Source organism: Porites lutea, chromosome 7 (assembly GCF_958299795.1).
Source record: "Porites lutea chromosome 7, jaPorLute2.1, whole genome shotgun sequence".
In the NCBI taxonomy this organism is placed as follows: Eukaryota; Metazoa; Cnidaria; class Anthozoa; order Scleractinia; family Poritidae; genus Porites; species Porites lutea.
Genome location: NC_133207.1, coordinates 1,123,246 through 1,232,617, shown reverse-complemented (window position 1 = coordinate 1,232,617; position 109,372 = coordinate 1,123,246). Strand labels below are relative to the sequence as shown.

The window sequence follows — 109,372 nt, the reverse complement described above, 5'->3', positions numbered from 1 at the left end:
AGAGAACCATGGGAGTTTCAAATTCCAGCGTAGGTTCACCAAAAAATAAGTCAGACTATTCTACCTACACAGGCAGTTCAAGTAGACAACAATCTGCGAGGGGTGATTGATTTCTAAACGAAAATAACAAACAATTAAACCCTAAACCATATCGTTAGGTTAAGGATAGAAAATTATGTGCTACATTGCGAAATGGGTCGACAACTATCATCATGGCCTGCAGTGCACGCGTATTTTGGCGGCGGGCGAAGGCTACTTGGATGTGTTTGCTTGTTAATTAAGAGTATTGCTTATTCATTCGTTTCCTTTCTTGCAGGGATGGAAAATTACGGCCGCAACATGTTCAACAGTAAAAGGAGCAGAATACATTATGAGGGACGCAGTGTTTGTGCCAGGAACAAATATACCGGTATACAGCTGTCATTGTAAAGGACAAGCGAGACTCTTTGTTCTTGGTCCAGGGTATATGAAGTGCGTCATACACTACTGGATATGCTCCATTATAAGTTAAGTACTAACTGGGGCTATAGGATGAGAAAGGAGGTCGCAAATGTTACTGAGAATAAATATACTTACATAGAGTTGCCACTGCAAAGACCTGTAAAGGAGGCATGCACGACTCTTTGTTAATTAGTCCAGTCATGGTTATCATAGGAACCGAAGTTTACTTGCATTCGGTTGCCAGAAAGTTGACTAGTGGCCAGCCAACAGTATTGTGTGCGTTACTAGATTTTCCCCGACTACAAGCAAAGACTTAGCTGAGACCATAAATAATTACATCAAAATTGCATAATTAGCAATCATTTATAACTTTCCGTCAGGTTGAAAAAGCAGCACCTAACGGGTCAAAGAAATATAGATTGTCTTCAGGCCACGGTGCATTATCCATTCACATTATCACGTTGTTTTCGATTGGCTTATAAATAACTTTTCATAAATTCTCATGACCTTATTTTTTAGTGTCAATCATTCAAAATTCTTTGTGTTTCCTTTAACATAACCCGACCAATTTTTCTAAAAGCACTAATCTTGACCAAATTTGGAAGTTTTACATCTACGAACAGTCACCTTGAAACTGATATCGATTTGTTTCGTTAAGATTTTTATTTGTTGTTAACTGTTGGTTTCCATGTTATTGATACATTATCATTATGTTATATATAAATAAGCTATAATATTTGAAATAAAATTGTTTCGTGATGCAGAGAAACTAGACTGTTTTATTTTGCTTAAATCATTGGGTGACATCATGTTGCTTTACGTCAAATTCTACCCACAAGAACCTCATTCTATGACCATATAGGACCAGAAAGAACGAGCGTTCGGTCCTTTTAATGAAAGTTAAGATAGTATCGCAAAACCAGCGAGTCCAAATCACCTCAAAAATACACAAGGACACAAAATACAGCACAAATAAGGGTACTTTGTTTCGCTTCTTTACAATACTAGAAGGTTTTTTCGAATTTTACTATTCCCATATGAACCCTATAAATCGCTTCGTTACGCAACAAATTCGTCAGGGGTAGACTGAGTGGATTATCTTGAGAATGTCGGAGTTTGAGGTATCTAGATCACACATTGTCTGGAGTATTTAGTACAGCTCAAGGAACATGGAATGCCACTAAAGACTGCAATCCAAAATCAAAACTCCACTGACAAAGACTGGAATAGGAGGCTGATTGCATTATCAGATTAAGAGAGTTATCAAGTGTATAGAGTTATCCACCTTTTGAACAACTGGGGCCAGATGGCTTATTTTCGGTGACTTGCCGTTGCAGGTCAAAAAAAAATCACGTCACATGAAAAGTTTTTGTGGAGATTATATACCGATGAATTCTTACACAAACAAACTAGTTGGGCGTCGCTTACGTTGCTTTAAAACCAGCCTACAGATACGTCTGACTGGAAACCTCTTTTGCCCTTCCTTAGCTATGTAGTGAGTTTATTTCATGCACCTACTTTCAGTTTACAACGGTGTATAGTAACAATATATTCACTCAATGTTCGGTCTGAGAATAAGTTTTTTATTTTCATTTTTTTCCCAATTATTTAGTTCAATTTTATAGGTCAAAAGTTGAAGATAAGTAGCCTATCATTTTGTAAGTACGAGCTGAAAGTATTTAAAAACTTTAGAGCTTAAAAAACGTATCAAGTATTGTTGCCCTGAGTCAACGCAAGGGTCCAAACCTACAGATTCAAATTTATCAAAGACAAACTTGAACAGAATGCAACGTCCGGAGAAAACGCAAGAGGAACATTATTTCGAGCTGACCAACGTAGACGGAGCTCATCTGTACATGAATGCAGGTTCTGCAGGAAGTGCAGGTGAAAACCCAAAACCAGTATTAATGAGAACGACCACAGGACAAAAAAACGATAACGAAAACGCCTCGAAAGAAAGACCTGTGCAAGATGTTGGTGGGGCTGTCTATAGTGAAGTTACAGCAAATAGCAACAGCGTCATTATCCAAGGAGCAGAGCAAGCATCATGGAGACTTAAAGGATCGGATGCAGTGCTTGACTCACTAAATGTCGCAACGCAGACAATGCAATAGCAAATGGATTTGTTTCGTCGTATAATGTATCTGATGGCTTTGCTTCTTGTGGTAATTCTTTTGACTGCAGCAGTGAGCGTGGGCTTCATAGTGAAGACATCGAAGCCTGAGAGATGCCCGAGTCAGCCCTCCTTAACTCCAGGTCAGTAGGGTAGTAAAGATACCATCGATCTAAACTCTTAAAATACGACTTTCCTCTAATAGTCACAGTTGAAGTTGGTCAAAGTTTTAGTTGCGAATGGTAAAGAGCATTAATAATAGATCGTTTCCGATATATAAAAATTCGTACTTAAGCCCTAAGGCCTGGGATATAAATTGCAAAGGAAATGTATTATTTATCTCTGAACCTCTTGGTGACTTCTTCGATTTATTTCCCCACACCTGGGAGATGCAAGTAGGAATTTTAATCTATCGAAATTGGGCTATACCCAACTGTGTCTCTGACCAACAAAATTACAAGATCTTCAAAAAATACCCTGGGCTAGCTGTCCAAATAAACTGTCTAAACGAACGGGAGGGATTAAGATAGCTAAAGTAGTAGCAGAAAGGCAGGACGGTTGACAAATCAGTTGATAAAGGAAACCAACGTCAAGGTTTCTCACTCCTGAGGGAACCTAACTAACAACACACGTTTTTCTGTGTTCGGTAAGAGATTGGTCAGTTAGAGTTCGGACCGCGGAACGTGTGATAATTCACTGAGCATACTTCATTTCACGTAATTTTTTTTTTTTTTTTTAATTGGTGGATTCAGAAACGAAAGAGAACCATAGGAAATCTGATTTCAATTACTTTTACAGCTTAACTTTGAATTTTTTACTTGGTGTAAAATTTCATTTGCACATAATTATTTCGAAGGCTAAAATTATACGTGCATGTGCTTGTGCCTGTATTTGCAGCGTAAGCAAAGAGTTCCGCCAAGAAAAGAAAATGAAAGTGAAGCATCACCCACAAGGGGCTGATTTTAACTCTCGGCAAGGTCAAAAGATGAAACATGTCGAAACACTAGAGAAAAACAGCCTTGAACAAATGCCTAAGTTCGAGGGAGTCGTGGTCCGTTAGGATAAAAACGCAATTTGAGATCTTGCATGCCTGTTGTGTCTTCTTAGTAGATTTCTTACACTATTTAGTTAACTGGTACAAAATTAATGTGTACAAGAAATAAATCTTTCTGGAAAATAGTCTTAATTCAAAATGACTTTCTCTTCATGTAAGCTCCATCAGATGCTGGATTTAGCAGATGCCTGAGAGCTGTGTACATCAACGGACGCGAGATTAGAGAACTAAAAGACGCGCTTAATAGTACTCGTCGTCAACTTGACGATGTCAGAAGTGAACTCAAGAAGCAAAACAGTACAAATTGCTAAGGTAACGTCACAAGTAAAATGTTAAAATGGCGAGCAAGTCTATTTTACAAGACAAAACACTATAAACTGCATCTAAGCGCCTTTTTTCCAGTCGGTGTTTACTGATTCAACTCCCCAAACGTGTTTAGTACCTTAGATCCTAAACATGTTCGAAACAAACTTATTTTCTTTTCTATCGGCCTTTTAGTTAGTACTGTGTATGAAAACGAGCAAATAGAGGGCTCACCCGTGTATCCAGACGAATTATCCACTTCTAAAAGGTCGTTTTAGGCTATTTTAGAAAGACCGGAATTCATCTCGGAAATGTTCCAGCGAGAAAAGCCAAAAAAGCGTGTTCCATCAACAAAAATACAACAACAATTTTCGTTTTGTTTCTTTGTTTGTTTGTTTGTTTTTTGACAATGGTAATTAACTCCTATCTTACTTTAATTTAATTTCTGAATTAGTAATGGTACAGATCCATCCAAGCGCTCAGACAACGACGGATTGAAAGGTGAGCCCGGACCTCCGGGCCCATCGGGGCCAGCAGGACCTCCGGGACCCAGGGGCTTCAATGGAACACAAGGACCGATGGGCCCTCCTGGACCACAAGGACAACAAGGACTTCAAGGAGCAATAGGGTCCATGGGTATAAACGGCTCTCAAGGCCCACCTGGAAGGCCTGGTGCTGGCAATTTAACTCTATGTCTGTACAAAAACAAGAAGGAAGCAGCACAAACAGCTGGAGACTCGGCAGATGCTGTAGTCATGGTTCGGGATGATGAACATCCGGTATGCGTGATTTTGAATTTAGATATCAATTGTATAGTGTAATAGACTGGAAGAATTGTGATTATTAGTTCTTCTGAAGAGATATATAACACCGTCGGTTCGTCAGATGAGGTTCGAAGAATTTACTTTAATGTTAAACACTTTTAAAATGACTGGTCCCGACTGAAACAGCTAGCAGCGAATCTCAATCCGCCTAGGGAAACAACTGCCTGAGGGACCAGTTTTGAAGAGATTTTTTAAACAACTGGTACTTTTGAAGTTGGAAATTCGTTAATCCTCGCTGTAACGGCGGTCGTCGGTCAACATTCGGTCCTGGTTCGGGAAGATGAACATCAGGTATGCATGACTTTGAACCTCAACTGGAATTTAAATGAATAACTAATATGCTCTTCTTTCCTTTGAACAAATATTATTAGGTTTCAGTCATCTACTTGAAATTCAGTCTTTATGTAAAGCATAGAACGATTTTTGCAATAGATAAGTTTACGTAAATATAGAAGGAACGATTAAACATTGTACGGTCAAGTCAACGACCCATTATTATGTTGCGTACAACAAGTATGGAATTAACCTACAACATAACAGTCACCCTGCACAAGGCTTTCATTATATCCTGCCCCTCTGTTTCGTTCAAAAACTTTTGATTGTATTTAGGTAGTACACAGGAGTCTTGTTGAGCACACTGCCCAAAATAACTTTCTTAGTTCTAAGTTTTTTTTTTTTAACTTCTTTACACTGAAACGTGGCAAGTTTAGATTCCAAAGATGAAATTGTTCCTATAGAGCTTCCAAATCCAGAGGAAACACAGATACGGAAGGGTGAAAACGAACTGGTTCGTTCCCGCTAACATTAACATATGCTGACAAACACAGTGGATGCCACAGTAACGGTTTGATTGACGTCACAGAAAAATTTGAGCATGCTCAATATCAATTGTCAAGGATGTCGGCAGAGGTTCCTTTCTCTTCTTGACTTATCGAGGAAGATCGAAGGAGACTCTGTTCGCAGGGTACACCAACACATTCAAATTTATCAAAGACAAACTTGAACAGAATGCAACGTCCGGGGGAGACGCAAGAGGAACATTTCGAACTGACCAACTTAGATGGCGCGTTCGTGAATGCAGGTTCTGAAGGAAGTGCAGGCGAAAACCCAAAACCAGTATTAATGAGAACGACCACAGGACAAAAAAACGATAACGAAAACGCCTCGAAAGAAAGACCCGTGCAAGATGTTGGTGGGCCTGTCTATAGTGAAGTTACAGCAAATAGCAACAGCGTCATTATCCAAGGAGCAGAGCAAGCATCATTGAGACTTGAAAGATCGGATGCAGTGCTTGACTCACTAAATGTCGTAACGCAGACAATGCAACAGCAAATGAACTTCAAGTTTCGTCGTATGATGTATCTGATGGCTTTGCTTCTTGTGATAATTCTTTTGACTGTAGCAGTGAGCGTGGGCTTCATAGTGAAGACATCGAAGCCTGAGAGATGCCCGAGTCAGCCCTCCTTATCTTCAGGTCAGTAGGGTAGTATAGAGTACCCTCGATCTAAACTCTTAAAATACGTCTATCCTTCAGTATTTCTTTATTATTTCATTTATTTTTTAATATTTAACACGTCCTAAAGCCAAAGGTGAAATTGTAAAATGGCCAATTTCTGGTAAAAAATAGCCTTTTCAACAGTGTTTTTTTCCACATTTGATGTAGTGCTTAAAAAGTGGTATTATCTAGGATGAAAATTCAAAATGTTACCATGCACAGGACTGGTTCGGTAACATCTTCCTTTTTTAATGTAGATCGTGCAGGTTTCCAGTCGTTTTCGGCAAAATGTGTTGCAATTTGTCTTTTTTTTTTTTTTTCACGCAGTGCCATTAAGCAATAATCCAGGATAAATTCCGAAAAATGTGCAAACGCACTCAAAATGACCACGGAAATTTTAAAGGTGGCCCGAACCTATTTATATGCGTTTTGGTTATGTTTTTGATTTGCGTTTTTTAGAATTAAAGATTCAACCGATTTCTATGATTTCTAGCATACCAAATTAATAATGATGGAACTTTAAGAAAATGTTATTTGTTATCTTGTAGATATAAAAGCCTTTGAGATATCGGCATATATTTAAAACCGCATTTTTACTAAAAATGCAAATAACTTCGATATCCCACGACAGATGTTTCGTTTACTTGAGCAAATAAGCCTCAGAGCTCTCTAGGTTTACATCTGCAAGTTAGAAGGCAATCGTGACCGTAGAACACGCTGCACAAAATGCTGGTCAAATTTAACCTTAAAATTCTACGCTAACACATTTAATTTTGTGAAAGTTGACGCACGAATAGAGGTAGAGTGCCGACATGTCTATCTCCTATCTGAAAGGATATTCCCACCTAAAGCTTTATTGCAAGAAACAGAGTAATCAGAAACCTACGCGAACGTAGTTAGCACTTTTAGAAGAACAACTTTATGCTGAGTGCGCGGTAATATTAAAGAACTTTTATTCATCAAACTTAAGTTGTATTTGTCCCTCTCTTTTCGAAACAAATCTTAACAAAGCAAAATATAGCGTCTACGCAAAACTGTCAAGAGTTTTTAGCATCGCAGGTTCCTGTTTTGAAGAGGAATAACGCCACCAACTCCAGTACTTCTAACCATCCATTTTTCAGCTGCAATGAAGACCCTTGTATTTGGTAATTGATTCAAGCTTTTAAGACTTTGCCAGCAAATTCGCACGGAAATTACCACCTGGGAATAAAGATGAAGACAAATATGACAATCGTCTTATTCTTCTCATTATCACCAACAGCAAATTGCCCGTGCGGACGTGATCGGAAGTCTTAATAGCGTGAATAAATTAACAAATACCTTTTTTCATTGCAGCTGAAAAATGGATGGTTAGAAGTACTGGAGTTGGTATTTTTCACGCCCCTCCCCCCAGAGCTATAATCCCCGACGCCCGCGCCCTAGGTGCATTTGAAAATCAAGATACCTGTGACGGTAAGACGCGGTTTATCTAAACGAGCTCACGAAAAAATAGGGGACTGTGAACAGTCTACCATTAAACGGTCACCTCTATTAAGTGCGCGGTCACCCTTTCTAAGGTCCCAAAGTGCTGATTTTATTGTTTTCACCTGTATTAAACGGTCAATTTGTTTACAAAATCTTAATTCTAGGAGTCAAGTACAGCAAAGTTAAAATCACAAGTGTAACTTGTTTCCACAAATTTCTCGAAATCAACTGTCTGAAAAGTGACGTTCGGTTATTTTTAACCGTGGTGTCAACATTAACATCAAATTGATCGTTAACTAGCTTCTCTTTTAAGAATAGGCTAGAGAGAATAGGCCATTTGCACGATGCGACGTCATTTTACTACAACGACCAGAATCCTTCAGAGTTTTGCTTTCTTGTGCAAATTAGGGCTTTTAATATTTAAACCTCGCTAGGATTTCCAAATTTAAATATCAAAGAAAAAGCGAGAAGTATTATGGTCGTAGTAGTAAAATGACGCCATAGTGCAAATGACCTATTGCACAAAAAATTGTCCCCTTCAAAATGATATTCATAGGGCACTTCTAAACCATAACCAGCTCCTCTGTTTGTGTTTTTACTTTAGAAATACAAAAGATAATCAAGTATCAAGTAAAATGCCATCCCCACTAACCCTGATGTTGAATTTTACGATACCTTTATTAAGCGGTCCCTGTGTACAGGTTTGACTGTACCCAGTCTCTTCTCGGATTAAGCCTCCACCGTGTCTACATTTCTGTTCGTGTTAAAACGGTTTCAAAACAGGTGGAGAGGAAATGCAACTGGAACAATAAAATATTCGCTGGAGTCAGTACTTATCAAATGACATGAAATTTTGTGTGAAATTTCAAACTGCTATAAATAGCAGTAGAAAATTAAAGCAAAACACGAGGAAGAGGAAAGAGGAAAAGGGATTCTTAGATAAGTCAAATTTATTGAAAATACCGGACTGCCGGACATTTAGTGTTTTGAGGAAAACCTTGACAGGTTACCAGCCATATAGCCACAGCGTATTTGAGCAAAAATCACCGTTCATAAGTTTTTTTCTCTGTACGGTATTTGTCAATAAAACAAAATCGAATCGATTTGTGCATTGAGTCTATATTGCTTTTACTTTCAGTCTTGTGTCTTTATGGTCTGATCGAGCCTTGAAGTCGCAACCATTTCTCTACATACAATCGCTTGACCGCCTCGAATAAAAACCTTGCCATCTTCGGTCTTATTTAGTGCAAATACCACTTTGCTTCTTTGCCGTATGCCATCTGACGTCGAGATTTTCCTCTTTCACTTCTAAATTTCACATTTCTCATCGCTTTAATACTTTTCTTTTCAAAGGGCCTTTCTCTTTAATAGGCTGATTTAGCAACAGGACGGGAACGTCAGGTTGCGACGGGAAAGGTCGCGGAAAGGACTAAACACGACTTCCGGTGCGCAATTTGCCGCTCTGCCATGGGACAAGCCAGTTGTTTAATTTGCGCGCGCCGTCGTCAACTGACGTTCCCGTTCTGTTGCTAAATCAGACTAATAAAAATAAGGAACGGGCCATTAGAAAAGTTGTGGGGGGGGGGGGGGGGAGGGTGGGTAATTTTCGAGTCGCCGGAATTTTTTTTTCGTTATCAAATTCCTTGTATGAATTTTTTTTAAGGGCATAGCATGAATATTTTTTAGGGTTAATTGGCGTGCATGAATTTTTTTTCATTTAATTTTCCCTTGCACGAATAGCGTGCGTTCGCCTCGCTTGGCTCAATTACAGGCTAGCCTTGAACAAATGCCTAAGGTCGACGTCGTGGCCCCTTGGGATAAAAGCGCAATTTGAGCTCTTGCCTACAGTCTCTTCTTAGTAGGATTCATAGACTATTTAGTTAACAATAAATGGTTAGAAGGATTATAGTTAAAGGGTGCTGTACAAGATTAATGCGTCGGTGAGAAATAAAAATCCTTCTGGAAAATAATCTTAATTCAAAATGACTTTCTCCTCATGTAAGGTCCATCAGATGCTAGATTTAGCAGATACGCACGCGAGATTAGAAAACTGAAAGACACGCTTGACGATGTCAGAAGTGAACTCAAGAGGCAGAACAATACAATTGCTAAGGTAAAGTCGCAAGTGAAATGTGAAAATGGCGAGCAGGTCTATTTTTACTATTGCATCTCATCGCCTTTTTTCCAGTCGGTGTTTACTGATTCAACTCTCCAAACGTGTTTAGTACCTTAGATCCTAAACATGTTCGAAACAAACTTATTTTCTTTTCTATCGGCTTTTTAGTTAGTACTGTGTATGAAAACGAGCAAACAGAGGGCTCACCCGTGTATCCAGACCCCCCCGGGGGGGGGGGGTACTTTAGGAACTTCGAGTTCTGGGTGGGGATGTGCCGCTGGGACCCTGGAACCCTTAACCTATACCAGAGCTAGTTCAGCTGAATTTTGCTACCCTGTACTAGAGTAACCTCCCAAAAACCCCCTATGCTAGAGTAGCTGTTTACCTAGTCTAGATAAAATCTTCAACCAACTGATCAGTTTCCTGAAAAATGATACCCTACTCTAGACCCAAACGCTCTGATTTATATACCCTATCCTAAAGTAAAATGTTTGAAATCGATTGAAAACCATACCCTTCACAGCGGCACATACCTAAAAAGCCCGTATATGGCAGTACCCCCCCCCCCCGGATCCAGACGAATTATCCACTTCTAAAAGGTCGTTTTAGGCTATTTTAGAAAGACCGGAATTCATCTCGGAAATGTTCCAGCGCGAGAAGCTAAAAAAACGTGTTCCATCAGCAAAAATACAACAACAATTTTCGTTTTGTTTCTTTGTTTGTTTATTTGTTTGTTTTTTAACAATGGTAATTAACTCCTATCTTGCTTTAATTTAAGTTTGGAATTAGTAATGGTACAGATCCATCCAAGCGCTCAGACAACGACGGATTGAAAGGTGAGCCCGGACCTCCGGGCCCACAGGGGCCAGCAGGACCTCCGGGACCTAGGGGCGTCAATGGAACACAAGGACCGATGGGCCCTCCTGGACCACAAGGACAACAAGGACTTCAAGGAGCAATAGGGTCCATGGGTATAAACGGCTCTCAAGGCCCACCTGGCCATCCTGGAAGGCATGCTGCTAACAATTTAACTCTATGCCAGTACAGAATCAAAAAGGGAACAAGTGGCTCATCACAACCAGACCCAGACTTGGCATATTCGGAGGTCATGGTTCGGCATGACGAATATCCGGTATGTGTGATTTTGAATTTAGATATCAATTGTATAGTGTGATAGACTGGAAGAATTGTGACTACAGGGTGTCCCAAAAGTTCGTTCCTCTACTTTACAAGTCTGTATTTCAGTACGATTGGACTTGGTAAGCAAATCATTTAAACGAAAGCTGTGTCTTTCAATCTAATTCACTATTTTCGTACTTGTTGTGCCATCTTTTGACTCGAATATTCGATTTGTGTACTTCCACGCCAAAGGTGCGCGTGCGCGAGTATATTTTCCAGCCTCTTTTTTTGTATTTTATCGCCCGAATTGCTCGAACTCCTTCCTTGTTTTCTGTGAATATCAAAAAAGATAAACCCCTTAACGCAAAAACGCTCGAGAGCATAAGCATGTATACTTCGATTTACTGGCTTATCTGCTAATATAGAAACTGCTAAAAACCTGGAATTGGCTGGTAAAATGATCATGGAGAAATGAAGGTTTTAAAAGCAAGAAACGAGGGGGAAGACCAAAAGTCTTGAATAAGGCAGGTGAAATAGTTTTAGAGAAGGCTAGATACAAAATAGGAGACTCCACGAGGAAGCTCTCACATAGTTAGCAAGCCAGGTCCAGAAAGGGTCATGAAAAGCTGTTTAAAATGTTTAAAATTAGAGGCCCCTGAGATAGCCGAAAAAAAAAAGCGCTGCTTAGTCTGCCAAGTAACGCCCAGCTCGTCTCAAATTTGTAACGAAGTACAAAAGCCTTAGTAGGAATGCCTCAGCAAAGATAAGCCCCGTTGGTGCTTTAACTTTCCTTTGCGTTCCGTGTGCGTTCCCTTAATTAATAGGCATATGGGTCGAGTCTATGACGTCACTCATTGTTATAACCTAGGGACAAAAATGCGTTCCTTCATATTAATTAAGTGCATGCCTAATCACTGCCTTCCCGCATATTAATTATGTGCGTAGTCAGTGTCTAGCTAGCTGGGTAAAAATGCGTTCCTCCATATAAAATGAAGTGGATAGGTTTACTAATAAGCGTCACTCTACTACAATAGGAACAATAGGCTTGCCTAGACTTGCCCGGGCTCTTTTAACCCTGATTGGATAGTAAACAATCTATTATGTGTTCAACATGAAAGCGCGCTCTCCGTTCAGCATTTCATTCTTGCAATCGCTTTGCTAAGGAAAAAGTCTTACTATCAACAATATTTTTTAAAACATTGCTCCAAACATGCAAGTCGAATCGAGCTGTAAACTTGTCTGACTATTACAGAACTGTTTTCTCCTTTCAACAGGGGTCTTTTTTGCATGAGCATGCGCGACCGCTGAACAAGCGATGTGCATGGGGCGGCTCACCACAGGGTTTGCCTTCATCAAAATGGCGCGTCTCAAAGCTATCATAGCGATTATTTTGCTCGTTGGTCTTGGCGAATGTGCTCGTGATTTAACAAAATGTGTAGTTTGCAAAAAAAACTCTAACATGGTCTTAACTAAAGCGAAGTAGACAAGCTTTAACATACACGAGCTACTATCAAATTTCATCTCCCCACTTGACCTGGACAACAGCGCGCGTATATGTAGTGCCTGGAGGATTGCGCTGACCTCATCAAAGTCTAAACAAAGTGCAGAAACAGTTTGTTGATGCAAGTAAACACTTTCAATTTTCTTTGTTTTGAAATCGGAAAGGAAGAGAAATATTAAAAAAAAACAAAGCAAATTTCAGCGAGTGGGTTCGGAGTGCGCGAAAGCCGATGTTCAGTTCAGCAGTGAATTAATATATGTTCTACAATTTTCCCAGCACTTTAAAGCTACAAAATTAAGAGCACACGAGACGTAGATTAGTCACCTGGTGAGATGTTGGTGGTAGTCACTCTGTATGTCTCGAACAATAAAAAAAATGAACATCAATGAGACACAGTCAAAACTGCATTCAATAGGATCGAAATTAAAGTCCAATCTTTTGACCGATTTTGATGAAACATACGGTTAGGTTTCCCAAGAAGTACAGTAAACATGGGATGCCGACCAAAAGTTAAAAATCATTAGAACATTTAAGTTCTGGCTAAAAGCAAATTCCTGCAAAAGATGCGTTACAATGTTAGTCCACGCAAAAACAAGAAGTTCTACAATTTTCCTATAAACAAACTTTGTATCGCTAAAATACTTAAGGCAAAAACTTTCTATTCCAACTGAAAACGGCGTGGTAGTCGCCCGCTGATCGTTATTTATCCACTCCCGAAATATGGCTAAATCAGCTATTAACAAATAATTGTCAGAAATCCTCTACGGCATCGAGAAACTGATTTACATCCGATTTATAGACAAACATTAAATAAAGAACATTTTGCCCAGTAGCTACGCATCAGCAATGCATTCTATGCCAAACCTTGCGGTTCTTAAAGGGGAATCAAGACACGGGTCGAGCGCCAAACAACAACAAGCAGCCATGTTCGTGTCAGACATCCTTGAGAAACTTGCTCTTTCACCTCGTTCAGCGCATCAGTCTCCACTTTAAATCAACAGATCTTTACTTATTTTGTACAACGAAGGTCTTTCCTAAGTTCCTGCTACCATTTCAATCTCAAGCAAGCGTTCAAAGTGAACAATTTGGTTCCTATGACTATGCAGCACGGTCGCTGTCACTGGTCGCGTGCTCTTTGTTAGTGCTCTTTGACAAGTCAGCGGTCGCGCATGCTCATGCAAAAAAGACCCACGTTTCTCCTTTCTATCTCGAGGAAATGAAAAACTATTGAAGTCTTGTTATTTTCACGCACGGTTAATCAGTTAATTAAGCGGGTTCGCAAGCCCAAAGTTGAATACAAATTAGCTCTACAGGAAAGACCCAAGAGAGAGAATCTTGACGTATTATTATAAAACAAATAACTTAACAAGGATCAATTAAAACGCGCGACTCATAATTGCTAGCAATAAAAACACAAGAGAGATACCGTTTTAAAAAGCTTTATTAAAAAACAATGACAAAAAGTGTCAAATACACAGGAATGGAAATTAATTAATCTTCATCTTCGTTCTCCTCTGTAGAAGGGGAATAGAAATTGGTTTCCAACGTCTTCGCGTTTTTGTGTGTAACTGCTCCGCGATCGTGACACCGAAGAAAGCCCTCTTTCATGTAATGTCTCTCCTCGGGAATCTGGTGATCGCATATAGGACAAATCTTGTAGTAATCGGAGGGAAAACAATAGAAATGTGGTGGCGGTGGTGGTGGAAAGAAAAACAATAGAAATGTGGTGGTGGTGTAGGGAAAACAATAGAAATGTGGTGGCGGTGGTGTTGGTGGTGGTCTTAGGGGAGGTAAACAATAGAATTTTGTGGCCTGAAAACCTATATAAATGCGCAACATTCTACCTCTTTCTCAGTCTACATTTTGCTCCTGAGGAGTTGACATGAGTTGGTTCTGTTCTGTCTGCGAAAAATCCTTTAGTAGAAAAGATAGTATGCAAAGGCACGTGATGTCTAAACACCGCAATGCTGGTCTCACCCCATTTCAAACAGCTCCAATATTTTCACAGAAATGTCAGCGGTTTCGCTTCGAGCATCCTTTCACCTCCATGATCGCCGGAATGACCGAGTCCGGAAAAACGGCCTGGGTTCGATCGCTATTGCAACAAGCTTCAGAGACCATTTACCCTCTCCCGGAGAGGATCGTTTGGTGTTATTCACAATGGCAGCCTGCGTATACACAAATGTTAGTCGCCATGTCAAACATTGAATTCGTCAAGGGAATTCCTACGGCTTTGGAGCAGGATTCCTATTTTGATGTGAACAAACGGAATTTGATCGTGTTTGATGATCAGATGATTGACGCCAGTAAAGACAAGCGAATTGTGAACCTCTTTACTCGTGGTTCTCATCATCGCAATCTGAGCGTGATTTATATCGTGCAGAATCTATTTCATCAGGGGAAAGGTAGCCGCAGCATAAGCCTCAACAGCCATTATCTGGTGTTATTCAAGAATCCACGAGACAAATTGCAAATCCTGACTCTGGCGAAGCAAATGTATCCCGGGCAGACCAGATTTCTTTTTAAATCAGTACGAAGAGGCTGTAAAAAGACCTTTTGGTTATCCCCTGATTGATCTGAAAACTACTACCCAAGATAACTGTCGGTTGCGAACAAACGTCCTGCCTAGTGAAGAAGGCTTTAACCAAGCAGGGTTTCAAGAAAATATTCCTCAAGAGCTTCTAAACTATCTGAAGCAGCAAACTCTTTCGCCTGTCCCGCTTCTTCCAGCTGTGCAAGAAATACAAGGCAACATGGACGACGTGCTTTCTCGAAACGATCTTCGGGACGATAAAAAAGCTAAACGATACCTTCAGTTGCAAAACAGATACCTGGCTTTTAAAGAACAATTAAATACAAGAACACGACCGGAAGAAGTAATCAGCACTCTTCCAGCCTTAACATCAAGGACCCAAGATTCTTCAACAGCAACGACAGCATTCTCCACTCCCCTCAACCCCTTTAATGTAACACCTGAATTAACACAAACGGCTATCTCTCAAAAAACCTGACGAAGAAAGCCTCACCCCTCCACCACCCTTAAATCCTGCTTTCCTGACCCCTCCTCCCACAGTAGAAACCCCATCACAACAAGGCCCGAAGCGCAAAAGGCGTCGGATTCAATTTCTAAATTATTTGGATGATCATAAATCTCATGGCAAACAGCTGAAGAAACGTCGGCATAAGAAATTCAAACCTTACAAGTACTCCAAGGGCGAAGATGAAGATTAATTAATTTCCATTCCTGTGTATTTGACTCTTTTTGTTTTTAATAAAGTTTTTTAAAACGGTATCTCTCTTGTGGTTTTATTGCTAGTAATTATGAGTCGCGTGTTTTAATTGATCCTTGTTAAGTTATTTGTTTTAAAATAATACGTCAAGGTGCTCCCTTGAGGTTTTTCCTGTAGAGCTAATTTGAATTCAACTTTGGGCTTGTGAACTCGCATAATTAACTGATTAACCGTGCGTGACAAGACATGACAAGACTTCAATAGTTTTTCATTTCCTCGAGATAGGAGAAAACAGTTCTGTAATAGTCAGACAAACCTGAAATAAAGAGTTTACAGCTCGATTCGACTTGCATGTTTGGTGCGATGTTTTAAAAAATATTGGTGATACTAAGACTTTTTCCTTAGCAAAGCGATTGCAAGAATGAAATGCTGAACGGAGAGCGCGCTTTTATGTTGAACACATAATAGAATGTTTACTATCCAATCAGGGTTAAAGAGCCCAGGCAAGTCTAGGCAAGCCTATTGTTCCTATTGTAGTAGAGTGACGCTTATTAGTAAACCTATCCACTTCATTATATATGGAGGAACGCATTTTCACCCAGCTAGCTAGACACTGACTAGGCACATAATTAATATGCGGGAAGGCAGTGACTAGGCACTTAATTAATATGAAGGAACGCATTTTTTTCCCTAGGTTATAACAATGAGTGACGTCATAGACTTGACCCATATGCCTATCAATTAAGGGAACGCACCAACGGGGCTTATCTTTGCTGAAGCATTACTACTAGCCTTGCTGTGGAAGGGGGCTGGGATGATCATCTTTTCTCGATGAATGCCCAAAATATATTTTTTTCGGCTGCCTGGCTCCTGCGCACCAGGTGATAAAAAAGCTCACAGTGGGTCATCTGTGGGTCTACACGCTGTATCCCACTTCATGCAGCAACGGCTACAGAATGTGATAAAAAACAACAACAACAAAAAGGGTATGCCAGTTACTGAAATTCTGAATACATGTTCTCGATAGAGAGATATACATCTTCTGGAAATTTCATGTAAAAATAAATTTTTGACCAGAAGTTATAGTGCATGAAATTAGAGGAACGAACATTTGGGACACCCTGTATTAGTTCTTCTGACGTGAAGAGATATATAAAACTTTTGTTTGTCAGATGAGGTTCGAAGAATTTACTTGCTAATTTTGTTTCCCGAGAATCTCATTCCGCCGAGGGAAACAAGGAAACAACTGTTTCCCGAGGGACCTGTTTTGAAGTGATTTGTTATTAATACAACTGGTAATTTTGAAGTTTGAAATTCATTAATCCTCGCTGTAACGGCGGTCGTCGGTCAACATTCGGTCCTGGTTCAGGAAGATGAACATTAGGTATGCATGACTTTGAACCTCAACTGGAATTTAAATGAATAATATGCTCTTATTTCCTTTAAACAAATATTATTAGGTTTCAGTCAGCTACTTGAAATTCAGTCTTTATGTAAAGCAGAGAACGATTTGTGCAATAGATAAGTTTACGTTACTAAATATATAAGGAACGATTAAACATTGTACGGTCAAGCCATCGACCCATTATTATTTTGCGTACAAGTATGGAATTGACCTACAACATAACAGTCACCCTGCACAAGGCTTTCATTATATCCTGCCCCTCTGTTTCTTTCAAAAACTTTACATAGGAGTCTTGTTGAGCACACTGCCTGCCTCGAATAGCTTTAGCTTAATGTAGGTAGTGTGTAATGTTTAATATCCAGTTAATCGCTTTTAATAAAGTTGTTGTCGTTGTCGTTGTTGTTGTCGTTGTCGTTGTTGTTGCATTTCGCTTACTTTCATAGCCTCTTAAGTGCTGACTCTCTTTCAGGGATGGAAAATTATGGCCGCAACATGTTCAACAGTAAACGGAGCAGAGTACATTATGAGGGACGCAGGGATTGTGCCAGGAACAAATATACCTGTATACAGCTGTGTTTGTAAAGGAAAATCGAGAGTCTTTGGTAGTGGTTCAAGGTATATAAAGTGCGTCATACACTACTGGATATGCCCCATTATAAGTTAAGTACTAACTGGGGCTATATTATGAGAAAGGAGGTCGCAAATGTTTAGTGTACTGGAAACAAATATACTTACATAAAGTTGCCACTGTAAAGACCTTTAAAGGAGGCCTGCACGACTCTTTGTTAATTAGTCCAGTCCCGGTTGTCATAGGAACCGAAGTATATCGGCATGGAGTAGTTGCCAGACTGTTGACTAATAGCCCGCCAACAGTATTGTGTGTGTTACTAGATTTTCCCCGACTGCAAGTAAAGACTTAGCTGAGACCATAAATAATTACATCAAAATTGCATAATTAGCAATCATTTATAACTTTCCGTCAGGTTGAAAAAGCAGCACCTAACGGATCAAAGAAATATAGATTGTCTTAAGGCCACGGTGCATTATCCACTCACATTATCACGTTGTTTTCGATTGGCTTATAAATAATTTTTCATAAATTCTCATGACCTTATTTTTTAGTGTCAATCATTCAAAATTCTTTGTGTTTCCTTTAACATAACCCGACCAATTTTTCAAAAAGCATTAATCTTGACCAAATTTGGAAGTTTTACATCTACAAATAGTCACCTTGTAACTGGTATCGATTTGTTTCGTTAACATTTTTATTTGTTGTTAACAGTTGGTTTCCATGTTATTGATACATTATCATTATGTTATATATAAATAAGCTATAATATTCGAAATAAAATTGTTTCGTGATGCAGAGAAATTAGACTGTTTTATTTTGCTTAAATCATTGGGTGACATCATGTTGCTTTACGTCAAATTCTACCCACGAGAACCCCATTCTATGACCATATAGGACCAGAAAGAACGAGCGTTCGGTCCTTTTAATGAAGGTTAAGATAGTCTCGCAAAACCAGCGAGTCCAAATCACCTCAGAAATACACAAGGACACAAAATACAGCAGAAGTAAGGGTACTTTGTTTCGTTTCTTTACAATACTAGAAGGTTTTTTCGAATTTTACTAATCCCGTATGAACCCTATAAATCGCTTCGTTACGCAACAAATTCGTCAGGGGTAGACTGAGTGGATTATCTTGAGAATGTCGGAGTTTGAGGTATCTAGATCACACATTGTCTGGAGTATTTACTACAGCTCAAAGAACCTGGAATGCCGCTAAAGACTGGAATCCAAAATCAAAACTCCACTGACAAAGACTGGAATAGGAGGCCGATTGCGTTATCAGATTGAGAGAGTTATCAAGTGTATAGAGTTATCCACCTTTTGAACAACTGGGGCCAGATGGCTTATTTTCGGTGACTTGCCGTTGCAGGTGAAAAAAAAAAATAAAAACAATCACGTCATATGAAAAGTTTTAGTGGAGATTATATACCGATAAATTCTTACACAAACACACTAGCCGGGCGTCGCTTATGTTGCTTTAAAACCAGTCAACGGATACGTCTGACTGAAAACCTCTTTTGCCCTTCCTATGTAGTGAGTTTTATTTCATGCACCTACTTTCAGTTTACAACGGTGTATGGTAACAATATATTCACTCAATGTTCGGTCTGAGAATAAGTTTTTTATTTTCATTTTTTTTCCCAATTATTTGGTTCAATTTTATAGGTCAAAAGTTGAAGATAAGTAGCGTATCATTTTGTAAGTACTAGCTGAAAGTATTTAAAAACTTTAGAGCTTAAAAAACGTATCAAGTATTGTTGCCCTGAGTCAACGCAAGGGTCCAAACCTACAGATTCAAATTTATCAAAGAAAAACTTGAACAGAATGCAACGTCTGGAGGAAACGCAAGAGGAACATTATTTCGAGCTGACCAACGTAGATGGAGCTCATCTGTACATGAATGCAGGTTCTGAAGGAAGTGCAAGCGAAAACCCAAAACCAGTATTAATGAGAACGACCACAGGAAAAAACGGTAACGAAAACGCCTCGAAAGAAAGACCCGTGCAAGACGTTGGTGGGGCTGTCTATAGTGAAGTTACAGCAAATAGCAACAGCGTCATTATCCAAGGAGCAGAGCAAGCATCATGGAGACTTGAAGGATCGGATACAGTGCTTGACTCACTAAATGTCATAACGCAGACAATGCAACAGCAAATGAACTTCAAGTTTCGTCGTATGATGTATCTGATGGCTTTGCTTCTTGTGATAATTCTTTTGACTGCAGCAGTGAGCCTGGGCTTGATGGTGAAGACATCGAAGTCTGAGAGATGCCCGAGTCAGCCCTCCTTATCTCCAGGTCAGTAGGGTAGTACAGAGTACCATCGATCTAAACTCTTAAAATACGTCTTTCCTCTTATAGTCACAGTTGAAGTTGGTCAAAGTTTTAGTTGCGAATGGTAAAGAGCATTAATAATAGACCGTTTCCGATATATAAAAATTCATACTTAAGCCCTAAGGCCTGGGATATAAATTGCAAAGGAAATGTATTATTTATCTCTGAACCTCTTGGTGACGTCTTTCGATTTATTTCCCCACACCTGGGAGATGCAAGTAGGAATTTTAATCTATCGAAATTGGGCTATACCCAACTGTGTCTCTGACCAACAAAATTGCAAGGTGTTCAAAAAATACCCTGGGCTAGCTGTCCAAATAAACTGTCTAAACGAACGGGAGGGATTAAGATAGCTAAAGTAGTAGCAGAAAGGCAGGACGGTTGACGAATCAGTTGATAAAGAAAATCAACGTCAAGGTTTCTCACTCCTGAGGGAACCTAACTAACAACACACGTTTTTCTGTGTTCGGTAAGAGATTGGTCAGTTAGAGTTCGGACTGCGGAACGTGTGATAATTCACTGAGCATACTTCATTTCACGTAATTGTTTTTTTTTTTTCTTTAATTGGTGGATTCAGAAACGAAAGAGAACCATAGGAAATCTGATTTCAATTACTTTTACAGCTTAACTTTGAAATTTTTACTTGGTGTAAAATTTCATTTGCACATAATTATTTCGAAGGCTAAAATTATACGTGCACGTGCTTGTGCCTGTATTTTCAGCGTAAGCAAAGAGTTCCGCCAGGAAAAGAAAATGAAAGGCTGATTATAACTCTCGGCAAGGTCAAAAGATGAAACATGTCGAAACACTAGAGAAAAACAGCCTTGAACAAATGCCTAAGTTCGAGGGAGTCGTGGTCCGTTAGGATAAAAACGCAATTTCAACTCTTGCATGCCTGTAGTCTCTTCTTAGTAGATTTCTTACACTATTTAGTTAACAATAAATGGTTAGACGGATTACAGTTAAAGGGTGGTACAAAATTAATGTGTACAAGAAATAAAATCTTTCTGGAAAATAATCTTAATTCAAAATGACTTTCTCTTCATGTAAGCTCCATCAGATTCTGGATTAAGCAGATGCCTGGGAGCTGTGTACATCAACGGACGAGAGATTAGAGAACTAAAAGACGCGCTTAATAGTACTCGTCGTCAACTTGACGATGTCAGAAGTGAACTCAAGAGGCAAAACAGTACAATTGCTAAGGTAACGTCACAAGTAAAATGTAAAAATGGCGAGCAAGTCTATCTTAAAAGACAAAACACTATAAACTGCATCTAAGCGCCTTTTTTCCAGTCGGTGTTTACTGATTCAACTCCCCAAACGTGTTTAGTACCTTAGATCCTAAACATATCGAAACAAACCTATTTTCTTTTCTATCGGCTTTTTAGTTAGTACTGTGTATGAAAACGAGCAAACAAAGGGCTCACACGTGTATCCAGACGAATTATCCACTTCTAAAAGGTCGTTTTAGGCTATTTTAGAAAGACCGGAATTCATCTCGGAAATGTTCCAGCGCGAAAAGCTAAAAAAGCGTGTTCCATCAACAAAAATACAACAACAATTTTCGTTTTGTTTCTTTGTTTGTTTGTTTGTTTTTTGACAATGGTAATTAACTCCTATCTTGCTTTAATTTAAGTTTGGAATTAGCAATGGTACAGATCCATCCAAGCGCTCAGACAACGACGGATTGAAAGGTGAGCCCGGACCTCCGGGGCCATCGGGGCCAGCAGGACCTCCGGGACCCAGGGGCTTCAATGGAACACAAGGACCGATGGGCCCTCCTGGACCACAAGGACAACAAGGTCTTCAAGGAGCAATAGGGTCCATGGGTATAAATGGCTCTCAAGGCCCACCTGGAAGGCCTGGTGCTAGCAATTTAACTCTATGTCTGTACAAAAACAAGAAGGAAGCAGCACAAACAGCTGGAGACTCGGCAGATGCTGTAGTCATGGTTCGGGATGATGAACATCCGGTATGTGTGATTTTGAATTTAGATATCAATTGTATAGTGTAATAGACTGGAAGAATTGTGATTATTAGTTCTTCTGAAGAGATATATAAAACCGTCGGTTCGTCAGATGAGGTTCGAAGAATTTACTTTAATGTTAAACACTTTTAAAATGACTGGTCCCGACTGAAACAGCTAGCAGCGAATCTCAATCCGCCTAGGGAAACAACTGTTTCCTGAGGGACCTGTTTTTAAGAGAATTGTTAAACAACTGGTAATTTTGAAGTTGGAAATTCATTAATCCTCGCTGTAACGGCGGTCGTCGGTCAACATTCGGTCCTGGTTCGGAAAGATGAACATCAGGTATGCATGGCTTTGAACCTCAACTGGAATTTAAATGAATAACTAATATGCTCTTCTTTCCTTTGAACAAATATTATTAGGTTTCAGTCATCTACTTGAAATTCAGTCTTTATGTAAAGCATAGAACGATTTTTGCAATAGATAGTTTACGTAAATATAGAAGGAACGATTAAACATTGTACGGTCAAGTCAACGACCCATTATTATGTTGCGTACAAGTATGGAATTAACCTACAACATAACAGTCACCCTGCACAAGGCTTTCATTATATCCTGCCCCTCTGTTTCGTTCAACAACTTTTGATTGTATTTAGGTAGTACACAGGAGTCTTGTTGAGCACACTGCCCAAAATAACTTTCTTAGTTCTAAGTTTTTTTTTTAACTTCTTTACACTGAAACGTGGCAAGTTTAGATTCCAAAGATGAAATTGTTCCTATAGAGCTTCCAAATACAGAGGAAACACAGGTACGGAAGGGTGAAAACGAACTGGTTCGTTCCCGCTAACATTTACATTTGCTGACAAACACAGTGGATGCCACAGTAACGGTTTGATTGACGTCGCAGAAAAATTTGAGCATGCTCAATATGAATTGTCGAGGATGTCGGCAGAGGTTCCTTCCTCTTCTTGACTTATCGAGGAAGATCGAAGGAGACTCTGTTGGCAGGGTACACCAACACATTCAAATTTATCAAAGACAAACTTGAACAGAATGCAACGTCCGGGGGAGACGCAAGAGGAACATTTCGAACTGACCAACTTAGATGGCGCGTTCGTTAATGCAGGTTCTGAAGGAAGTGCAGGCGAAAACCCAAAACCAGTATTAATGAGAACGACCACAGGACAAAAAAACGATAACGAAAACGCCTCGAAAGAAAGACCCGTGCAAGATGTTGGTGGGGCTGTCTACAGTGAAGTTACAGCAAATAGCAACAGCGTCATTATCCAAGGAGCAGAGCAAGCATCATTGAGACTTGAAAGATCGGATACAGTGCTTGACTCACTAAATGTCGTAACGCAGACAATGCAACAGCAAATGAACTTCAAGTTTCGTCGTATGATGTATCTGATGGCTTTGCTTCTTGTGATAATTCTTTTGACTGCAGCAGTGAGCGTGGGCTTCATAGTGAAGACATCGAAGCCTGAGAGATGCCCTAGTCAGCCCTCCTTATCTCCAGGTCAGTAGGGTAGTACAGAGTACCATCGATCTAAACTCTTAAAATACGTCTATCCTTTTTATTTCTTTATTATTTTATTTATTTTTTAATATTTATAAACACGTTCTAAAGCCCAATGTGATATTGTAAAATGGCCAATTTCTGGTAAAAAATAGCCTTTTCAACAGTGTTTTCTCCACATTTGATGTAGTGCTTAAAAAGTGGTATTATCTAGAATGAAAATTCAAAATGTTATCTTCCTTTTTTAATGTAGATCGTGCAGGTTTCCAGTCGTTTTCGGCAAAATGTGTTCCAATTTGTCTTTTTTTTTTTTACGCAGTGCCATTAAGCAATAATCCAGGATAAATTCCGAAAAATGTGCAAACGCACTCAAAATGACCACTGAAATTTCCAACGTCGCTTTAGTAATATTAACTTAAAGGTGGCCCGAACCTATTTATATGCGTTTTGGTTATGTTTTTGATTTGCGTTTTTTAGAATTAAAGATTCAACCGATTTCTATGATTTCTAGCATACCAAATTAATAATGATGGAACTTTAAGAAAATGTTATTTGTTTTCTTGTAGATATAAAAGCCTTTGAGATATCGGCATATATTTAAAACCGCATTTTTACTAAAAATGCAAATAACTTCGATATCCCACGACAGATGTTTCGTTTACTTGAGCAAATAAGCCTCAGAGCTCTCTAGGTTTACATCTGCAAGTTAGAAGGCAGTCGTGACCGTAGAACACGCTGCACAAAATGCTGGTCAAATTTAACCTTAAAATTCTACGCTAACACATTTAATTTTGTGAAAGTTGACGCACGAATAGAGGTAGAGTGCGGACATGTCTATCTCCTATCTGAAAGGATATTCCCACCTAAAGCTTTATTGCAAGAAACAGAGTAATCAGAAACCTACGCGAACATAGTTAGCACTTTTAGAAGAACAACTTTATGCTGAGTGCGCGGTAATATTAAAGAACTTTTATTCATCAAACTTAAGTTGTATTTGTCCCTCTCTTTTCGAAACAAATCTTAACAAAGCAAAATATAGCGTCTACGCAAAAATGTCAAGAGTTTTTAGCATCGCAAATTCCTGTTTTGAAGAGGAATAACGCCACCAACTCCAGTACTTCTAACCATCCATTTTCCAGCTGCAATGAAGACCCTTGTATTTGGTAATTGATTCAAGCTTTTAAGACTTTGCCAGCAAATTCGCACGGAAATTACCACCTGGGAATAAAGATGAAGACAAATATGACAATCGTCTTATTCTTCTCATTATCACTAACAGCAAATTGCCCATGCGGACGTGATCGGAAGTCTTAATAGCGTGAATAAATTAACAAATACCTTTTTTCATTGCAGCTGAAAAATGGATGGTTAGAAGTACTGGAGTTGGTATTTTTCACGCCCCTTCCCCCAGAGCTATAATCCCCGACGCCCGCGCCCTAGGTGCATTTGAAAATCAAGATACCTGTGACGGTAAGACGCGGTATATCTACACGAGCTCACGAAAAAAAAGGGGACTGTGAACAGTCTACCATAAACGGTCACCTCTAGTAAGCGCACGCGGTCACCCTTTCTAAGGTCCCAAAGTGCTGATTTTATTGTTTTCACCTGTATTAAACGGTCAATTTGTTTACAAAAACTTAATTCTAGGAGTCAAGTACAGCAAAGTTAAAAACACAAGTGTAACTTGTTTCCACAAATTTCTCGAAATCAACTGTCTGAACAGTGACGTTCGGTTATTTTTAACAGTAGTGTCAACATTAACATCAAATTGATCGTTAACTAGCTTCTCTTTTAAGAATAGGCTAGAGAGAATAGGCCATTTGCACGATGCGACGTCATTTTACTACAACGACCAGAATCCTTCAGAGTTTTGCTTTCTTGTGCAAATTAGGGCTTTTAATATTTAAACCTCGCTGGGATTTCCAAATTTAAATATCAAAGAAAAAGCGAGAAGTATTATGGTCGTAGTAGTAAAATGACGCCATAGTGCAAATGACCTATTGCACAAAAAATTGTCCCCTTCAAAATGATATTCATAGGGCACTTCTAAACCATAACCAGCTCCTCTGTTTGTGTTTTTACTTTAGAAATACAAAAGATAATCAAGTATCAAGTAAAATGCCATCCCCACTAACCCTGATGTTGAATTTTACGATACCTTTATTAAGCGGTCCCTGTGTACAGGTTTGACTGTACCCAGTCTCTTCTCGGATTAAGCCTCCACCGTGTCTACATTTCTGTTCGTGTTAAAACGGTTTCAAAACAGGTGGAGAGGAAATGCAACTGGAACAATAAAATATTCGCTGGAGTCAGTACTTATCAAATGACATGAAATTTTGTGTGAAATTTCAAACTGCTATAAATAGCAATAGAAACTTAAAGCAAAAACACGAGGAAGAGGAAAGAGGAAAAGGGATTCTTAGATAAGTCACATTTATTGAAAATACCGGACTGCCGGACATTTAGTGTTTTGAGGAAAACCTTGACAGGTTACCGGCCATATAGCCACAGCGTATTTGAGCAAAAATCACCGTTCATAAGTTTTTTTCTCTGTACGGTATTTGTCAATAAAACAAAATCGAATCGATTTGTGCATTGTGTCTATATTGCTTTTACTTTCAGTCTTGTGTCTTTATGGTCTGATCGAGCCTTGAAGTCGCAACCATTTCTCTACATACAATCGCTTGACCGCCTCGAATAAAAACCTTGCCATCTTCGGTCTTATTTAGTGCAAATACCACTTTGCTTCTTTGCCGTATGCCATCTGACGACGAGATTTTCCTCTTTCACTCCTAAATTTCACATTTCTCATCGCTTTAATACTTTTCTTTTCAAAGGGCCTTTCTCTTTAATAGGCTGATTTAGCAACAGGACGGGAACGTCAGGTTGCGACGGGAAAGGTCGCGGAAAGGACTAAACACGACTTCCGGTGCGCAATTTGCCGCTCTGCCATGGGACAAGCCAGTTGTTTAATTTGCGCGCGCCGTCGTCAACTGACGTTCCCGTTCTGTTGCTAAATCAGACTACTAAAAATAAGGAACGGGCCATTAGAAAAGTTGTGGGGGGGAGGGTGGGTAATTTTCGAGTCGCCGGAATTTTTTTTCGTTATCAAATTCCTTGTATGAATTTTTTTTAAGGCCATAGCATGAATATTTTTTAGGGTTAATTGGCGTGCATGAATTTTTTTTCATTTAATTTTCCCTTGCGCGAATATTTTTTTTTTGTAATTCGCCCGACCGCCCCCCCCCCCCCCCCCCACCCCCATAAAGTGAAGCATCACGCGCAAGGGGCTGATTTTAACTCTCGGCAAGGTCAAAAGATCAAACATGTCGTAACACTAGAGAAAAACATGTTTTAATCGCTTGGAGATTTCATTCACGTTTTCAAAAAGCCAAACCACCACAATTAGAATGCACAGTCTGTTTTTCTACAAACGTGCAAGTAGCGAACTAGAGACGCAGAAAGTGGTACGTCACCGGGCTTGTGGTAAGCCTTGAACTAGCCCGCATAACAGGCGCTTTAGGCCGCTTTATTTTTTCTCCTCCCCTCGTCTCGAGCGTGTCACGCTTCGCGCGAAATACCGCGTTCGCCTCGCTTGGCTCAATTGCAGGCTAGCCTTGAACAAATGCCTAAGGTCGAGGTCGTGGCCCCTTGGGTTAAAAACGCAATTTGATCTCTTGCCTACAGTCTCTTCTTAGTAGGATTCATAGACTATTTAGTTAACAATAAATGGTTAGAAGGATTATGGTTAAAGGGTGCTGTACAAGATTAATGCGTCGGTGAGAAATAAAAATCCTTCTGGAAAATAATCTTAATTCAAAATGACTTTCTCTTCATGTAAGGTCCATCAGATGCTAGATTTAGCAGATACGCACGCGAGATTAGAGAACTGAAAGACACGCTTGACGATGTCAGAAGTGAACTCAAGAGACAGAACAATACAATTGCTAAGGTAACGTCGCTAGTGAAATGTGAAAATGGCGAGCAGGTCTATTTTTACTATTGCATCTTATCACCTTTTTTCCAGTCTGTGTTTTCTGATTCAACTCCCCAAACGTGTTTAGTACCTTAGATCCTAAACATGTTCGAAACAAACTTATTTTCTTTTCTGACGGCTTTTTAGTTAGTACTGTGTATGAAAACGAGCAAACAGAGGGCTCAGCCGTGTATCCAGACCCCGGGGAGGGGGGTACTTTAGGAACTTCGAGTTCTGGAACCCTTAACCTATACCAGAGCTAGTTCAGCTGAATTTTGCTACCCTATACTAGAGTAAACTCCCAAAATCCCCCTATGCTAGAGTAGCTGTTTACCTAGTCTAGATAAAATCTTCAACCAACTGATCAGTTTCCTGAAAAATGATACCCTACTCTAGACCCAAACGCTCTGATTTGTATACCCTTTCCTAGAGTAAACTGCTTGAAAGATTGAAAACCATACCCTTCACAGCGGCACATACCTAAAAAGCCCATATATGGGAGTACCCGCCCCCCCGGATCCAGACGAATTATCCACTTCTAAAAGGTCGTTTTAGGCTATTTCAGAAAGACCGGAATTCATCTCGGAAATGTTCCAGCGCGAAAAGCTAATCCATCCATCAGCAAAATACAACAACAATTTTCGTTTTGTTTCTTTGTTTGTTTGTTTGTTTGTTTTTTAACAATGGTAATTAACTCCTATCTTGCTTTAATTTAAGTTTGGAATTAGCAATGGTACAGATCCATGCAAGCGCTCAGACAACGACGGATTGAAAGGTGAGCCCGGACCTCCGGGCCCACAGGGGCCAGCAGGACCTCCGGGACCTAGGGGCGTCAACGGAACACAAGGACCGATGGGCCCTCCTGGACCACAAGGACAACAAGGACTTCAAGGAGCAATAGGGTCCATGGGTATAAACGGCTCTCAAGGCCCACCTGGCCATCCTGGAAGGCATGCTGCTAACAATTTAACTCTATGCCAGCACAAAATCATGAGGGGAACACCTGCCTCAATAACACCAGATGCTCCAGACGCGGGAGATTCGGAGGTCATAATTCAGGAACGTCCGGTATGTGTGATTTTGAATTTAGATATCAATTGTATAGTGTGATAGACTGGAAGAATTGTGACTACAGGGTGTCCCAAAAGTTCGTTCCTCTACTTTATAAGTCTGTATTTCAGTACGATTGGACTTGGTAAGCAAATCATTTAAACGAAAGGTGTGTCTTTCAATCTAATTCACTATTTTCGTACTTGCTGTGCCATCTTTTGACTCGAATATTCGATTTGTGTACTTCCACGCCAAAGGTGCGTGTGCGCGAGTATATTTTCCAGCCTCCTTTTTTGTATTTTATCGCCCGAATTGCTCGAACTCCTTCCTTGTTTTCTGTGAATATCAAAAAAGATAAACCCCTTAACGCAAAAACGCTCGAGAGCATAAGCAGGTATACTTCGATTTATTGGCTTATCTGCTACTATAGAAACTGCTAAAAACCTGGAATTGGGTGGTAAAATGATCATGGAGAAATGAAGGTTTTAAAAGCAAGAAACGAGGGGGAAGACCAAAAGTCCTGAATAAGGCAGGTGAAATAGTTTTACAGAAGGCTAGATACAAAATAGGAGACTCCACGAGGAAGCTCTCACATAGTTAGCAAGCCAAGTCCAGAAAGGGTCATGAAAAGCTGTTTAAAATGTTTAAAATTAGAGGCCCCTGAGATAGCCGAAAAAAAAAAGCGCTGCTTAGCCTGCCAAGTAACGCCCAGCTCGTCTCAAATTTGTAAAGAAGTACAAAAGCCTTAGTAGTAATGCTTCAGCAAAGATAAGCCCCGTTGGTGCGCGCGTTCCCTTTGCGTTCCGTGTGCGTTCCCTTAATTAATAGGCATATGGGTCGAGTCTATGACGTCACTCATTGTTATAACCTAGGGAAAAAAATGCGTTCCTTCATATTAATTAAGTGCCTAGTCACTGCCTTCCCGCATATTAATTATGTGCCTAGTCAGTGTCTAGCTAGCTGGGTAAAAATGCGTTCCTCCATATATAATGAAGTGGATAGGTTTACTAATAAGCGTCACTCTACTACAATAGGAACATTAGGCTTGCCTAGACTTGCCCAGGTTCTTTTAACCCTGATTGGATAGTAAACATTCTATTATGTGTTGAACATAAAAGCGCGCTTTCCCTTCAGTATTTTATTCTCGCAATCGCTTTGCTAAGGAAAAAGTCTTACTATCACCAATATTTTTTAAAACACTGCTCCAAACATGCAAGTCGAATCGAGCTGTAAACTTGTCTGACTATTACAAAACTGTTTTCTCCTTTCTATCTCGAGGAAATGTAAAACTATTGAAGTCTTGTCATTTTCACGCACGATGAATCAGTTAATTATGCGAGTTCGCAAGCCCAAAGTTGAATACAAATTAGCTCTACAGGAAAGACCCAAGAGAGAGAATCTTGACGTATTATTATAAAACAAATAACTTAACAAGGATCAATAAAAAGGCGCGACTCACAATTGCTAGCAATAAAAACACAAGAAAGATACCGTTTTAAAAAACTTTATTAAAAAACAATGACAAAAAGTGTCAAATACACAGGAATGGAAATTAATTAATCTTCATCTTCGTTCTCCTCTATAGAAGGGGAATAGAAATTGGTTTCCAATGTCTTTGCGTTTTTGTGTGTAACTGCTCCGCAATCCTGACACCGAAGAAAGCCCTCTTTCATGTAATATCTCTCCTCGGGAATCTGGTGATTGCATATAGGACAAATCTTGTAGTAATCGGAGGGAAAACAATAGAAATGTGGTGGCGGTGGTGGTGGTAGTGGTGGAAAGAAAAACAATAGAAATGTGGTGGTGGTGTAGGAAAAACAATAGAAATGTGGTGGCGGTGGTGGTGGTGGTGGTCTTAGGGGAGGAAAACAATAGAATTTTGTGGCCTGAAAACCTATATAAATGCGCAACATTCTACCTCTTTCTCAGTCTACATTTTTCTCCTGAGGAGTTGACATGAGTTGGTTCTGTTCTGTCTGCAGAAAAATCCTTTGGTAGAAAAGATAGTAAGCAAAGGCACGTGATGTCTAAACACCGCAATGCTGGTCTCACCCCATTTCAAACAGCTCCAATATTTTCACAGAAATGTCAGCGGTTTCGCTTCGAGCATCCTTTCACCTCCATGATCGCCGGAATGACCGGGTCCGGAAAACGGCCTGGGTTCGATCGCTATTGCAAGAAGCTTCAGAGACCATTTACCCTCCCCCGGAGAGGATCGTTTGGTGTTATTCACAATGGCAGCCTGCGTATACACAAATGTTAGTCGTCATGCCAAACATTGAATTCGTCAAGGGAATTCCTACGGCTTCGGAGCACGATTCCTATTTTGATGTGAACAAACGGAATTTGATCGTGTTTGATGATCAGATGATTGAAGCCAGTAAAGACAAGGGAATTGTGAACCTTTTTACTCGTGGTTCTCATCATCGCAATCTGAGCGTGATTTATATCGTGCAGAATCTATTTCATCAGGGGAAAGGTAGCCGCAGCATAAGCCTCAACAGCCATTATCTGGTGTTATTCAAGAATCCACGAGACAAATTGCAAATCCTGACTTTGGCGAAGCAAATGTATCCCGGGCAGACTGATCTCTTTTTAAATCAGTACGAAGAGGCTGTAAAAAGACCTTTTGGTTATCTTCTGATTGATCTAAAAACTACTACCCAAGATAATTGTCGGTTGCGAACAAACGTCCTGCCCAGTGAAGAAGGTTTTAACCAAGCAGGGATTCAAGGAAATATTCCTCAAGAGCTTCTAAACTATCTGAAGCAGCAAACTCTTTCGCCTGTCCCGCTTCTTCCAGCTATGCAAGAAATACAAGGCAACATGGACGACGTGCTTTCTCGAAACGATCTTCGGGACGATGAAAAAGCTAAACGATACCTTCAGTTGCAAAGCAGATACCTGGCTTTTAAAGAACAATTAAATACAAGAACACGACCGGAAGAAGTAATCAGCACTCTTCCAGACTTAACATCAAGGACCCAAGATTCTTCAACAGCAACGACAGCATTCTCCACTCCCCTCAACCCCTTTAATGTAACACCTGAATTAACACAAGAGGCTATCTCTCAAAAACCTGACGAAGAAAGCCTCACCCCTCCACCACCCTTAAATCCTGCTTTCCTGACCCCTCCTCCCACAGTAGAAACCCCATCACAACAAGGCCCGAAGCGCAAAAGGCGTCGGATTCAATTTCTAAATTATTTGGATGATCATAAATCTCATGGCAAACAGCTGAAGAAACGTCGGCATAAGAAATTCAAACCTTACAAGTACTCCATGGGCGAAGATGAAGATTAATTAATTTCCATTCCTGTGCATTTGACTCTTTTGGTTTTTAATAAAGTTTTTTAAAACGGTATCTCTCTAGTGGTTTTATTGCTAGTAATTATGAGTCGCGTGTTTTAATTGATGCTTGTTAAGTTATTTGTTTTAAAATAATACGTCAAGGTGCTCCCTTGAGGTTTTTCCTGTAGAGCTAATTTGTATTCAACTTTATATGATTAATTTGATATAAATTGTACATATTTTTTAGGAATTTTAGATTCTTAAGTCTTAATTATGATAATTTTACTTTATTTTAATTAGCTTTGTTTTAGTGTCCCCAATTAGTACTGTAATGTACTAGAATTTTATGACACTTAAATAAAGGTTTCATCATCATTCATCATCATCATCAACTTTGGGCTTGTGAACTCGTATAATTAACTGATTAACCGTGCGTGAAAATGACAAGACTTCAATAGTTTTACATTTCCTCGAGATAGAAAGGAGAAAACAGTTCTGTAATAGTCAGACAAGTTTACAGCTCGATTCGACTTGCATGTTTGGAGCAGTGTTTTAAAAAATATTGGTGATAGTAAGACTTTTTCCTTAGCAAAGCGATTGCGAGAATAAAATACTGAAGGGAAAGCGCGCTTTTATGTTCAACACATAATAGATTGTTTACTATCCAATCAGGGTTAAAAGAGCCCGGGGAAGTCTAGGAAAGCCTATTGTTCCTATTGTAGTAGAGTGACGCTTATTAGTAAACCTATCCACTTCATTATATATGGAGGAACGCATTTTTACCCAGCTAGCTAGACACTGACTAGCCACATAATTAATATGCGGGAAGGCAGTGACTAGGCACTTAATTAATGTGAAGGAACGCATTTTTTTCCCTAGGTAATAACAATGAGTGACGTCAGACTCGACCATATGCCTATTAATTAAGGGAACGCACCAACGGAGCTTATCTTTGCTGAAGCATTACTACTAGCCTTGTTGTGGAAGGGGGCTGGGATGATTATCTTTTCTCGATGAATGCCCAAAATATATTTTTTTCAGCTACCTGGCTCCTGCGCACCAGGTGATAAAAAAGCTCAAAGTGGGTCATCTGTGGGTCTACACGCTGTATCCCACTTCATGCAGCAACGGCTACAGAATGTGATAAAAAACAACAACAACAAAAAGGGTATGCCAGTTACTGAAATTCTGAATACATGTTCTCGATAGAGAGATATACATCTTCCGGAAATTTCATGTAAAAATAAATTTTTGACCAGAAATTATAGTGCATGAAATTAGAGGAACGAACTTTGGGACACCCTGTATTAGTTCTTCTGACGTGAAGAGATATGTAAAACTTTTGTTTGTCAGATGAGGTTCGAAGAATTTACTTTAATATTAAACACTTTTAAAATGACTGGTCTCGTCGGAAACAGCTAATTTTGTTTCCCGAGAATCTCATTCCGCCGAGGGAAACAAGGAAACAACTGTTTCCCGACTGGGACCTGTTTTTAAGTGATTTGTTATTAATACAACTGGTAATTTTGAAGTTGGAAATTCATTAATTCTCGCTGTAACGGCGGTCGTCGGTCAACATTCGGTCCTGGTTCGGGAAGATGAACATTAGGTATGCATGGCTTTGAAGCTCAACTGGAATTTAAATGAATAATATGCTCTTATTTCCTTTGAACAAATGTTATTAGGTTTCAGTCAGCTACTTGAAATTCAGTCTTTATGCAAAGCAGAGAACGATTTCTGCAATAGATAAGTTTACGTGACTAAATATATAAGGAACGATTAAACATTGTACGGTCAAGCCATCGACCCATTATTATGTTGCGTACAAGTATGGAATTAACCTACAACATAACAGTCACCCTGCACAAGGCTTTCATTATGTCCTGCGACTCTGTTTCGTTCAAAAACTTTACATAGGAGTCTTGTTGAGCACACTGCCTGCCTCGAATAGCTTTAGCTTAATGTAGGTAGTGTGTAATGTTTAATATCCAGTTAATCGCTTTTAATAAAGTTGTTGTCGTTGTCGTTGTCGTTGTCGTTGTTGTTGCATTTCGCTTACTTTCATAGCCTCTTAAGTGCTGACTCTCTTTCAGGGATGGAAAATTATGGCCGCAACATGTTCAACAGTAAACGGAGCAGAGTACATTATGAGGGACGCTGTGCCAGGAACAAATATGCCTATATACAGATGTCTTTGTAGAGGAAAATCGAGAGTGTTTGGTATTGGTTCAAGGTACATTGAGTGCGTCATACACTACTGGATATGCCCCATTATAAGTTAAGTACTAACTGGGGCTATATTATGAGAAAGGATGTCGCAAATGTTTAGTGTACTGGGAACAAATATACTTACATAAAGTTGCCACTGTAAAGACCTGTAAAGGAGGCATGCACGACTCTTTGTTAATTAGTCCAGTCCTGGTTGTCATACGAACCGAAGTATATTGGCATGGAGTAGTTGCCAGACTGTTGACTAATAGCCCGCTAACAGTATTGTGTGTGTTACTAGATTTTCCCGGACTGCAAGTAAAGACTTAGCTGAGACCAGCAATAATCACATCAAAATTGCATTATTAACAATCATTTTTAACCGTCAAGTTGAAAGAACAAAACCTAACGGATGTTGGGTCAAATATAGATTGCCATCAGGCCATGGTGCATTACTTTGAGTTATCGTCCATTCACATCATCACGTTGTTTCTTACTGACTTAAATAATGTTTCCTAAATTCCCATGAACATATTTTTTATTGTCAATCTTTCAAAATTCTTTTTGTTTCCTTGAACATTAAATTTCCCCGCGACCAATTTTTGAAAAAGCACTAATCTTGACCAAATTTGGAAGTTTACGTCTACGAACAGTCACCTTGAAATATCGATTTGTATTGTTAACATTTATTTGTTCTTAACAGTTGGTTTCCATGTTATTGATACATTTTTATTACATATTAATAAGCTATAATATCAATAAGCTATAATATTTGAAAATAAAATTGTTTCGTGACCATTGTAGAGAAATTAGACAAATTATTGGGTGACATCAGTTTGCTTTAAAAAGAACTCTACCCACGAGAATTTTATGACCATATAAGATCATGAAGAGCGAGCATGAGAGAAAGCGGGGAACAAACGGATATTTTTAGAACTTGCATTTTTACCATTTTGTTTACTATGAAGAAGTCTGTGATCGACACAATAAAAAAAATTCTAACCAATAGCCGTTTTGACACTCAGTAGCTGAGCTTACAACAGGACCTAAGGATGACTTTGCGGCATACGCAGGTGTTCCTTTCCCTCCCCCCTAGCATTTTCTCTTGCCCCTCAGTATCCCCCCACTTTCTGGACGCCCTCTACTCAGGCTCTGAGACGTTATTTCCTCATGGTATTACGGTTTTAAATATTTTCAATCTGAAATATACGAAAAAAAAGGCTTACGTGTTTTCTTGGGTAACCGAATTATTAGTATTATTTTTTTTATCATATAGACAAGAATGTTTTAGTGGAAAATAAAAAAAACCATAAAGTTCATACGAAACTACATCCGGGACTTGAGCAGCATATTTTCCATACCCTCACCAGTATCAATGACGTCATTTCCCGCTCAAACTGTTATTTGTACACACTTTGCCAGATGCCATGAGACAAATGGTGAGCGATGAATTCGTGATGTTATCTGAAGCTGACATAAAATCTTAAAGCGGCAGGAGAATGATACGAAGAGGAAAACTTTATATGACTTAAAACTATTCAAGAAGTTCCTTAAAAGTGAAAACGAAAGGAGAGAAATTCCTGCCGCGGAACTACAGCACCGAGTTCGCAATAAAGTTTGTGCTGGGAGTGAGAAATAAAATGGTAAACACCCTTGTCGATGTAATAAAAAGAAAATTACACTGTGGTTTAAAGATATGAATTTTATTCTCTCGTGGTTAAAAACAATCTTTTACTCACTCTCTGCTCTCTTTCATAAAATATTCTTTTCACTGACTCGAAAATAAAATTCATGCAATATCCTCTATGTATTGGAATGACGGTATAGCTTTTTCCTGCGTTCATTTAATAATTTGCCCGCAATTTTCGTTTATGACCCGAAACTGCAATGGACAATGTCGATGTTTTCCAGGATCAGAATTTTTTCGGGAAAAAACTATAAAACTAAGCGATATTTTAAGCATATTACTTAATATAACTAGAGCGTACCTTCACAATTATCAATGTTTCTAAAAAATATTTTTAAAATGTTTTATGCGGTCATATTAAACTTTTTGTGATAGCCGCATATTGTGTTCAAGTCGATATTTTGACTAAAATTAATTTAAAGCTTACGAGACACATTGGTCATGAATGGTATAGATAGATCTTTGGTTGCGTGGGTTGTGTGAACTGGCAGGTTATGCTTCGAAGTAAAAACACAGCTAGAACCGAAACGAGTGATGTTGAAGTAAATATTTCGTTTATTAATTGATGAATGAGATGAAATTTGGCCGTCTTGTTAAAAAATTCAGAGCCTAGAAAGCATGTTCTCGATTGAGGGTCGAAGAACACCTCTTACATCCCTTTTTCCTTACTCTGGAATTATTGGATGGTGCTGATTACGAGTATGATTCCAATGAAGAATTACGTGAGATCGCGAGGGGGTGGCTAATTTGTTAATCATTTCATTTATTTCCAAGCTCAAAACATGCCCATCCGTGGCTGTCCTTAAAACATTTACCTCATTCAGGATATGAAGGAAGGTAGATTCTAGCACTGAGATAAAATTGTTCATTACTGAGAAGTTATCATTCGTTTACTGGTATTTTTATCAGTTCATGCCCGCATTACGTGTGAAGTCGTCTGATATTCTCGAACTCTGCGATGCCAAATCAGCTGAGTCACCGCGCCTCTTTAGTCACACCTGACGTCTGCATTGCACCCGTGAATACAAGTTGACCTCATCCGCAGTAAAAACGAAAGACACGAGGTTCATTTTCTTTCAGGTTTTCACTTTCAGGTATATTTATATTTTACTTAAAATAAAAATACTGCGTTATTTAAAAACAAAAATACAGTATAGCAAATAGAGGTAACAAGCCAAAGACAACGGGAAACATTTGCTGATCGGGCAGGGTAAGTGGTGTAAAGTGATGTATTGCATTCATAAAAGGTCATTTAGTATGTTGCTAGCTTTTATTATGTTTTTTTTTTCGTATAACCAGCAAAATGTTTTTAAACACCTATTGACTGGCACAGAGGAGATAACTAATTTTGTTTCACCGAGGACCTCGATGTTTCCCGAGGCAGAGCAGAAGGAAAAATAACTATCTAGTTTCCCAAGGAACCAGTCTTGAAGTGACGTGTACCATTTTATGAAAGAAAATCTTAATACCAAGCGATCAATATTTGCATTAAACATTGCACTTTTACTCTCTAACCTGAGAGACTTTGTAATGTTGTCCGCGAGGAAACATTTGGCGGGAAACAGCTATCTTGTTAGATGTCATGTGAGCTCAAAGTGACCAATAAGAGCCCTCGTAGTTTGGGAAAATAATTCCTGTTAGGAAGCAAGTTGTCTAATGGCAGCTTTTAATAAGAATGTAGATATTAAGAAACAAACCATAAGTATAACAAAATGTTTACGTCTCTATTGTTCAATCTGTTTTAATAAAACTTTTTAAAGCTTCTTATGTTGTTAAATATTACTTTTAAAATTCACTTACATCGTTTACTTGATAGACCTGACCAGTTCCGGATACAATTGTCGAAGAATATTCAAGAAAAGACTATATCTAAATAAACTAATAGTCAGAGATGGACTTTGCTAAAGCACCTTGGGGTTTTTTGATGTCACGTAAGTTTTAATACATTGGATGTTCTAATTTTCATGATTTGGCCCAGAAATCTCTTCAAGTGCAACGGGCATGGTAATTTCCCACAAAGTTCCATAGAATCCTACTGCCCGAGCCTTTTAGTTTCATGTCAAAGAAATGCATGGTTCTTTTATTTTTATAGTGGTGACTGCTTATTTACTCTTCTGTCTGGCCACATTTCCGCTTCAGATAGCCATGATAGTTATGGGTAAGTTCATCCACTTCCAACTACGTGTAAAGAATACCGGGGGGGGGGGGGACTCCACGTATGAAAGTGGTGGGGATGCTCGTCGTCTTGCTTAGGGGTATAAATTTCGGATTTTGGTCTCACTTAGGGTGTTCTGGGCAAAACGCCATCATATTTAGCTGTGAAGGTCTCGTTTAGGGTTGCACGCCAAAAAATATAAAATATATATATTGTCTGTGTTTTAACATGGTCTCTTTTAGGGGTCAAAAAAAGCTTGGGCCACGCCCAGATCGGTCTCCCTTAGGGGTTTAACTCAAAATTTCCGACGAGCAACCCCACCCCTTTCATTTGCGGAGTCTTCCCCCCCTCGCCCAAGGAAAGAATAGTCCATTATCATTGTTTGCTATTGTCATCGCCCACAATCTAAAAGATAAACTCCTATGATGAATACTGCACACGTTTCTTTCAGGTCCCAGTTGTTAAAAAGGTGGATAATGTTATTCACGGGAAAAATTTCTATCCAGTGGACAACGCAATTGGTTTTCCCAACACTTCTCTGCTGGATCATGATAGAGATTTATCCACGGATAGCGCTATCCATAATTTGAACACTGTTCCCGTTTAAACTGGGACCGCACGATCATACTTTCAACACTGAGTTTAGTTACAGCAGCAGTTTACTATAGTTAGATTTTATGTGGATTAGGATGAAGAAGAAGTCATTTGAACGGATTCGTATCCAGTCTCCAGTCGCTTTCCTGTATTCGTGCTGTGATTAATGGGAAGGATTTAGTGAGTCCAAATGCATCAAGGAAAGGAAGGGAGAAAAATGCCACGCAACCGTTACTTTTCTTGTTTCTTTCCCAAGAGCCTCAGTATGTGTCTCGTCTTAGGGAAAGTTAAACATTTTGTATCCGAATGAAAGATGAAAAGAAATGTTCTTACATTGAAGTTCATACTTTGATAAGACAGCAACAAAATCCCTTTGAAATTTGCCAAACGATCGTGTTCTTTCTTTTCAGGTGCAAGATACATAGATGAGTGCCCTGTGGAAGACATGATCCCAATTTACTTAATAGTGGCTGCATCGGCTGGACTCTTCAATACTTGCTGCTCAGGCGCATTGATATACCAAAGTGGAGATGACAAGCAGACCCTGAATCCCTTCACCGCTCTCATGCAACTCTTCCATTTTGCTTGGTTCATTGCTGGAAATGTGTGGATTTATAGTATCTACGAGCCTAACTACACTGACCCTAGCAGCCCAGATTTCTGCAACAAAACGCTGTATCTATTCGCATTCTGGGTTACTAATTCGTATTATATCTTGTTTGGCGTCGTACTTGGAATCGTGAAATGTTTTACATGTTGTACATGTTGTATATGTACATGTTGTTTGGGTTTGACGGTAACACCTTGTAGCCAGAGTCTGGCGTAAAGTACAAACGAATAGATATTTCCATGTTTTTTTTTTTTTTTTTTAACTTTATGACAACTAGTATTTAGCCATATGTACTAACTAGGGAAAATCGTATATCTCTGACTGACCAATCGAAAACATTTTTTATCCAAACCATTCCCCCCAAAGTCAGCTTTGCAACGTGCTAGAAGTAATTCTCAACCTCTAGCTTTGGTATATTGCTCATCAAACTGCATTTCGCAGAAACTTGCTGCAAATGCAATCCTCGAAACTTTGCAGTTGTCTGAATGCCAATTTTTTTCGGCATTTCAACAAAGACTGACCAAAAACAGCCATTTCAACCCCAGTAAAAATAGTTACCATTGATCTCAAATTTCGTACTTCTGTTTAGCTTATAAAAGAACGCCTTAAACTCAATAACCACTGCATGCTTGCGTAGCGCGGGCGCGTTTGTCAGTGCTAGGCAATCCTACGTACATGACATTGTTTTGCGCAAGTGTGAAACTCACTGAAGCTTGCAGATATGAACCACCCAGTCATTTCCCACATTTTCATATCCTTTTATCCCATGCGTGGTCCTCGTCGGCCAGAAGTTAATTTGATACCAAAAAAGTTAGTCTTAGATTCATAAATGATGTGGTAAACAACTCATTGTTTTTTGGTGGATGAGAGCTGGACTTTCTATGAAAACTTCACCACGATAATAATAATGATACTAGCAATAATTTTGACTCGTTTGCGAAGAATGCAAAAAGCCACAATCTCGCTGTCGCTCAACATAGCATGTTGTCTCAAGCGGGCAACTGTAACTCACTTGGCCACCTCATCTACGCTGTGCGTCCTCCTGTGTGGTTCATGACACGCATCTTTACGTTTCAGATTGCAATAAAAAAAACTTATGACAGCTTAGCTTAGGCTACAATGTTATGGTATGGGGCTGGACCCGATGAATTTTTTGTAATAAAGGTAAAATTTAAAAAAAAATTGTAAAAATTTAGATAGAAAAACTTGACAATACAATAAACATTTTGATACAATTGAATTATAGTTTACAAACTATGCACTGAAGACCCATCGCTGAATTAGAAGGATATAAAAGAAACTATTTTGCAACATCCGGTTTTGTCAGACTGGTCATGCGCATGCGCCCTAGTTGGCGAAACGAGTGGTAAAGTCGTGACTCGAACTCATTTAGCTTATAGCTGAGTTTACAGTTAATTATGGAAATCGGCGCAACCTACAGATTAGCCGACAGTTATGGGCTAGCAGATTGGTGACTTATTTGTAGGTTGCGCGCACTATGCATGATTTCCAGAAGAGTAATGTCAAACTGTGTTGCATGCGATTCTGTGTTTGTCCTTATATTCTTCTCGGTAAGTGTTATCAACAGCGGCCTTCGGCTCGACTGATAACCGTACTTACCTCGACTTTGAATATTCCAGATATCACAAAAACCTCATCTAATTATTGTTGAATATTTGACCGTACATGTCTTGCTTAACTAGCCACCTGTTTGGTCAACATCCGTGTTGAGAGCAAACAAACGCGTATAACACGTCGAAAACAAACAGGCCAGTGACAAATAACAGGGCGAGTCCCAGGAAATTGTTATCGATTTCTGAGACAGGGTAAGTAGTGTCTGTTTCGACTTCTTTCTTTAGTGACATTCCTCGCCTGTAAACTGAAGGACCTTTTCATCTTTTAAAACGGTTTCTTTCTTATGGTAACTTCAAATGTTCACAGCAATTAATATTGCCAAGCAGAGGTTGAAAAAAAAAACAGAAAAGTGTACTGGATCTCAAATTCAAGGTGTAGGTATAGAACACACCCCCTTGAACCTGTCCCGAGTGCAAAAACAAACTTCAAGTTTCGTCTTCTAATGATGAACTTAAAAAATCAAATGTTTTACTCGCCTTGCAATGATATACACTTATTATACAATTTTGCCTTCATTAGGCATCCGTGCGGATACACACGCATTAGTCCGATCAGCAAACCTTCCGCTAGCCACTAGCTTGGAAAATTACTGTTGAATTTTTGTGACGGGAACAAGTACGTCCACTCTAAATATGTGCTGAGATTATATATGTCCATGACTAAGATTACTTTTCATAATAAAGATATTTTTAAAATGACTAATTGATACAGTCAAAATCGCCAAAAAAAAAATGAAAAGTTCAGTATAGTTTGTTTAAGCTTTAACTGTATGTTCACGAAATTTGACATTGGCAAGCAGTCGGAGGTTGAGAAAGGCACCTAGTATACCAGTGTCTCAAATACAACTTATGAAGGTAAAAAGATCGCCAGCTAGATAGAGCACACGTGCGAAACGATTGTTAAATCAGAAGAATAACGTTAAATACGTCAACGTTTCAGCAGCTGTAATTTTGTATATTTGACCGTACTTTGACAATAGCGTGACGTCACAGCATGGCGGGTTAAAAGCTTTGGACTGGTTTAACTTCCGTGTTGAGAGTATAAGAAACGCGTATAAAGCGGCGAAAGCTGACACGCTGACAGTCACCCTGAACAAGGCTTTCATTATGTCCTGCGACTCTGTTTCGTTCAAAAACTTTACATAGGAGTCTTGTTGAGCACACTGCCTGCCTCGAATAGCTTTAGCTTAATGTAGGTAGTGTGTAATGTTTAATATCCAGTTAATCGCTTTTAATAAAGTTGTTGTCGTTGTCGTTGTCGTTGTCGTTGTTGTTGCATTTCGCTTACTTTCATAGCCTCTTAAGTGCTGACTCTCTTTCAGGGATGGAAAATTATGGCCGCAACATGTTCAACAGTAAACGGAGCAGAGTACATTATGAGGGACGCTGTGCCAGGAACAAATATGCCTATATACAGATGTCTTTGTAGAGGAAAATCGAGAGTGTTTGGTATTGGTTCAAGGTACATTGAGTGCGTCATACACTACTGGATATGCCCCATTATAAGTTAAGTACTAACTGGGGCTATATTATGAGAAAGGATGTCGCAAATGTTTAGTGTACTGGGAACAAATATACTTACATAAAGTTGCCACTGTAAAGACCTGTAAAGGAGGCATGCACGACTCTTTGTTAATTAGTCCAGTCCTGGTTGTCATACGAACCGAAGTATATTGGCATGGAGTAGTTGCCAGACTGTTGACTAATAGCCCGCTAACAGTATTGTGTGTGTTACTAGATTTTCCCGGACTGCAAGTAAAGACTTAGCTGAGACCAGCAATAATCACATCAAAATTGCATTATTAACAATCATTTTTAACCGTCAAGTTGAAAGAACAAAACCTAACGGATGTTGGGTCAAATATAGATTGCCATCAGGCCATGGTGCATTACTTTGAGTTATCGTCCATTCACATCATCACGTTGTTTCTTACTGACTTAAATAATGTTTCCTAAATTCCCATGAACATATTTTTTATTGTCAATCTTTCAAAATTCTTTTTGTTTCCTTGAACATTAAATTTCCCCGCGACCAATTTTTGAAAAAGCACTAATCTTGACCAAATTTGGAAGTTTACGTCTACGAACAGTCACCTTGAAATATCGATTTGTATTGTTAACATTTATTTGTTCTTAACAGTTGGTTTCCATGTTATTGATACATTTTTATTACATATTAATAAGCTATAATATCAATAAGCTATAATATTTGAAAATAAAATTGTTTCGTGACCATTGTAGAGAAATTAGACAAATTATTGGGTGACATCAGTTTGCTTTAAAAAGAACTCTACCCACGAGAATTTTATGACCATATAAGATCATGAAGAGCGAGCATGAGAGAAAGCGGGGAACAAACGGATATTTTTAGAACTTGCATTTTTACCATTTTGTTTACTATGAAGAAGTCTGTGATCGACACAATAAAAAAAATTCTAACCAATAGCCGTTTTGACACTCAGTAGCTGAGCTTACAACAGGACCTAAGGATGACTTTGCGGCATACGCAGGTGTTCCTTTCCCTCCCCCCTAGCATTTTCTCTTGCCCCTCAGTATCCCCCCACTTTCTGGACGCCCTCTACTCAGGCTCTGAGACGTTATTTCCTCATGGTATTACGGTTTTAAATATTTTCAATCTGAAATATACGAAAAAAAAGGCTTACGTGTTTTCTTGGGTAACCGAATTATTAGTATTATTTTTTTTATCATATAGACAAGAATGTTTTAGTGGAAAATAAAAAAAACCATAAAGTTCATACGAAACTACATCCGGGACTTGAGCAGCATATTTTCCATACCCTCACCAGTATCAATGACGTCATTTCCCGCTCAAACTGTTATTTGTACACACTTTGCCAGATGCCATGAGACAAATGGTGAGCGATGAATTCGTGATGTTATCTGAAGCTGACATAAAATCTTAAAGCGGCAGGAGAATGATACGAAGAGGAAAACTTTATATGACTTAAAACTATTCAAGAAGTTCCTTAAAAGTGAAAACGAAAGGAGAGAAATTCCTGCCGCGGAACTACAGCACCGAGTTCGCAATAAAGTTTGTGCTGGGAGTGAGAAATAAAATGGTAAACACCCTTGTCGATGTAATAAAAAGAAAATTACACTGTGGTTTAAAGATATGAATTTTATTCTCTCGTGGTTAAAAACAATCTTTTACTCACTCTCTGCTCTCTTTCATAAAATATTCTTTTCACTGACTCGAAAATAAAATTCATGCAATATCCTCTATGTATTGGAATGACGGTATAGCTTTTTCCTGCGTTCATTTAATAATTTGCCCGCAATTTTCGTTTATGACCCGAAACTGCAATGGACAATGTCGATGTTTTCCAGGATCAGAATTTTTTCGGGAAAAAACTATAAAACTAAGCGATATTTTAAGCATATTACTTAATATAACTAGAGCGTACCTTCACAATTATCAATGTTTCTAAAAAATATTTTTAAAATGTTTTATGCGGTCATATTAAACTTTTTGTGATAGCCGCATATTGTGTTCAAGTCGATATTTTGACTAAAATTAATTTAAAGCTTACGAGACACATTGGTCATGAATGGTATAGATAGATCTTTGGTTGCGTGGGTTGTGTGAACTGGCAGGTTATGCTTCGAAGTAAAAACACAGCTAGAACCGAAACGAGTGATGTTGAAGTAAATATTTCGTTTATTAATTGATGAATGAGATGAAATTTGGCCGTCTTGTTAAAAAATTCAGAGCCTAGAAAGCATGTTCTCGATTGAGGGTCGAAGAACACCTCTTACATCCCTTTTTCCTTACTCTGGAATTATTGGATGGTGCTGATTACGAGTATGATTCCAATGAAGAATTACGTGAGATCGCGAGGGGGTGGCTAATTTGTTAATCATTTCATTTATTTCCAAGCTCAAAACATGCCCATCCGTGGCTGTCCTTAAAACATTTGCCTCATTCAGGATATGAAGGAAGGTAGATTCTAGCACTGAGATAAAATTGTTCATTACTGAGAAGTTATCATTCGTTTACTGGTATTTTTATCAGTTCATGCCCGCATTACGTGTGAAGTCGTCTGATATTCTCGAACTCTGCGATGCCAAATCAGCTGAGTCACCGCGCCTCTTTAGTCACACCTGACGTCTGCATTGCACCCGTGAATACAAGTTGACCTCATCCGCAGTAAAAACGAAAGACACGAGGTTCATTTTCTTTCAGGTTTTCACTTTCAGGTATATTTATATTTTACTTAAAATAAAAATACTGCGTTATTTAAAAACAAAAATACAGTATAGCAAATAGAGGTAACAAGCCAAAGACAACGGGAAACATTTGCTGATCGGGCAGGGTAAGTGGTGTAAAGTGATGTATTGCATTCATAAAAGGTCATTTAGTATGTTGCTAGCTTTTATTATGTTTTTTTTTTCGTATAACCAGCAAAATGTTTTTAAACACCTATTGACTGGCACAGAGGAGATAACTAATTTTGTTTCACCGAGGACCTCGATGTTTCCCGAGGCAGAGCAGAAGGAAAAATAACTATCTAGTTTCCCAAGGAACCAGTCTTGAAGTGACGTGTACCATTTTATGAAAGAAAATCTTAATACCAAGCGATCAATATTTGCATTAAACATTGCACTTTTACTCTCTAACCTGAGAGACTTTGTAATGTTGTCCGCGAGGAAACATTTGGCGGGAAACAGCTATCTTGTTAGATGTCATGTGAGCTCAAAGTGACCAATAAGAGCCCTCGTAGTTTGGGAAAATAATTCCTGTTAGGAAGCAAGTTGTCTAATGGCAGCTTTTAATAAGAATGTAGATATTAAGAAACAAACCATAAGTATAACAAAATGTTTACGTCTCTATTGTTCAATCTGTTTTAATAAAACTTTTTAAAGCTTCTTATGTTGTTAAATATTACTTTTAAAATTCACTTACATCGTTTACTTGATAGACCTGACCAGTTCCGGATACAATTGTCGAAGAATATTCAAGAAAAGACTATATCTAAATAAACTAATAGTCAGAGATGGACTTTGCTAAAGCACCTTGGGGTTTTTTGATGTCACGTAAGTTTTAATACATTGGATGTTCTAATTTTCATGATTTGGCCCAGAAATCTCTTCAAGTGCAACGGGCATGGTAATTTCCCACAAAGTTCCATAGAATCCTACTGCCCGAGCCTTTTAGTTTCATGTCAAAGAAATGCATGGTTCTTTTCTTTTTATAGTGGTGACTGCTTATTTACTCTTCTGTCTGGCCACATTTCCGCTTCAGATAGCCATGATAGTCATGGGTAAGTTCATCCACTTCCAACTACGTGTAAAGAATACCGGGGGGGGGGGGGGGGGACTCCACGTATGAAAGTGGTGGGGATGCTCGTCGTCTTGCTTAGGGGTATAAATTTCGGATTTTGGTCTCACTTAGGGTGTTCTGGGCAAAACGCCATCATATTTAGCTGTGAAGGTCTCGTTTAGGGTTGCACGCCAAAAAATATAAAATATATATATTGTCTGTGTTTTAACATGGTCTCTTTTAGGGGTCAAAAAAAGCTTGGGCCACGCCCAGATCGGTCTCCCTTAGGGGTTTAACTCAAAATTTCCGACGAGCAACCCCACCCCTTTCATTTGCGGAGTCTTCCCCCCCTCGCCCAAGGAAAGAATAGGCCATTATCATTGTTTGCTATTGTCATCGCCCACAATCTAAAAGATAAACTCCTATGATGAATACTGCACACGTTTCTTTCAGGTCCCAGTTGTTAAAAAGGTGGATAATGTTATTCACGGGAAAAATTTCTATCCAGTGGACAACGCAATTGGTTTTCCCAACACTTCTCTGCTGGATCATGATAGAGATTTATCCACGGATAGCGCTATCCATAATTTGAACACTGTTCCCGTTTAAACTGGGACCGCACGATCATACTTTCAACACTGAGTTTAGTTACAGCAGCAGTTTACTATAGTTAGATTTTATGTGGATTAGGATGAAGAAGAAGTCATTTGAACGGATTCGTATCCAGTCTCCAGTCGCTTTCCTGTATTCGTGCTGTGATTAATGGGAAGGATTTAGTGAGTCCAAATGCATCAAGGAAAGGAAGGGAGAAAAATGCCACGCAACCGTTACTTTTCTTGTTTCTTTCCCAAGAGCCTCAGTATGTGTCTCGTCTTAGGGAAAGTTAAACATTTTGTATCCGAATGAAAGATGAAAAGAAATGTTCTTACATTGAAGTTCATACTTTGATAAGACAGCAACAAAATCCCTTTGAAATTTGCCAAACGATCGTGTTCTTTCTTTTCAGGTGCAAGATACATAGATGAGTGCCCTGTGGAAGACATGATCCCAATTTACTTAATAGTGGCTGCATCGGCTGGACTCTTCAATACTTGCTGCTCAGGCGCATTGATATACCAAAGTGGAGATGACAAGCAGACCCTGAATCCCTTCACCGCTCTCATGCAACTCTTCCATTTTGCTTGGTTCATTGCTGGAAATGTGTGGATTTATAGTATCTACGAGCCTAACTACACTGACCCTAGCAGCCCAGATTTCTGCAACAAAACGCTGTATCTATTCGCATTCTGGGTTACTAATTCGTATTATATCTTGTTTGGCGTCGTACTTGGAATCGTGAAATGTTTTACATGTTGTACATGTTGTATATGTACATGTTGTTTGGGTTTGACGGTAACACCTTGTAGCCAGAGTCTGGCGTAAAGTACAAACGAATAGATATTTCCATGTTTTTTTTTTTTTTTTTAACTTTATGACAACTAGTATTTAGCCATATGTACTAACTAGGGAAAATCGTATATCTCTGACTGACCAATCGAAAACATTTTTTATCCAAACCATTCCCCCCAAAGTCAGCTTTGCAACGTGCTAGAAGTAATTCTCAACCTCTAGCTTTGGTATATTGCTCATCAAACTGCATTTCGCAGAAACTTGCTGCAAATGCAATCCTCGAAACTTTGCAGTTGTCTGAATGCCAATTTTTTTCGGCATTTCAACAAAGACTGACCAAAAACAGCCATTTCAACCCCAGTAAAAATAGTTACCATTGATCTCAAATTTCGTACTTCCGTTTAGCTTATAAAAGAACGCCTTAAACTCAATAACCACTGCATGCTTGCGTAGCGCGGGCGCGTTTGTCAGTGCTAGGCAATCCTACGTACATGACATTGTTTTGCGCAAGTGTGAAACTCACTGAAGCTTGCAGATATGAACCACCCAGTCATTTCCCACATTTTCATATCCTTTTATCCCATGCGTGGTCCTCGTCGGCCAGAAGTTAATTTGATACCAAAAAAGTTAGTCTTAGATTCATAAATGATGTGGTAAACAACTCATTGTTTTTTGGTGGATGAGAGCTGGACTTTCTATGAAAACTTCACCACGATAATAATAATGATACTAGCAATAATTTTGACTCGTTTGCGAAGAATGCAAAAAGCCACAATCTCGCTGTCGCTCAACATAGCATGTTGTCTCAAGCGGGCAACTGTAACTCACTTGGCCACCTCATCTACGCTGTGCGTCCTCCTGTGTGGTTCATGACACGCATCTTTACGTTTCAGATTGCAATAAAAAAAACTTATGACAGCTTAGCTTAGGCTACAATGTTATGGTATGGGGCTGGACCCGATGAATTTTTTGTAATAAAGGTAAAATTTAAAAAAAAATTGTAAAAATTTAGATAGAAAAACTTGACAATACAATAAACATTTTGATACAATTGAATTATAGTTTACAAACTATGCACTGAAGACCCATCGCTGAATTAGAAGGATATAAAAGAAACTATTTTGCAACATCCGGTTTTGTCAGACTGGTCATGCGCATGCGCCCTAGTTGGCGAAACGAGTGGTAAAGTCGTGACTCGAACTCATTTAGCTTATAGCTGAGTTTACAGTTAATTATGGAAATCGGCGCAACCTACAGATTAGCCGACAGTTATGGGCTAGCAGATTGGTGACTTATTTGTAGGTTGCGCGCACTATGCATGATTTCCAGAAGAGTAATGTCAAACTGTGTTGCATGCGATTCTGTGTTTGTCCTTATATTCTTCTCGGTAAGTGTTATCAACAGCGGCCTTCGGCTCGACTGATAACCGTACTTACCTCGACTTTGAATATTCCAGATATCACAAAAACCTCATCTAATTATTGTTGAATATTTGACCGTACATGTCTTGCTTAACTAGCCACCTGTTTGGTCAACATCCGTGTTGAGAGCAAACAAACGCGTATAACACGTCGAAAACAAACAGGCCAGTGACAAATAACAGGGCGAGTCCCAGGAAATTGTTATCGATTTCTGAGACAGGGTAAGTAGTGTCTGTTTCGACTTCTTTCTTTAGTGACATTCCTCGCCTGTAAACTGAAGGACCTTTTCATCTTTTAAAACGGTTTCTTTCTCATGGTAACTTCAAATGTTCACAGCAATTAATATTGCCAAGCAGAGGCTGAAAAAAAAAAACAGAAAAGTGTACTGGATCTCAAATTCAAGGTGTAGGTATAGAACACACCCCCTTGAACCTGTCCCGAGTGCAAAAACAAACTTCAAGTTTCGTCTTCTAATGATGAACTTAAAAAATCAAATGTTTTACTCGCCTTGCAATGATATACACTTATTATACAATTTTGCCTTCATTAGGCATCCGTGCGGATACACACGCATTAGTCCGATCAGCAAACCTTCCGCTAGCCACTAGCTTGGAAAATTACTGTTGAATTTTTGTGACGGGAACAAGTACGTCCACTCTAAATATGTGCTGAGATTATATATGTCCATGACTAAGATTACTTTTCATAATAAAGATATTTTTAAAATGACTAATTGATACAGTCAAAATCGCCAAAAAAAAAATGAAAAGTTCAGTATAGTTTGTTTAAGCTTTAACTGTATGTTCACGAAATTTGACATTGGCAAGCAGTCGGAGGTTGAGAAAGGCACCTAGTATACCAGTGTCTCAAATACAACTTATGAAGGTAAAAAGATCGCCAGCTAGATAGAGCACACGTGCGAAACGATTGTTAAATCAGAAGAATAACGTTAAATACGTCAACGTTTCAGCAGCTGTAATTTTGTATATTTGACCGTACTTTGACAATAGCGTGACGTCACAGCATGGCGGGTTAAAAGCTTTGGACTGGTTTAACTTCCGTGTTGAGAGTATAAGAAACGCGTATAAAGCGGCGAAAGCTGACACGCTGACAGTCACCCTGAACAAGGCTTTCATTATGTCCTGCGACTCTGTTTCGTTCAAAAACTTTACATAGGAGTCTTGTTGAGCACACTGCCTGCCTCGAATAGCTTTAGCTTAATGTAGGTAGTGTGTAATGTTTAATATCCAGTTAATCGCTTTTAATAAAGTTGTTGTCGTTGTCGTTGTCGTTGTCGTTGTTGTTGCATTTCGCTTACTTTCATAGCCTCTTAAGTGCTGACTCTCTTTCAGGGATGGAAAATTATGGCCGCAACATGTTCAACAGTAAACGGAGCAGAGTACATTATGAGGGACGCTGTGCCAGGAACAAATATGCCTATATACAGATGTCTTTGTAGAGGAAAATCGAGAGTGTTTGGTATTGGTTCAAGGTACATTGAGTGCGTCATACACTACTGGATATGCCCCATTATAAGTTAAGTACTAACTGGGGCTATATTATGAGAAAGGATGTCGCAAATGTTTAGTGTACTGGGAACAAATATACTTACATAAAGTTGCCACTGTAAAGACCTGTAAAGGAGGCATGCACGACTCTTTGTTAATTAGTCCAGTCCTGGTTGTCATACGAACCGAAGTATATTGGCATGGAGTAGTTGCCAGACTGTTGACTAATAGCCCGCTAACAGTATTGTGTGTGTTACTAGATTTTCCCGGACTGCAAGTAAAGACTTAGCTGAGACCAGCAATAATCACATCAAAATTGCATTATTAACAATCATTTTTAACCGTCAAGTTGAAAGAACAAAACCTAACGGATGTTGGGTCAAATATAGATTGCCATCAGGCCATGGTGCATTACTTTGAGTTATCGTCCATTCACATCATCACGTTGTTTCTTACTGACTTAAATAATGTTTCCTAAATTCCCATGAACATATTTTTTATTGTCAATCTTTCAAAATTCTTTTTGTTTCCTTGAACATTAAATTTCCCCGCGACCAATTTTTGAAAAAGCACTAATCTTGACCAAATTTGGAAGTTTACGTCTACGAACAGTCACCTTGAAATATCGATTTGTATTGTTAACATTTATTTGTTCTTAACAGTTGGTTTCCATGTTATTGATACATTTTTATTACATATTAATAAGCTATAATATCAATAAGCTATAATATTTGAAAATAAAATTGTTTCGTGACCATTGTAGAGAAATTAGACAAATTATTGGGTGACATCAGTTTGCTTTAAAAAGAACTCTACCCACGAGAATTTTATGACCATATAAGATCATGAAGAGCGAGCATGAGAGAAAGCGGGGAACAAACGGATATTTTTAGAACTTGCATTTTTACCATTTTGTTTACTATGAAGAAGTCTGTGATCGACACAATAAAAAAAATTCTAACCAATAGCCGTTTTGACACTCAGTAGCTGAGCTTACAACAGGACCTAAGGATGACTTTGCGGCATACGCAGGTGTTCCTTTCCCTCCCCCCTAGCATTTTCTCTTGCCCCTCAGTATCCCCCCACTTTCTGGACGCCCTCTACTCAGGCTCTGAGACGTTATTTCCTCATGGTATTACGGTTTTAAATATTTTCAATCTGAAATATACGAAAAAAAAAGGCTTACGTGTTTTCTTGGGTAACCGAATTATTAGTATTATTTTTTTTATCATATAGACAAGAATGTTTTAGTGGAAAATAAAAAAAACCATAAAGTTCATACGAAACTACATCCGGGACTTGAGCAGCATATTTTCCATACCCTCACCAGTATCAATGACGTCATTTCCCGCTCAAACTGTTATTTGTACACACTTTGCCAGATGCCATGAGACAAATGGTGAGCGATGAATTCGTGATGTTATCTGAAGCTGACATAAAATCTTAAAGCGGCAGGAGAATGATACGAAGAGGAAAACTTTATATGACTTAAAACTATTCAAGAAGTTCCTTAAAAGTGAAAACGAAAGGAGAGAAATTCCTGCCGCGGAACTACAGCACCGAGTTCGCAATAAAGTTTGTGCTGGGAGTGAGAAATAAAATGGTAAACACCCTTGTCGATGTAATAAAAAGAAAATTACACTGTGGTTTAAAGATATGAATTTTATTCTCTCGTGGTTAAAAACAATCTTTTACTCACTCTCTGCTCTCTTTCATAAAATATTCTTTTCACTGACTCGAAAATAAACTTCATGCAATATCCTCTATGTATTGGAATGACGGTATAGCTTTTTCCTGCGTTCATTTAATAATTTGCCCGCAATTTTCGTTTATGACCCGAAACTGCAATGGACAATGTCGATGTTTTCCAGGATCAGAATTTTTTCGGGAAAAAACTATAAAACTAAGCGATATTTTAAGCATATTACTTAATATAACTAGAGCGTACCTTCACAATTATCAATGTTTCTAAAAAATATTTTTAAAATGTTTTATGCGGTCATATTAAACTTTTTGTGATAGCCGCATATTGTGTTCAAGTCGATATTTTGACTAAAATTAATTTAAAGCTTACGAGACACATTGGTCATGAATGGTATAGATAGATCTTTGGTTGCGTGGGTTGTGTGAACTGGCAGGTTATGCTTCGAAGTAAAAACACAGCTAGAACCGAAACGAGTGATGTTGAAGTAAATATTTCGTTTATTAATTGATGAATGAGATGAAATTTGGCCGTCTTGTTAAAAAATTCAGAGCCTAGAAAGCATGTTCTCGATTGAGGGTCGAAGAACACCTCTTACATCCCTTTTTCCTTACTCTGGAATTATTGGATGGTGCTGATTACGAGTATGATTCCAATGAAGAATTACGTGAGATCGCGAGGGGGTGGCTAATTTGTTAATCATTTCATTTATTTCCAAGCTCAAAACATGCCCATCCGTGGCTGTCCTTAAAACATTTGCCTCATTCAGGATATGAAGGAAGGTAGATTCTAGCACTGAGATAAAATTGTTCATTACTGAGAAGTTATCATTCGTTTACTGGTATTTTTATCAGTTCATGCCCGCATTACGTGTGAAGTCGTCTGATATTCTCGAACTCTGCGATGCCAAATCAGCTGAGTCACCGCGCCTCTTTAGTCACACCTGACGTCTGCATTGCACCCGTGAATACAAGTTGACCTCATCCGCAGTAAAAACGAAAGACACGAGGTTCATTTTCTTTCAGGTTTTCACTTTCAGGTATATTTATATTTTACTTAAAATAAAAATACTGCGTTATTTAAAAACAAAAATACAGTATAGCAAATAGAGGTAACAAGCCAAAGACAACGGGAAACATTTGCTGATCGGGCAGGGTAAGTGGTGTAAAGTGATGTATTGCATTCATAAAAGGTCATTTAGTATGTTGCTAGCTTTTATTATGTTTTTTTTTTCGTATAACCAGCAAAATGTTTTTAAACACCTATTGACTGGCACAGAGGAGATAACTAATTTTGTTTCACCGAGGACCTCGATGTTTCCCGAGGCAGAGCAGAAGGAAAAATAACTATCTAGTTTCCCAAGGAACCAGTCTTGAAGTGACGTGTACCATTTTATGAAAGAAAATCTTAATACCAAGCGATCAATATTTGCATTAAACATTGCACTTTTACTCTCTAACCTGAGAGACTTTGTAATGTTGTCCGCGAGGAAACATTTGGCGGGAAACAGCTATCTTGTTAGATGTCATGTGAGCTCAAAGTGACCAATAAGAGCCCTCGTAGTTTGGGAAAATAATTCCTGTTAGGAAGCAAGTTGTCTAATGGCAGCTTTTAATAAGAATGTAGATATTAAGAAACAAACCATAAGTATAACAAAATGTTTACGTCTCTATTGTTCAATCTGTTTTAATAAAACTTTTTAAAGCTTCTTATGTTGTTAAATATTACTTTTAAAATTCACTTACATCGTTTACTTGATAGACCTGACCAGTTCCGGATACAATTGTCGAAGAATATTCAAGAAAAGACTATATCTAAATAAACTAATAGTCAGAGATGGACTTTGCTAAAGCACCTTGGGGTTTTTTGATGTCACGTAAGTTTTAATACATTGGATGTTCTAATTTTCATGATTTGGCCCAGAAATCTCTTCAAGTGCAACGGGCATGGTAATTTCCCACAAAGTTCCATAGAATCCTACTGCCCGAGCCTTTTAGTTTCATGTCAAAGAAATGCATGGTTCTTTTCTTTTTATAGTGGTGACTGCTTATTTACTCTTCTGTCTGGCCACATTTCCGCTTCAGATAGCCATGATAGTCATGGGTAAGTTCATCCACTTCCAACTACGTGTAAAGAATACCGGGGGGGGGGGGGGGGGGACTCCACGTATGAAAGTGGTGGGGATGCTCGTCGTCTTGCTTAGGGGTATAAATTTCGGATTTTGGTCTCACTTAGGGTGTTCTGGGCAAAACGCCATCATATTTAGCTGTGAAGGTCTCGTTTAGGGTTGCACGCCAAAAAATATAAAATATATATATTGTCTGTGTTTTAACATGGTCTCTTTTAGGGGTCAAAAAAAGCTTGGGCCACGCCCAGATCGGTCTCCCTTAGGGGTTTAACTCAAAATTTCCGACGAGCAACCCCACCCCTTTCATTTGCGGAGTCTTCCCCCCCTCGCCCAAGGAAAGAATAGTCCATTATCATTGTTTGCTATTGTCATCGCCCACAATCTAAAAGATAAACTCCTATGATGAATACTGCACACGTTTCTTTCAGGTCCCAGTTGTTAAAAAGGTGGATAATGTTATTCACGGGAAAAATTTCTATCCAGTGGACAACGCAATTGGTTTTCCCAACACTTCTCTGCTGGATCATGATAGAGATTTATCCACGGATAGCGCTATCCATAATTTGAACACTGTTCCCGTTTAAACTGGGACCGCACGATCATACTTTCAACACTGAGTTTAGTTACAGCAGCAGTTTACTATAGTTAGATTTTATGTGGATTAGGATGAAGAAGAAGTCATTTGAACGGATTCGTATCCAGTCTCCAGTCGCTTTCCTGTATTCGTGCTGTGATTAATGGGAAGGATTTAGTGAGTCCAAATGCATCAAGGAAAGGAAGGGAGAAAAATGCCACGCAACCGTTACTTTTCTTGTTTCTTTCCCAAGAGCCTCAGTATGTGTCTCGTCTTAGGGAAAGTTAAACATTTTGTATCCGAATGAAAGATGAAAAGAAATGTTCTTACATTGAAGTTCATACTTTGATAAGACAGCAACAAAATCCCTTTGAAATTTGCCAAACGATCGTGTTCTTTCTTTTCAGGTGCAAGATACATAGATGAGTGCCCTGTGGAAGACATGATCCCAATTTACTTAATAGTGGCTGCATCGGCTGGACTCTTCAATACTTGCTGCTCAGGCGCATTGATATACCAAAGTGGAGATGACAAGCAGACCCTGAATCCCTTCACCGCTCTCATGCAACTCTTCCATTTTGCTTGGTTCATTGCTGGAAATGTGTGGATTTATAGTATCTACGAGCCTAACTACACTGACCCTAGCAGCCCAGATTTCTGCAACAAAACGCTGTATCTATTCGCATTCTGGGTTACTAATTCGTATTATATCTTGTTTGGCGTCGTACTTGGAATCGTGAAATGTTTTACATGTTGTACATGTTGTATATGTACATGTTGTTTGGGTTTGACGGTAACACCTTGTAGCCAGAGTCTGGCGTAAAGTACAAACGAATAGATATTTCCATGTTTTTTTTTTTTTTTTTAACTTTATGACAACTAGTATTTAGCCATATGTACTAACTAGGGAAAATCGTATATCTCTGACTGACCAATCGAAAACATTTTTTATCCAAACCATTCCCCCCAAAGTCAGCTTTGCAACGTGCTAGAAGTAATTCTCAACCTCTAGCTTTGGTATATTGCTCATCAAACTGCATTTCGCAGAAACTTGCTGCAAATGCAATCCTCGAAACTTTGCAGTTGTCTGAATGCCAATTTTTTTCGGCATTTCAACAAAGACTGACCAAAAACAGCCATTTCAACCCCAGTAAAAATAGTTACCATTGATCTCAAATTTCGTACTTCCGTTTAGCTTATAAAAGAACGCCTTAAACTCAATAACCACTGCATGCTTGCGTAGCGCGGGCGCGTTTGTCAGTGCTAGGCAATCCTACGTACATGACATTGTTTTGCGCAAGTGTGAAACTCACTGAAGCTTGCAGATATGAACCACCCAGTCATTTCCCACATTTTCATATCCTTTTATCCCATGCGTGGTCCTCGTCGGCCAGAAGTTAATTTGATACCAAAAAAGTTAGTCTTAGATTCATAAATGATGTGGTAAACAACTCATTGTTTTTTGGTGGATGAGAGCTGGACTTTCTATGAAAACTTCACCACGATAATAATAATGATACTAGCAATAATTTTGACTCGTTTGCGAAGAATGCAAAAAGCCACAATCTCGCTGTCGCTCAACATAGCATGTTGTCTCAAGCGGGCAACTGTAACTCACTTGGCCACCTCATCTACGCTGTGCGTCCTCCTGTGTGGTTCATGACACGCATCTTTACGTTTCAGATTGCAATAAAAAAAACTTATGACAGCTTAGCTTAGGCTACAATGTTATGGTATGGGGCTGGACCCGATGAATTTTTTGTAATAAAGGTAAAATTTAAAAAAAAATTGTAAAAATTTAGATAGAAAAACTTGATAATACAATAAACATTTTGATACAATTGAATTATAGTTTACAAACTATGCACTGAAGACCCATCGCTGAATTAGAAGGATATAAAAGAAACTATTTTGCAACATCCGGTTTTGTCAGACTGGTCATGCGCATGCGCCCTAGTTGGCGAAACGAGTGGTAAAGTCGTGACTCGAACTCATTTAGCTTATAGCTGAGTTTACAGTTAATTATGGAAATCGGCGCAACCTACAGATTAGCCGACAGTTATGGGCTAGCAGATTGGTGACTTATTTGTAGGTTGCGCGCACTATGCATGATTTCCAGAAGAGTAATGTCAAACTGTGTTGCATGCGATTCTGTGTTTGTCCTTATATTCTTCTCGGTAAGTGTTATCAACAGCGGCCTTCGGCTCGACTGATAACCGTACTTACCTCGACTTTGAATATTCCAGATATCACAAAAACCTCATCTAATTATTGTTGAATATTTGACCGTACATGTCTTGCTTAACTAGCCACCTGTTTGGTCAACATCCGTGTTGAGAGCAAACAAACGCGTATAACACGTCGAAAACAAACAGGCCAGTGACAAATAACAGGGCGAGTCCCAGGAAATTGTTATCGATTTCTGAGACAGGGTAAGTAGTGTCTGTTTCGACTTCTTTCTTTAGTGACATTCCTCGCCTGTAAACTGAAGGACCTTTTCATCTTTTAAAACGGTTTCTTTCTCATGGTAACTTCAAATGTTCACAGCAATTAATATTGCCAAGCAGAGGTTGAAAAAAAAAAACAGAAAAGTGTACTGGATCTCAAATTCAAGGTGTAGGTATAGAACACACCCCCTTGAACCTGTCCCGAGTGCAAAAACAAACTTCAAGTTTCGTCTTCTAATGATGAACTTAAAAAATCAAATGTTTTACTCGCCTTGCAATGATATACACTTATTATACAATTTTGCCTTCATTAGGCATCCGTGCGGATACACACGCATTAGTCCGATCAGCAAACCTTCCGCTAGCCACTAGCTTGGAAAATTACTGTTGAATTTTTGTGAAGGGAACAAGTACGTCCACTCTAAATATGTGCTGAGATTATATATGTCCATGACTAAGATTACTTTTCATAATAAAGATATTTTTAAAATGACTAATTGATACAGTCAAAATCGCCAAAAAAAAAATGAAAAGTTCAGTATAGTTTGTTTAAGCTTTAACTGTATGTTCACGAAATTTGACATTGGCAAGCAGTCGGAGGTTGAGAAAGGCACCTAGTATACCAGTGTCTCAAATACAACTTATGAAGGTAAAAAGATCGCCAGCTAGATAGAGCACACGTGCGAAACGATTGTTAAATCAGAAGAATAACGTTAAATACGTCAACGTTTCAGCAGCTGTAATTTTGTATATTTGACCGTACTTTGACAATAGCGTGACGTCACAGCATGGCGGGTTAAAAGCTTTGGACTGGTTTAACTTCCGTGTTGAGAGTATAAGAAACGCGTATAAAGCGGCGAAAGCTGACACGCCAAGCCAAAAAAAGCGAGTCCCTGGAAATTGTTACTGATCTTAGTCAGAGTGAGTTGTGTCTCTTGGGATGTAAAGAGTGTAATTGTAGAGTTGATCGATCATTTACTATGAAGCTGATTTTACTTTGTTTCCCTTTTAAGTGTACGCGTTAGCAGTTGCTATAACTGCAAAGTGTCTTCCTCGGTAAGGTCATGAAAAAAATCGCTTCACCTGCGTAAGAAAGAAAGTCAGATCAGCAAGAACTGATACATTCATTACAAATTCTCTCGTTGGTGGTTAAATGGTCAGAGTACTAATATACACAGCGTGTGAACAGAATTCTTACGTTTTAGAAGTGTAAGTAATTATGAGCAACAAATATCGTCTTCGCGTTGAAGGCAGTGAACTGTGTATTACAATTTGTTTCGTCAGTAACAGCCGTCACTAGAAAATGGACTTTGATAAGAAAATTGGATAACGTTGTCATAACCAAGTCATCAATAAAATAATACGATTTTATGTTGAAATCTTTTAAAACAATGTCTTCATGGGAGTTGCAACAATTCACAACATTTTATATTGTCAACCTGAGACGCTGAACATGAAAGAAACTGAGAAAGTATACCGGGCTCTCAGATCAGTTCAAGGTTTAGGTGTTAGAAGAATGACGGCCGCTAGCTAGAACCAAGTAACATGCCTAAAATTCTTGAGTTAGTCCTTTAAAGACGAACGGCTAAAAATATCAATATCAAATACTTGAGCCTTGATAATTATACTATTTACATCATTTACTTGGCAGGTCGTAGACCAGGTGAGATTCACGTACGATTGCCACAGTGCTGTTAGGAAAGGAAGACATATCCAAATCTCAGTAACGATCGATCAGCAGATATGGAAAACTCTTGGATTGTTTTTACGATGACACGTGAGTTTTCATCTTGTGGTCGCGGTGATTATAGTCTACTTTAATCTTAACAAAATTTTAACAACTTAGGCCGAGACTGGGTTCTCCTTTTTTTTCTTTGTTTCGCGGAAGAGAAGTTAAAGCATGTCTTTAACTCCATTAAATCACTTCATGTAAGAGTATCGGGTTTCCTGAATCCAGGAAAATTCTGCTCGTGGAATCCAGAATCCTGGAATTTTCGCTTCTGGAATCGCTTTCGGTGTACAGACGAAACGTCCCCTAAAATTTTCTTAATGAAAGCAAGGCTACTTCATGTCTTCGTACTTTCAACCGGACCCATAAGTGTAGCTAACACTTTCACGGACTAGACGGAAAAGCCACGTGAAACTTTCGTGGCGACCAAAGTTCCCCTAAGACATCCGAACAGACAAATAGTTTTTAGGGCAACTCCAAATTAACCAAACAGGCTTCTAAAGAACAGAGAAAACCATTTGAGACACTTTTGGCGTATTTGGAATTATTAGGTCGTTGGGTGCCCCTCCTGTCATGTTGTTTTAAGTGAACAGTGTGGTTCAATTTGTTTCTTTAGTAACAACAGACTTCGATAAGAACGTAATTCAGCAATTTTAGGACTTTTTCAAGTCTCTCAAGGGCAGGCTCAACTGTTCATAACAACTTATATTGGTAAGCATCAGGCTGGACAAAAGAAAGAAAAGCATCACGGGCTCTTAAATTCCAAGGCGTAGGTACAAACCACGGCCGCTAGCTGAAACCGAGTCACTTGCCTATAATTTGTGATTAACGTCTTCTAAAGATGTCTAAAAGTATGAAAATAATGTTGTATTAGCCTTGATTAATTTAGTTTGTCGCTTGAAAAGGCATTCGTGCGGATCCACACGAATTACTTCGAATATTAAAACTTCCGCCACTTACTTGGAAAATTACTGTTTATTGTGACGAGAACAAGTTGCACGTATAAGTGACCAAATTATACGTGCAGAAAAGCATGCTTTGTTGCTAGAAAGATTTCAGAGTTGAGCCGGAATAGGGGTCTAAGTTGCCCTCTTGAACCTCACCTACGCTAATCTTCCGTAAACATCTTAAAGGAGCTGTGTCACGAAATTCAGCCAAATTAGGAAATTACAAAATGCCTGTTAAATTAAGAGAAACACAAAAATAGCCGCTTAAAACTTTAAAGGAAGGTTAAAATAACATAACAGAAATAACAGATGCCATGGGCAAAACTGAAGAAGATTGAAACGGACTGAAATTAGGGTTAGTGAAAACTGTTCAGCCAAACAGTTTTTCAAAGGCGATCCCTGCGCTTGCAACTTCAAAAATAATGCTCAGTAGACATATTTATTTGTCTCGGATCTCTGATTTGTCATTTACATGTAATTTCTTTGCTTACTTTAAGTTCCGTAGCGATTGAGGGCGAGTGATTGGCAACTAATACAACAAAATGAACTGGACTGCCGTGACACAGCCCCTTTAACTAACTTAGAAAATTTCTATCTATCATGTTTCGTGAGATATTGCTTGAGAGTAAAAGTAGTGTTTGGTAAAGGAAAATAAGTCGTAATGGCAGCGACGAATAAAGCCTAGTGAAACGTGGAAAAGAGTTCTGGTACCTCTTCGCATCTGCTTAGCGGGTTGCGCATGCGCCTTCCACATTGCATAACCCAAGTCCCAGGCCTCCACGGATACAAAAAACTCCTATTTGCAAGCAAACTTTTCCTTTTATTTATTTGCTACTGCTGTCATTAAATATGTTCACTTTGAAAAAGAGTTCGGCTTTCTAGTTAGTGAAGTTTTACCAAATTATGGCTGTAGAGAAATGATGTGTTCAGCATGTCACAAACACGGGACAAAAAAAAAATCTAAGTACCTGACAGGAACTGAACCTGTGCTCATGACCTTCTGTGCACAAATCGGATGCTCTAACCACTGAGCTACGAAGGATTCGTGACGAGGTGGCCCATATACAAGGTTCTTCCCTTATTGACAATTTTTCCTGCGGGAGAGAATAAATCAGTTGACCTTCACGCGATCATTCCTTACAGAAAATGCAAAATCATCAATCTGTTTTGGCGGTTTTTAATAATCATTTACATCATTTCTTTAGCAGATTGTTAACCAGATTCTCGTTGGCTTACCGCAGTATAATATATCCAAATCAAACTAATCAGCAGATATGGGGGTTTCTTGGATGGTTCTCTTGGGGTCACGTGAGTTTTTAATAATTTGTTTTACTTCACCCTTTGAATATTATAAGATTTTATTCCTAGTCTTTTTATCGAGCACTAGCCTGAGTGGAGAATTACTTTTCCTCTCTTCCATCTTTTCGGTAGGGATCTTTAAAGCATGTTTTAAGGTGCTGTTTAATGTTTCATGTATCTTATCGGTAATTTCAGAAAAACGATTAAATGAATCCTACAGCCACAGTCTTTTAATTTTACGTTAATGAATTGCCTTGTTTTCTTTTATAGTGATAACTGCCATTGTGATTTTATGCCTCGTGACATTTCCTCTTCAGATAGCCATGATAGTCATGGGTAAGTTTTTCCAGTCAATTAATTTGTAATAGTTCCACCATAGAATAGTCCAGTACCATTGCTCATTATTATTCTGTCAATCAAATTCTTTTCTACTGGCTATGATGCTGACTACTGCCTTGGTTGTCAAAACCTGAATCATTACAATCATGACCTTGATAATCATTTCCTACTGAGTAATAACAGAAATGACAATGTTAAAAGAACTGAGATATAAATGTACTGCCTTTGTCTTTCAAACACTCGTGTGGCTCGAACTCGCCCCACGTAACTGAGGGAATCTTTTCCATCTGGATTCTGGATTCCACGCCGTGGATTCGGGACTGCATGTACTGGATTCTAGCCTTTGTCAGTAGAACTTGAATTTTGGATTCCAAACGTTAGTGGGATTCTGGATTCCTTGAGATGTATTCCCGATTTCAAAGCTCAGGATTCAGGATTCCACAAGCAAAAATTTCGCGGATTCCGGAATTCGATTTCTGTTACATGTGGAGATCGAATGGCCACGTAAGATGGCGGTCCGATCTCTTGTACAAGATGCAAGAATGGTTTCCTCATATAGTACTTTCGTGCTTAATACAATGACAATCAAATAAAGTACATTTTTTCTTTTGTCTTAGGTGCAAAATACAAGGATGACTGTCCTACGGAAAACATGATCCCAATTTACTTAATAGTGGCCGGATCAGCTGGTCTGTTCAGTATTTGTTGCGCCGGGGGGGTAAGATGCACAAGTCAGGAAGATGATCAGCAAACCGTGAACCCGTTCAGCGGTCTCATCCAACTCTTTCTGTTCGCTTGGTTCATTGCTGGAAATGTGTGGATATACAGTAACTACGAGCCTAACTACACCGACCCCAGTAGCCCAGATTTCTGCAACAAAACGCTGTATCTATTTGCCTTCTGGGTTACTAATTCGTATTATATCTTGTTTGGTTTCGTGTTAGGAATTATGTGTTTAATAGTAGCCTGCGCTAGCCAGAGTCAGGTGGGGGTCTAAATTCTAATTGAAGTAAACGAATATAACTTTTTAAGGCCTTTTTTTGTCAACTTTCAAACAACTTCTTCTAAGCTAAATGACCCTTTATCAGGAAATTTGTAGTCATTTAAGTGGCATAGTGTTTCGTTTACCGCATTAATAATTCAGTGTTTTTCGGTTGACAACAACTGGAAATTCTGTGAAAATTACACGAATATGATAATCAAGTAATACTAGTAATTGTAGCAGTTGTATAAGTTTAAAATAATAATAACAATGATAATAATAACAGAGCTTATTTTTAGAAACATCAAGCTTGCGAATGGCATTACGAAATTACTACAACAATATTATGATAAATAACAATTATTCGAAATTATTCACTGAAGTGGAGGTGGCTAATGGTGGTGGATTTACCTCCACTGAGGTGAATAATTGTTTTAGTATATACTAAAACAGTGAGATAATTGAGCACAAAAATCATGGTTTTTAACTCATTTACTGCTGCCAACGATTTCAATTTTAGCGCACAAATGACCTAACGGCCGTCGCGTTTTCTTGTCGACAAATAAAACTTTCGAATGCATTTGTTTAGCTTCTGTGGGGAAATTTCTTCAAACGGGAGTTATGAGTTCCATTTTTATTTGAAACCATTCTGTAAAAAACTATTAAATTTAGTTTTAAGCTTATTTATGAACATGTCAGCTAAATAAAGTGCGTAACACAAGAACTAATTTCATTTGTAAACAGCTTACCTTACATAAAATGTGTGTTACGTCTCTCCTGTGTGGTCCATGGGCCGATTTATGGCCTTTTTATGAGAGAGAACACCCATACCATACAACCCATAGAATGGCCTAAAATCGGCCCATGGACCACACAGGAGAGACGTAACGCACATTTTATGTAAGGTAAGCTGTTTTTTTTTTCTTGAAATCCTTTCATTTTCGTAGGTTACGGAAACGATAGGTTTTTTCCCATACGAATCCGTATATTTCGAATTTTACGCAACAATGCCGATGTTCGCCAATGCTTTTATTTCGAGCTTGGGCTACCTGTACTCAGACGTGCTCAAACTCCGGATATCTCCAGTCGTCTGTCAGCCAGTCGTCTCGTGTAAAATCCTTTAACTATAAAGACTTTGCTTTTCAGTTTTCATCCGATGAATTATAGTACAGAATCTTTTTTTTTTTCAATTTTTAGAATGTACTAAGACCGTGGATCACTTGTAATGTTTTAATTTTATCCCAGATAATCAGTGCATGTTCAAGGAGTAGCGAAATAACGTCATTTACAGCTAAAATTTGCCCTCTTTCATTCTTTGAATTTTTTTAACGGTGAATGAACATTTGGAGAATCCAACAATAATATTCAGAAACAAGCTGTTTATAGTATCAACCTTGCACTTAAGATCTTTAATTTTATCCCCGCAAATTCGGCAAAGTGATGCGAGATGTTAGACGTGAATATCCATAAGACTATAATAAAGTTGTTTTGGCCTTGAAAAGAAAAAAGGCAAAGGCTCGTATTAATGCAAAAAAAAAGTAATACCACGGCTCTGCCATGTCTGGGTGAAACCCGGGAGCGGAACACGTACGTGTTTTGGACCTCGGAATTCAAAAATTGTCCAAAATTCTAGGTTGTCTACCATCCCCACGTTCAACATGATGAAAGTTAATCGAAAACTTCATAAAAAATCTGTGAATCGAAAAAATAATAGATACTTCTTCACCTACCTTGAAAACCGACCAAAATCTCGCCTACATCGCGTTGTTTAAAAGACGGACATAAGCCTGTGCTGAATACTTCACGAGACACTTCCAATATTGCTTCCGATACGCTGTCCACTTAAAAATATTGTGGATGCCTCATGAAAAGTTTTAAAATATGCCTGAGAGCCTCGAAACGGTGACTTTGGTAGTTTAGGTAATCTATCCGCCATTTTCCCCGAGAACAATAGCTCCATGACGTCGCAACTGTCCTTAAATTTTAGGGATATTAGTATTCCGGACTGTTAACGCGTATGCGAATGAGCAAAAATGACGTCAGCAAGGATTCGCCTATTACCCAGTGCGCACAGATAATGAAAAAGAAAACTTAAAAATAAAACTGTTTAAACCTTAAAAACGCTAAATTAAATAGTGAGAAAAATGTTACAATAAAACAGTCAAAAACAAACACAAACCATTGCTGCCTCAAGCAAGCCAGCGTTGCAATGGTCAGCTGTCTTCTCTGCACGAAACCGATGCAAAGCGTGGGACAAACACACATAAAGAATCAAACCAGTATCTGACTTAAATAGTTCTGCTGCTTAGTTCCATACTTTCCTAGCAATGAAGCACGGGCGTCCCAGAATATAGTTCATGATTGTGAATGAATAACTATGACCGAGCTTTTTTTCAAAAATAGTTGATTGACTAAAATTATCGATGGGTACGTCAAACTTACTGCTAACCGTGCGTGTCTTTAATGACTTAGCAAAAAAAAAAGTTTTGCTACTTCCGGGTTAAGATTCAAAAAAAGTTATAAAGCGAGGTGGTACGCCAAAGAAAAAAAATAGAGCAAATCCACAGAAACGCGAGGCTAACCAGTGACAAGAAGAGAAAAGAGACGTTTTGTGGATCAAACAACCGAAATCACTTTGTCATTTGCAAGTGATTGTTAGGTAGGCCTTAAATTGAAATCTCATCTCAATATTTTTATTTACGACTTTATTAAATCATCTTTTTAAAACTCCTTGCAGGTACTACAGTTTGTCTAATTCGGTTTGAATAAGAGTTCAGCAGGGATTTCCAGTTCTTCGTGCTTTTATATCAGCAAATCACAAATGTAGAATCATACAAAAATAAAAATTCTGCTTACTACCGACGAAGTACATTTGCATTTCTTGTTCATTCTGAAATCACTGGTGCTCCTTGCAATCTGATTGGCTCTCAGCTTATGCGATTTACTCGAGAAACGCATTGTTTTTTTGCTTTAACTTTCATCATAGCTGTTTTAAATCGCATCATGTCCCTCTACTAAAATCGCATCACTTCATTTTGTTTCAGATGTAAAAGCCTTTCGGTTCCTCTTTTAACCAAGCCGATTACTGTATCAATGTAATTTGGAAGCGATTCCAATCCTGTATTTGGGCGATTAAACTGCGTTTTCTAAATGGGTAAAATAAAATGCTGCGCGCTTATTCGATTTCTAAACCACGCGTATGATTTCAGTTCTTTTAAATTCCCAAATTAATGGCCAACATATGGCCAATAAGAGGTAAAGAGTGTAAACTCCCGTGACCTGCGGAAACCAACCTCTGCCATTTAACTTTATCTTCATGGCTTTAACGTCACTGTCAAACTGAATTTTACACTTATTGGTTTGGCTAGAAAAGTATTTACTATTAGCCAAACGGCACTGGCCATTAAAAATAAGGCCATTGTCACTTAGAATTATTAACCAAAAAAAAATTGTGCTCAGTACTACTTTACTGCGCTCTTACGAGAGTGTTGTTGCGGACGACAAGAGGAGCCTGCAATCCTAATCTCCAGGTTGTTATTACGCGTGCGTCGCATGTATGTAGCCAGCTTTCGTTTGGACTTCCACTCAAGAATGAATGGAATGCACAGAACGCAATTTGATCACTGAAGTGACTTGTGTTCCTAAAGATGGCGATGCTGGAAACCAATGTAACAATTGACCCATATCACTGCTAGCGGTATCATCCAAAGTAAATGAAAGGTTGGCTCACAGACAATTTGTCAAGGTTTTAGACGATAACAACAAGCTATCACAATTCCAAAGTGGCAATCGTAAACACCATTCCACTGAAACGGCTCTTCTGTCTGTCACTGATAACCCATTAAAAGCTATGGATGAAAAGAAGATCTCAATATTGGTGTTGATGAACATGTCAAAAGTCTTTGACAGTATAAACCACTTGTTGTTATTTAAACTTCGTGGTCTTGGTGTGTCTCCATCAGCGCTTGAATGGTTTAAAAGTTACCTAAAAGGAAGGTACCGGTATGTTCGTATTGGGGATGTGGTTCCGCAACCTCTCCCGGTTGATTATGGAGTTCCACAGAGGTCCATTCTTGGCCCTGCTCTGTTTACTGTTTATATAAATGATTTATTAATTGTACCTAAACTTTGTCAAACTGCTTGTTACGTTGATGATTCTAAACTTTACTTGAAATTTAAAACTAATGAGCTATGTAACGCAGTCTCCGCAGTTAACTCTGATCTCAACGAAATCTGTAGGTGGTGCTGTCACAATTCACTACTTGTGAATCCAGATAAAACTACACTTCTTGTCATAGACGTGCCGCAATTGCTACGACAGTTACCTGACTTTACAATAACACTTTGCGGCAAACCAATATCATCGACACCTGTAGCAAAGAATCTTGGAGTGTTTTTAGATCAGTGCCTCTCCTATGATGAACACATACGTAAAACTGTTGCTAGTTGTAAGAACAAACTGATCCAGATCAATAAGGAAACACTTTTGTTAATCATTAATAGCTTTGTTTTTAGCGAGCTGTTTTATTGCTCCTAGGTTGGAGCAATACCTCGGCATTCAGCTCCAAAGCTTCAGCTTGTTCAAAATTTTGTAGCCAGGATTATCTTGGGCTTTCGCAAATATGACCATATCTCTGCAGGTCTAAGATCACTTGTGGCTAAGTGTCAAACAAAGACTTATGGTCAATGATGCAGTTATGATGCATAAATGTCTCAAAGGTCTGACACCTAGCTACTTGTCAGATAAATTTTCAACTCGACCTATTGTCCATGATAGACAGACAAGATATAGAGATAGCCTCAATATTCCATCTTGTAGAATTAATGCTGGCCAACGTGCTTTTTATTACCGTGGTGTGAAAATATGGAATAATTTAAGTAAAGACTTAAAGGAAATCATAAATACTAAAGTTTTTAAGAGACGTCTTATTAATGAACTGATTTGTAACATGAACTAGATTAGATGTTGAAATTTGTACAAAGTTACCATTTAGTTATTGTTGTACATAGTTTATTTAAGTCATTTAATTAAATAATTAATTTATTCATCCATTTAATTTATTTTATTTAATTTTAATATTGATGCTGAAAACTAATGAAATAGGAATTTAACTAATGACATAGGAATTGAAACGTTTCATTAAACAAGCAACTCATTTTGTCATTTAGTGACTCTGAGGTAAGCCTTCTATTGAAAACTTATTTCAATCCATATATTTGCTATAATCTTTTAAAAGCTTTTTGGTGATGCTGTTGAATTTTAAAGATCGTCGCTTTTTCAATGCAGACAACTGCTCGATCAGTTTGAATAGGAGCTAGGGGTTTCCTGTTCATGATTCTTTACTGACCGAATCATGGCTGTAAAATAAACTCGAACTCATCGCCATCTTACCGACGAGGCGCACTTGAATTCCTCGTTCATTCTTCTGAAATTGCGAATTCCGACTCTAATTATTAACTTGGCAGGCCGTTGACCATTTTAATTTTTTTCCGATTTGTTGCAGGTATACCCAAGAAAATCCAAATCAAACTAATCGACAGACATGGGAGCCAATGAGGACATGTCTTGGAAGGAGGGGAGTTTTCTGTCATTACGTAAGTTTTTTTGTTGCTTATTAAACTTGACTTCTTAATCGGATGTGAAGTTGAGCAGAGACTGAATGCTTTTTTCTACGTTTTCTTCCCGAAACGTTCAGTAAGAACAAGTTTTCAAGTCTAACGAAGTAATGTCTGAAAGCGACGTAAAGAACCCTAATTAATAATGCCGGGGCCTTTCAATCTACTGCAGTTAATAAAGTAGCATTTTTCTTTTTACAGGTGCGATTTTATCTGTCCTGACGTTTCCACTTCAGATAGCCATGATAGTTATTGGTAAGTTTATGAACAGACCTGGTACATACTTGTGGCAGGTGAGCACATTCACCAAGCCCCGTGATTTGCGAAGCTGTACAAAATAAAACTCTCAAGGCAGCAGAGTTGAAAAGAATAGCCATAGCCAAAGGGTGCAAATGAAAGGAATTTATTTCACAAACGGAGCTTGGTACGTGGTACCAATACTATTGATCAGAATTATTCTGTCTGCCATAGTCTTTGACTGTCTCTGATGAAGGCTACCGCAAAAATTGATACACTCATCAATCGGACGATAATATTCCACTTGCTCGACAAACAAACTTCAAGTTTCGTCTTCAAATGATGAACTTAAAAAATCAAATGTTTTACTCGCCTTGCGATGATATACACTTATTATACAATTTTGCCTTCATTAGGCATCCGTGAGGATACACACGCATTACTACGATCAGCAAACGTTCCGCTAGCCACTAGCTTGGAAAATTACTGTTGAATTGTTGTGACGGGAACAAGTATACGTCCACTCTAAATATGTGCTGAGATTATATATGTGCATGACTAAGATGGCTATCTTTAAAACAAGGAACGGGGAATCGGGGAATGGGAATGGGGAACGGGGATCGGGGAATCTTTAAAATACGGAATCTTAAAAAGCGGGAATCTTTTAAACGGGGAATCTTTAAAAGCGGGAACCTTTACAACGGGGAATCTGTAAAAGCGCGAATCTTTGAAACGGGGAATCTTTAAAAGCGGGAATCTTTAAAACGGGGAATCTTCAAAAGCGGGAATCTTTAAAAGCGGGAATCTTTGAAACGGGGAATCTTTTAAAACGGGGAATCTTTAAAAGCGGGAATCTTTAAAATGGAGAATCTTTAAAAGCGGGAATCTTTAAAATGGGGAATCTTTAAAACGGGGAATCTTTAAAATGGGCAATATCCGACACGATCCTGTTCATAAAATTTGCGTCCATCCCATTATAATCCCCTGTGTCAAGGCAACTGACAAAGTCTTTTAATAAACTGACCTTTCCCTCTCCTCCGAAAACGCTCAGGCCAGAATAAACATACTCCAGGATAACTGCGACTGGCTCGTGACAAACAGCTTTAAATTTTACTATATTACCGTGATCGAGGTCATGCAGAAAACGAGCTTCTTTAGTGAATGCATCGATAAATTTCTTTACAAGAACTGACTCGCCTGAATTCCTGGCCAGGTCTTTAGCAGACTTTGTCACAAAAACCGCTCCGAACGAGTCTTGTCCAACCACATCCTGTTCCCCCTAGATCATTCCATTTAAATTCTGGAAGGCCTTCAAAGCGAACGATTCGCTTCTTCTTCACCGTCAATGCCAAAGGCACTTTAAAATTTCCAGGAGACAACATGGCGTAGAAAGAGGTAAAACGAAGCACGTAATGGCTACAAATACTCAAATATTCCCGCCAAAATGCTGCGCAAAAAATGAGAATTTCTCTGTAGAACACTCAGTCTTTTTAAGAGCGACCGCCAAGAAAAATTGAGCAAATTCTCGATTTTTCTGCAAAAGTTTCACAAATGCTCTTTTAATTTAGAGAATAAGAAGAATTCAGTTTGTAAGTTTAGAAGTAGTGTCAGGCGGTTTCGGGGGAGGACTCCCGTATAAAGGGAACGGGGATATTTATCATTTCTCGTGTCGGAGTGCAAATTGCAGATTAATTTTGGGATGGATCGCTCAATCTTGAAGGACGTATGCTCGGGGAAAGCTCCAATAAAAAAGTGACGTAGACGCTCGTCGGAAAATTAAAATTTTAAAAACCTCTAACGACCAGCGTGGGTCAGGAGACCATGACAGACTATTATCAGACCTTTAATGATTATTATTGGCCGAGATGTCATGTGCTTTTTTAAAAAAGTAATTGCATTTTTATTTTTATAGGTAATAATGTACACGAAAAACATGACTACAACAGCAAATTTTGACAGCGCTCGCGTTTTTAGTTCATTTAACTGATTGGCTGAAACACACCTCTACCTTTGCCAAATTCAAACTTTTAAGACCAACGCTTTCAAAATCATTAAGCTAAGAACCTGGATTGATTTCACACCAGCCTCTTAAAGATAACTAGGTTTACAATAATCAGCAAACGTAAGGGTTTTCAGAATCATCCTCGATAGCGTTTACAAAAGATTCCCCATTTTAAAGATTCCCGCTTTTAAAGATTCCCCGTTTTAAAGATTCCCGCTTTTAAAGATTCCCCATTTTAAAGATTCCCGCTTTTAAAGATTCCCCGTTTAAAAGATTCCCGCTTTTAAAGATTCCCCGTTTTAAAGGTTCCAGCTTTCAAAGATTCCCCATTTTAATTCCCGCTTTTAAAGATTTCCCATTTTAAAGATTCCCGCTTTTAAAGATTCCCCATTTTAAAGATTCCCCGTTCCCCGTTTCCCGTTCCCCATTCCCACTCCCCGATTCCCCGTTCCTTGTTTTAAAGATAGCCTGACTAAGATTACTTTGCATAATAAAATGACTAATTGATACAGTCAAAATCGCCAAAAAAAAAAATTGAAAAGTTCAGTATAGTTTTTTTAAGCTTTAACTGTACGTTCACGAAATTTGACATTGGCAAGGTAAACTCCTGGATTGTTTTTGAGATGACACGTGAGTTTTCATCGTGTGGTCGCGGTGATTATAGTCTACTTTAATCTTAACAAAATTTTAACAACTTAGGTCGAGACTGGGTTTTCCTTTTTTTTCTTTGTTTCGCGGAAGAGAAGTTTAAAGCATGTCTTTAACTCCATTAAATCACTTCATGTAAGAGTATCGGGTTTCCGGAATCCAGGAAAATTCTGCTCGTGGAATCCAGAATCCTGGAATTTTCACTTTTGGAATCTGGAATCCTGGGCTTCGGAATCCGGAATACAGCGCAAGGAATCTGCAATTCCAATGATGACTGGAATCCGGGCCAATACCTACTGACAAAGAATCTAGAATCCAGTACCTGGAATCCAGAATTCAAAACTGTCTTGGAGAACACCACCTAGAGCTAGGTACCGTCTGAAGCGATTGTTGAAACGAGTAAAATTACTTTCGTTACGTCAACGTTTCAGCAGTGATAATTTTATCCAGCCACCTCCACTTCGGTGAATAATTGTTATATATTTGACCGTAGGTGACTTGCATGACTGGACACCTGACTTCCGCATTGGAAGCAAACGAACGCGTATAAAGCGGCGAAAGCTGACACGCCAAGCAAATAATAAAGCGAGTTCCAGGAAATTATTTCTGATCTTAGTCAAGGGTAAGTATAGTTAAGTGTCTGTTTTGATGTTAAGAGGCTAGAGTCTAACAGTAGAAATGAAAGATCTTTCACTACGAAGCTTTTATTTTACCATGTTTTTTCCCTTGAAGTGTATTAACAGTTGCTATAATTGCAAATTGCTGTGAGTCATGGAGGTCATGAGAAACATCACTACACCATTGACGAACCAAAAAACTGTATAAGCAAATAATAAACGGTAGTACAAAATTCTCTCGTCGCTGCCGTTAATGGTCAGCACTATGTACAAAGAGTGAACAGAATTCTACAGTTTTAGAGTAAGTGATTATGAGTACAAATCATGTCAGCTGTCATGTTGTTTGAAGTGAACAGTGTAGTTCAATTTGTTTCTTTAGTAACCGATTTTGATAAGAATATGATAACATTTTCATAACGTTATCAATAAAGTAATGCAGCAATTTTAGGGCTTTTTCAAGTCTTTCAAGGGCAGGCTCAACTGTTCATAACAACTTATATTAGTAAGCATCAGGCTGGACAAAAAAAAAAGAAAAGCATCACGGGCTCTTAAATTCCAAGGCGTAGGTACAAACTGCGGCCGCTAGCTGAAACCGAGTCAGTTGCCTACAATTTGTGATTAACGTCTTCTAAAGATGTCTAAAAGTATGAAAATAATGTTGCACTAGCCTTGATGAATTTAGTTTGTTGCTTGAATAGGCATTCGTGCGGATGCACACGAATTAGTTCGAATATCAAAGCTTCCGCCACTTACTTGGAAAATTACTGTTTGTTGTGACGAGAACAAGTTGCACGTATATGAGACCAAATTATACGTACTGAAAAGCATGCTTTGTTGCTGAAGAGATTTCAGAGTTGAGCCGGATTCGGGTCTAAGTTGCCCTCTTGAACCCCACCTAGTACGCTAATCTTCCGTAAACATCTTAAAGGAGCTGTGTCACGAAATTCAGCCAAATTAGGAAATTACAAAATGCCTGTTAAATTAAGAGAACCATAAAAATAAACGCTTAAAACTTTAAAGGAAAGTTAAAATAACATAACAGAAACAACAGACGCCACGGATGGGCAAAACTGAAGAAGAATGAAACGCACTGAAATCAGGGTTTTTGAAAACTGTTTAGCCTAACATTTTTCAAAGTCGATCCCTGCTGCTTGCAACTTCAAAAATAATTCTCAGGAGACATAGTTATTTGTCTCAGATCTATGATTTTGTCATTTACATGTAATTTCTTTGCTTACTTTAAGTTCCATAGCGACTGAGGTCGAGTAATTGGGAAAATTAAACAAAATGAACTGGACTGCCGTGACACAGCCACTTCAAGGTGGCTCGATACAGTTTTTCAAGGCCAACACCTTCCAAGTTTGAGCATAAACTACGTCGCCATAAACAACGTTTTGGAAAAATTGCCACCACAGATGTATTAGATAAAGATGAAAATCTTTTATGATCAGGGTTGCAATGACATCGGAGTTGTCATAGCAACGAAATGACGCTATTACCTATTTTACTTACAGAAGTATTTCTCGGCACTGGGAACTGTTCTTCCAAAATCATTCACGGGAGCTTTTTCCTCCAATAGCGGCCTCGATGTTCGTGAAGTTTAAGCGAAATCTGTAAGAGCGTTATCGAGATATTTTGAGATAAAGATTTTGTGGTTAGAAATACGGTAAAAATGGATAATCTTGATGTTTGGTTGTTATCTGTAGAAAATGAGGCGCTTTTGACATGCAATTTCACCTCATAGTGGTTTCAATCTTTGTGTGAACGTGTGTGAAAGACCGTGGAGATAGCTCCAGCCGATTGCTAGAAAGAAGGATTTGATTAGTATGTATCGAGGCGCTTTTGTTAGCGGTTTTTGAACATTTTGGTCTACTTTAACAAATTAGCGAATAATTTTTAAACTGCTTGATAGATTTTTTTTAAAAATTTAATATTTTTGAGGTTAATGTTTCTGTTATAAAACCTTTTAGTTTCAAGATTATTGATATATTTTCACTTTGAAAAAGAGTTCGGCTTTCTAGTTAGTGAAGTTTTACCAAATTATGGCTGTAGAGAAATGATGTGTTCAGCATGTCACAAACGAGGGACAAAAAAAAATCTAAGTGCCTGACAGGAATTGAACTTGTGATCACGACCTTCTGTGCACAAATCGGATGCTCTAACCACTGAGCTACGAAGGATTCGGGCGAGGTGGCCCATATACAAGGTTCTTCCCTTATTGAGAATTTTTTCTGCAGGAGAGAATAAATCAGTTAAACTTCACGCGATCATTCCGTACAGCAAATGCGAAATCATCAATCCGTTTTGGCGTCTTTTAATGAGACATTTACCAGCGGGTAAATGCAGTTAATGGAGCATGAAGCCCCAGGGGGGTAGGCCGAGAAAGCCTGCCCCGTCTTAGGCTCGGTGATATCTTGAAAGCCTGATTCATTAAATGAAAGCACTCTATTCTTTAAGCAGAAAACAAAAGCTTTTCATGGCTAGAACCTCACTAATTTGTCGCATGTTTGTCATCGTGTATTTTCTTAGCTTCGCAAAGATTGGTCCCTGTTTTCAAAGCCCTATTCAGAGCTATTCATGGCTAGACCTTAATCATGATAAGTTGAGATAGTTTATAGTACAACTGTGCCTATTGGCCGTACTTTGAGACACTGTCTGACTATATAAAGCTTTGCCAATGCCACTCCTAGTCATTATTTGGTTAGCTTGCACGAAAGCAATCATTTAAAGTAGTTTTGTTATGGCTCGTCCACGTTCCCAGCCTGCGACATCGCGTCAAAGTACTGACCTTTCGAAGCTTTCCAGCGAAGTCCTCCGGCTTCGCTTACAACAAATGAATCTTCCCGTCACGGGAAACCACGCTCGCCTGGTCGAAAGGCTCCGTTCCGCGAATGGAACCCGCCCGCTCTCTGCAATAACGCGAAACAAACGGGCTGATGGTCGAGTGGCCAAGAGGTCATCCACCTCGTCGAAGCGCTCACAACAGGCCGCACGGAGTCGCAATCGTCAATCCGCCACGTCCAATTTGGCTTCCGAACCTCACGATTTGGATCAAGTCTTGGACCACTTCCCCGAGGAGGAGGAGTCCGCCACAAGCGACCTTTTGGTGGATTTAGACGCAGAACCAATGGAGTCCATGGAGTCAAGCGATGCCGTTTTTACCCCGGCTCAACTAGCGGCGATCCAGGACACTGTTTCGTCGACCGTTCAAGCAGCGTTTCAATCGCTCCCACACAACGACGTTATCCCTCCTGCTCCCGCGTTTTTCAGCACTCCAAGTCCTCGTGTTTCTTCTGTGGCGCCTCCGAACGGCCTCAATCGTCCGTTGGACAAAGCCCTCGAGGATAAAATACTCCGCGGTGAGTACGTAGATTTCTCTTTGCTTTTGCCAGAAACACTGTACCAGACCCAGACCCCTGCCCTACAATTGCGTTATGAGGACTCGCCCCCAGGCCACTTGGGCTCCCCGCTTACTGTTGTCAAACGCAAGAAACCAGTTGTAGACTCTTTCCAAAAGTGGTTGGACGCGTTCATGGCGTATATGCTTGTAATCGTCACGGCCTACCCCAACCGGGCGGTGGAGCTCATCAAGTATCAGCAAATCATTAGCCGCGCAGTAACTAAGTTCAAGGGCTTAGCGTGGTACACATACGATGAGCATTTTAGACGCCGCGCGGCTCGCGATCTTACCATCGCATGGGATAGGATAGATATTGAACTTTGGACGGTGACCTTTACGGGTACCGCTAAGCCCCATTGTTCTATATGCTCTAGCCCCTACCACCAATCCGATGACTGCCCCCAACAAGAACCCAGCAAAAAGCCTCGCCGGTCTGCCCTCGTTTGCTTCGATTTCAACAAACCCTCAGGGTGTCAGCGTCGTACCTGTCACTTCCCCCACAATTGCCGCCGCTGTGGATCCAGCAGTCACGCACTCTTCAATTGCCATAGCTCCAAACAGCACGCCACAAGCACCAAATCAGCATCCCCGGGCGATCGCAGCAAAAAATAAAGTGGAACAGCGCCAGAAAAGCAGAGACCAACAGTATCCACCCCTCTTGATGTAGATAAATTAGCGCTTGAATTAGTTAATCACCCTAATCGATCTTTTGTTGATAACTTAGTTAATGCCCTCAGGTACGGGACTCGCATCGGTTACCTTGGTCCTCAAAAATTCCGGGTATCCAATAACTTGATCTCCGCTTCTCAACACCCCGAGGTTATCTCCGCGAATTTAAGCAAGGAAATGTCGTTGGGTAGGGTCGCAGGCCCCTTTTTCTCGCCCCCACTCCCCAATTTCCAGTGCCACCCTATCGGCGTGGTGCCAAAAAAGCACTCTACGGAATGGCGCACTATCTATCACCTATCCTATCCCCCGGGCGACCGCGTAAATGATCATATTCCAAAGGACCCTTACTCTCTTCAGTATGTACGGGTAGACGACGCAATAAGCATTTTGAAGTCCTTGGGTCCCGGGGCGTACATGGCTAAAACCGACCTTAAATCGGCGTTCCGTATTATGCCTATTCACCCGGATGATTGGAACCTGTTGGGTATTTATTGGCAATCACGTTACTATGTAGATCTGTACCTCCCCTTTGGGCTCCGCAGTTCACCCTTCCTCTTTAATCAAATTTCTGAGGCCTTAGAATGGATCTTAAAACACAACTACGGCCTGGGTCATGTTTTACACATCCTGGACGACTTCTTTATCGCAGAGTCTTCTAAGCTGGCCTGCTTGGAGAACTTTAGTACCCTTCTAAAAGTGTTCACGTCCCTTCGGGTACCAATAGTAGCAGCCAAAACCCTGGGCCCCTCCCAAGTCTTGGAATTTATGGGGATTGTGCTTGATAGTACCCGCATGGAAGCTAGGTTGCCGGAAGATAAGCTAGCTCGGATTAGTAAGCTCCTTGATTCCTTTAGTGCCCGCCGCTCAGCCCGTCTAGTAGACCTCCAGTCCCTTATCGGCACGTTGCAATTTGCCTGTAAAGTAGTGGTCCCCGGGCGAACCTTTCTCCAACGCATGATCAATCTCACCAGGGGTGTTCCCAGCCGTTTTCACCATATCCGCTTAAACAAGCAATTCCAACGGGATATTACCATGTGGAAAGTTTTTCTCACCCAATGGAACGGGCGTTCCTTTTTCCTTGATTCCTTTGTTACCTCCTCCCCTGACCTTGAATTGTACACAGATGCAGCTAGCACCATTGGGTTCGGGGGGTATTTTAATGGGAAATGGTTCCAGGGGCACTGGCCGCCTCACCTCCTTATCAACAAGAAGACGGGGATTAGCATTGAATGGCAAGAACTTTTCCCTATTGTTATCGCTTGCGCCCTCTGGTACCCCCATTTTGCGGGTAAACGCCTTCAATTTTGGTGCGACAATGAAAGCGTTGTGGCTATTATCAACTCTGGCCACTCAAAAGCTCCCCGGGTGATGGACCTGGTCCGTTTTTTGGTTCTCATTTCCATGAAACACAACTTCTTGGTACGGGCCCGCCATGTTCCGTGGGTAAATAACGGAATTGCTGACGCCCTCTCACGTTTCCAGGTCAAACGCTTCAGGGATCTCGCACCCAATGCCGACCGGACCCCTTGTTTCATCCCTCCTTCATTCATGACCCTCTGAAGGATGAAGTTTTAAGGTATGCTAACTGGGCCTTATCATGGAACACCAAACGCACCTATACATCTGGAGAAAAGCGTTTTATCTCATTTTGCCTTATGAACAGACTTACATCTCCGACAGGCGATATTTTACCTGCCTCGGAGGGGACACTTATTTATTTTGCATCTTATTTAGCTCGCACAGTTCGTCATTGCACAATCAAAATATACTTAGCAGCCGTCAGAAATCTACATATAGTTTCCGGTTACAATGACCCCTTACAGGGCAAGCTGCTTTTAAAAAAGATCTTAAGGGGTATTCTTCGTTACCAGGGTTGTCCTCGTATAAGTCGTCAGCCGGTCACCCCCCGGGTCCTGTTAGCTATCCGTCCCGTCCTTGAGAGCTGGTTGGATGTTCGGGATTTTTCCATGATCTGGGCTGCATTTACGCTAGCCTTTTTCGCCTTTCTTCGTTGTAGCGAGTTTACGTACCCGGGGGCACGTAATTTCAGTTCTCAGTTTAACCTCACCACTGATTGCGTGACTTTCTCACCAAGTTTGGCTCGCCCGCAGCACATGCTTCTCAAACTTAAATCGTCTAAAACTGACAGTTTTAGACAGGGGCAATCTCTCGTGGTAGCTCGGTGCTCTTCTTTATTGTGCCCCGTTTCCGCTATGCAACGGTATTTTATGCTTGCCCAGCCTCGGTCTGGACCCCTTTTTTACTTTCAGTCGGGTCGGCTTCTCACTCGGTCTTCTGTTACGCATTTACTTCAGGATTCTGCTCGCTGTGCGGGACTCCCACACGAGAGTCTAAAAGGTCACAGTTTTCGTATAGGTGCCGCGTCCGCTGCGGCCGCTGCGGGCTTACCAGACTGGTTAATAAAAGTTTTAGGTCGTTGGTCCTCGGACTGTTATCAACTGTATATTCGCACTCCCGAAACAGTCTTGCTTTCTGCTGTTCCCAAAATGGCTCGTGTGTCAGGGAACTTTATTTAGTTTTTTGTTGTTGCTTGGGGGGATGCATTGCATGCATCTGTGGCGGTTAAGTCTGCGTTGCGACTTCCCCCAAGCTTTTGGCATTGCTTGTGTCTTGCCATCTTTTGAGCTATTCCTTTGCCTTAATCTTGTCCGATCCAGCCCGTGCGGCGCTGGGGAGATAAGAAAGGCTCTGCCAAGATTCTTGTCCTACCCCACGGTAGTGGGGCGATAAGTAAGGCTTGTGTTATTTTGTGCGCATAACCCGAAGTCGCTATAACCTGCCACAGGACTGTGTCCCCCCCTCATTACGCCATCATGTAGTTGTTGTTTATTTAGCCTGCGTGCGTCATTTATTTGCGTGACGTTTGCAGGCGTATCTTACAAGCGGAATAGTGACATTAATGAGACATTTACCAGCGGGTAAATGCAGTTAATGGAGCATGAAGCCCCAGGGGGGTAGGCCGAGAAAGCCTGCCCCGTCTTAGGCTCGGTGATATCTTGAAAGCCTGATTCATTAAATGAAAGCACTCTATTCTTTAAGCAGAAAACAAAAGCTTTTCATGGCTAGAACCTCACTAATTTGTCGCATGTTTGTCATCGTGTATTTTCTTAGCTTCGCAAAGATTGGTCCCTGTTTTCAAAGCCCTATTCAGAGCTATTCATGGCTAGACCTTAATCATGATAAGTTGAGATAGTTTATAGTACAACTGTGCCTATTGGCCGTACTTTGAGACACTGTCTGACTATATAAAGCTTTGCCAATGCCACTCCTAGTCATTATTTGGTTAGCTTGCACGAAAGCAATCATTTAAAGTAGTTTTGTTACCCGCCCTCCCTCCCTTTGGAGGAGTTGTTGTTTTGTTATGTCTCAATAAATTTTGGTGGGTCACTCCCTGTGGTGCGGTTAAGTCTGCGTTGCGACTTCCCCCAAGCTTTTGGCATTGCTTGTGTCTTGCCATCTTTTGAGCTATTCCTTTGCCTTAATCTTGTCCGATCCAGCCCGTGCGGCGCTGGGGAGATAAGAAAGGCTCTGCCAAGATTCTTGTCCTACCCCACGGTAGTGGGGCGATAAGTAAGGCTTGTGTTATTTTGTGCGCATAACCCGAAGTCGCTATAACCTGCCACAGGGCTGTGTCCCCCCCTCATTACGCCATCATGTAGTTGTTGTTTATTTAGCCTGCGTGCGTCATTTATTTGCGTGACGTTTGCAGGCGTATCTTACAAGCGGAATAGTGACATTAATAATCATTTACATCATTTCCTTAGCAGGTTGTTAACCAGATTCTCGTTGGCTTGCTGCAGCATACTATATCCAAATCAAACTAATCAGCAGATATGGGGGTTTCTTGGATGGTTCTTTTGGCGTCACGTGAGTTTTTAATAATGTGGTTTATTTCATCCTTTGAATATTATAAGATTTTTTTTCCTAGTCTTTTTATCGAGCACTAGCCTGAGCCGAGAATGACTTTTTCTCTCTTCTATCTTCTTGGTAAGGATGTTTAAAGCATATTTTAAGGGGCTGTTTAATGTGACATGTATCTTATCGGTAATTTCAGAAAAACGATATAATGAATCCTACAGCCACAATCTTTTAATTTTACGTTAATGAATTGCCTTGTTTTCTTTTATAGTGATAACTGCCATTGTGATTTTATGCCTCGTGACATTTCCTCTTCAGATAGCCATGATAGTCATGGGTAAGTTTTTCCAGTCAATTAATTTGTAATAGTTCCACCTTAGAATAGTCCAATATCATAGCTCACTATTATTCTGTCAATCAAATTCTTTTCTACTGGCTATGATGTTGACTACCGCATTGGTTGTCAAAACCTGAATCATTACAATCATGACCTTGACAATTATTTCCTACTGAGTAATAACAGAAATGACAATGTTAAAAGAACTGAGATATAAATGTACTGCCTTTGTCTTCCAAACACTCGTGTGGCTCGAACTCGCCCCACGTAACTGAGGGAATCTTTTCCATCTGGATTCTGGATTCCACGCCGTAGATTCGGGACTGCATGTACTGGATTCTAGCCTTTGTCAGTAGAACTTAAATTTTGGATTCCAAACGTTAGTGGGATTCTGGATTCCTTGAGATGTATTCCCGATTTCAAAGCTCAGGATTCAGGATTCCACAAGCAAAAATTTCGCGGATTCCGGAATTCGATTTCTGTTACATGGGGAGATCGAATGGCCACGTAAGATGGCGGTCCGATCTCTTGTACAAGATGCAAGAATGGTTTCCTCAAATAGTACTTTCGTGCTAAATACATTGACAATCAAATAAAGTACATTTTTTCTTTTGTCTTAGGTGCAAAATACAAGGATGACTGTCCTGCGGAAAACATGATCCCAATTTACTTAATAGTGGCCGGATCAGCTGGTCTGTTCAGTACTTGTTGCGCCGGGGGAGTAAGATACACAAGTCAGGAAGATGATCAGCAAACCGTGAACCCGCTCAGCGGTCTCATCCAACTCTTTCTGTTCGCTTGGTTCATTGCTGGAAATGTGTGGATATACAGTAACTACGAGCCTAACTACACCGACCCCAGTAGCCCTGATTTCTGCAACAAAACGCTGTATCTATTTGCCTTCTGGGTTACTAATTCGTATTATATCTTGTTTGGTTTCGTGTTAGGAATTATGTGTTTAATAGGCATGGGAGTAGCTTGTGCTAGCCAGAGTGAGGTCTAAATTCTAATTGAAGAAGGCCTTTTTTGTCAACTTTCAAACAACTGCTTGTAAGCTAAATGGCCCTTTATCAGGAAATTTGTAGTCATTTAAGCGGCGTAATGTTTCGTTTACCGCATTAAATAGTCATGAATAATTCAGTGTTTTTCGGTCGACAACAACTGGACATTCTGTGAAAATTACACGAATATGATAATCAAGTAATACTAGTAATTGTAGCAGTTTTATAAGTTAATAATAATAATAACAATGATAATAATAACAGAGCTTATTTTTAGAAACATCACGCTTGCGAAGGGCATTACGAAATTACTACAACAATATTATGATAAATAACAGTTATTCGAAATTATTCACTGAAGTGGAGGTGGCTAGTGGTGGTGGATTTACCTCCACTGAGGTGAATAATTGTTTTAGTATATACTAAAACAGTGAGATAATTGAGCACAAAAATCATGGTTTTTAACTCATTTACTGCTGCCAACGATTTCAATTTTAGCGCACAAATGACCTAACGGCCGTCGCGTTTTCTTGTCGACAAATAAAACTTTCGAATGCATTTGTTTAGCTTCTGTGGGGAAATTTCTTCAAACGGGAGTTATGAGTTCCATTTTTATTTGAAACCATTCTGTAAAAAACTATTAAATTTAGTTTTAAGCTTATTTATGAACATGTCAGCTAAATAAAGTGCGTAACACAAGAACTAATTTCATTTGTAAACAGCTTACCTTACATAAAATGTGTGTTACGTCTCTCCTGTGTGGTCCATGGGCCGATTTATGGCCTTTTTATGAGAGAGAAAACCCATACCATACAACCCATAGAATGGCCTAAAATCGGTCCATGGACCACACAGGAGAGACGTAACGCACATTTTATGTAAGGTAAGCTGTTTTTTTTTTTTCTTGAAATCCTTTCATTTTCGTAGGTTACGGAAACGATAGGTTTTTTCCCATACGAATCCGTATATTTCGAATTTTACGCAACAATGCCGATGTTCGCCAATGCTTTTATTTGTAGCTTGGGCTACCTGTACTCAGACGTGCTCAAACTCTGGATATCTCCAGTCGTCTGTCAGCCAGTCGTCTCGTGTAAAATCCTTTAACTATAAAGACTTTGCTTTTCAGTTTTCATCCGATGAATTATAGTACAGAATCATTTTTTTTTTCAATTTTTAGAATGTACTAAGACCGTGGATCACTTGTAATGTTTTAATTTTATCCCAGATAATCAGTGCATGTTCAAGGAGTAGCGAAATAACGTCATTTACAGCTAAAATTTGCCTTCTTTCATTCTTTGAATTTTTTTATCGGTGAATGAACATTTGGAGAATCCAACAATAATGTTCAGAAACAAGCTGTTTATAGTATCAACCTTGCACTTAAGATCTTTAATTTTATCCCCGCAAATTCGGCAAAGTGATGCGAGATGTTAGACGTGAATATCCATAAGACTATAATAAAGTTGTTTTGGCCTTGAAAAGAAAAAAGGCAAAGGCTCGTATTAATGCAAAAAAAAAGTAATACCACGGCTCTGCCATGTCTGGGTGAAACCCGGGAGCGGAACACGTACGTGTTTTGGACCTCGGAATTCAAAAATTGTCCAAAATTCTAGGTTGTCTACCATCCCCACGTTCAACATGATGAAAGTTAATCGAAAACTTCATAAAAAATCTGTGAATCGAAAAAATAATAGATACTTCTTCACCTACCTTGAAAACCGACCAAAATCTCGCCTACATCGCGTTGTTTAAAAGACGGACATAAGCCTGTGCTGAATACTTCACGAGACACTTCCAATATTGCTTCCGATACGCTGTCCACTTAAAAATATTGTGGATGCCTCATGAAAAGTTTTAAAATATGCCTGAGAGCCTCGAAACGGTGACTTTGGTAGTTTAGGTAATCTATCCGCCATTTTCCCCGAGAACAATAGCTCCATGACGTCGCAACTGTCCTTAAATTTTAGGGATATTAGTATTCCGGACTGTTAACGCGTATGCGAATGAGCAAAAATGACGTCAGCAAGGATTCGCCTATTACCCAGTGCGCACAGATAATGAAAAAGAAAACTTAAAAATAAAACTGTTTAAACCTTAAAAACGCTAAATTAAATAGTGAGAAAAATGTTACAATAAAACAGTCAAAAACAAACACAAACCATTGCTGCCTCAAGCAAGCCAGCGTTGCAATGGTCAGCTGTCTTCTCTGCACGAAACCGATGCAAAGCGTGGGACAAACACACATAAAGAATCAAACCAGTATCTGACTTAAATAGTTCTGCTGCTTAGTTCCATACTTTCCTAGCAATGAAGCACGGGCGTCCCAGAATATAGTTCATGATTGTGAATGAATAACTATGACCGAGCTTTTTTTCAAAAATAGTTGATTGACTAAAATTATCGATGGGTACGTCAAACTTACTGCTAACCGTGCGTGTCTTTAATGACTTAGCAAAAAAAAAAGTTTTGCTACTTCCGGGTTAAGATTCAAAAAAAGTTATAAAGCGAGGTGGTACGCCAAAGAAAAAAAATAGAGCAAATCCACAGAAACGCGAGGCTAACCAGTGACAAGAAGAGAAAAGAGACGTTTCGTGGATCAAACAACCGAAATCACTTTGTCATTTGCAAGTGATTGTTAGGTAGGCCTTAAATTGAAATCTCATCTCAATATTTTTATTTACGACTTTATTAAATCATCTTTTTAAAACTCCTTGCAGGTACTACAGTTTGTCTAATTCGGTTTGAATAAGAGTTCAGCAGGGATTTCCAGTTATTCGTGCTTTTATATCAGCAAATCACAAATGTAGAATCATACAAAAATAAAAATTCTGCTTACTGCCGACGAAGTACATTTGCATTTCTTGTTCATTCTGAAATCACTGGTGCTCCTTGCAATCTGATTGGCTCTCAGCTTATGCGATTTACTCGAGAAACGCATTGTTTTTTTGCTTTAACTTTCATCATAGCTGTTTTAAATCGCATCATGTCCCTCTACTAAAATCGCATCACTTCATTTTGTTTCAGATGTAAAAGCCTTTCGGTTCCTCTTTTAACCAAGCCGATTACTGTATCAATGTAATTTGGAAGCGATTCCAATCCTGTATTTGGGCGATTAAACTGCGTTTTCTAAATGGGTAAAATAAAATGCTGCGCGCTTATTCGATTTCTAAACCACGCGTATGATTTCAGTTCTTTTAAATTCCCAAATTAATGGCCAACATATGGCCAATAAGAGGTAAAGAGTGTAAACTCCCGTGACCTGCGGAAACCAACCTCTGCCATTTAACTTTATCTTCATGGCTTTAACGTCACTGTCAAACTGAATTTTACACTTATTGGTTTGGCTAGAAAAGTATTTACTATTAGCCAAACGGCACTGGCCATTAAAAATAAGGCCATTGTCACTTAGAATTATTAACCAAAAAAAAATTGTGCTCAGTACTACTTTACTGCGCTCTTACGAGAGTGTTGTTGCGGACGACAAGAGGAGCCTGCAATCCTAATCTCCAGGTTGTTATTACGCGTGCGTCGCATGTATGTAGCCAGCTTTCGTTTGGACTTCCAATCAAGAATGAATGGAATGCACAGAACGCAATTTGATCACTGAAGTGACTTGTGTTCCTAAAGATGGCGATGCTGGAAACCAATGTAACAATTGACCCATATCACTGCTAGCGGTATCATCCAAAGTAAATGAAAGGTTGGCTCACAGACAATTTGTCAAGGTTTTAGACGATAACAACAAGCTATCACAATTCCAAAGTGGCAATCGTAAACACCATTCCACTGAAACGGCTCTTCTGTCTGTCACTGATAACCCATTAAAAGCTATGGATGAAAAGAAGATCTCAATATTGGTGTTGATGAACATGTCAAAAGTCTTTGACAGTATAAACCACTTGTTGTTATTTAAACTTCGTGGTCTTGGTGTGTCTCCATCAGCGCTTGAATGGTTTAAAAGTTACCTAAAAGGAAGGTACCGGTATGTTCGTATTGGGGATGTGGTTCCGCAACCTCTCCCGGTTGATTATGGAGTTCCACAGAGGTCCATTCTTGGCCCTGCTCTGTTTACTGTTTATATAAATGATTTATTAATTGTACCTAAACTTTGTCAAACTGCTTGTTACGTTGATGATTCTAAACTTTACTTGAAATTTAAAACTAATGAGCTATGTAACGCAGTCTCCGCAGTTAACTCTGATCTCAACGAAATCTGTAGGTGGTGCTGTCACAATTCACTACTTGTGAATCCAGATAAAACTACACTTCTTGTCATAGACGTGCCGCAATTGCTACGACAGTTACCTGACTTTACAATAACACTTTGCGGCAAACCAATATCATCGACACCTGTAGCAAAGAATCTTGGAGTGTTTTTAGATCAGTGCCTCTCCTATGATGAACACATACGTAAAACTGTTGCTAGTTGTAAGAACAAACTGATCCAGATCAATAAGGAAACACTTTTGTTAATCATTAATAGCTTTGTTTTTAGCGAGCTGTTTTATTGCTCCTAGGTTGGAGCAATACCTCGGCATTCAGCTCCAAAGCTTCAGCTTGTTCAAAATTTTGTAGCCAGGATTATCTTGGGCTTTCGCAAATATGACCATATCTCTGCAGGTCTAAGATCACTTGTGGCTAAGTGTCAAACAAAGACTTATGGTCAATGATGCAGTTATGATGCATAAATGTCTCAAAGGTCTGACACCTAGCTACTTGTCAGATAAATTTTCAACTCGACCTATTGTCCATGATAGACAGACAAGATATAGAGATAGCCTCAATATTCCATCTTGTAGAATTAATGCTGGCCAACGTGCTTTTTATTACCGTGGTGTGAAAATATGGAATAATTTAAGTAAAGACTTAAAGGAAATCATAAATACTAAAGTTTTTAAGAGACGTCTTATTAATGAACTGATTTGTAACATGAACTAGATTAGATGTTGAAATTTGTACAAAGTTACCATTTAGTTATTGTTGTACATAGTTTATTTAAGTCATTTAATTAAATAATTAATTTATTCATCCATTTAATTTATTTTATTTAATTTTAATATTGATGCTGAAAACTAATGAAATAGGAATTTAACTAATGACATAGGAATTGAAACGTTTCATTAAACAAGCAACTCATTTTGTCATTTAGTGACTCTGAGGTAAGCCTTCTATTGAAAACTTATTTCAATCCATATATTTGCTATAATCTTTTTAAAGCTTTTTGGTGATGCTGTTGAATTTTAAAGATCGTCGCTTTTTCAATGCAGACAACTGCTCGATCAGTTTGAATAGGAGCTAGGGGTTTCCTGTTCATGATTCTTTACTGACCGAATCATGGCTGTAAAATAAACTCGAACTCATCGCCATCTTACCGACGAGGCGCACTTGAATTCCTCGTTCATTCTTCTGAAATTGCGAATTCCGACTCTAATTATTAACTTGGCAGGCCGTTGACCATTTTAATTTTTTTCCGATTTGTTGCAGGTATACCCAAGAAAATCCAAATCAAACTAATCGACAGACATGGGAGCCAATGAGGACATGTCTTGGAAGGAGGGGAGTTTTCTGTCATTACGTAAGTTTTTTTGTTGCTTATTAAACTTGACTTCTTAATCGGATGTGAAGTTGAGCAGAGACTGAATGCTTTTTTCTACGTTTTCTTCCCGAAACGTTCAGTAAGAACAAGTTTTCAAGTCTAACGAAGTAATGTCTGAAAGCGACGTAAAGAACCCTAATTAATAATGCCGGGACCTTTCAATCTACTGCAGTTAATAAAGTAGCATTTTTCTTTTTACAGGTGCGATTTTATCTGTCCTGACGTTTCCACTTCAGATAGCCATGATAGTTATTGGTAAGTTTATGAACAGACCTGGTACATACTTGTGGCAGGTGAGCACATTCACCAAGCCCCGTGATTTGCGAAGCTGTACAAAATAAAACTCTCAAGGCAGCAGAGTTGAAAAGAATAGCCATAGCCAAAGGGTGCAAATGAAAGGAATTTATTTCACAAACGGAGCTTGGTACGTGGTACCAATACTATTGATCAGAATTATTCTGTCTGCCATAGTCTTTGACTGTCTCTGATGAAGGCTACCGCAAAAATTGATACACTCATCAATCGGACGATAATATTCCACTTGCTCGACAAACAAACTTCAAGTTTCGTCTTCAAATGATGAACTTAAAAAATCAAATGTTTTACTCGCCTTGCGATGATATACACTTATTATACAATTTTGCCTTCATTAGGCATCCGTGAGGATACACACGCATTACTACGATCAGCAAACGTTCCGCTAGCCACTAGCTTGGAAAATTACTGTTGAATTGTTGTGACGGGAACAAGTATACGTCCACTCTAAATATGTGCTGAGATTATATATGTGCATGACTAAGATGGCTATCTTTAAAACAAGGAACGGGGAATCGGGGAATGGGAATGGGGAACGGGGATCGGGGAATCTTTAAAATACGGAATCTTAAAAAGCGGGAATCTTTTAAACGGGGAATCTTTAAAAGCGGGAACCTTTACAACGGGGAATCTGTAAAAGCGCGAATCTTTGAAACGGGGAATCTTTAAAAGCGGGAATCTTTAAAACGGGGAATCTTCAAAAGCGGGAATCTTTAAAAGCGGGAATCTTTGAAACGGGGAATCTTTTAAAACGGGGAATCTTTTAAAACGGGGAATCTTTAAAAGCGGGAATCTTTAAAATGGAGAATCTTTAAAAGCGGGAATCTTTAAAATGGGGAATCTTTAAAACGGGGAATCTTTAAAATGGGCAATATCCGACACGATCCTGTTCATAAAATTTGCGTCCATCCCATTATAATCCCCTGTGTCAAGGCAACTGACAAAGTCTTTTAATAAACTGACCTTTCCCTCTCCTCCGAAAACGCTCAGGCCAGAATAAACATACTCCAGGATAACTGCGACTGGCTCGTGACAAACAGCTTTAAATTTTACTATATTACCGTGATCGAGGTCATGCAGAAAACGAGCTTCTTTAGTGAATGCATCGATAAATTTCTTTACAAGAACTGACTCGCCTGAATTCCTGGCCAGGTCTTTAGCAGACTTTGTCACAAAAACCGCTCCGAACGAGTCTTGTCCAACCACATCCTGTTCCCCCTAGATCATTCCATTTAAATTCTGGAAGGCCTTCAAAGCGAACGATTCGCTTCTTCTTCACCGTCAATGCCAAAGGCACTTTAAAATTTCCAGGAGACAACATGGCGTAGAAAGAGGTAAAACGAAGCACGTAATGGCTACAAATACTCAAATATTCCCGCCAAAATGCTGCGCAAAAAATGAGAATTTCTCTGTAGAACACTCAGTCTTTTTAAGAGCGACCGCCAAGAAAAATTGAGCAAATTCTCGATTTTTCTGCAAAAGTTTCACAAATGCTCTTTTAATTTAGAGAATAAGAAGAATTCAGTTTGTAAGTTTAGAAGTAGTGTCAGGCGGTTTCGGGGGAGGACTCCCGTATAAAGGGAACGGGGATATTTATCATTTCTCGTGTCGGAGTGCAAATTGCAGATTAATTTTGGGATGGATCGCTCAATCTTGAAGGACGTATGCTCGGGGAAAGCTCCAATAAAAAAGTGACGTAGACGCTCGTCGGAAAATTAAAATTTTAAAAACCTCTAACGACCAGCGTGGGTCAGGAGACCATGACAGACTATTATCAGACCTTTAATGATTATTATTGGCCGAGATGTCATGTGCTTTTTTAAAAAAGTAATTGCATTTTTATTTTTATAGGTAATAATGTACACGAAAAACATGACTACAACAGCAAATTTTGACAGCGCTCGCGTTTTTAGTTCATTTAACTGATTGGCTGAAACACACCTCTACCTTTGCCAAATTCAAACTTTTAAGACCAACGCTTTCAAAATCATTAAGCTAAGAACCTGGATTGATTTCACACCAGCCTCTTAAAGATAACTAGGTTTACAATAATCAGCAAACGTAAGGGTTTTCAGAATCATCCTCGATAGCGTTTACAAAAGATTCCCCATTTTAAAGATTCCCGCTTTTAAAGATTCCCCGTTTTAAAGATTCCCGCTTTTAAAGATTCCCCATTTTAAAGATTCCCGCTTTTAAAGATTCCCCGTTTAAAAGATTCCCGCTTTTAAAGATTCCCCGTTTTAAAGGTTCCAGCTTTCAAAGATTCCCCATTTTAATTCCCGCTTTTAAAGATTTCCCATTTTAAAGATTCCCGCTTTTAAAGATTCCCCATTTTAAAGATTCCCCGTTCCCCGTTTCCCGTTCCCCATTCCCACTCCCCGATTCCCCGTTCCTTGTTTTAAAGATAGCCTGACTAAGATTACTTTGCATAATAAAATGACTAATTGATACAGTCAAAATCGCCAAAAAAAAAAATTGAAAAGTTCAGTATAGTTTTTTTAAGCTTTAACTGTACGTTCACGAAATTTGACATTGGCAAGGTAAACTCCTGGATTGTTTTTGAGATGACACGTGAGTTTTCATCGTGTGGTCGCGGTGATTATAGTCTACTTTAATCTTAACAAAATTTTAACAACTTAGGTCGAGACTGGGTTTTCCTTTTTTTTCTTTGTTTCGCGGAAGAGAAGTTTAAAGCATGTCTTTAACTCCATTAAATCACTTCATGTAAGAGTATCGGGTTTCCGGAATCCAGGAAAATTCTGCTCGTGGAATCCAGAATCCTGGAATTTTCACTTTTGGAATCTGGAATCCTGGGCTTCGGAATCCGGAATACAGCGCAAGGAATCTGCAATTCCAATGATGACTGGAATCCGGGCCAATACCTACTGACAAAGAATCTAGAATCCAGTACCTGGAATCCAGAATTCAAAACTGTCTTGGAGAACGCCACCTAGAGCTAGGTACCGTCTGAAGCGATTGTTGAAACGAGTAAAATTACTTTCGTTACGTCAACGTTTCAGCAGTGATAATTTTATCCAGCCACCTCCACTTCGATGAATAATTGTTATATATTTGACCGTAGGTGACTTGCATGACTGGACACCTGACTTCCGCATTGGAAGCAAACGAACGCGTATAAAGCGGCGAAAGCTGACACGCCAAGCAAATAATAAAGCGAGTTCCAGGAAATTATTTCTGATCTTAGTCAAGGGTAAGTATAGTTAAGTGTCTGTTTTGATGTTAAGAGGCTAGAGTCTAACAGTAGAAATGAAAGATCTTTCACTACGAAGCTTTTATTTTACCATGTTTTTTCCCTTGAAGTGTATTAACAGTTGCTATAATTGCAAATTGCTGTGAGTCATGGAGGTCATGAGAAACATCACTACACCATTGACGAACCAAAAAACTGTATAAGCAAATAATAAACGGTAGTACAAAATTCTCTCGTCGCTGCCGTTAATGGTCAGCACTATGTACAAAGAGTGAACAGAATTCTACAGTTTTAGAGTAAATGATTATGAGTACAAATCATGTCAGCTGTCATGTTGTTTGAAGTGAACAGTGTAGTTCAATTTGTTTCTTTAGTAACCGATTTTGATAAGAATATGATAACATTTTCATAACGTTATCAATAAAGTAATGCAGCAATTTTAGGGCTTTTTCAAGTCTTTCAAGGGCAGGCTCAACTGTTCATAACAACTTATATTAGTAAGCATCAGGCTGGACAAAAAAAAAAGAAAAGCATCACGGGCTCTTAAATTCCAAGGCGTAGGTACAAACTGCGGCCGCTAGCTGAAACCGAGTCAGTTGCCTACAATTTGTGATTAACGTCTTCTAAAGATGTCTAAAAGTATGAAAATAATGTTGCACTAGCCTTGATGAATTTAGTTTGTTGCTTGAATAGGCATTCGTGCGGATGCACACGAATTAGTTCGAATATCAAAGCTTCCGCCACTTACTTGGAAAATTACTGTTTGTTGTGACGAGAACAAGTTGCACGTATATGAGACCAAATTATACGTACTGAAAAGCATGCTTTGTTGCTGAAGAGATTTCAGAGTTGAGCCGGATTCGGGTCTAAGTTGCCCTCTTGAACCCCACCTAGTACGCTAATCTTCCGTAAACATCTTAAAGGAGCTGTGTCACGAAATTCAGCCAAATTAGGAAATTACAAAATGCCTGTTAAATTAAGAGAACCATAAAAATAAACGCTTAAAACTTTAAAGGAAAGTTAAAATAACATAACAGAAACAACAGACGCCACGGATGGGCAAAACTGAAGAAGAATGAAACGCACTGAAATCAGGGTTTTTGAAAACTGTTTAGCCTAACATTTTTCAAAGTCGATCCCTGCTGCTTGCAACTTCAAAAATAATTCTCAGGAGACATAGTTATTTGTCTCAGATCTATGATTTTGTCATTTACATGTAATTTCTTTGCTTACTTTAAGTTCCATAGCGACTGAGGTCGAGTAATTGGGAAAATTAAACAAAATGAACTGGACTGCCGTGACACAGCCACTTCAAGGTGGCTCGATACAGTTTTTCAAGGCCAACACCTTCCAAGTTTGAGCATAAACTACGTCGCCATAAACAACGTTTTGGAAAAATTGCCACCACAGATGTATTAGATAAAGATGAAAATCTTTTATGATCAGGGTTGCAATGACATCGGAGTTGTCATAGCAACGAAATGACGCTATTACCTATTTTACTTACAGAAGTATTTCTCGGCACTGGGAACTGTTCTTCCAAAATCATTCACGGGAGCTTTTTCCTCCAATAGCGGCCTCGATGTTCGTGAAGTTTAAGCGAAATCTGTAAGAGCGTTATCGAGATATTTTGAGATAAAGATTTTGTGGTTAGAAATACGGTAAAAATGGATAATCTTGATGTTTGGTTGTTATCTGTAGAAAATGAGGCGCTTTTGACATGCAATTTCACCTCATAGTGGTTTCAATCTTTGTGTGAACGTGTGTGAAAGACCGTGGAGATAGCTCCAGCCGATTGCTAGAAAGAAGGATTTGATTAGTATGTATCGAGGCGCTTTTGTTAGCGGTTTTTGAACATTTTGGTCTACTTTAACAAATTAGCGAATAATTTTTAAACTGCTTGATAGATTTTTTTTAAAAATTTAATATTTTTGAGGTTAATGTTTCTGTTATAAAACCTTTTAGTTTCAAGATTATTGATATATTTTCACTTTGAAAAAGAGTTCGGCTTTCTAGTTAGTGAAGTTTTACCAAATTATGGCTGTAGAGAAATGATGTGTTCAGCATGTCACAAACGAGGGACAAAAAAAATCTAAGTGCCTGACAGGAATTGAACTTGTGATCACGACCTTCTGTGCACAAATCGGATGCTCTAACCACTGAGCTACGAAGGATTCGGGCGAGGTGGCCCATATACAAGGTTCTTCCCTTATTGAGAATTTTTTCTGCAGGAGAGAATAAATCAGTTAAACTTCACGCGATCATTCCGTACAGCAAATGCGAAATCATCAATCCGTTTTGGCGTCTTTTAATGAGACATTTACCAGCGGGTAAATGCAGTTAATGGAGCATGAAGCCCCAGGGGGGTAGGCCGAGAAAGCCTGCCCCGTCTTAGGCTCGGTGATATCTTGAAAGCCTGATTCATTAAATGAAAGCACTCTATTCTTTAAGCAGAAAACAAAAGCTTTTCATGGCTAGAACCTCACTAATTTGTCGCATGTTTGTCATCGTGTATTTTCTTAGCTTCGCAAAGATTGGTCCCTGTTTTCAAAGCCCTATTCAGAGCTATTCATGGCTAGACCTTAATCATGATAAGTTGAGATAGTTTATAGTACAACTGTGCCTATTGGCCGTACTTTGAGACACTGTCTGACTATATAAAGCTTTGCCAATGCCACTCCTAGTCATTATTTGGTTAGCTTGCACGAAAGCAATCATTTAAAGTAGTTTTGTTATGGCTCGTCCACGTTCCCAGCCTGCGACATCGCGTCAAAGTACTGACCTTTCGAAGCTTTCCAGCGAAGTCCTCCGGCTTCGCTTACAACAAATGAATCTTCCCGTCACGGGAAACCACGCTCGCCTGGTCGAAAGGCTCCGTTCCGCGAATGGAACCCGCCCGCTCTCTGCAATAACGCGAAACAAACGGGCTGATGGTCGAGTGGCCAAGAGGTCATCCACCTCGTCGAAGCGCTCACAACAGGCCGCACGGAGTCGCAATCGTCAATCCGCCACGTCCAATTTGGCTTCCGAACCTCACGATTTGGATCAAGTCTTGGACCACTTCCCCGAGGAGGAGGAGTCCGCCACAAGCGACCTTTTGGTGGATTTAGACGCAGAACCAATGGAGTCCATGGAGTCAAGCGATGCCGTTTTTACCCCGGCTCAACTAGCGGCGATCCAGGACACTGTTTCGTCGACCGTTCAAGCAGCGTTTCAATCGCTCCCACACAACGACGTTATCCCGCCTGCTCCCGCGTTTTTCAGCACTCCAAGTCCTCGTGTTTCTTCTGTGGCGCCTCCGAACGGCCTCAATCGTCCGTTGGACAAAGCCCTCGAGGATAAAATACTCCGCGGTGAGTACGTAGATTTCTCTTTGCTTTTGCCAGAAACACTGTACCAGACCCAGACCCCTGCCCTACAATTGCGTTATGAGGACTCGCCCCCAGGCCACTTGGGCTCCCCGCTTACTGTTGTCAAACGCAAGAAACCAGTTGTAGACTCTTTCCAAAAGTGGTTGGACGCGTTCATGGCGTATATGCTTGTAATCGTCACGGCCTACCCCAACCGGGCGGTGGAGCTCATCAAGTATCAGCAAATCATTAGCCGCGCAGTAACTAAGTTCAAGGGCTTAGCGTGGTACACATACGATGAGCATTTTAGACGCCGCGCGGCTCGCGATCTTACCATCGCATGGGATAGGATAGATATTGAACTTTGGACGGTGACCTTTACGGGTACCGCTAAGCCCCATTGTTCTATATGCTCTAGCCCCTACCACCAATCCGATGACTGCCCCCACCAAGAACCCAGCAAAAAGCCTCGCCGGTCTGCCCTCGTTTGCTTCGATTTCAACAAACCCTCAGGGTGTCAGCATCGTACCTGTCACTTCTCCCTCAATTGCCGCCGCTGTGGATCCAGCAGTCACGCACTCTTCAATTGCCATAGCTCCAAACAGCACGCCACAAGCACCAAATCAGCATCCCCGGGCGATCGCAGCAAAAAATAAAGTGGAACAGCGCCAGCAGAAGCAGAGACCAACAGTATCCACCCCTCTTGATGTAGATAAATTAGCGCTTGAATTAGTTAATCACCCTAATCGATCTTTTGTTGATAACTTAGTTAATGCCCTCAGGTACGGGACTCGCATCGGTTACCTTGGTCCTCAAAAATTCCGGGTATCCAATAACTTGATCTCCGCTTCTCAACACCCCGAGGTTATCTCCGCGAATTTAAGCAAGGAAATGTCGTTGGGTAGGGTCGCAGGCCCCTTTTTCTCGCCCCCACTCCCCAATTTCCAGTGCCACCCTATCGGCGTGGTGCCAAAAAAGCACTCTACGGAATGGCGCACTATCTATCACCTATCCTATCCCCCGGGCGACAGCGTAAATGATCATATTCCAAAGGACCCTTACTCTCTTCAGTATGTACGGGTAGACGACGCAATAAGCATTTTGAAGTCCTTGGGTCCCGGGGCGTACATGGCTAAAACCGACCTTAAATCGGCGTTCCGTATTATGCCTATTCACCCGGATGACTGGAACCTGTTGGGTATTTATTGGCAATCACGTTACTATGTAGATCTGTACCTCCCCTTTGGGCTCCGCAGTTCACCCTTCCTCTTTAATCAAATTTCTGAGGCCTTAGAATGGATCTTAAAACACAACTACGGCCTGGGTCATGTTTTACACATCCTGGACGACTTCTTTATCGCAGAGTCTTCTAAGCTGGCCTGCTTGGAGAACTTTAGTACCCTTCTAAAAGTGTTCACGTCCCTTCGGGTACCAATAGTAGCAGCCAAAACCCTGGGCCCCTCCCAAGTCTTGGAATTTATGGGGATTGTGCTTGATAGTACCCGCATGGAAGCTAGGTTGCCGGAAGATAAGCTAGCTCGGATTAGTAAGCTCCTTGATTCCTTTAGTGCCCGCCGCTCAGCCCGTCTAGTGGACCTCCAGTCCCTTATCGGCACGTTGCAATTTGCCTGTAAAGTAGTGGTCCCCGGGCGAACCTTTCTCCAACGCATGATCAATCTCACCAGGGGTGTTCCCAGCCGTTTTCACCATATCCGCTTAAACAAGCAATTCCAACGGGATATTACCATGTGGAAAGTTTTTCTCACCCAATGGAACGGGCGTTCCTTTTTCCTTGATTCCTTTGTTACCTCCTCCCCTGACCTTGAATTGTACACAGATGCAGCTAGCACCATTGGGTTCGGGGGGTATTTTAATGGGAAATGGTTCCAGGGGCACTGGCCGCCTCACCTCCTTATCAACAAGAAGACGGGGATTAGCATTGAATGGCAAGAACTTTTCCCTATTGTTATCGCTTGCGCCCTCTGGTACCCCCATTTTGCGGGTAAACGCCTTCAATTTTGGTGCGACAATGAAAGCGTTGTGGCTATTATCAACTCTGGCCACTCAAAAGCTCCCCGGGTGATGGACCTGGTCCGTTTTTTGGTTCTCATTTCCATGAAACACAGCTTCTTGGTACGGGCCCGCCATGTTCCGGGGGTAAATAACGGAATTGCTGACGCCCTCTCACGTTTCCAGGTCAAACGCTTCAGGGATCTCGCACCCAATGCCGACCGGACCCCTTGTTTCATCCCTCCTTCATTCATGACCCTCTGAAGGATGAAGTTTTAAGGTATGCTAACTGGGCCTTATCATGGAACACCAAACGCACCTATACATCTGGAGAAAAGCGTTTTATCTCATTTTGCCTTATGAACAGACTTACATCTCCGACAGGCGATATTTTACCTGCCTCGGAGGGGACACTTATTTATTTTGCATCTTATTTAGCTCGCACAGTTCGTCATTGCACAATCAAAATATACTTAGCAGCCGTCAGAAATCTACATATAGTTTCCGGTTACAATGACCCCTTACAGGGCAAGCTGCTTTTAAAAAAGATCTTAAGGGGTATTCTTCGTTACCAGGGTTGTCCTCGTATAAGTCGTCAGCCGGTAACCCCCCGGGTCCTGTTAGCTATCCGTCCCGTCCTTGAGAGCTGGTTGGATGTTCGGGATTTTTCCATGATCTGGGCTGCATTTACGCTAGCCTTTTTCGCCTTTCTTCGTTGTAGCGAGTTTACGTACCCGGGGGCACGTAATTTCAGTTCTCAGTTTAACCTCACCACTGATTGCGTGACTTTCTCACCAAGTTTGGCTCGCCCGCAGCACATGCTTCTCAAACTTAAATCGTCTAAAACTGACAGTTTTAGACAGGGGCAATCTCTCGTGGTAGCTCGGTGCTCTTCTTTATTGTGCCCCGTTTCCGCTATGCAACGGTATTTTATGCTTGCCCAGCCTCGGTCTGGACCCCTTTTTTACTTTCAGTCGGGTCGGCTTCTCACTCGGTCTTCTGTTACGCATTTACTTCAGGATTCTGCTCGCTGTGCGGGACTCCCACACGAGAGTCTAAAAGGTCACAGTTTTCGTATAGGTGCCGCGTCCGCTGCGGCCGCTGCGGGCTTACCAGACTGGTTAATAAAAGTTTTAGGTCGTTGGTCCTCGGACTGTTATCAACTGTATATTCGCACTCCCGAAACAGTCTTGCTTTCTGCTGTTTCCAAAATGGCTCGTGTGTCAGGGAACTTTATTTAGTTTTTTGTTGTTGCTTGGGGGGATGCATTGCATGCATCTGTGGCGGTTAAGTCTGCGTTGCGACTTCCCCCAAGCTTTTGGCATTGCTTGTGTCTTGCCATCTTTTGAGCTATTCCTTTGCCTTAATCTTGTCCGATCCAGCCCGTGCGGCGCTGGGGAGATAAGAAAGGCTCTGCCAAGATTCTTGTCCTACCCCACGGTAGTGGGGCGATAAGTAAGGCTTGTGTTATTTTGTGCGCATAACCCGAAGTCGCTATAACCTGCCACAGGGCTGTGTCCCCCCCTCATTACGCCATCATGTAGTTGTTGTTTATTTAGCCTGCGTGCGTCATTTATTTGCGTGACGTTTGCAGGCGTATCTTACAAGCGGAATAGTGACATTAATGAGACATTTACCAGCGGGTAAATGCAGTTAATGGAGCATGAAGCCCCAGGGAGGTAGGCCGAGAAAGCCTGCCCCGTCTTAGGCTCGGTGATATCTTGAAAGCCTGATTCATTAAATGAAAGCACTCTATTCTTTAAGCAGAAAACAAAAGCTTTTCATGGCTAGAACCTCACTAATTTGTCGCATGTTTGTCATCGTGTATTTTCTTAGCTTCGCAAAGATTGGTCCCTGTTTTCAAAGCCCTATTCAGAGCTATTCATGGCTAGACCTTAATCATGATAAGTTGAGATAGTTTATAGTACAACTGTGCCTATTGGCCGTACTTTGAGACACTGTCTGACTATATAAAGCTTTGCCAATGCCACTCCTAGTCATTATTTGGTTAGCTTGCACGAAAGCAATCATTTAAAGTAGTTTTGTTACCCGCCCTCCCTCCCTTTGGAGGAGTTGTTGTTTTGTTATGTCTCAATAAATTTTGGTGGGTCACTCCCTGTGGTGCGGTTAAGTCTGCGTTGCGACTTCCCCCAAGCTTTTGGCATTGCTTGTGTCTTGCCATCTTTTGAGCTATTCCTTTGCCTTAATCTTGTCCGATCCAGCCCGTGCGGCGCTGGGGAGATAAGAAAGGCTCTGCCAAGATTCTTGTCCTACCCCACGGTAGTGGGGCGATAAGTAAGGCTTGTGTTATTTTGTGCGCATAACCCGAAGTCGCTATAACCTGCCACAGGGCTGTGTCCCCCCCTCATTACGCCATCATGTAGTTGTTGTTTATTTAGCCTGCGTGCGTCATTTATTTGCGTGACGTTTGCAGGCGTATCTTACAAGCGGAATAGTGACATTAATAATCATTTACATCATTTCCTTAGCAGGTTGTTAACCAGATTCTCGTTGGCTTGCTGCAGCATACTATATCCAAATCAAACTAATCAGCAGATATGGGGGTTTCTTGGATGGTTCTTTTGGCGTCACGTGAGTTTTTAATAATGTGGTTTATTTCATCCTTTGAATATTATAAGATTTTTTTTCCTAGTCTTTTTATCGAGCACTAGCCTGAGCCGAGAATGACTTTTTCTCTCTTCTATCTTCTTGGTAAGGATGTTTAAAGCATATTTTAAGGGGCTGTTTAATGTGACATGTATCTTATCGGTAATTTCAGAAAAACGATATAATGAATCCTACAGCCACAATCTTTTAATTTTACGTTAATGAATTGCCTTGTTTTCTTTTATAGTGATAACTGCCATTGTGATTTTATGCCTCGTGACATTTCCTCTTCAGATAGCCATGATAGTCATGGGTAAGTTTTTCCAGTCAATTAATTTGTAATAGTTCCACCTTAGAATAGTCCAATATCATAGCTCACTATTATTCTGTCAATCAAATTCTTTTCTACTGGCTATGATGTTGACTACCGCATTGGTTGTCAAAACCTGAATCATTACAATCATGACCTTGACAATTATTTCCTACTGAGTAATAACAGAAATGACAATGTTAAAAGAACTGAGATATAAATGTACTGCCTTTGTCTTCCAAACACTCGTGTGGCTCGAACTCGCCCCACGTAACTGAGGGAATCTTTTCCATCTGGATTCTGGATTCCACGCCGTAGATTCGGGACTGCATGTACTGGATTCTAGCCTTTGTCAGTAGAACTTAAATTTTGGATTCCAAACGTTAGTGGGATTCTGGATTCCTTGAGATGTATTCCCGATTTCAAAGCTCAGGATTCAGGATTCCACAAGCAAAAATTTCGCGGATTCCGGAATTCGATTTCTGTTACATGGGGAGATCGAATGGCCACGTAAGATGGCGGTCCGATCTCTTGTACAAGATGCAAGAATGGTTTCCTCAAATAGTACTTTCGTGCTAAATACATTGACAATCAAATAAAGTACATTTTTTCTTTTGTCTTAGGTGCAAAATACAAGGATGACTGTCCTGCGGAAAACATGATCCCAATTTACTTAATAGTGGCCGGATCAGCTGGTCTGTTCAGTACTTGTTGCGCCGGGGGAGTAAGATACACAAGTCAGGAAGATGATCAGCAAACCGTGAACCCGCTCAGCGGTCTCATCCAACTCTTTCTGTTCGCTTGGTTCATTGCTGGAAATGTGTGGATATACAGTAACTACGAGCCTAACTACACCGACCCCAGTAGCCCTGATTTCTGCAACAAAACGCTGTATCTATTTGCCTTCTGGGTTACTAATTCGTATTATATCTTGTTTGGTTTCGTGTTAGGAATTATGTGTTTAATAGGCATGGGAGTAGCTTGTGCTAGCCAGAGTGAGGTCTAAATTCTAATTGAAGAAGGCCTTTTTTGTCAACTTTCAAACAACTGCTTGTAAGCTAAATGGCCCTTTATCAGGAAATTTGTAGTCATTTAAGCGGCGTAATGTTTCGTTTACCGCATTAAATAGTCATGAATAATTCAGTGTTTTTCGGTCGACAACAACTGGACATTCTGTGAAAATTACACGAATATGATAATCAAGTAATACTAGTAATTGTAGCAGTTTTATAAGTTAATAATAATAATAACAATGATAATAATAACAGAGCTTATTTTTAGAAACATCACGCTTGCGAAGGGCATTACGAAATTACTACAACAATATTATGATAAATAACAGTTATTCGAAATTATTCACTGAAGTGGAGGTGGCTAGTGGTGGTGGATTTACCTCCACTGAGGTGAATAATTGTTTTAGTATATACTAAAACAGTGAGATAATTGAGCACAAAAATCATGGTTTTTAACTCATTTACTGCTGCCAACGATTTCAATTTTAGCGCACAAATGACCTAACGGCCGTCGCGTTTTCTTGTCGACAAATAAAACTTTCGAATGCATTTGTTTAGCTTCTGTGGGGAAATTTCTTCAAACGGGAGTTATGAGTTCCATTTTTATTTGAAACCATTCTGTAAAAAACTATTAAATTTAGTTTTAAGCTTATTTATGAACATGTCAGCTAAATAAAGTGCGTAACACAAGAACTAATTTCATTTGTAAACAGCTTACCTTACATAAAATGTGTGTTACGTCTCTCCTGTGTGGTCCATGGGCCGATTTATGGCCTTTTTATGAGAGAGAACACCCATACCATACAACCCATAGAATGGCCTAAAATCGGCCCATGGACCACACAGGAGAGACGTAACGCACATTTTATGTAAGGTAAGCTGTTTTTTTTTTCTTGAAATCCTTTCATTTTCGTAGGTTACGGAAACGATAGGTTTTTTCCCATACGAATCCGTATATTTCGAATTTTACGCAACAATGCCGATGTTCGCCAATGCTTTTATTTCGAGCTTGGGCTACCTGTACTCAGACGTGCTCAAACTCCGGATATCTCCAGTCGTCTGTCAGCCAGTCGTCTCGTGTAAAATCCTTTAACTATAAAGACTTTGCTTTTCAGTTTTCATCCGATGAATTATAGTACAGAATCATTTTTTTTTTTCAATTTTTAGAATGTACTAAGACCGTGGATCACTTGTAATGTTTTAATTTTATCCCAGATAATCAGTGCATGTTCAAGGAGTAGCGAAATAACGTCATTTACAGCTAAAATTTGCCTTCTTTCATTCTTTGAATTTTTTTAACGGTGAATGAACATTTGGAGAATCCAACAATAATATTCAGAAACAAGCTGTTTATAGTATCAACCTTGCACTTAAGATCTTTAATTTTATCCCCGCAAATTCGGCAAAGTGATGCGAGATGTTAGACGTGAATATCCATAAGACTATAATAAAGTTGTTTTGGCCTTGAAAAGAAAAAAGGCAAAGGCTCGTATTAATGCAAAAAAAAAGTAATACCACGGCTCTGCCATGTCTGGGTGAAACCCGGGAGTGGAACACGTACGTGTTTTGGACCTCGGAATTCAAAAATTGTCCAAAATTCTAGGTTGTTTACCATCCCCACGTTCAACATGATGAAAGTTAATCGAAAACTTCATAAAAAATCTGTGAATCGAAAAAATAATAGATACTTCTTCACCTACCTTGAAAACCGACCAAAATCTCGCCTACATCGCGTTGTTTAAAAGACGGACATAAGCCTGTGCTGAATACTTCACGAGACACTTCCAATATTGCTTCCGATACGCTGTCCACTTAAAAATATTGTGGATGCCTCATGAAAAGTTTTAAAATGTGCCTGAGAGCCTCGAAACGGTGACTTTGGTAGTTTAGGTAATCTATCCGCCATTTTCCTCGAGAACAATAGCTCCATGACGTCGCAACTGTCCTTAAATTTTAGGGATATTAGTATTCCGGACTGTTAACGCGTATGCGAATGAGCAAAAATGACGTCAGCAAGGATTCGCCTATTACCCAGTGCGCACAGATAATGAAAAAGAAAACTTAAAAATAAAACTGTTTAAACCTTAAAAACGCTAAATTAAATAGTGAGAAAAATGTTACAATAAAACAGTCAAAAACAAACACAAACCATTCCTTTTCTCAAGCAAGCCAGCGTTGCAATGGTCAGCTGTCTTCTCTGCACGAAACCGATGCAAAGCGTGGGACAAACACACATAAAGAATCAAACCAGTATCTGACTTAAATAGTTCTGCTGCTTAGTTCCATACTTTCCTAGCAATGAATCACGGGCGTCCCAGAATATAGTTCATGATTGTGAATGAATAACTATGACCGAGCTTTTTTCCAAAAATAGTTGATTGACTAAAATTATCGATGGGTACGTCAAACTTACTGCTAACCGTGCGTGTCTTTAATGACTTAGCAAAAAAAAAAGTTTTGCTACTTCCGGGTTAAGATTCAAAAAAAGTTATAAAGCGAGGTGGTACGCCAAAGAAAAAAAATAGAGCAAATCCACAGAAACGCGAGGCTAACCAGTGACAAGAAGAGAAAAGAGACGTTTCGTGGATCAAACAACCGAAATCACTTTGTCATTTGCAAGTGATTGTTAGGTAGGCCTTAAATTGAAATCTCATCTCAATATTTTTATTTACGACTTTATTAAATCATCTTTTTAAAACTCCTTGCAGGTACTACAGTTTGTCTAATTCGGTTTGAATAAGAGTTCAGCAGGGATTTCCAGTTATTCGTGCTTTTATATCAGCAAATCACAAATGTAGAATCATACAAAAATATAAATTCTGCTTACTACCGACGAAGTACATTTGCATTTCTTGTTCATTCTGAAATCACTGGTGCTCCTTGCAATCTGATTGGCTCTCAGCTTATGCGATTTACTCGAGAAACGCATTGTTTTTTTGCTTTAACTTTCATCGTAGCTGTTTTAAATCGCATCATGTCCCTCTACTAAAATCGCATCACTTCATTTTGTTTCAGATGTAAAAGCCTTTCGGTTCCTCTTTTAACCAAGCCGATTACTGTATCAATGTAATTTGGAAGCGATTCCAATCCTGTATTTGGGCGATTAAACTGCGTTTTCAAAATGGGTGAAATAAAATGCTGCGCGCTTGTTCGATTTCTAAATCACGCGTATGATTTCAGTTCTTTTAAATTCCCAAATTAATGGCCAACATATGGCCAATAAGAGGTAAAGAGTGTAAACTCACGTGACCTGCGGAAACCAACCTCTGCCATTTAATTTTATCTTCATGGCTTTAACGTCACTGTCAAACTGAATTTTACACTTATTGGTTTGGCTAGAAAAGTATTTACTATTAGCCAAACGGCACTGGCCATTAAAAATAAGGCCATTGTCACTTAGAATTATTAACCAAAAAAAAATTGTGCTCAGTACTACTTTACTGCGCTCTTACGAGAGTGTTGTTGCGGACGACAAGAGGAGCCTGCAATCCTAATCTCCAGGTTGTTATTACGCGTGCGTCGCATGTATGTAGCCAGCTTTCGTTTGGACTTCCACTCAGGAATGAATGGAATGCACAGAACGCAATTTGATCACTGAAGTGACTTGTGTTCCTAAAGATGGCGATGCTGGAAACCAATGTAACAATCGGCCCATATCACTGCTAGCGGTATCATCCAAAGTAAATGAAAGGTTGGCTCACAGACAATTTGTCAAGGTTTTAGACGATAACAACAAGCTATCACAATTCCACAGTGGCAATCGTAAACACCATTCCACTGAAACGGCTCTTCTGTCTGTCACTGATAACCCATTAAAAGCTATGGATGAAAAGAAGATCTCAATATTGGTGTTGATGAACATGTCAAAAGTCTTTGACAGTATAAACCACTTGTTGTTATTTAAACTTCGTGGTCTTGGTGTGTCTCCATCAGCGCTTGAATGGTTTAAAAGTTACCTAAAAGGAAGGTACCGGTATGTTCGTATTGGGAATGTGGTTCCGCAACCTCTCCCGGTTGATTATGGAGTTCCACAGAGGTCCATTCTTGGCCCTGCTCTGTTTACTGTTTATATAAATGATTTATTAATTGTACCTAAACTTTGTCAAACTGCTTGTTACGTTGATGATTCTAAACTTTACTTGAAATTTAAAACTAATGAGCTATGTAACGCAGTCTCCGCAGTTAACTCTGATCTCAACGAAATCTGTAGGTGGTGCTGTCACAATTCACTACTTGTGAATCCAGATAAAACTACACTTCTTGTCATAGGCGTGCCGCAATTGCTACGACAGTTACCTGACTTTACAATAACACTTTGCGGCAAACCAATATCATCGACACCTGTAGCAAAGAATCTTGGAGTGTTTTTAGATTAGTGCCTCTCCTTATATGATGGACACATACATAAAACTGTTGCTAGTTGTAAGAACAAACTGATCCAGATCAATAAGGAAACACTTTTGTTAATCATTAATAGCTTTGTTTTTAGCGAGCTGTTTTATTGCTCCTAGGTTGGAGCAATACCTCGGCATTCAGCTCCAAAGCTTCAGCTTGTTCAAAATTTTGTAGCCAGGATTATCTTGGGCTTTCGCAAATATGACCATATCTCTGCAGGTCTAAGATCACTTGTGGCTAAGTGTCAAACAAAGACTTATGGTCAATGATGCAGTTATGATGCATAAATGTCTCAAAGGTCTGACACCTAGCTACTTGTCAGATAAATTTTCAACTCGACCTATTGTCCATGATAGACAGACAAGATATAGAGATAGCCTCAATATTCCATCTTGTAGAATTAATGCTGGCCAACGTGCTTTTCATTACCGTGGTGTGAAAATATGGAATAATTTAAGTAAAGACTTAAAGGAAATCATAAATACTAAAGTTTTTAAGAGACGTCTTATTAATGAACTGATTTGTAACATGAACTAGATTAGATGTTGAAATTTGTACAAAGTTACCATTTAGTTATTGTTGTACATAGTTTATTTAAGTCATTTAATTAAATAATTAATTTATTCATCCATTTAATTTATTTAATTTAATTTTAATATTGATGCTGAAAACTAATGAAATAGGAATTTAACTAATGACATAGGAATTGAAACGTTTCATTAAACAAGCAACTCATTTTGTCATTTAGTGACTCTGAGGTAAGCCTTCTATTGAAAACTTATTTCAATCCATATATTTGCTATAATCTTTTAAAAGCTTTTTGGTGATGCTGTTGAATTTTAAAGATCGTCGCTTTTTCAATGCAGACAACTGCTCGATCAGTTTGAATAGGAGCTAGGGGTTTCCTGTTCATGATTCTTTACTGACCGAATCATGGCTGTAAAATAAACTCGAACTCATCGCCATCTTACCGACGAGGCGCACTTGAATTCCTCGTTCATTCTTCTGAAATTGCGAATTCCGACTCTAATTATTAACTTGGCAGGCCGTTGACCATTTTAATTTTTTTCCGATTTGTTGCAGGTATACCCAAGAAAATCCAAATCAAACTAATCGACAGACATGGGAGCCAATGAGGACATGTCTTGGAAGGAGGGGAGTTTTCTGTCATTACGTAAGTTTTTTTGTTGCTTATTAAACTTGACTTCTTAATCGGATGTGAAGTTGAGCAGAGACTGAATGCTTTTTTCTACGTTTTCTTCCGGAAACGTTCAATAAAAACAAGTTTTCAAGTCTAACGAAGTAATGTCTGAAAGCGACGTAAAGAACCCTAAGTAATAATGCCGGGGCCTTTTAATCTACTGCAGTTAATAAAGTGGCATTTTTCTTTTTACAGGTGCGATTTTATCTGTCCTGACGTTTCCACTTCAGATAGCCATGATAGTTATTGGTAAGTTTATTAACAGCCCTGGTACATAATTGGGGCAGGTGAGCACATTTACCAAGCCTCGTGATTTGCGAAGCTGTACAAAATAAAACTCTCAAGGCAGCAGAGTTGAAAAGAATAGCCATAGCCAAAGAGTGCAAATGAAAGGAATTTATTTCACAAACGGAGCTTGGTACGTGGTACCAATGCTATTGATCAGAATTATTCTGTCTGCCGTAGTCTTTGACTGTCTCTGATGAAGGCTACCGCAAAAATTGTTACACTCATCAATCGGACGATAATATTCCACTTGCTCGAATGAAATGAATTCTTGTTTCAAACCATTTACAAATAGAAGATAGTTTTGAACCTAGGATCAAAGCGGAGTTTAGAGAAAACAGTAACTTTTGAATTGCTGAGTTTAGTTATATTCACGCGGGAATTTTAAGAATTCAAGAGGAATCCTAGGAGAAGAATGAAGAAGGTGTTGTTAAAAAACCTGACAAGCCCAACTTCTTTCAGTATCTGTGAAGGTTAAAGAGGTAGTCTCATGAGCTGCGCATCCTCCGGAAATCGCTGTCAAAATCGCTCTTCCCGTTTTTCGCTTGAATTCAATTTTATTGAAAAAGGGGTCGTTTGGCAACATAAGACTTATACTTCCCGCCAAAATGCCGCTTGTTCCAGTAAGTGTTCTTTCTTTAGCGGGTAGATTATGCTCTGGATGGGTTCTAAATTTTGACTGAGCGAATAAATATGTTATTTTTGTCGCTTGTTTCACACTAAGGAGGCAACGAAAAGAGGAAATGCGTATATTAACATACGGGCATTTTTGTAAATTCTAGAAAGGCGGGAAATCTTGCGACCAAAGCTAAAAAAAAGAAGCATCTCTTACAAAAAGACTATCAATGAAACTACGGTTTTACCCTAGACATTTACCCTCGACCCTCGACACTACCCTCGACTCTCGACACTTTACCCTAGACAAAAACCTACACTCTTTGTTCTCTGATGCAAAAGCATTTTCTTTAACCTCTTTTGAAACGTAAAGCTCTCTGTTGCGGCTAAATAAGAGTTTTCTGTTCTTTAATTTTCTCCAAATTGCCTTATAGATCTGAATAACTAATCGATTTTCCTATGTCCCCGAATATGATGGTTTCCTGCAATGTTTTGTCACGCTGGGTTCAGTTCGTTAGTGTTATATACAGGAGGTTAAATTTCACTAGCACTGGCTCTTTTTCATAAAAATGTTTTTCCGGCCCAGGCTTAATATCCTCATTTTCTGACGATTTCAGGCTGAAAATATTCAACACACACAAAAATGAAAATATACAAACGTGCCGCGAAATCTCTGTCGCTGGAACCTTCATATCCTACCTCTAATTTCACACCAAGCCACGAAAAAACCAAGCTTTCTTATACCTGCTTGAGATCAGAAATCGTTCTTTTGCCACCCGAATTCTATCTTTTACCGCCATGGCCGGCTCTACCACTTGTGGTCGCCATCTTGTTTTTGCCAGATTAATCTTGAAAAATTCTGCCGAATGTTTCAAGAGTTACGTTTCTGCTCACACATGCGCAGTTCATGAGATTTACCCTTTAATAATAAGAATTATTATATGGCTACAATAGTACGCGCGGTCCAATTGGCTTCTGAGCGAGCAATATTTCCTTTTAATGACCGGGCATTATTAGCCTTGTGTCCAAGGCATATACAATCTGTGTTTGACTTGATAGTGGATATCCATGTTATGGTCAATTGACAGCTGTCAAAAAAGGTATTCGCTGACCAAAATCACATGACTGTATCGCGGGCTCAAGTGTACAACCCATTGAAGTGACGTGTTTTTTTAAAGTTATCTGCTGACCAGTTAATGGTTTTAATTGATTGCAAGTTCAATAACTTCCAGTGTTTTATATTAATAGCGCTAAAAAGGTAATGTAATAAATATCTTATTAACCTCGCTATCGCTCGGTCAATACATGAAGGCCTTGGTCTGCGATTTCCCTGTAATGACCAAACGGATGAGGTTTATTAAGAAGGATATAATAAACTTTCAGGACACCTCTGTAAGAGCAGTGCACACGGTGATGTAAGTGCCACTTCGTGGAATTACCATTAAACCATTATCATGATTCACGATTTAGAAATATACATACAAGAAAACATTAATGATAAAACACGAGGTTTTGGGGTCTTCTTGACTCCATTCAGTTCAAGGTACAGTACAGGTAAATTATTAATTGATGCGTTAAGTGACGACTGGCTTAAGCATTTCTACATTAGAGATCGGGCAAAAACGAATCAGTTTAGAGAAAACTGCATAATTTTGCCCGACAACTTCCTCTATATAGCTTTGCAGGAACATTTTGTACGCGAGTAAGGTGAAAAGTTACGTTCTTATAACTTAGCACGTACTTTTGATCTAACAGCAACAAAATCGCCGACTTTCATCATGTTTCGAATCCTTCGGCAGTGTTACTAATGATCGTGTTTTTTTTAGGTGCTAAATACAAGGATGACTGTCCTGTGGAAAACATGATCCCAATTTACTTAATAGTTGGCGGATCAGCTGGTCTATTGAGCACTTTCTGCGCATGCGCAGTAGAATACAGAGCAGATCACGAGATCAAACAGTTGTGCAGACTCGTCTTACTGCCTCTGTTTGCTTGGTTCATTGCTGGCAACGTATGGATTTATAAAAATTACGAACCTAACTACACCGATCCCGAGAGTCCCTATTTCTGCCACAAAACGCTGTATCTATTTGCTTTCTGGGTAATTACTTCGTATTATATCTTTTTTGGTGTCGTGTTAGTTATCGGGTGTGTGACGAGCATTTTAGTTAATCTTTTTCTTTGGCTTTTTGAAGTTGACCGGCAACGCGGGGAGGCCGGCTAAAACCAACTTGTAACTGAAGCCTGATAAACAATTGGAACTCTGTTTTTCAACCTTTTACATAGAATTAAAGGTACCGCGAGGTATATGGACGTCCGCCTAAGGACGTTATGTTTATCTGAGATTAAAGAAATAGCTTTAAAAAAGGATGGCCTTCGCCATTTACTTTGACACGTAACTGCACATGAGAAATTGACCATTCGCAACGACTAATGGGGTTACAGAAAGTGTAAAGAAATTTCAATTAAAACTAAATTGAAGAATTATACTTTTTTTGGTTCCAATGTATAATTCTAGGGTTTTTCAACTATACGCAACATTTTGAACGACCCATTACCTTTTTCCTTTAAATTCCCATATGCATGTAAGAGGCCACAAACAGTCCGGGCCATAACCATTTCTGGATATCGGCTTCGTGCCTTCTGATTGGTTGAGGTCAAAACCAAAACAATGTAAACTTGGCGGAGATATACTGGAAATAAGTAGAAGTTAACCTTTTTTTTTTTTTTCATGACATCCATGTGCGGTAATCGGCCGAAGCAAAATACAGTAGTAAACACTGCACGAAAAAACAGCATAAAAACTGCATTTTTATTCAATAAATAACAAAAATTTGCAACACAAACAGTTCCAAAGTAAGGAATAAACAACTCTCCGACAGCTCTAAACAAAGAAAGTTAGGGGTGGCGAATGGTAAAATCCGAGACCCGCCGAGACGCCGAGATCCTAGTTAAAAATCCAAGCCCGAGACTCTTTGGTGAAAAGTTTCCAGACTCAAAAAAAGTAAAAACAAACCATGAAAAAACGAGACTTATCAAAAATGTTTCCGAGATTTCGAGATCATGCCAAAATTTTCCGAGACCCACGTTTTTCGAGGTACCGTTCGCCACCCTAAAGTTAGCTAAAGTCAGAGCCTAGCTTGTTCCATAACCATACTTTCAACGTCCGCTGAGCACTCGACGGGAATCTTGACAAATCGGAGGCAAATTTATTCTAGTTTTTGAAAACATTTTTGTAGGAACCAAAAAAAATGCTACATACCTGAAAACGTTAACTTAAGAGAGGCGATTCCTTAATCGGCGCTCCCGCAGAAAGCCCCATTTGTTCGAATTTTCCACAGAATTTCTCTCTCAAATCGCATCCGAAGCTATCACCAATTCGCTTGTTGTATTTAGTCACTCTTTGTCCTTAATTTCGCGAGGTTTCATGGAATATAACAGAGGACTAAATCCGCTAAGGCTCAAATAAGAGTAGTAAATGAGTTCCCTCGTAGTCGGCACCAGAAGCCATTATTGATGACGTGATCAAGTATCCAAAAATGGTTATGGCCCGGACTGACAACTTATTTGACTCTTTTGGCAAGGTTACGTGGACGAGTATAATTATTTTACTAAGGTCGTATTTTCCCTACAAATACCTTGTGTTTGTCT

The 109,372-nt window shown here is 39.5% G+C and overlaps 4 protein-coding genes and 2 long non-coding RNA genes across 13 annotated transcripts in view; all 6 read left to right on the top strand.

Moving 5' to 3' along the window:
• LOC140943423 (uncharacterized) overlaps nucleotides 1–666 on the top strand; it is a 2,085-nt gene extending 1,419 nt beyond the window's left edge. The window contains exon 3 of the mRNA XM_073392507.1: nucleotides 317–666. Coding sequence (XP_073248608.1) covers nucleotides 317–511 — 195 coding nt within the window. The 3' untranslated portion in view covers nucleotides 512–666. The remainder of the gene's footprint in view (nucleotides 1–316) is intronic.
• A 36,120-nt stretch (nucleotides 667–36,786) lies between these two features.
• On the top strand, nucleotides 36,787–39,600 carry LOC140943558 (uncharacterized). The gene is made up of 4 exons (XR_012166609.1): nucleotides 36,787–36,878; nucleotides 37,485–37,599; nucleotides 37,761–37,826; nucleotides 38,828–39,600. It is a non-coding gene; the product is annotated as an uncharacterized lncRNA (long non-coding RNA).
• A 5,298-nt stretch (nucleotides 39,601–44,898) lies between these two features.
• LOC140943559 (uncharacterized) lies at nucleotides 44,899–48,387 on the top strand. The gene is made up of 4 exons (XR_012166610.1): nucleotides 44,899–44,995; nucleotides 45,602–45,716; nucleotides 45,878–45,943; nucleotides 46,949–48,387. It is a non-coding gene; the product is annotated as an uncharacterized lncRNA (long non-coding RNA).
• An 8,599-nt stretch (nucleotides 48,388–56,986) lies between these two features.
• Nucleotides 56,987–81,474, top strand: LOC140943553 (transmembrane protein 272-like). Of its 6 annotated transcripts, none has more exons than XM_073392646.1 (6): nucleotides 56,987–57,096; nucleotides 58,763–58,888; nucleotides 71,404–71,532; nucleotides 79,385–79,484; nucleotides 79,747–79,812; nucleotides 80,433–81,474. In XM_073392646.1, exons 4-6 carry the CDS (start codon nucleotides 79,451–79,453, stop codon nucleotides 80,813–80,815), a joined length of 483 nt encoding a protein of 160 aa, XP_073248747.1. In that variant the 5' UTR covers nucleotides 56,987–57,096; nucleotides 58,763–58,888; nucleotides 71,404–71,532; nucleotides 79,385–79,450; the 3' UTR covers nucleotides 80,816–81,474. The 6 variants fall into 6 exon arrangements, with proteins under 6 accessions (XP_073248747.1, XP_073248751.1, XP_073248749.1 ...); XM_073392645.1 differs by lacking the exon at nucleotides 56,987–57,096 and adding an exon at nucleotides 57,939–58,032; XM_073392647.1 differs by lacking the exon at nucleotides 56,987–57,096 and adding an exon at nucleotides 57,939–58,032 and having other exon boundaries at nucleotides 79,382–79,484.
• An 8,321-nt stretch (nucleotides 81,475–89,795) lies between these two features.
• Nucleotides 89,796–99,877, top strand: LOC140943554 (transmembrane protein 272-like). Of its 3 annotated transcripts, none has more exons than XM_073392652.1 (4): nucleotides 89,796–89,935; nucleotides 97,788–97,887; nucleotides 98,150–98,215; nucleotides 98,836–99,877. In XM_073392652.1, the coding sequence occupies exons 2-4, from the start codon at nucleotides 97,854–97,856 to the stop codon at nucleotides 99,216–99,218; spliced, it is 483 nt and encodes a 160-aa protein (XP_073248753.1). In that variant the 5' UTR covers nucleotides 89,796–89,935; nucleotides 97,788–97,853; the 3' UTR covers nucleotides 99,219–99,877. The 3 variants fall into 3 exon arrangements, with proteins under 3 accessions (XP_073248753.1, XP_073248754.1, XP_073248755.1); XM_073392653.1 differs by having other exon boundaries at nucleotides 89,805–89,935; nucleotides 97,785–97,887; XM_073392654.1 differs by lacking the exon at nucleotides 89,796–89,935 and adding an exon at nucleotides 89,991–90,231.
• A 4,824-nt stretch (nucleotides 99,878–104,701) lies between these two features.
• LOC140943552 (transmembrane protein 272-like) lies at nucleotides 104,702–107,979 on the top strand. The gene is made up of 3 exons (XM_073392643.1): nucleotides 104,702–104,794; nucleotides 105,017–105,070; nucleotides 107,548–107,979. The coding sequence occupies exons 1-3, from the start codon at nucleotides 104,743–104,745 to the stop codon at nucleotides 107,943–107,945; spliced, it is 504 nt and encodes a 167-aa protein (XP_073248744.1). The 5' UTR covers nucleotides 104,702–104,742; the 3' UTR covers nucleotides 107,946–107,979.
• Nucleotides 107,980–109,372: the final 1,393 nt, after the last annotated feature.

Excerpts from the sequence above, each read along its gene's own strand:
- LOC140943554 (XM_073392652.1), top strand. The coding sequence starts at position 97,854 with ATGGGGGTTTCTTGGATGGTTCTTTTGGCGTCAC. Across the intron at positions 97,888-98,149 it reads GATGGTTCTTTTGGCGTCAC|TGATAACTGCCATTGTGATT; the intron begins GTGAGTTTTTAA and ends TTTCTTTTATAG. Across the intron at positions 98,216-98,835 it reads GATAGCCATGATAGTCATGG|GTGCAAAATACAAGGATGAC; the intron begins GTAAGTTTTTCC and ends CTTTTGTCTTAG.
- LOC140943552 (XM_073392643.1), top strand. The coding sequence starts at position 104,743 with ATGGGAGCCAATGAGGACATGTCTTGGAAGGAGGGGAGTTTTCTGTCA. Across the intron at positions 104,795-105,016 it reads GGGGAGTTTTCTGTCATTAC|GTGCGATTTTATCTGTCCTG; the intron begins GTAAGTTTTTTT and ends TTCTTTTTACAG. Across the intron at positions 105,071-107,547 it reads GATAGCCATGATAGTTATTG|GTGCTAAATACAAGGATGAC; the intron begins GTAAGTTTATTA and ends TGTTTTTTTTAG.
- LOC140943553 (XM_073392646.1), top strand. The coding sequence starts at position 79,451 with ATGGGGGTTTCTTGGATGGTTCTTTTGGCGTCAC. Across the intron at positions 79,485-79,746 it reads GATGGTTCTTTTGGCGTCAC|TGATAACTGCCATTGTGATT; the intron begins GTGAGTTTTTAA and ends TTTCTTTTATAG. Across the intron at positions 79,813-80,432 it reads GATAGCCATGATAGTCATGG|GTGCAAAATACAAGGATGAC; the intron begins GTAAGTTTTTCC and ends CTTTTGTCTTAG.